The sequence below is a fragment of the Ambystoma mexicanum genome, chromosome 6q, assembly GCF_040938575.1.
Source record: "Ambystoma mexicanum isolate Mex_15411 chromosome 6q, UKY_AmexF1_1, whole genome shotgun sequence".
Taxonomy (NCBI): Eukaryota; Metazoa; Chordata; class Amphibia; order Caudata; family Ambystomatidae; genus Ambystoma; species Ambystoma mexicanum.
In genome coordinates, this window is record NC_090937.1 from 1,020,692,401 (window position 1) to 1,020,836,579 (window position 144,179).

The following is a 144,179-nucleotide window of genomic DNA, read 5'->3' on the forward strand; positions in this document are numbered from 1 at the left end:
GAAAGGTGGCTTCTTGGATTGCTGTCCAGTGAAAGGGCGTGTTTTTCTTTAGGAAATGGACAATAGGTTGTACAATAGCTGAGAATGTAGCGATGCATTTTCTGTCGAAATTGCCGAGTCCAATTACTGTACTTGTTTCACTGAAGTTGGAGCCGGCCAGGAGAGGATCGCTTCGACCTTGGTTGCGTCCATGGCCACCCCTTGAGGGCTCAATACAAATCATAAGCACTAAACCGTGGACACGTGGAAAATACACTTTTCAGGTTGGGCCAGCAGATCTTGATCTTGTAATCGCTGTAAGACCTGGGTGACGTGTTTCTGATGTAGGCTGGGTCTTGTGAAAAAATAAGTATGTTGTCTAAGTAGACAATAACGAAAAGGAACAACATTTCAGAAAAGACTCTGTCCATAAATCGTTGGAATATAGCAGGAGCATTGGCCAAGCCAAGTGGCATCACCAAATATCCATAGTGACCGAAGGGGGTCCGAAAGGCCGTCTTCCATTTGTCTCCTTCCTTGATTTGAATCAAGTGGTATGCTCCTTGCAAATCCAGTTTAGTGAAGATCACTCTTCCACGTAACGCCTCCAGAATGTCCGAAATGAGTGGCAATGGTTATCAGTCTTTTAAGGTACATTTGTTCAGGCCCCGGTAATCCAGGCATGGACGGAGTTCCTTTGTATCCTTTTTTGGTACAAAAATGAGAGAGGCTCCAGCTGGGGATTTGGACGGACAGATAGTCCCATTAGACAGATTGTTGTCTAGGTATTCACGAAGGGCAGATTTCTCAGGCTCTGACAGAATGAACATCCTTCCAAAGGCAATGACTGCATCCTCTTCTGTATCAATGGTACAGTCTTCAGGGCGATGAGGAGGAAGTGACTGTACAATGACGTAAGAAAATACATCAGAAAATTGATGGTATACTTCAGGTACCTGTGTTATAGTGGAAACGGTAATGTGTTGGGTGTCTGGGCCCCTTTTTCCTGTGGACTGTTGGGGTTTCCCGGAAAGACAAAGAGCAAGACAAAACTCAGAACCCAAGAACAAGGATCCTGCCGTCCAGTTGATGTAAGGGTTATGTTTTTGCAACCAAGGCATGCCAAGCACTATGGGGTAGTGGGCTGCCTTAATTATGTCAAATCACACATACTCCTGATGGTTGTTAATAGTGAGCAAGAGCTCAGAGGTTTGCTGCATTATGGGTCCGGAGGATGGGGGCCTTCCATCTATTCCTTCTACCGCCTGAAAGACATTCTTCTTTTCTCGTGGAATGTGATGCTTCTGAGCCCATTCATCATCGAGAAAGAGACCCATGGCCCCACAATCCACCAAGACCAGGATGAAACATCTTTCCTTGTTGGGAGTTAAAAGGGACACTTGGAGTAGCACCAAGGAAATCTTTAGGGAACAGTCCAGTGCTAGAGGAACTTCAGAGCATGAATCTTTCTCCTGAAACTGTGCTCCGTTCAGGACCGGGAGCTGGCGTTTCCCGAGCGTCGTGGGGGAGCTATTGGGCAATTTCGTACTAAATGTTTGTCTGATGCACAATACATACAGAGACCACTGTTGATCCGCCGGGTCCTTTCCTGGGAAGTAATGGCACCCCTCAAGGATCCCAGCTGCATGGGTTCTGGCTCAGTCGGGCTTTGCGTGGGTATGTCCTTTTCCCTGGGACTGGTGGGTTCAGGTAGAGTTCTAGGTAGGATACTCTGTGTCTTCTCAGCCCTTCTTTCTTGTATCCTGAAGTCGATCTGTAGAGACAGATCTAAAAGGGCCTGGAAGGATCCAGGACGGGCTACCCTGGCCAATTCATCCTTAACCTCTTCATTCAATCCACGTCTGAACAAGGTAAAACAGGCTTCAGGGGTCCAGTCAGCATCTTTTGCCAATTGTTTGAAGCGGGTCACACTAGTCAACATATCCTGGTTGCCTTGATGGAATTCTAGCAGTTTTTCCTGGGCGGAGTACACCTGTTCAGGACGATCGAACATGGCCTTGAGGGCGGCAACAAACCCATCATAGTTGTCGAGTAACGAATCCCCTGCAGAGACCAAAGGGGTCACCCAGGCCAACGCATTGTCGGATAAGTGAGAGATCATAAACCCCGCCTTGGCTCTGGGAGTGGAGAAGTAGTAAGGTTTAAAGGTAAATGAACCAGGCATGAATCGAGAAAGCAGCGTAACGTTTTTGGGTTACCATCATATTTGTCCACATTGCCTCCTACAGTTGCGCTTTCTTGATAAGCCGAATCCCTGGACAGAACGAGCTGTTTTAAGGCTGCATTTTCAGCCTTAAGGTTTTGTTCCTGTATTCCTCTCATTAGATTTTGTACGGCAGCTTCCATTGTGGGTATGGTATTAGTTGGTTATCGTCTCAAACTGTCAGAATCCGAGTCTTCGTATTTGTGACTCACCTGTTTACTCGTGGTCCTTTTCTTGGAGTTCACAGACCTCTTCTTCCTGGAGGAACGAGCCTTATAGAGGTATGGTCTTGATTCCTCTGGATCCAGTCTGCTTGGAGGCGACGAGCGCAAGAGTTCCAGGCTCCCACCTGCGGCACCACCGGAACTCAAAGAACGTTCAAAGTTCCTGGAAGGATCTGGGAAGGGTCAGGGGCAAGGAAGGTATAGCGGGAAGCAAAGCTCTGAAGTCGGAGATCGCAGAGGAGTTTGGGAAGGGGAACCAGGAAGGATAATAGATGTGGGTACTAGTTAAACACAGAGGTAAAACTGGGTCAGCAGAGATAGGTACAACACATGCCGGGACAAGGGGTACAGTCAAGCGGAGCGTTGAGACGCGCCGAAGCGCGGGGGCGTGTCTGTTTTCAAGGAAGCATGGGGGTGAATCTGAAAGATTAGACTGTGCAGTTTCTAGGTGTCGGCCATGTTGGGAAGGATCGGAGCGAAGAGGTCATTCACTAAGGGACCAGGCTGACCAGAAGGGTCGGTATCGCCGATTCATGGCAGCATATGCACAATGTAACTAGCTGCTAAACACTGCAAGGACATACAGACTACAGAAGCTTCTGGAGGCCAGATTCATTAAGATTCCAGCTAGAGGCAGAGCTTGAAGTACCTAGATGATTAACAATTCAGACTGCCAGGAAAGAAAAAGCAAGCATCTAATTCACTGCATGGATACATTATATCTGCTTATGAGTCTGACTCTTTTCCACATTCTAATTTACTTTTTTCAATATGTTAGGGGCTGAAATAAACCATGTTTACAAATACATTCATATGTATATTTTCGTTGTTACATAATTAACAGATACCATCATGTAGTTCACCTATGTCTGTGCTCGTGAACCACTCAGTTTACTGTGAAACTTGGACTGTTATGCTCCTCATATTTCTTTGGCAAGGATAAGTTGACCCACTAAAATGCAGTGGATGGAAAAGTGGAATACTTTGAAGCAGGTTTAAAATGATGTACTTTGCTATTTTTTTTAAATACATGGTTTTGGATTGGTTTAGGTTTTTCTTAGATAACTAATCTTGGAACTCATGGTGCCTTATTAAAGGTTTGGGTGTGCAGTAAAAAAGTAGCAGCAATTCTGTGACCATAACTTTTTTTTGGTTTGAATTTGAAAATTGACAGAATTACTTAGGTGGAGATACTACTTATGGTAATTCTGCCAAAATCCTAATGGAGTCCTCTGGATACCAGAAATAGGAACTTCTGCCTACTTCCACCATTTAAAATCCCTTGCAAAGCTCATGGAATCGAGTGGCGGTAACAGTAAATGCATTTAGCAGTAATGCAGCAAATGAGGCCGCCTGGTCTTTTGAAAAAGCTTTCATATAATGGGGATTACAACACAGGATATTTTTGATATAGCCTCAACTTTACGATGGCTTGCCAATCCAGAAAGCACCTCTTTTGTGCGTATTATTTGAAATGTTACTTTGCCACAATTGCTTTACAGATTGTAGGAGGCTTTAATGTCTTAGAAGTGAATAGATGGTGAATAGAATGCTAGGACTCTGTTCCAGGATTTTATTTCTGAGAATCAAAATTGCATATTGCTTGAATATACCATGTTTAATGTTCATATATTATGACTAAGAGAGAATACATAAACATGTATTCTAAACAAGAGAGTTACTTTTGTGTTCCTATTCATAAATACAAAAGACATTGGGCCTCATCGTGAGTTGGGCGGTAACCCTTAAATCCAGCGTAAACGTTATTAGCGCCACCAATACCGCTCCAACGGAACGACGACAGCAAATCCCGGCGGCGCTATCACAGCCGGTGCTAATACAGACGTCTGTTATACCACCGGCTGTAATAGCGCCAGCACCCAAACGCGCTATTACAGAGCCATCACAAGTACAGCGTTGGTGTCCTTAGCGCCAGAAAACCAACAGAAATACCGCCAAAAATACCCCCGGTAAAATGCAGGAGGTAAAAGAACAGATGAAACAGTAATAAGGGCCCAGGTGTAAGCAATGCACACAAGAGGCCTACAAAAGACCCACCCCCACGCATCCTCCCCAACACCATGTAGCCATTAGGAGCACGGAGGAGACAGCAATAAGGGCCCAGGTGTAAGCAATGCACACAAATGGCCTACAAAAGACTCACCCATGGCCGACCCGCGCCATCCCCCCTGTACACCATGTAGCCATTAGGAGCAGGGAGGAGAAAGCAATAAATGCCCAAGTGTAAGCATTGCACACAAAAGACCTTCAAAAGACCCACTAATGGCCCACCCACCCTCTCCAACACTATGTAGACATTAGGGGCAGGAAGGAGACAGCAATAAGGGCCCAGGCATAAGCAATGCACACAAGAGGCCTACAAAAGACCCCCCCATGGCCCATACACCCTCCTCAACAACATGTTGCCATTTGGAGCCTGGAGCCCTGATGTGGACATGTACATGCTGTGCCTGGAGCTACAGAGGGGTGCCAACCAGCTCAGGGCCCTGGGAGGACAGAGGGATGGGGATGAGGAGGAGGAGGAGGTGACCAGCACCAGCAAGGCAGCCAGCCATCCCCAGGGTCAGGCCAACACCCTGCCCCTGACTGACAGGCAGTTGGTGACATAGTACAGAATGGACAGGGAGATAGCTTTTCTGCCCAAATAATCAAAGACGCTGCAAGAGACCTGGCGCCCTTTATCTTCAAACTAATCAATGCCTCATTTACCTCAGCTATTGTTCCTAGTAACTTAAAGGAGTTGTGGGTTACTCCCCTCCTCAAAAAACAATCTCTAGACCCCACTATTCCCACAAACTACAGACTGATTACTACGGTCCCATTCTTGCTAAAGATCTTGGACAGGGTCGCCTACCTGCAGATCAAGGAATACCTAGAGACCAACCATCTACTAGGGACTCGGCAATATGGCTTTAGACCTCAACATGGTACTGAAACAGCGCTGACTGATTTAAAAACCCACATTGACAAATTCAAAGACAATGGGAAAATGGCACTATTACTTTTGTTGGACCTATCGGCCGTGTTTGACTTGGTCTGTCACAAAGTACTTTGTAATCACCTTGCAACAGCAGCTCACTTCTCCCAGAATGCCATTACCTGGATACAATCCTTTCTAAATAATAAGACTATGAGAGTGTTCTCCCCTCCAGCAGCAGCAGACCGTATTCCCATCACATGTGGAGTTCCCCAAGGCTCCTGTGTGTCACTGACTATGTACAATATATTCACGAACCCACTTTTCAACAAACTGGATCCTCTGGGTGTCACCTACACTAACTATGCAGATGACACCCAGATCCTCCTCCCCTTAATGGGAAACTATGATACTGACGCAATGCTCGTGAACAAAATGTACTTAATCATTCAGGTATGGATGGCCACACATGGTCTCTGCCTGAATGATGACAAAACGGAGCTCATGATCCTTGGCTCCTCAGCCAACCCGAATAAACTCCACCCATATTATGCCTCATCCAATATTGACGGGAACAACATCCTAGTGGCTAAAGAGGTAAAGACCTTAGGTTTTTACCTATATTCGACACTGAATTTACACAAACAAGTGAATGCTATGACTTCAGCCACAGCGTACACTGGTAAGTTGATTAGGGCCTGCAAACCTTTGCTCTCTAATGAGAATTGCCTGATCCTGGCTAGCATCCTTATCCAGTCAAAGTTGGATTACTGTAATTGACTTTACTTAGGTGTGTAAGGATATTTGGCGTGTTACAGCACAGAGTACAGCACTACTGCACAGGTAGCATTTTTTTATGCAGCACCACTACATGGGGGTGGTGCATTGCTATACGTGTTGCCAGAGTAACATGGACATATAAGTAAAGACAGGCTATTCAGTCAAAAACGATTTTTACATATAAAATGCAAATCCATTTTTACAGTTAAAAGCACACATCTGCACATTCAAAATGCACACTATTTTTCACCTGAAATGCCTAGAATCATGCACACATCTGCTTTAAAATGACAATTGCACTGTTTAAAAATCTACCCACGTTTAAACCTTTCCCCATGCAAAATGAAAGAGAAAAATAATACACACTAGCTATCTGTTTTCAAATATTTTTGTATTATAGAGATTTCATTTAAACACAGTTTAACTTTTTTTACAGAAATAAATAAAATGATACAACATTATTTGTGATAAAATGAACAGAGAGCTGCGAGAATATATTCAATTGGTAACATTAAATATGCTGATAAGAGACTGAGACTCCCTCTAATACACTGACTGAACAGCTTCGCACACTTTCGCACAGCTCCCACTCGCTTCTGTAATTACCTTATCTGTTCAGCATGAGTTTTCTCCGGCTATTCTCTTTCTGAATTTAGCTCCCTTGAAGATCAACCCCAGTGAGAACAAGCGTCTGCCGTTCTCAAACCGGGGTTATTGCCTGGCGCTCTCAGCTTTTGCAGCAGGAATGCCCCAGCCAGGAAAGAGATCCTTCTCCCAGCTCTACAAGATGTCGACTCTCTTCCCCCTCTTCTCAAGCTTCTCCAGCAAAGTTCCAATCACAGCCTCTAGCATGATACTTGCTATGAGGCTGCTCCAATCAGAATCAATCATGTCATCTCCTCCCTCACTACACAATGGCTCACTTCTACAGTGGCAATTGTAACAAACTGATTTCCTGCTCCTTCGAGCTCTTTGCTTCCTGTAGTTATGTGGACAGAACAGCCCAGAAAAAAATGAATGTGCGTTTAAAAGTTCACTTTCAGAGTAGGCCTAATTCTGCAGTGGAGACACATTTTTATTAGTGGGTTATGTTAAATGAAGTTTTATTAGTCAGGTTAGTTGTTAATAAGGTTAGTTATTAATTTTCAAATGTGTCTCTTCCAACATAGGCATTTCAGGTGAAAAATAGTGTGCATTTTGAATGTGCAGATGTGTGCTTTTAACTGTAAAAATGGATTTGCATCTTATATGTAAAAGAATAGCCTGTCTTTACTTATATGTCCATGTTACTCTGGCAACACATATAGCAATGCACCACCCCCATGTAGTGGTGCTGCATAGAAAAATGCTACCTGTGCAGTAGTGCTGTACTCTGTGCTGTAACACGCCAAATATCCTTACAGGTGCTAGTACATACGTTACAAATAAACTACAAACCTTGCAAAATAATGCACTTAGATCCGCCTTGAGTATCCCAAGAAGAGAACACATGTCGGAAATAAGAAGACAGCACAACTGGCTATCTATTAAGGATAAAATTCAGCTACAAACTATGTTGCTTACACACAAATCCCTGAATCATGCCACCCCTCTTTACCTAACAGAGAAATTCACCATTAGATCCTCAGCATGTGTCACTAGATCAACTAATACCTCCTGTCTGCTACTCCTGAGGGACAAACTTAAGAAGTCAGGAGGGAGCAGTTTACCAGTTATGGCAGCCCAGTTATGGGACTCTCTTCCTCTCTTCCTTAAAACTACCCAGTCATTCCCAGACTTCAAGAGAAAAGCTACTATATGGCTTACTGAGAGGGACTAACGTCCTAAGTGGGACTATACCTCTTAAGGGTACGCCACGCTTCACTATTTCTCTCCACATCTATGATGGCACTGTTATTACTTCTTTGCCTGTATTAGACTATTCCTTATCAATACTCTCTCCACTATACTACTTTACCTTGCCCTATCTGTAATTATTCTTGTATTTGTCTGTATTCTGTAACTAAATATAATACTCTGTAATTCAAAATGACTCCGTAATGCGTGAATATTACTGTAATGAGTGAATATTACTATCTCTAACTCTTGTAACCTTGCTATAATGCTCCAAGTTACCTCCGGGTTCGGTGCGCTATAGAAATAAAATAAACAAAAAAGAGCACTTGAACACAATCATGAATGTCCAAGCCTTCAATTCAGTATGAACAGGATTTATTTTCCATTGAACAAACCCCATCCCTCCACCAAAACCCCAACACACATCTCCCCTCCCCCCATCAACTCCCCAACACATGTCCTCCCTCCTCCGCAAATACCCCTACACACCCCCCTACCCCCCACCAATACCCCAACACACATCCCCCTCCCCCACAAAAAGACATCCCCCTACCCCCCTCCAACACCACAAAACAGTGCATGTGTGTTCATGTCCACAGGACTCACCCCAACTGTGCACTGTTCTTCTATGATGGATGATGCTGCTTTACACGTCAGGCTCCCTCTGGTGAGCGGCATTGGGGATGGTGCAAGGAACGTCACCTGGATGAACCCTGCAGAGAACCCTCTGTGGGTTTTGTGGAGGTTGATGGTAATGAACCCGCCAACTGCAGCTTCTGGCAAGGGAGATTGTTGTACTCCCACATCTGCTCTGCATGAGCAGATTGAATCTCACAGAGCTTACACATTCTCTGGGCAAATCCAGTGTGGGCCGCAGGACACCCCTCTGCCACTCTATGGGTGCGGGCATTGTCAAGCGTGATGGTCTTGGCTGCCCCCGAATAGCACAGCTAATTGCCTTTATGTGGTGGTTGTGCTCACCCACCATGGCCTAAATTACCTATGATGTTCCTCAATTACGTCCAGCCGTCCCATTACGGCTTACCATGGGTCTGTCAGGTGTGGTGTTCATTGGCATGCCAGGTCTATGTGGGGTGGTAAGGGTGCAGGAACATGGGGGTGTGTATGTCGATTCCAACTTTCTCTGGGGTACCTTGGGGTGTGGGCATGACCTGATTGCCACTCTGGCTTGGTAAGAACACTGGTGCACCATGTTCTTCATCAGTTGATGTGTGCCCCTCCTCAGTGTTTATACCACTAGTGGCAACCTCCACATCTTGCAATCCCCTGGTGGCTTTGGGCGTTAGTGGAGGTGAAACCCTGGTGGCTTGTGGAGCAGGTCTGACTGGGCTGCAGTGGGGTGAGCTGCGGTGAATTCTGCACCAGGGTTTCTCAGGCCACTCCTTTCTTGGGGTAGTGGTGCTGGTCAATGCACGTCTGGGCGTGCATGTGGATGGACCTGCTTCTTCTCCAAAAATGGTGATGATTGCTGCATACCTGTAGGGTGCAAAGGGTCTGGTATCAGGAGATGGCAACCTACATTTTTGTCATGCATTTCATTCCTTACAGGGGGGGGACATTTGGTATCAAGATTTGCCATTACTTGTTTGTCATTCAATATGATGGGATTGTTTGTACGTGCTACAGACAGGGGAGGGACACTGCTTGAACATGTTGGTGTCGCATCTTTGGATGTCTGATGTGAATGCACTGCTCCCATGGCCCTGTACATGAGGGGGGGTCTTCACATGCACACACTCATCATGTTGCTGTGGCCAGGCCATGGATATATGTCCCTCGCGGCTAACAATGATACATTGGTATTACTTCTGCCTACTCTGGATACCTGGGGGCGCTAGGGTACAGTGGTATGAGAGACCACTCATGGGTGGCTGCAGTGCATCACACACATTGCAACCACTGACAATCACGGAGAGGCATACCACACACAATGATGCTTTTCTCAAAGGGGGGATTCTTACCTGCATCCTCCTGGTTGCCAGTGCCTGCCTACCCTCCTCCAACTCCCTCAATTGTCCCCATGTCAATGAGGGTGGTCATCTGCTCCTCCCATGGTGTGAACTATGGTGGTGGTGGTGATGGCCCTCCTCCAGTCCCCATGCTCTCACTCCTGTGCTGGGCCAGGAGCCCACAGATATGGACACGCAAGTCGTTGACCTGCTTCCGGCAGTCCTCCCCGTCAATAGGCACATGTCCCACATCGGTCGCCTTCCGGGGTACTGCTCGACAGATCTGTGTGCACTGCTGTGCGCTGGTCTTACGCTGCTGTGGCCCGTGCAGCTCATCTTGATGGGCCATTACTTCCTCCACAGGTATTGTCAGTTCTTGGTCAGAGAACTTGGATTTTCTGATCCTGGCCAGACTGACTTGCCCGTGCAACATTTTGCACAGTTTGCCCTGGTGGATGGCTTGCAGGGGCTGCAATTTTCAGCGGATTGTGATTTCCAAAATGGCCACTGCTTCATTTCCCATTCCATCGGTGATGCATTTCCGCTGGCACTATTAGCATGCGCTATTAGTGCAGTAGCCCGACGGTAGTGGTATGCACGCTGGATTTTCGGGTTCATGCCACTGTTTCCACCGGGCGCTATTTGCATTAACACCACAGCTGTGTGCATCTGCACGCCAATACATGATCTAAAGCTGTTTATGCCACACAGAGTTAACGCAAATAGCGTGCAGCGAATATTACGCTGGAATACCGCTAAACTTGTGATGGGGCCCATTGAATCGAAATACTTGGCTTGGTGTTAAAACTGTGTAGTAGTAATATCGATTGCATCTATTGTTAATTATACACACTGGGGTAATACGATATGGCGACTAGATACTCTAGAGATAGCCCCATGACAAAATGTATGTCCAATCGCAAGCCTGACAGGTGCTAAGCGGGAGTGTTTTTATTTCACTAAGCACAGAGAACCAACACTCTCCAGAGCCATGCATGGGACCCAGCCCTATTCTCTGCTGAAAAAGCTGCCATAACTCCAGGCCGGCATTTAGACTGATTTGTGTCTGTTGGTTAGGCTCTGATATAGAGAATGATACAAATCTTGAAACTAGGGCTTGTATATTCTCACACCTCTGCTACAATATCTGTTCTGAGGATTCCATCCATTAGAATCTTCCATGCATTGAAACAATATCTATTCAAGTGGGTTTTTATGCTGATCTATGACAGGACACAATGTAATAAAGTACTATTAGACGGCTTGGTTTCTGGGGATTCATCCATGGAACGTTTCTTGTCGGTTCATTTAAGTGGGAGCGTGGACGGTTTCAGTGTGTTACAAGGAAAATAAGTTCATATAAAGCACTGTGGTCATGTGGCATGCTGTTACGCTCACCTGGACCCCACAGGGGTGTCGATCGGACCCGGACAGCTGCGGTCTCCTTCAACGTGATGCGTAGTGCAGAGATGACTGTCTGGACTGGCCCGCCTAGTCTTGTCTGCTGGACCCGCAGAAGTATTTTCCTGCAAGTGGAGACAGGGATTAACCACCTGTGGGTTTTAGTGATGGCCTCCCAACTGTTCTCGCTCTCCCCACTAATCACCTCCGACATCCCCTTAGTAACCTCACCTTATGTTCGTAAAAGATGAGCTCTCCATCCTGCGAGTCTTGCAGAGGCGCGTAGATACCAGTTACTTCACTGGTTTGAAGGCGTTGGGAGAGTTCCGGTAAGTATTGACTCTGAAGTCCCTGGCGGGATTGGTAAATATCAAGTTCAAAGAGTTTAATGTGCCCGATGTTCACTCTTGTTCCCTTCCTTTCTTAAGTTGCAACTGAGTTTGTGAAAAGAAGGTCTCATAGCTGCTGCTGGCTTTCAGGTAAGATTCTGTGTTACCCAACGCTGTCCGGTAACTATTGCATGCGTTAACGTGTTGTTTTTCTCCCTCTTTACAGATGCGACATATGAAAATGTGGAGAGTTATGGAATAATACCGCCGGTGGTAAGTCTATGGTGGTAAGAGGTTGTATTTGTTGATTCCCTTGGCTCACCTTGTTTTTTCTTATGTCCCCTAGGTGCCGGATTATGGCGAAGAAAAGATGGAGACAGTGCCGGATCGAAAGATGCTGTGAGAACTGGTGAGTATGGCGCTGTGCTGGAGCTGGCGAAGCGACGCGTGAAGGACTGATGTACTTTCCAGGTCCGGAGATGAAATGGTTCCGGAATTAGGTGAGGAATTTGAAATAAATTGGTTTTCTAACCTTGTCCTTTTCTTCTTCTTTATTGTAGTAGCTCCGGATTCGAGGCGGGCGTGGCAGAAGACTGGATGCTGGCTGCAGGCACAGTGAGCGTCACGCTGCTGGATGCAGAATAACGCAAAGCAGTGTGACGCTGTTCGGGTGTGGTTTAAATAGCCTCCAAAGTAGTTCCAGGTAAGGAGTTCCCTAGAGCCACGCCCAAGTAAAAAATAGTCCCTGTAACAAAATAGTCCCATCCAGGCCTCATGTAGGCTTGGACTCTTTTGCAGCATGGTCTGCATCAGGTAAGTAAAGTCTTTGACCCTGGCGCCTATGGCGCCAGGACTGATTTCTTTGATGAGCCTGGCGCCTAAGGCGCCAGGACTGAACCCAGACAGCCCCTAGCCGGGGCTGCTGAGGTTTAAACAAATGTCTGGATGCCTGCTCCCGGAGCTGAGGGCCTTGGTCCTGATGCCCGGGGGTAGGTATCATGGCAGCACTCCCCCCCAAGGCCCCTCCTAAAGTTGTTCTTCCCCCTGGCCCCGGTTTGTCTGGGAAGTTCCGATGTAATCTTTTCACCAACCGAGGTGCATGAACGTGGTCGCTAGGCTCCCATGATCTTTCTTGTGGTCCGTAGCCCTTCCAATCGATCAAATAAAAAAGTTTTGATTTAATCATCTTGGAGTCCAGGATATTTTTTACCTCGAATTCAGGTTCTCCATCTATCAAGATGGGGTCAGGTGGTTTGGTTAATCTTGTCCCTGGTTGAACTGGTTTTAGAAGTGAAACATGAAAGTCAGGATGAATTCGGATATTAGAGGGTAATTCCAATTTGACGGCCACCGGGTTGATAATGGTCTTAATGGTGAAAGGTCCCAAATATCTAGGATTAAAAGTCTGAGTTCCCTTCAGAGGTATATGTTTTGTAGCCAGCCAAACTTGATCCCCAATCTGGTATTGTGTAGTTTCACTTCTATGTTGATCAGCATTTTTCTTGTATTTCTCTTTTGCTTGTTTCAAATGTTCTGTGGCTTCCTTAAAGGCTTGTGTAATAGTAGAGTGCAAATGACTAACTGCGGGCATTTCTAAGTGTTGAGGCGAATCGAGTTCTGAGGTTCGAGGGTGATGTCCATATATGGTATGGGCTTTGTCCGGTTCCTGAATGTACAGAGTTATTGTATGCTTACTCGGAAATCCATAAAATATCTTTCCAATTGCTTTCGGTCTGGTGTAGCATGCAGCGTAGGTACTGTTCAAGGGTCTGGTTGGTCCTTTACGTCTGACCATCGGTCTGGGGATGGTGACTTGTTGATAGCCTCACATCGATTTGTGCCAGTTGACAACATGTCTTCCAAACATGCAAGATAAATTGACTACCTCGGTCAGAAACCAATACGGAAGGGAATCCGTGTAATCAAACAATGTTTTCGAGGAACTCCTTGTCCAGAATCGAAGCAGAAGGTAACCCCTTTAAAGGAATAAAGTGGGCCATCTTGGAAAAAAGATCCACAATAACTAGGATGGTGTTAAATCCATTACATGGAGGTAGATCTGTAATAAAGTCTAAAGACAAGGTGTGCCATGGTGTAGGTGGAATATCCAAAGGTTGTAAAAGGCCAGCAGGTTTTTTCTTCTGGCTTTTGTTTTGGGCGCAAATGCCACAAGACATCACAAATGACTTTACATCTTTTCGCCAAGTGGGCCACCAGAACTGTCTCTTAATTTTAGCTTCAGTTTTTGCGATACCTGGGTGCCCTTCCATCAGGGTGTCATGGTAATTGATATGATATGATAGTTTATTTATATAGCGCCTATACACAATGTGTTTCAAAGCGCTTCAAGGAGGGAGGGGACAAAGGAAAATACAGTTACATTCAGCAAAAGTCCTTGAAACAATTCAGAATGTGAAAATAACTATCATAATAGGCCTGTCGACATTCCTGATAGTGCAAGTGCATAGAAACAAGTAAGGCAAGAGGTAATGGATAGGAAGGAGAACAAAGCAAGCAGTAACATTACTATGTCTGACGACAATTTACGCAGTGCAGGTGGTAACAAGAGGCGGGGTGGGAGGGGGGCAAGGGGACGGAGGGGGGAGGGAGAACAAGGCACGCTACTGAGCAAAAATGTCGGTGACAAATTTGAAAAGCAGGGGAGGGTGGGGAGGGAGAGAACAAGGGGGGAGGAGGGGGGACAGACAAGCTGCTATCAAGAGTCACGGAACAGATGATAGGAGTAAGTGCTAAGAGAGGGACTGAGAGGAGGGAAAATATAGAAGGGGGGAGTAAGAAGGAAGTGGAAGAGGATGGAAGTGAGGAGGGGGGAAGGGAAGGGGGCAGGAAGGAGAGTGAAATGCAGAGCAAAAGAGGGGGGGATCAAGCAGGGTGAGGGCACACAGACACTCAAGGAGGGGTGGGGGGCACAGAGACACTACGGCGGGGTGGGGGGGCACACAGACCCTCAAGGAGGGGCAGGGAGGCACACAGACACTCACGGCGGGGCAGGGGGGCACACAGACACTCAAGGAAGGGCAGAGGGGCACACAGACACTCACGGAGGGGCGGGCGGGCACACAGACACTCACGGAGGGGCAGGGGGCACACAGACACTCAAGGAGGGGCGGGGGGGCACACAGACCCTCAAGGAGGGGCGGGGGCACACAGACACTCACAGCGGGGCAGGGGGGCACACAGACGCTCACAGATGGGCAGGGGGGCACACAGACACTCAAGGAGGGGCGGGGGGGCACACAGACACTCAAGGAGGGGTGGTGGGGCACACAGACACTCACGGCGGGGCAGGGGGGCACACAGACACTCACGGAGGGGCAGGGGGGCACACAGACACTCAAGGAGGGGCAGGGGGGCACACAGACACTCACGGCGGGGCGGGGGGGCACACAGACCCTCAAGGAGGTGCGGGGGGGCACACAGACACTACGGCGGGGCAGGGGGGCACACAGAAACTCACAGCGGGGCCTGGGGGCACACAGACCCTCAAGGAGGGGCGGGGGGGCACACAGACCCTCAAGGAGGGACGGGGGGCACACAATCACGGCGGGGCAGGGGGGCACACAGACACTCAAGGAGGGGTGGGGGGCACACAGAAACTCACGGAGGGGCATGGGGGCACACAGACACTCACGGCAGGGCAGGGGGGCACACAGACACTCAAGGAGGGGCGGGGGGCACACAGACACTCACGGAGGGGCAGGGGGGCACACAGACACTCACAGCGGGGCGGGGGGGCACACAGACACTCAAGGAGGGGCGGGGGGGCACACAGACACTCACGGCGGGGTGGGGGGGCACACAGACACTCACGGCGGGGCAGGGGGGCACACAGACACTCAAGGAGATGCGGGGGGCACACAGACACTCATGGAGGGGCAGGGGGGCACACAGACACTCAAGGAGGGGCGGGCGGGGGGCACACAGACACTACAGCGGGGCAGGGGGGCACACAGACACTCACGGCGGTGCAGGGGGGCACACAGACCCTCAAGGAGGGGCGGGGGGGCACACAGACACTCGCAGAGGGGCAGCGGGGCACACAGACACTCACGGCAGGGCGGGGGGGCACAAAGACACTCGCGGAGGGGTAGGGGGGCACACAGACACTCGCGGATGGGCAGGGGGGCACACAGACACTCAAGGCAGGGCCGGCAATCTGGCGTACCGCGGTGGACAGCTGTAGACAGGGCCTTAGGAGTGGGCCTTGTGAGGAGGGCCGGCCAAGCCTGCCGGCCTCCTCATTGGCCCAGATGTAGTGGGCCAGGGCCAATCCCAGGCCACCAGCAGCAGGATGGAAGGCACTCCAGTGCCCAACAAAGAAAGAAAAAGCCATCTTGGAATGGCCGTGCCTCGAGAACCCAGTGAGGCAAAAACACACAACAACACACAAAGCATGCCAGCAATCTGCAAATTAAAGCCAAGAAAGTACATGTGGCTGATGGCAAAGTCACGTAGTGATATTAGCAGAATGCTATAAGTATGCTGTGGTGCCATCATGCGCCGATACAATAAGCCCAGGGGGGCTTACCTGCAGTTCCGAAAATGCACCGTGTGCATTGCAGGGCCTCAGGATGGAAGAGGGGATGCATCCAAGTCGCAGCTCCGGTCATCGTAGATGGAAGAAGTGAGGGGAGAAGGCAGCAAGAGAGATTACAGGACCAGGAGTGGGCCTTGTGAGGAGGGCCGGCCAAGCCTGCTGGCCTCCTCATTGGCCCAGATGTAGTGGGCCAGGGCCAATCCCAGGCCACCAGCAGCAGGATGGAAGGCACTCCGGTGCCCAACAAAGAAAGAAAAAGCCATCTTGGAATGGCCGTGCCTCGAGAACCCAGTGAGGCAAAAACACACAACAACACACAAAGCATGCCAGCAATCTGCAAATTAAAGCCAAGAAAGTACATGTGGCTGATGGCAAAGTCACAAAGTGATATTAGCAGAATGCTATAAGTATGCTGTGGTGCCATCATGCGCCGATACAATAAGCCCAGGGGGGCTTACCTGCAGTTCCGAAAATGTACCGTGTGCATAGCAGGGCCTCAGGATGGAAGAGGGGAGGCATCCAAGTCGCAGCTCCGGTCGCCGTAGATGGAAGAAGATGGAGATGACTAGTTCTTGTATTTCCTTTTGTGGTAGAAAAAGTCGTCCTTGATAGTAAGGAAGGTCATTGACGACTGAGTAGTCCGGGTCTTTCTTTACCCAATCCTGCAGGGTTGCTGGATCGAAGAGTTGTTGGATTTTTGAATGAATATCTTCTAGTGTCTGTAGAGTAGTTATGCCAAGAATTCTTTGCTCAGGAATTATTGGCACCGGTTCCAGGTTTGCATATGCTTCTCCCATCCCTATTCGGGATAAGGCATCTGCTTTGCCATTTTTGCAGCCTGGTCGATAAGTGATCACGAAATCGAATTCGGCAAAGAACAATGCCCATCAAATTTGTCGCAATGATTGGGCTTTGGCTGTTTTTAAATACTGCAAGTTCCGGTGATCGGTGATTACGGTAATAGTATGCCTGGCACCAAGAAGATAGTGCCGCCAAGCCTTAAAGGCGGATTTGATGGCTAATAGCTCTTTATCGGTAACCGCATAGTTTAACTCAGGTGCTGATAACTTTCTGGACCAAAACGCTACTGGGTGAAGTTGACCGGTTTCAGGATCCTTCTGGGACAGGACAGCTCCCATGGCTAAACTGGATGCATCAGTTTCTACTATGTATGGAAGCTCAGTGCGTGGATGCTTTAAGACAGGTGCTGATGTGAATTTCGCTTTCAGCTCTTGGAAGGCCTTTTCAGCCTCTTCGGTCCACAAGAAGCGTTTGTTTTTTCGCAAAAGTGCTGTGATGGGGTGTACAACATGGGAGAAGTCCGGAATGAATCTGCAGTAGAAATTAGCAAATCCGAGCATGCTTTGTACCCCTTTGACTGAACTGGGTGATGGCCACTTGAGATTTGTGTCCACCTTTCGAGAGTCCATTCAGACTCCTTTTGGAGTTAGGATAAATCCAAGAAATTCAACTTCCGTAGCATGAAAAACACATTTTTCCAATTTTGCATATAACTTGTGCTGGCGTAGTTTCTCAAGGACTGCACGCACGTGCTTAACATGGTCTGATTCTGAGGAGAAGTACACTAGAATATCATCTATGTATACGACGACACAGATGTCAATGAGTTCACGAAGGAGATCGTTCATAAAATACTGGAAGGCTGCTGGTGCATTGCACAACCCGAAGGGCATCACCTGATATTTGAATAATCTGTACTTGGTGCGAAAGGCAGCCTTCCATTTGTCGCCTTTCTTGACACGTACCAGATGATATGCCCCTCGGAGATCTAACTTACTGTAGATACAAGCATCCTTTAATTGTTCTAGTAATTCGGGGATCAGAGGCAATGGGTATCGGTTTTTTACCGTAATCTGATTTAATGCGCAGTTATCTATGCACGTTCTAAGGTCACCTTCCTTTTTTGGCACGAAGAATAAAGCTGAGGATGCAGGAGACTTGGATGGACGAATAAAGCCATTAGCAAGGTATTGGTCCAAGTATTGCCGTAGGTGACGATTTTCAGGTTCCGTGAGGGTGTAGATTCTACTGCATGGGGGTTGTGCACCGGGTAGGAGGTCGATTTGACAATCGTATGATCTGTGAGGAGGTAATGTATTGGCCTGTTCTTTTTGAAAAACATCCTGAAATTCTTGGTATTCCTGAGGTAACTGCATGATTGGGTTAACGACTGTAGCCAGGCCTTTGTTCAAAGTTTTCTCCGGGTAACAGGTGTGTGCACAATCCGGGAAGGTTATTCTCTTCTCTCGCCAATCTATACAAGGATTATGTGTTTCCAACCATGGCATCCCCAGTATTATCTGGAATTGTGGGGCTTTGATTAGATGAAACACAATAGTCTCTAGATGTCCATCTTGACTCAACAGTGTCATCTCTGTAGTGGAATGAGTTACAAGCCCCTAGGCAATCTCAGTTCCATCAACTGTGGTGATGACATCCGAAGTGGTCTTTTTGCAAAGAGGTAGATTCATCCTTGACACCAATTTGTGTCCATATAGTTTCCTATGGCCCCGCTATCTATGTATGCCCTTACTGCGTGCGTACGTGATGGCTGCCTGGGATCAAGTAGGACCATTGGGATGATCAGATGCGAGGTCTGAGTGTCCTTCTTTAAGCTCGGCAAGCGACCTCTACGCTTGTCGGGCGTGGTCGTTTCCCGAATCAGGCTCTATGTGGCTTTTATCAGCAACTCCTACCACCTTCATGGGTGGTTTTGTAGGGCAATACCGTAGAAAATGTCCTGAGGTTCCACAGTACTGACAAAACTGCATCTATCATCTTCTTTCTCTTTCCTTTTGAGTTAAGGTTCATTTAACCCCCTCGATCTGCATAGGTTCAGATGCATCTGTTCCTTTGGGGGCAACGTTGGGTTTAACCAATACCCGGTTCTCGAACTTAGCTCGATCAGTCTTTCGGTTCTGAAGTCGGTGGTCTAGCTGGACCACTAAGTCTATAAATTCTGTGCAATCCTGAGGTGGGTTCACAACTTGAGCCAAGACATCTTTGAGTTCTCCCCGAAGTCAACGATGAAACAATGTAATTCGTTTTTCCTCCGGCCACCCGGTTTCCACCACCAACCTATTGAAGGTTGCAATATAGGTTAGCAGATCCTGGTTACCTTGTCGTAAGGATAAAAGTTTGTTGTCCAGGGCTTGACCCCGTGAGTGTCTGGCGAATAGTTTTTCTATGCTCCTTTGAAAACCCTGAAAATCCCGGAGTAGAGGATCATCCTGGTTGACTAATGGAATGGACCAATCCGCTGCGCTGCCACTAAGATATGACAATACAAAGGCTACTTTGGCTTGGTCATATGGAAAGGCTCCCGGTCTGCATAAAAAGTGCGAGCGGCATTGGTTCATAAACACGGCAAAACTTTTGGGGTCCCCAGCAAAGCGTTCGGGTGGAGCTAACAGAATATTTTCTGGTAAAACCACTTGCACTGGATTGCTTGATGAAACGGGGGTTGGGTTTCCCCCATATCCAAGTAGGGGCGTTTGCCCAGCTTGGTTTTGCAGTAGTTGCCTAGCCAGATCATCTGTGCGCTCCTTTGAGACAATCAGTTCTCTCCTGAGGGCATTAGTCTCTTGGCGAGCGGCATGTACTTCCGCCCTAAGTTCCCCCAATAATTGGGCCAGTTGGTCGGTTTCCGAGGTTTCCATAACACCCGGGTGGGTATTTGTAGAGAGGCTTTGCATTCTGTTACGCTCACCTGGACCTCACAGGGATGTCGATCGGACCCGGACAGCTGCGGTCTCCTTCAACGTGATGCGTAGTGCACAGATAACTGTCTGGACTGGCCCGCCTAGTCTTGTCTGCTGGACCCGAAGAAGTATTTTCCTGCAAGTGGAGACAGGGATTAACCACCTGTGGGTTTAAGTGATGGCCTCCCAACTGTTCTCGCTCTCCCCCACTAATCACCTCAGATATCCCCTTAGTAACCTCACCTTATGTTCGTAAAAGATGAGCTCTCCATCCTGCGTGTCTTCCAGGGGCGCGTAGATACCAGTTACTTCACCGGTTTGAAGGCGTTGGGAGAGTTCTGGTAAGTATTGACTATGAAGTCCCTGGCCGGATTGGTAAGTATCAAGTTCAAAGAGTTCAATGTGCCCGATGTTCACTCTTGTCCCCTTCCTTCCTTAAGTTGCAACTGAGTTTGTGAAAAGAAGGTCCCGTAGCTGCTGCTGGCGTTCAGGTAAGAGTCTGTGTTACCCAACGCTGTCCGGTAACTATTGCATGCGTTAACGTGTTTTCCTCCCTCTTTACAGATGCAGCATATGAAAATGTGGAGAGTTATGGAATAATACCGCCGGTGGTAAGTCTAAGGTGGTAAGAGGTTGTATTTGTTGATTCCCTTGGCTCACCTTGTTTTTTCTTGTGTCCCCTAGGTGCCGGATTACGGCGAAGAAATGATGGAGACAGTGCCGGATCGAAAGATGCTGTGAGAACTGGTGAGTATGGCGCCGTGCTGGAGCTGACGAAGCGACGCGTGCAGGACTGATGTACTTTCCAGGTGCAGAGATGAAATGGTTCCGGAATTAGGTGAGGAATTTGAAATAAGTTGATTTTCTAACCTTGTCCTTTTCTTCTTCTTTATTCTAGGAGCTCCGGATTCGAGGCGGGCGTGGCAGAAGACTGGATGCTGGCTGCAGGCACGCGGGCGTGGCAGAAGACTGGATGCTGGCTGCAGGCACGGTGAGCGTCACACTGCTGGATGCAGAATAACGTGGAGCATGTGCTGCTGTTCGGGTGTGGTTTAAATAGCCTCCAAAGTAGTTCCAGGTAAGAAGTTCCCTAGAGCCACGCCCGAGTAAAAAATAGTCCCTGTAACAAAATAGTCCCATCCAGGCCTCATGTAGGCTTGGACTCTTTTGCAGCATGGTCTGCATCAGGTAAGTAAAGTCTATGAGCCTGGCGCCTATGGCGCCAGGACTGATTTCTATGATGAGCCTGGTGCCTAAGGCGCCAGGACTGAACCCAGACAGCCCCTAGCCGGGGCTGCTGAGGTTTAAACAAATGTCTGGATGCCTGCTCCTGTAGCTGAGGGCCTTGGTCCTGATGCCCGGGGGTAGGCATCATGACACATGCATTCCATTGATGATTTTGAATATTATCTTGCTCTGTTGTTCATGTTAAACGTATGATCTCTTTATTCAAATTACTTTTAAAGCATTTCATGGTGTTGTAAGGTATAGGCATGAGTTTGTTGCAACTGTGGATTTCTCTAATATGCGTAACAATAACCTCACCTAGAATTCTTCTGTAGTGGTTGATTGTTTGATGCTTTTAGGAATGGGCAGTCATTGCATTGAGGAACACCAGTATTTGTATTTATTTATTGCATAGCGCTTTGTGCCAACGCGCTGAACAGAATAAAAGAAAAAAACTGTACATCAAAGAAATGAATAACATATTCCAGGAACAAATGTTGATGAAAAAGCAGTTCGTTTGTGAACCTGGGATAGGAGGTAGGTCTTCAGATTAGCTTGAAAGATATGGAGAGAGGTGGAGGAACCAATGGATAGAGGGAGAGAGTTCCAATGTTTAGGTGCAAGCAATGAGAAGGACTGAAAATGTGAAGAAGCGCTGGCAGGGTAGTAGAGAGTGATTCATAAAGATAGGTAGAGGGGGCTAGGCCAGGGATACACTTGATAACAATAGCAAGAACATTGAAGAGGAGATAAGATTCAAAAGGAACAAGAAGAGACAAGGAAAGTAGAGAAAGAGTTAGAAGAAAGAGGAATAAAGGAAAAAGAAGATGAACAGATGAGTTATACACAGATTGAAAAGAAGTAAGGTGAGAAGCAGGAAGGCCAAGAAGAAGAGCAGAACAGTAGTCATTGCAAGAAAAGACCAAACAGAAAAGATGAAGTTTAGTAGCATGAAAGGAAAGATAAGGATGGGCACATCAGTTCTTGAAGAGAGCATAGCGGCAAGAATGAGCAATAGAAGAAATGTGAAGGGAAAACGAGAGGGAGGGGTAAAAAATGACCCTAAAGTTAAAGGCAGATGGGGAAAAAACAGAGTGGGGGAATAGGGAGCTGACGAAAAGAAAGAAAGGGATGAGCGAAAGGGTGTAATAGAAGTAGCAGGGAGGAAAAGAATCTCGCTTTTTGAAGGATTATGGAAATGGGATGACATCCAAGATTGGACCATGGACAGACACAGTAGAGTGTAATGTAGTAGAGAAAGAGGAAAAGGAGAAGAAGATTTGTGTGTTGTCAGCATAAAGATGGGAGGGATTATAAGAAGACATGAGGGCAGAAAGCGGTTTGTGTATAGAGAGAAAAGTAGATGACCTAGCACAGACCATTGAGGGACCCTGAAGAAGGGACACGATGGAGAGGTTTGGCCAGCCCAGGTAACAGAGTAAGAATGGTTTGAGGGATAGGGGGAGAACTACTTGAAAACCGATCCAGAAACTCAGAGAGAAGAGACGGTGGAAAGAAGAAGTGAGTGATCAATGGTATCAAATGCTGCAGAAAGATCAAGGAGAATGAGAACAGAGGAAAGCTTAGTGTGCCGAGTGGTGGGAAGAAAGAGTGAAACATATATCAGGGCCGTCTTGGTGGAATGCGAGGGTTAGAAACCAGATTGAAGTGGAGGCAGAAGGGAGTGGAAGTTAAGCTATGTAGAGATCTGTGAGTATACAGCAGCGTCAAGAAGTTTAGACAGAAAAGGAAGAAGAGAAAAAGTGCAGAAATTGGCCGGTAAAGAAGACTTAAGAGAGGGATTTTTCAAGATGGGAAGAATGTAATATCCCTGTATTACCAGGATATCGGGCAGCGGAAATGGTAAGCCAAGGTTGACGATACCAGCAGCTTACCGGCTGTGGTGTCACGTGCCCGTTAGTTCCGGGTCACGTGACACAAGTAAAATAAAGGAATCACCGGAACTGGCGTCAGAGCGCCAGTCCGGGTTTATGCACCCAAAATGTTATGTTTTTATTGCCCGTGACCCGCACGCGATGCGCGCCATCGCAGGCCCATCCAGGCCTGCAGCTATATGTCGGGTCTGCATACAGCACGGCAGACCGACATCACACTGGCGATGAGGCAGAGAGAGAGCCACGCTACGACCGCACCTCCTCTCATCAGAAACCGTTAAGTCTGCAGAGCTACGCAGCTGGAAACCGGGACATCTTGCAGGGCCGCGTGTCGGCCAGACCAACATCACGACACGTGGGGAGCACGAACAGCGCCAACACTCCCTCAATCAAGGGAACAAAGCCGCGTATTGTACGTGCCATAGAGAAACCACGTGTCATACGCGCCCCTCCAACGGCCACCAAGAAACACAAACCACGCGTACCACGCGCATCAACAGGGCCCCATCCCAGGAAAGCCACGTGTCAGCCGACACATCAACGCAGGCCCAGCATAATATGCGCTCCATCACCAGCACGTCAATCAGCTGTAACGGAGTCGGAAAACGCTCTCCAACGTTCTGCAAGGCCGCGTATTGACACGTGGTTCAGCAGAGCCCCTGCAGCCTCCCCTAACGTTAGAAAACCATCACCGACTCTAACCAAGGGAAAAGACATTCGCATGCCTGAAACTTTGTGCATTTCTGAAAGGACTGCAGCAGTTTTGATAACATATCCTCACACCACGTGGAAGGTCCCAGGACAACCTGTGCTGTGACCAGGAACTGCTAGCACCGGTGAGTGTACCTCCATAGTCTCATACCCTCATGAAAGTAGGACCCAGTTAGAAAACCCCCAGCAACATGTCAAGCTCAGAAAACAGCCCCGTGAGAGCCAGCACGAGCTCTGCCATCAGAAAGAGCCTCACCACAGACCACCCTGACCCAGCACTAACCACGCTCATGCCGCCATTTGACCCACTCACCACGGGGGCAGCCATCAGATGGAAAATCTGGCTACAACAATTTGAAATGCACCTTGATGCCAGGGACATCACTATAGCAAAAAAGAAGCGCACTTTCCTTCTACTCAAAGTCTGATCTGCCACCCTGCGCCTATTCAACGCTACCCCAGACCGTGGAGATCACAACAACTACGACGCGGCCAAGGCGGTACTCACAAACATGTTCAAACCAGATCTTAACCCTGACTACGAACGCTTCCACTTCTGCATGGCCAGGCAACGCGAGAAGGAAACCGTGGACAAATTTCATGCTCGCCTCCGCGAAATGGCAGTAGGCTGTGAGTTCCCAGATGAAGAGTTTGCAATCCGCCTCCAAATAATCAACGACATATCCTCAGAAAAACTGAGAAGGGCGATACTCTCAGAAAGGAACATGCGCCTGTCTCGCATCCTAGAAATGGCGCGCCTTTGTGAGCAGACTGAAGACCAAGTAGCGGTGATCAAAGCAGCAATCCAAGACTCCCGCTTGACAACCCCAAGCCAACAGAAGACGTCACGGCCATATCCAAACACCAGAACGCTCGCATGAAATAAAGCCAGAAAACACACATGACACAAGAACGAAGCAAAGCCTGCAAATGGTGCGGCGGCCCATGGCACAAAGGGGAATCCTGCCCAGCATGGGGATCCACGTGCAGGAAATGCACCGCCTCAATCATTATGCGGCGGCCTGCCTGAACCTGCCAAATCGAAACGACAAAGAAACCACATCACGACCGACACAGGAGCGCAGGAAGAAGTTCGCACCGAGAGAGTCTTCATACCAACCTGACCGGAAAGGAAAAGCCAGAGCCTTCGACCATTCTCAAAGATCCCCAAACACGAGTGAGAGCGACGACAGCGATGACAGCGTGTCCCCCGAGAGAAAAGAGAGACGGAAGAAAGGAAACAAACGGATACACCGAATACACCTCATATCAGCCGTTGAACCACACCGGTCACGACAAAGGAAGAGACCATCGTGTACTGTTATCTCAAATGGTGAACCACTGAAGGTAGTCATTGACACGGGGGCAACAGTGAACGTAATGCCAGCGGCAGCATTCAGCAAGCTTCGCCCGAAGCCCACGCTCCACAAGAAGAAGGTCCGACTATACGCATATGGAGGTAAGAAACCCCTACCCGTACAAGGGTCCTTCAAGTCAGACTTCGCCCACAAGAACACTAATTGCAGGGCGCGAGTCTATGTGGTAGATGCAGGCTGTGAGACACTGCTCAGCAGCAGGACAGCGGAAAAACTCAAACTAATCCACTTTGCGTTTGACCTCCAACACAACAAACTCGATGATCTACTACAACAACACAAGAAACTGTTCCAAGGCATAGGGTGTCTCAAAGGCCGAACCATCAAGCTTCATATAGACCCGAAAGCCGTACGGCACCGACGGATACCATTTCACCTGAGAGAAGCAGTGGAGAAGGAACTGACCAAGCTCAAAGAAGCAGGAATAATTGAAAGAACATCAGGACCAACCCCGTGGGTGTCTACAATGGTAGTAGCCAAAAACCCAAGCAGCCCAATGCCATAAGAATTTGTATATATATGAGACTTCCCAATGCGGCGATTGGAAGAGAACGCCACATAACCCCAATGATAGATGAACTCATTGTAGATCTCACAGGAGCAACAATTTTTAGCAAACATGACCTAAGATCCGGTTACCACCAGCTCAGATTGGCCAGAGACTCAAGATATATCACCACATTCTCCTCTCACCTTTGTCTAATGAGGTACAAACGGCTACATTTTGGAATATCGTCCGCTGCCGAGGTATTCCAACACGAAATCCGCAGGTTCATCACTGGCCTAGATGGCACGACAAACATCAGCGACGATATTCTTGTGTATGCGTCAAACGAGAGAGACCACCACAAACGCCTGGCAGCAGTCCTGAGCAGACTAGAAGCGGCAGGCCTAACGCTAAACGCAGAGAAATGCGATTTTGCAAAGGAAGAACTATGCTTCTTTGGATATATTTTCAGTGCCAAAGGTGTGTCCCCTGACCCTTCCAAGGTAAATGATATAAAGAACACAATAGCACCTCAATCTGCCACAGAGGTGAGAAGTTTTATGGGGATGGCGACATACTGTGCGCGTTTTATTCCAGACCTCGCCAACATCGCAAGCCCACTCAGAGAACTGACCAAGAAGGACCAGAAGTGGGAATGGACATCGATCCACCAACAGGCATTTCAACAAATTAAGGACACACTGTCAGCATCCACAACCATGGCATTTTTCAATGTGGAAAGACATACTGAACTCCTTGGGGATGCCAGCCCGGTTGGCCTGGGAGCAGTACTGACCCAAACAGACAATGAAGGAAACGTATTCCCCATTGCTTTTGCCAGTCAGGCACTCACCAAACCGGAACAGAACTATGCACACATAAAGAAAGAAGCCCTTGCCATCCTGTGGGGATGCCACCATTTCAAAGTATACCTGCTAGGCAAGAAAGCAAAGGTCTTTTCGGATCACAAGCCCCTGAACCCAATATTCAGAGGCTCCGCTCCACACCCACCAGCACGCATCGAGAAATGGATGCTACAACTGCAGACCTATAACATAGAAGTCGACTATCGTCCAGGAACAGACAACCCAGCAGACTACTTGTCCCGCCACCCAAGACCTGCCACTGAGGGGGAGCAACGCCATTCAAAAGAAACTAATGAGCACGTGTGCCACGTGGTCGCCTGAGCCCTGACCCTACAGGAGGTAGCATGCGAGACAGAAGCAGATACCATCCTACAACACACCACTGCTGCCATCCAATCAGGTAACTGGAAGGCCTACCTCAGGTCCATAGCCCAACGCACCACAACAGCTCAAACCAAGGTCCGCGCGCTGTTCGGGATAAGGCACAAACTCTCTGTTGCTCCCGAAGGAGTGCTCCTGAAGGGCCACCACATCATGCTACCTGCGTCACTGGAGGAGAGAGCCCTCCGACTAGCACACAGCGGACACCAGGGCATCATCAAGACACCGGCATACCTAAAGTCCAGTATGTGGATGCCCAACATACAACAAAGGGTAGTGGAGCTGGTGGAATCCTGTGCTGCTTGCCAAGCCTCCAGGAGACCTGAGAACCCAGAGCCCATCAGCAGCGCTCCGAGAAGCAGCAAGCGGTGGGACGCAGTTAGCATGGATCACTGCACAATTACCGGCGAAGGATACCTACTCGTAGTGATCGACGAGTTCAGCAGATATCCTGAAGTAGAACACGTAGCATCCACGAACGCAGAGACCACGATCCTCACACTGGAGAAGATCTTCGCGACACATGGAATCCTGAGAAAAGTGAAGAGCGACAACAGTCCATCGTTCACCAGCCAAGAATTGCATGAGTTCTTCAAAGACATAAACGTTAAACACCAGCGAATCACCCCAAGATGGCCCCAAGCGAATGGCGATGCAGAAAGATTCATGGGGCGCTCAATAAAGTTATCTGCATCGCCAAAGAAAATGGACATCCCTGGCTGAAGGCCGAATATCGATTCCTAAGAACGCACAGGCAAACCCCACACTCATCCACAGGCATCAGCCCTGCTGCCCTCATGCTCGGGGTACCCATACAGGCAGAGCTCCCCATACACCCTCAGTGGGTAGCCCCCAAACCTGACATCCCAGCCATAGACGCCATGCGGCTGAGGCGGAACGAACAAGAAAGCATTGCCAGGCGAGCCCGCCACAGAGAACTAACACCAGGTGATACTGTGATCGTCAGAAACCGAGCAACACCCAAGAAAATGTCCCTCAACTTTGAGCTCCACCCATGGACGGTCAGCGCGACAAACCACAGCATGGTCACCGCCACCAGAGGGAGCGAGACCGTGACAAGAAACGTGTCACATTTCAGGAGAGTACCAGCCGAGCTATGGGAAGAACGCCCCGTGTCTCCGAGAAGCGAGGTGATGACCCCACACACACCCCAGGACCAAGCTTCGCCCAGGGCCTGTGCCACACCAACAACCGCCGAGGCACCACACCTACAGGATGACTCGACTGAACTAGTGACCCCAAGAGTGGCCACACCAGAGAGAAGCAGCACCCGGTACCTTTTGAGAGAAAGGCCCAGACCATCATCCCGTCTCCAAGGATACGTAGTGGACGGAATCTACCGACAGAAAACCTCGCCAAGATGAGCCCAGCAACATCTGAATATGCAATACCCTGTCATGAATGTTATGTTGAACAGTTGTGTAAACACCTCCAAGTTGGGGAGGAATGTGGTGTCACGTGCCCGTTAGTTCCGGATCACGTGACACAAGTAAAATAAAGGAATCACCGGAACTGGCGTCAGAGCGCCAGTCCGGGTTTATGCACCCAACAGAGTGGTCGTGTTTTTATTGCCTGCGACCCGCGCGCGCTGCGCACCATCGCAGGCCCATCCAGGCCTGCAGCTATATGTCAGGTCTGCATACAGCACAGCAGACCGACATCACACCGGCAACTTCATAATGGGGGCTACTATGAAATTAATCTAGAAACTAAAGTTAATGAGTAACTTGACAAATGTCACCATGTAGGAGCGCTGTTTTTTGCTGTCATGTTAAGGCGTTAAAGCTGCATTTCTTTTTTTTTTTTTTTTATCTTGCCCATCTAAGGCCTAGAAGTCATGCCAACCCTGGAAATTATTTTCAAAGTGGCCCCATATTACACATTTTCAGCAAGCCCACACCTTTTCCTATGAGAAAATGCGGAAATAAAATAGGTTACCACGTAAAAGAGGGACAGGGTCAGAGGCCTGCCAGGAACATCTCCAGAGCTACCTATAGGTCAGTCCACCCCTAGCCATGCCCTTACCCTGGCTGTGTTTTTTAGGAGAGCTCTTGCTAAGGATGCAGAGTGGCACACTCTCCTTTCTGCTATGCAATCCCAATGTTTCGGGAAACGTTCACATCGTTTTAATATTTAGATATGTGTTTTAGATTAAGCTACGTGTTACTGAATATCCGCGTTAGGTCGTTGGATATACCTACTCCTTTTGGTGATAAGTGAATACGGCTGGCAACACAAGTAACTTACTCCGTTTTCCTGTTGAATAATATGCATTGTGAATCAGGCACATTATTTCCGTTTTATGATTTTGGATAAATGTGTGTGCTACTTCGACTTCCCACCAAACTGTGTAATGTGACATCTTTTACACTGAGGCATTGCCCTGTACTACCTTTTTGAGCTAGGTAAATAACTGTAAATAAAGTAATGTAATATGATATTGTAGTTGATCACATTTCTGTCCCTCCATCTTTCAGGTTTGTGGACTTAACAAAACTTATGCTACTACTACCCCAAAATGTTATGGTCAAGATCCGTGCTCCGGTGCTGACCTCAATGTCTCCAACAACCCCTTCTCTTGTTCTGCGTTGGTGGAGTTAATGCCTGGAAATGACAGTCACTTTGCGGGACTAACTTCTAGGGAAAGGTCTTATAGAGAAGAGGAAAGGGTTTGTATAAGAGAGGCTAAACCACAGTGAATTGTGTAGTCACCAAACTGCTGTCCTTTCACTTATAGCTGAGAGAGAGAGAGAGAGAGAGAGAGAGAGAGAGAGAGAGAGAGAGAGAGAGAGAGAGAGAGAGAGGTGCAAAGCATACCCAATGTTTGGTAATTGATGTCTTTATTTAAATACAAAAAGAAGTACACCTGAGCAGTTGTATCATTGTCAAAGGAAAAAAATAGAAAGACAAATGGAAACAGACTTTCTCAATGGCCAATATCTATTTCCTGTGTTGCTATCCCCTTGACAGAGACCAGAGTTGTGCACAGGGAGTGGAGCTTTCTTTCCTCAACTTGTGCTGTTCTTGGCGGCGTTCAAACCTATCAACGTATTTTACAGCTGACATCAAGAAGTGCAAACTGAACTTAATCCAGTACAGATCGAACACTTTCTCGTGTATCTATGAATTTATATTTTTGCTGGAATTGCCCGATGGTTTTCGGCAACTGTGGGAGCAATTGACAAGTAGAAAGAGAAGGACCAAGAGTGTTGAGCGCAGGAAAACGTCTGCAATCAATCATTTTAGCATAGCATTGATTTTGTAGTCCCCTTGGTCAGGGTATGCCACATGCCTCACTTACAGCCGTTAAGGAAAGCATGTTAGGCTATCGCCAGCTGGTATATATTCCCTAGGTAGGATTGGATTTTTAGCCAGCGGCTTGTAATGAAGTTTGTTTGAGTAGTATTATCATTGATCTGTTACTTAAAATATTTATTTCTTAGCCACGCTGCTTAACTGTAGCTCAGGGGCTACCATCAGATCAATGTGCTGCCACTCTCTAATATGAACGAAGATTATGCAAACATTGATTTCTAAAGAAAAAAACGAAAACGCTTTCAGCCTCAGCAAACAGCTCCGGCTGCTATGAAGGTGAACACTGGCACTTTCTGAGTAATCTTGTCAGCTTGACAAAAAATAAAGCGTGGTTTGACGGAGTTACTTAACACTCTAACACCAACTGCAATATGGTTGCTATGTCCCACATGGAAGCTGAATACTGAAAGCTGTTAGTCGTGGTTTACGAAACACACACTTCATCAAGTTGCATAAGTGCAATCGTGGCCAGTCCTACAGTTGATGTACACCTACTGACATTTCCTATATGTGATATTACAAATAGAGATTTTCACATCTTGAACAGCTAAGCTAAACTTAATGACACAATAGAAATCTCGCAGGGCTGCTATAATTTGGGCAGGGGGTGTGCATGCCAAATTCAGATCATTATATAATCGGAATTAGGAATATACATTGGGCAAGGTGAGGTAGCACAGTAAATGCAGCTTTTGTAGTTGTGAACTACAAGACACAAATCCAAAAACCGGTATGGAGCCAACTAGCCTTGCATGCGTGTAGTTTGTTAGCATGTGTTGTCTAGTCGGAACTGTGTATAGTGCAGAGGACCTGAAACATGTGTGCTAAAAAATGATGTCAAACTAATAATGTATATTTATTTTTCAGTGGAATGCAAATGCTAGAACAGAAATAGAGCACATTAATGGCACAAGGGCGTGTGAGAGTATGGCTGTACAGATGTAAGACTGCGTTAATTGGTGATTGGAAGATTCATATGTTGTTAGATGCATGTATTGGTACTTGAGGGGATGGATGACAGTGAATAGGTGAGTAGATGGGTGTGAGAGTTCTTGTCATCTGCTACCATTGCTACGGCTGTTCTGTGTCTTAAGGGATCCTGAACTGGGTCTGTCTATACTTAACTCCAGATTCATTCCTTTATTTTCAAGTGGGCTTAACTTCTCCACCTAACGGTTCCAAGTGGCTAGATCGATTTAAAGGCTATACCCATTACTGATGGTTGTTCAAGAAGTAAACTATGTAATTTCAAAGGAGTATGCAAAAAAATAACCAAACGTTCATACATATTTTCGGTGATGATGTGGACAGTGACCGATGCTTGGAGTTTGTAACCTTTGAATCGTATGCTTGAGTGTGAGTAGGAGTGAAATAATGTAGTGGCGTTGTCAGGAGGGTCCGTGAGGAATTTTGCACCATTACCTGGGGCACAAGGTCTGGTTCTGGACACTAACGGGGTGATTCATGGAATCATTGTACGCCAAAATGTGTGGCACAAGCGTGAAAAACACAGTGCACATGTGCAAACCGCACGCAAGTGCCCGTTTCCCGATTCATGGAAGCCACTGCGCGTGGCTTACCTGGGACCTGCGCCAAATCCGTGCGTGGCGCACACATCACTGCGACATCCCGAACACTGTATGCGAGTTGCCCAGTGAAGGTGCACAATGTCCAGCGCACATACCTAAAAAGAGAACAGAACACGCGGAATGGGGAACAACATCAAAAATGTGAGCATAATTGGGGAAGTCCATCAGCAAAATCCTCGCAACGCCCACATGCGTGCTAACAACACGTATTCATGGAATTGAACACAGCAAAATCACGCATGCCAAAAGAGGCGCAAAGCCGGAAACGTCCGCCACGCAAAAGCAGGCGTAAGCGCCCCTGCACAGTATAAAAGTGCGCGCAACTAACAAGCAAATACAGCTACGATGAATGTCCGATTTCTCGCAGCAGTGATCGTGGGACACCGCAGGAGGAGGAGGATAGCCAGGCCCTGCATTTTCTTACCCAGGACCAGCCTTTTTGGGATGCCTGATGGCCAGGTCTATGGCAGATAAAGGTTTCCATCTCATATCATCCTAAACCATGTCGCTGAGTGGGATGATGACCTCACATCACCCACCTTGTGCTCCCAAGCACTGAGCCCCTTGGAAAAGGTACTCAATGTCCTGCATTTTTTTGCCATTGGGTCATTTCAGCAGACAACTGCCATAGTTGGGGCGTCTCACAGGCCACGCAGTCACACTGCCTACACCAGATGTTGGCAATTATGACTGCACGCCCCTCAGTCCGCAGGCACATATACATGCCCAGAACACCCACAGAAAGGCAGACCGTGGTCCTGGACTTTTATGGGGTGGCACACTTCCCAAGTGCTTGGTGCCATTGATTGCACCCATGTGGCCCTACATCCACCTAGGGCCAATGAAAACATCTATCACAACCACAAGCACTGGCATTCCATCAACCTGCAGGTTGTATGCAATGCCAAGGGAATCATCACCTCTATCTATGCAAACTATCCCGGGTCCACCCATGACAGTTTCAAATTCAGGATGTCAGCCCTACACCGAGACCTGGAAACTGGAAGGCATGGCAACACATGGCTCATTGATGAGTACAAATGCCTGTGCACATGCATGCATTTCACACACAGACACATACACAAGCCCAACTAATGACAACCATTATCACCTCCCCAGGGGATAGTGCCTACCCTCTGAGCACCTACATGATGACGCCAATACCGGACCCCACCACACCACCCCAGGTAAGATACAACACAACCCATATTGCAACCAGGGGCATAGTGGAGTGCACATTCAGAGTGCTCAAGTCACATTTCCACTCCCTTGACCGCTCTGGTGGGCAGCTGCTATATGCGCCCCCAGTAGTGTGTAGGATCATTGTGGCAGCATGTGTCCTGCACAACATTGCAACCCGGTGGGGCATACCAGTGGACATGGTGGTGCCCCCACATCCCCAACCCAATGCATGCCCGCTGCACATTGGAGGGGAAAGGGAACGTGCCAAGGAAGCCTGTACCCAGCTTGTGGCTACATTTGTCACCTAAACTCCCCCCCCTGCGGAGTGCACACAGGCCTGGCACATTCCAGGTGACAATCGATGATGACAAAGGGACAGTCAACTGTCACAACCTTAACACCCTGAGTATGCGTCCTTGGAATGGCAGCATTGTGTGCATCCCTAGCCACTTAAACACAATCCCATGTGACCAAAAGGCACACCTGCAGGCTGCAGATTCCACCCCCCATGCAAAACAGCACATCCAAATGATGGTATGTCACCTAAACCTCCCTCAATGCCAAGTCACCCACCTGCCACACCATGGCATGGCATGCAATGTGAAAACGTCAATAAAAAATCAACACACATGACACAACTGTCACAAAGTGAACCATCACAAATGGAAACAGGCCACAGACAATCCCCTCAGACACGGACTCTGAAGAAAAGAGTGAGCAAAAATATCCAACCTACACTAAAAGGATGTAAATGCATGCCACCAAAGGTGTGAACACCAAAAGCTCGAACCTTTGGTGGCAAGTATTGTATGCGTGGGGGGATGTTGGGGTGGTGTCGGGGGTGGGGGTGGGCTGTGTTGTGGAGGTTCTGGGGGGTGTTTGTAGGGCTATTGAATGCATGTTAGCATGGGAAATGCATGAACCTTCAGTGTTGCATACATTTTCCATGTGAACTACTTAGTTGTGGACAGATCTGTAACGGAAACATATTGCCAATCTCATGACACATCATAAGCCAAACCAACACAGGACTATCAATTTTGCAGCATAACATATCATGAACACAGGACCCAACAGTGACAATGTCAGACAGTGACGAATCACCATAGCACAAGTGCCTCAATGTGACCTTGCCTCCACACGTCCCCCTTCCATCATGAGTGTGGCTTTGACAGCTAAAGGGGGCATGGGACCACATACAGCATGAAGTGCATCAACAATGTATACAGTCAAGGCAATACATGAATAAGCAACATGAAATCATGCACAGTCAACAATATACTCACCAAAATGCAGTCCAACCATGCACTGGAGAAACCATCATGAATCCCCACTAGGGGTGTGTACACAAGTTGGACTTCAGACTGGCCACAGATATGACGGAAGCCCAATGCCTCTGTGTAAGTTACTGTCACACGGTGCCATCCTTGCTAGCTCATGGAAAGGGGAAGCAGGGGTGGCATATGTGTCCGGAACCCAAGCCACAAAATCAAACATGAGACAAGCCTGTAAGGGCCCAGCCAGAACACACAGTAGATGCCATCGGATGCCACAAAGCACCACACTGTTACATGAATGCACAATAGACAAAAAAAGAAAAAAAAAGAAAAATGTCCATAGCCGACCGGGGGGCAGGGGGGTCATCACGCATATCCCCAGTAAGCCCCTCCACGGCAGCAAGCATGCAGGCCTGGTAAGGCTGGTTCTGCAGGAATATGGCACGGAGGTCCCCATGCAGCACCTCACGTGAAACACAGAGTTCCTCCTACATGGTCTCACATGTAGCACAGAGTTCTGCCTGCAAGCCCTCACGTGACAGACGGACCTCCTCCCGGCTTGCATGGAGTTCAGCCAAGATGGTGCGTTCCAGCTCCTACATCCTCTGTTCTGCCCGTGTCCCCTGTCCCATCATGAGTGTAGCCAGAGTAGTTCTGAGGGAGGTGTTATCTTCCCTCAGGTCTTCCCTGTGGGCCTCTGCCTCAGCAGCAATAGCTGTGCACAGAGCCACCAGTTCAGCCCAGCGGGCACTGTTGGAGGACGCCATAACCAGCCTGAGTGAGCAGAACGTGGACTGCGTTGCCTGCTGCTGGAGCTCCACCTGCCTATCGGAGGGAGAATGGAATTGGCCACACGTTCCATGCCTTGAGCCAACATCTCAATCACTCCCCCCTGTTGCTGTACAATGGCATACGTGACATTCTCCTATGCAGTGTTCCCCTGTGGCACACGGCCACCGCATTGCCGGACACCACACCTGTTGGGCCCAAGGAGACGTGGTCCTTGCTGTGCCTGCACTGCCTGCGGCTGCAGGACTGCATTCCTCCGTTGATCTGCTGCCCCAGGAAGAGGGGTAACTGGTGTGGGGCATGACCCTGCACCCGTAACCATCACAGGCGGACATTCCAACAATGACTAGCTCCTTGAGGGGTCTACCCCCACTGCTGCTGGTGTGGCGGAGAGAACAGCATCCACTGCAGAATCACTCACTGTCGATGGCATAGATTGATGAGCATCTGATTCAACATCAGAGTCAAAGAGATCCTCAGAGTGGTACCCAGAGGCAGCCCTGTACAGGATTGCCTGGAGCACCCGAAGATGTTTGCGGCCTACCAGACAACGACCTCCACTGGTGCATGGTTGATGACCTGAACAGGGTGGACCCTGTCTGCCATCTCCTCCTTCTCCTCTGCTTCCAGTGCCTCATCACCTGTAACAAAATAAAAAAACACATGAGCACACATGTCAGCAGCACATACCACACACATGGACATCACAATATTGACAGCCACCACATGAAGCAGCCATGTCACACACGACACAAAATCCAGAATGCATGCAGTGGCAATGAAATGGAAGGGGACCCTGAAAGCAGACATGGATGTGTGTCAAATGTGAAGCCCACACATGTAATGCATGTTGCATATCACCTGCATCACACACAACCATCTGGCAGGCATAGATCTTAGCCAAAAATGACAGATGGCAACAAAGAGATGGCACATAGCATAGCCATGCCAGAATTTCCAAATGTCCACAGCAGTAAGTTAAATAGAACTACCCATGACACATGTAAAATGCATGTCAACATGCACTACAAGAAAATAAATATTAAAGAAGTACACATGTCACAAGATGCCACAACGCAAGTGCATTGAAATGCACTGAAGGGAGGCACATGGATACATATATGCCAGGTCACTTTGACATCACACAAGTGCATAGGCATGTTGAAGGGTGAAACATGGCTCAGAAGTGCATGGGTGTAGTGCAGTACAGGTGTACGGCCTCAACTATCAACATAAACGAAAACGTAGTGATGTCAAGCTCGTGACATGACGACAGTGTAAGGGCAAGTGCAGTCATCATGTGCAAAGTGTTGGCACTAGGTTGTAGGGATACAGTGAACCCCCCACCCCACTTCGGGGAATGGCAGGGAGGCAATACATGGCTCTGAATGGCTGACCAGAGTACTGTGAAGTTGTTGGCAGGTGTCAATTGCATCATCTCAGTCAACTGAGACTACAGCAGATGAGAGGGGGACAGAAAGCAGGACACATGAGGCACCATCAGAAGTACACCCATACATGCAGAAGCCACAACACCAGTTGCCTAGAGGCAGGGTGGCTGTAACAGAGGGAGGCCTGTGCTCGACACAGACAAGGACACCCTGAACATGTGCGTGATGAGGAAGTGACCCTGAGTGAGCATGAAATGGATGACCAAATACCATGAGACAGATAAAATGCCAGAGATGTAGTGCAATGAGTAGCCTGCCACGGACCCATAGAGGCTTGCAGGGAATGCACATGGTCCATGAATGAACACTCATGTCCACTGTGAGCCTGTGCCATCTGCACTGTCCAAGTGAGACAACCTGCATCAAGGACAAAGGATGTACCCCACAGTACAGGTTTGGCAGGGTTGCAGAGGGAAGTGTGCAAGTACACAGTAATGGGGAACAGTCCATCCCAGTAGTCCAACTCAGAAATCACCAGTAGCATGTAGAGTTGCAGGGTGGTGGAGAGGCAAGGAAGCATGCCCGTGAGGTGGAGCAGCTTGCAGGGTGACCTCACATAGCTGTCAGTCATGTGACGACATAGGCCGAGTGTTGAGTGGAACAACACCACAGGCTATATGCAAACATGTCAGTGAGCTTGAACAACGGCAGGAGAGGCTGCTGAGTGACTTGCATGTAAGTAGGGTACATGTGTGGTGATGAGGACTGCCCCCATGTGCAGCACATGGCCTGCAGGCAGACTGCATCACAACACTCACACATCCATCAAGCATTGCATGTGTCACACATAGCACTCATTAATACATAGCCTGAACTGGCAGTCAATCACAACACATCACACAAGCAAAACACACATGGGCTGGACACACACGCATCAACACTCACCGGACGTTGCATCATAATCCGGCAACTCTCCCACTCCCTGGATTAATCCCTCATCGATGAACTCTTCAGCGATTTCCTCATGCGTAGTGAGTTCATCCTCCTCTGGTGGTGGCCCACTGCCAGTCACTAGAGTCAAGGCGTAATTAGATGCCTGCTTTTGTTTTGCACAGCTTCAGAGGTCAGTCCAACGCATGTAGCAATCATGAGCTGTGCGCCTCTCAAATCCCATGGCACTGACACTTTCCGCAATGCACTGGCAGTGGACATGACGCTGGGCATAGTATGCATCTTGGGCCCACCAGAATATTGCGGTCATGTATCGACACATAGCCCAAAAGGAAGACCAGTTCCTCTTTATTGAAAGACTTCTTACTTGGCGTGCCGCATGCCGGAGACATATCTGGGTCCCAGCCTCTTGCACAGAAACACACTTCCTCCTCTTGGCAGGTTGCGCGGACCCTGAGTGGCTAATGCTGCCCTGGTCACTAGGGGCAGTGGCGCTGCTGGACTGGCCAATTACAGTAGTCATTGGCATGAGGATGGAAGGCCTGACGAGTCATTGGCTGCTGGGTGCTGTTGCTAGGACCCAGCGGCACAACTGCCTCAGTGCGAAGGGCTGTGACTGACACAGTCCTGCCTGGCAGACTCATAGCCAGGGTGGTGTTGGCTACATCTGCCCATACAGCTCCCACCACCTGTACCTTGGTCACAGTAACGTTAGACACACATGGCTTGGCCTTCCTGACCTAAAAATCTGCATGGGAGTACTCCTGTGCCAAGGCAGCCCGCGCTGGCTGACCATGAGCAATGGGTGGTGGTTGCCGCAGCTGCACCTGCAGCTTCCACTACATGGTGGCCCATGCCAGCAGATGACACTGGCTGTGGGGTCAAATGTGCACCTGGGATGTCTGCAGCAGCAGCATCTCCCTGACCCGCTGGGGGTGGTGGCATTGCTGTCCCAGCATGTTGCCTCCCTGGACTCCCTGGACTCCCTGGCCACCCCGGCCACATGCCCCACCATGCCCAGCCCTTGGAGGTCTCCCAGCTTTGCCGCCCTTACCTTTTGGTGGCCTCCCAACCATAGCCCAAATGGACTATTGCCAATGGGAGGTGCACACAACTATTGTCCTGGGCAATTGGGGTGAAGGGGGCATGGTACGTGATGGTAGACACACCCCTGTGCTCCTGCGAGACTGTCTGTGACCCCTGGTGAAAAAAGATGGGTCACGCAATGCTCAGGCAACCCAAAAAATAAAAACAAATGTGCACACTACCCTTGATAGCCCACATGCGTGGAATAAACCTCTGACAGTATGTCATGGGACACAGGAACACAAATATGCATACACGTGGAACACGCAGGCTACTCTGACCTCTAAAATGGGGTACGTGACACATAGGGGGAACCACAGTGGGAAAAATAAGCGTGCGCGACTCACCGTCTGCCTTGCATGGAAAAGAAAAACACACGTGCGTAGGCAACTCCCCCGCCAAAACAAGAAGTACTAACTCTAACCATAGTGAAGATATCGTGTGTGAACCCACAAGATGACAAACCACAGCATGGTCACCGCCACCAGAGGGATCGAGACCGTGACAAGAAACGTGTCACATTTCAGGAGAGTACCAGCCGAGCTATGGGAAGAACGCCCCGTGTCTCCGAGAAGCGAGGTGATGACCCCACACACACCCCAGGACCAAGCTTCGCCCAGGGCCTGTGCCACACCAACAACCGCCGAGGCACCACACCTACAGGATGACTCGACTGAACTAGTGACCCCAAGAGTGGCCACACCAGAGAGAAGCAGCACCCGGTACCTTTTGAGAGAAAGGCCCAGACCATCATCCCGTCTCCAAGGATACGTAGTGGACGGAATCTACCGACAGAAAACCTCGCCAAGATGAGCCCAGCAACATCTGAATATGCAATACCCTGTCATGAATGTTATGTTGAACAGTTGTGTAAACACCTCCAAGTTGGGGAGGAATGTGGTGTCACGTGCCCGTTAGTTCCGGATCACGTGACACAAGTAAAATAAAGGAATCACCGGAACTGGCGTCAGAGCGCCAGTCCGGGTTTATGCACCCAACAGAGTGGTCGTGTTTTTATTGCCTGCGACCCGCGCGCGCTGCGCACCATCGCAGGCCCATCCAGGCCTGCAGCTATATGTCAGGTCTGCATACAGCACAGCAGACCGACATCACACCGGCAACTTCATAATGGGGGCTACTATGAAATTAATCTAGAAACTAAAGTTAATGAGTAACTTGACAAATGTCACCATGTAGGAGCGCTGTTTTTTGCTGTCATGTTAAGGCGTTAAAGCTGCATTTCTTTTTTTTTTTTTTTATCTTGCCCATCTAAGGCCTAGAAGTCATGCCAACCCTGGAAATTATTTTCAAAGTGGCCCCATATTACACATTTTCAGCAAGCCCACACCTTTTCCTATGAGAAAATGCGGAAATAAAATAGGTTACCACGTAAAAGAGGGACAGGGTCAGAGGCCTGCCAGGAACATCTCCAGAGCTACCTATAGGTCAGTCCACCCCTAGCCATGCCCTTACCCTGGCTGTGTTTTTTAGGAGAGCTCTTGCTAAGGATGCAGAGTGGCACACTCTCCTTTCTGCTATGCAATCCCAATGTTTCGGGAAACGTTCACATCGTTTTAATATTTAGATATGTGTTTTAGATTAAGCTACGTGTTACTGAATATCCGCGTTAGGTCGTTGGATATACCTACTCCTTTTGGTGATAAGTGAATACGGCTGGCAACACAAGTAACTTACTCCGTTTTCCTGTTGAATAATATGCATTGTGAATCAGGCACATTATTTCCGTTTTATGATTTTGGATAAATGTGTGTGCTACTTCGACTTCCCACCAAACTGTGTAATGTGACATCTTTTACACTGAGGCATTGCCCTGTACTACCTTTTTGAGCTAGGTAAATAACTGTAAATAAAGTAATGTAATATGATATTGTAGTTGATCACATTTCTGTCCCTCCATCTTTCAGGTTTGTGGACTTAACAAAACTTATGCTACTACTACCCCAAAATGTTATGGTCAAGATCCGTGCTCCGGTGCTGACCTCAATGTCTCCAACAACCCCTTCTCTTGTTCTGCGTTGGTGGAGTTAATGCCTGGAAATGACAGTCACTTTGCGGGACTAACTTCTAGGGAAAGGTCTTATAGAGAAGAGGAAAGGGTTTGTATAAGAGAGGCTAAACCACAGTGAATTGTGTAGTCACCAAACTGCTGTCCTTTCACTTATAGCTGAGAGAGAGAGAGAGAGAGAGAGAGAGAGAGAGAGAGAGAGAGAGAGAGAGAGAGAGAGAGAGAGAGAGAGAGAGAGAGAGAGAGAGGTGCAAAGCATACCCAATGTTTGGTAATTGATGTCTTTATTTAAATACAAAAAGAAGTACACCTGAGCAGTTGTATCATTGTCAAAGGAAAAAAATAGAAAGACAAATGGAAACAGACTTTCTCAATGGCCAATATCTATTTCCTGTGTTGCTATCCCCTTGACAGAGACCAGAGTTGTGCACAGGGAGTGGAGCTTTCTTTCCTCAACTTGTGCTGTTCTTGGCGGCGTTCAAACCTATCAACGTATTTTACAGCTGACATCAAGAAGTGCAAACTGAACTTAATCCAGTACAGATCGAACACTTTCTCGTGTATCTATGAATTTATATTTTTGCTGGAATTGCCCGATGGTTTTCGGCAACTGTGGGAGCAATTGACAAGTAGAAAGAGAAGGACCAAGAGTGTTGAGCGCAGGAAAACGTCTGCAATCAATCATTTTAGCATAGCATTGATTTTGTAGTCCCCTTGGTCAGGGTATGCCACATGCCTCACTTACAGCCGTTAAGGAAAGCATGTTAGGCTATCGCCAGCTGGTATATATTCCCTAGGTAGGATTGGATTTTTAGCCAGCGGCTTGTAATGAAGTTTGTTTGAGTAGTATTATCATTGATCTGTTACTTAAAATATTTATTTCTTAGCCACGCTGCTTAACTGTAGCTCAGGGGCTACCATCAGATCAATGTGCTGCCACTCTCTAATATGAACGAAGATTATGCAAACATTGATTTCTAAAGAAAAAAACGAAAACGCTTTCAGCCTCAGCAAACAGCTCCGGCTGCTATGAAGGTGAACACTGGCACTTTCTGAGTAATCTTGTCAGCTTGACAAAAAATAAAGCGTGGTTTGACGGAGTTACTTAACACTCTAACACCAACTGCAATATGGTTGCTATGTCCCACATGGAAGCTGAATACTGAAAGCTGTTAGTCGTGGTTTACGAAACACACACTTCATCAAGTTGCATAAGTGCAATCGTGGCCAGTCCTACAGTTGATGTACACCTACTGACATTTCCTATATGTGATATTACAAATAGAGATTTTCACATCTTGAACAGCTAAGCTAAACTTAATGACACAATAGAATAATAATAATAATTAGGCTTTTATATAGCGCTACAAACCCTCAGGTATCTGAGCGCTGCTTATTATTACCCACGGTGTGTTGTGCTCATTTATCGACCTCGGAAGGATGAAAGGCTGAGTTTGGCCCCGCCGGGATTCGAACCTGCGTTAACAGGCTCTGCACGGGTGTCAAAGCGGGCGCTCTACTCGCTGTGCCACTTGACCGGCTTGCAGAAATCTCGCAGGGCTGCTATAATTTGGGCAGGGGGTGTGCATGCCAAATTCAGATCATTATATAATCGGAATTAGGAATATACATTGGGCAAGGTGAGGTAGCACAGTAAATGCAGCTTTTGTAGTTGTGAACTACAAGACACAAATCCAAAAACCGGTATGGAGCCAACTAGCCTTGCATGCGTGTAGTTTGTTAGCATGTGTTGTCTAGTCGGAACTGTGTATAGTGCAGAGGACCTGAAACATGTGTGCTAAAAAATGATGTCAAACTAATAATGTATATTTATTTTTCAGTGGAATGCAAATGCTAGAACAGAAATAGAGCACATTAATGGCACAAGGGCGTGTGAGAGTATGGCTGTACAGATGTAAGACTGCGTTAATTGGTGATTGGAAGATTCATATGTTGTTAGATGCATGTATTGGTACTTGAGGGGATGGATGACAGTGAATAGGTGAGTAGATGGGTGTGAGAGTTCTTGTCATCTGCTACCATTGCTACGGCTGTTCTGTGTCTTAAGGGATCCTGAACTGGGTCTGTCTATACTTAACTCCAGATTCATTCCTTTATTTTCAAGTGGGCTTAACTTCTCCACCTAACGGTTCCAAGTGGCTAGATCGATTTAAAGGCTATACCCATTACTGATGGTTGTTCAAGAAGTAAACTATGTAATTTCAAAGGAGTATGCAAAAAAATAACCAAACGTTCATACATATTTTCGGTGATGATGTGGACAGTGACCGATGCTTGGAGTTTGTAACCTTTGAATCGTATGCTTGAGTGTGAGTAGGAGTGAAATAATGTAGTGGCGTTGTCAGGAGGGTCCGTGAGGAATTTTGCACCATTACCTGGGGCACAAGGTCTGGTTCTGGACACTAACGGGGTGATTCATGGAATCATTGTACGCCAAAATGTGTGGCACAAGCGTGAAAAACACAGTGCACATGTGCAAACCGCACGCAAGTGCCCGTTTCCCGATTCATGGAAGCCACTGCGCGTGGCTTACCTGGGACCTGCGCCAAATCCGTGCGTGGCGCACACATCACTGCGACATCCCGAACACTGTATGCGAGTTGCCCAGTGAAGGTGCACAATGTCCAGCGCACATACCTAAAAAGAGAACAGAACACGCGGAATGGGGAACAACATCAAAAATGTGAGCATAATTGGGGAAGTCCATCAGCAAAATCCTCGCAACGCCCACATGCGTGCTAACAACACGTATTCATGGAATTGAACACAGCAAAATCACGCATGCCAAAAGAGGCGCAAAGCCGGAAACGTCCGCCACGCAAAAGCAGGCGTAAGCGCCCCTGCACAGTATAAAAGTGCGCGCAACTAACAAGCAAATACAGCTACGATGAATGTCCGATTTCTCGCAGCAGTGATCGTGGGACACCGCAGGAGGAGGAGGATAGCCAGGCCCTGCATTTTCTTACCCAGGACCAGCCTTTTTGGGATGCCTGATGGCCAGGTCTATGGCAGATAAAGGTTTCCATCTCATATCATCCTAAACCATGTCGCTGAGTGGGATGATGACCTCACATCACCCACCTTGTGCTCCCAAGCACTGAGCCCCTTGGAAAAGGTACTCAATGTCCTGCATTTTTTTGCCATTGGGTCATTTCAGCAGACAACTGCCATAGTTGGGGCGTCTCACAGGCCACGCAGTCACACTGCCTACACCAGATGTTGGCAATTATGACTGCACGCCCCTCAGTCCGCAGGCACATATACATGCCCAGAACACCCACAGAAAGGCAGACCGTGGTCCTGGACTTTTATGGGGTGGCACACTTCCCAAGTGCTTGGTGCCATTGATTGCACCCATGTGGCCCTACATCCACCTAGGGCCAATGAAAACATCTATCACAACCACAAGCACTGGCATTCCATCAACCTGCAGGTTGTATGCAATGCCAAGGGAATCATCACCTCTATCTATGCAAACTATCCCGGGTCCACCCATGACAGTTTCAAATTCAGGATGTCAGCCCTACACCGAGACCTGGAAACTGGAAGGCATGGCAACACATGGCTCATTGATGAGTACAAATGCCTGTGCACATGCATGCATTTCACACACAGACACATACACAAGCCCAACTAATGACAACCATTATCACCTCCCCAGGGGATAGTGCCTACCCTCTGAGCACCTACATGATGACGCCAATACCGGACCCCACCACACCACCCCAGGTAAGATACAACACAACCCATATTGCAACCAGGGGCATAGTGGAGTGCACATTCAGAGTGCTCAAGTCACATTTCCACTCCCTTGACCGCTCTGGTGGGCAGCTGCTATATGCGCCCCCAGTAGTGTGTAGGATCATTGTGGCAGCATGTGTCCTGCACAACATTGCAACCCGGTGGGGCATACCAGTGGACATGGTGGTGCCCCCACATCCCCAACCCAATGCATGCCCGCTGCACATTGGAGGGGAAAGGGAACGTGCCAAGGAAGCCTGTACCCAGCTTGTGGCTACATTTGTCACCTAAACTCCCCCCCCTGCGGAGTGCACACAGGCCTGGCACATTCCAGGTGACAATCGATGATGACAAAGGGACAGTCAACTGTCACAACCTTAACACCCTGAGTATGCGTCCTTGGAATGGCAGCATTGTGTGCATCCCTAGCCACTTAAACACAATCCCATGTGACCAAAAGGCACACCTGCAGGCTGCAGATTCCACCCCCCATGCAAAACAGCACATCCAAATGATGGTATGTCACCTAAACCTCCCTCAATGCCAAGTCACCCACCTGCCACACCATGGCATGGCATGCAATGTGAAAACGTCAATAAAAAATCAACACACATGACACAACTGTCACAAAGTGAACCATCACAAATGGAAACAGGCCACAGACAATCCCCTCAGACACGGACTCTGAAGAAAAGAGTGAGCAAAAATATCCAACCTACACTAAAAGGATGTAAATGCATGCCACCAAAGGTGTGAACACCAAAAGCTCGAACCTTTGGTGGCAAGTATTGTATGCGTGGGGGGATGTTGGGGTGGTGTCGGGGGTGGGGGTGGGCTGTGTTGTGGAGGTTCTGGGGGGTGTTTGTAGGGCTATTGAATGCATGTTAGCATGGGAAATGCATGAACCTTCAGTGTTGCATACATTTTCCATGTGAACTACTTAGTTGTGGACAGATCTGTAACGGAAACATATTGCCAATCTCATGACACATCATAAGCCAAACCAACACAGGACTATCAATTTTGCAGCATAACATATCATGAACACAGGACCCAACAGTGACAATGTCAGACAGTGACGAATCACCATAGCACAAGTGCCTCAATGTGACCTTGCCTCCACACGTCCCCCTTCCATCATGAGTGTGGCTTTGACAGCTAAAGGGGGCATGGGACCACATACAGCATGAAGTGCATCAACAATGTATACAGTCAAGGCAATACATGAATAAGCAACATGAAATCATGCACAGTCAACAATATACTCACCAAAATGCAGTCCAACCATGCACTGGAGAAACCATCATGAATCCCCACTAGGGGTGTGTACACAAGTTGGACTTCAGACTGGCCACAGATATGACGGAAGCCCAATGCCTCTGTGTAAGTTACTGTCACACGGTGCCATCCTTGCTAGCTCATGGAAAGGGGAAGCAGGGGTGGCATATGTGTCCGGAACCCAAGCCACAAAATCAAACATGAGACAAGCCTGTAAGGGCCCAGCCAGAACACACAGTAGATGCCATCGGATGCCACAAAGCACCACACTGTTACATGAATGCACAATAGACAAAAAAAGAAAAAAAAAGAAAAATGTCCATAGCCGACCGGGGGGCAGGGGGGTCATCACGCATATCCCCAGTAAGCCCCTCCACGGCAGCAAGCATGCAGGCCTGGTAAGGCTGGTTCTGCAGGAATATGGCACGGAGGTCCCCATGCAGCACCTCACGTGAAACACAGAGTTCCTCCTACATGGTCTCACATGTAGCACAGAGTTCTGCCTGCAAGCCCTCACGTGACAGACGGACCTCCTCCCGGCTTGCATGGAGTTCAGCCAAGATGGTGCGTTCCAGCTCCTACATCCTCTGTTCTGCCCGTGTCCCCTGTCCCATCATGAGTGTAGCCAGAGTAGTTCTGAGGGAGGTGTTATCTTCCCTCAGGTCTTCCCTGTGGGCCTCTGCCTCAGCAGCAATAGCTGTGCACAGAGCCACCAGTTCAGCCCAGCGGGCACTGTTGGAGGACGCCATAACCAGCCTGAGTGAGCAGAACGTGGACTGCGTTGCCTGCTGCTGGAGCTCCACCTGCCTATCGGAGGGAGAATGGAATTGGCCACACGTTCCATGCCTTGAGCCAACATCTCAATCACTCCCCCCTGTTGCTGTACAATGGCATACGTGACATTCTCCTATGCAGTGTTCCCCTGTGGCACACGGCCACCGCATTGCCGGACACCACACCTGTTGGGCCCAAGGAGACGTGGTCCTTGCTGTGCCTGCACTGCCTGCGGCTGCAGGACTGCATTCCTCCGTTGATCTGCTGCCCCAGGAAGAGGGGTAACTGGTGTGGGGCATGACCCTGCACCCGTAACCATCACAGGCGGACATTCCAACAATGACTAGCTCCTTGAGGGGTCTACCCCCACTGCTGCTGGTGTGGCGGAGAGAACAGCATCCACTGCAGAATCACTCACTGTCGATGGCATAGATTGATGAGCATCTGATTCAACATCAGAGTCAAAGAGATCCTCAGAGTGGTACCCAGAGGCAGCCCTGTACAGGATTGCCTGGAGCACCCGAAGATGTTTGCGGCCTACCAGACAACGACCTCCACTGGTGCATGGTTGATGACCTGAACAGGGTGGACCCTGTCTGCCATCTCCTCCTTCTCCTCTGCTTCCAGTGCCTCATCACCTGTAACAAAATAAAAAAACACATGAGCACACATGTCAGCAGCACATACCACACACATGGACATCACAATATTGACAGCCACCACATGAAGCAGCCATGTCACACACGACACAAAATCCAGAATGCATGCAGTGGCAATGAAATGGAAGGGGACCCTGAAAGCAGACATGGATGTGTGTCAAATGTGAAGCCCACACATGTAATGCATGTTGCATATCACCTGCATCACACACAACCATCTGGCAGGCATAGATCTTAGCCAAAAATGACAGATGGCAACAAAGAGATGGCACATAGCATAGCCATGCCAGAATTTCCAAATGTCCACAGCAGTAAGTTAAATAGAACTACCCATGACACATGTAAAATGCATGTCAACATGCACTACAAGAAAATAAATATTAAAGAAGTACACATGTCACAAGATGCCACAACGCAAGTGCATTGAAATGCACTGAAGGGAGGCACATGGATACATATATGCCAGGTCACTTTGACATCACACAAGTGCATAGGCATGTTGAAGGGTGAAACATGGCTCAGAAGTGCATGGGTGTAGTGCAGTACAGGTGTACGGCCTCAACTATCAACATAAACGAAAACGTAGTGATGTCAAGCTCGTGACATGACGACAGTGTAAGGGCAAGTGCAGTCATCATGTGCAAAGTGTTGGCACTAGGTTGTAGGGATACAGTGAACCCCCCACCCCACTTCGGGGAATGGCAGGGAGGCAATACATGGCTCTGAATGGCTGACCAGAGTACTGTGAAGTTGTTGGCAGGTGTCAATTGCATCATCTCAGTCAACTGAGACTACAGCAGATGAGAGGGGGACAGAAAGCAGGACACATGAGGCACCATCAGAAGTACACCCATACATGCAGAAGCCACAACACCAGTTGCCTAGAGGCAGGGTGGCTGTAACAGAGGGAGGCCTGTGCTCGACACAGACAAGGACACCCTGAACATGTGCGTGATGAGGAAGTGACCCTGAGTGAGCATGAAATGGATGACCAAATACCATGAGACAGATAAAATGCCAGAGATGTAGTGCAATGAGTAGCCTGCCACGGACCCATAGAGGCTTGCAGGGAATGCACATGGTCCATGAATGAACACTCATGTCCACTGTGAGCCTGTGCCATCTGCACTGTCCAAGTGAGACAACCTGCATCAAGGACAAAGGATGTACCCCACAGTACAGGTTTGGCAGGGTTGCAGAGGGAAGTGTGCAAGTACACAGTAATGGGGAACAGTCCATCCCAGTAGTCCAACTCAGAAATCACCAGTAGCATGTAGAGTTGCAGGGTGGTGGAGAGGCAAGGAAGCATGCCCGTGAGGTGGAGCAGCTTGCAGGGTGACCTCACATAGCTGTCAGTCATGTGACGACATAGGCCGAGTGTTGAGTGGAACAACACCACAGGCTATATGCAAACATGTCAGTGAGCTTGAACAACGGCAGGAGAGGCTGCTGAGTGACTTGCATGTAAGTAGGGTACATGTGTGGTGATGAGGACTGCCCCCGTGTGCAGCACATGGCCTGCAGGCAGACTGCATCACAACACTCACACATCCATCAAGCATTGCATGTGTCACACATAGCACTCATTAATACATAGCCTGAACTGGCAGTCAATCACAACACATCACACAAGCAAAACACACATGGGCTGGACACACACGCATCAACACTCACCGGACGTTGCATCATAATCCGGCAACTCTCCCACTCCCTGGATTAATCCCTCATCGATGAACTCTTCAGCGATTTCCTCATGCGTAGTGAGTTCATCCTCCTCTGGTGGTGGCCCACTGCCAGTCACTAGAGTCAAGGCGTAATTAGATGCCTGCTTTTGTTTTGCACAGCTTCAGAGGTCAGTCCAACGCATGTAGCAATCATGAGCTGTGCGCCTCTCAAATCCCATGGCACTGACACTTTCCGCAATGCACTGGCAGTGGACATGACGCTGGGCATAGTATGCATCTTGGGCCCACCAGAATATTGCGGTCATGTATCGACACATAGCCCAAAAGGAAGACCAGTTCCTCTTTATTGAAAGACTTCTTACTTGGCGTGCCGCATGCCGGAGACATATCTGGGTCCCAGCCTCTTGCACAGAAACACACTTCCTCCTCTTGGCAGGTTGCGCGGACCCTGAGTGGCTAATGCTGCCCTGGTCACTAGGGGCAGTGGCGCTGCTGGACTGGCCAATTACAGTAGTCATTGGCATGAGGATGGAAGGCCTGACGAGTCATTGGCTGCTGGGTGCTGTTGCTAGGACCCAGCGGCACAACTGCCTCAGTGCGAAGGGCTGTGACTGACACAGTCCTGCCTGGCAGACTCATAGCCAGGGTGGTGTTGGCTACATCTGCCCATACAGCTCCCACCACCTGTACCTTGGTCACAGTAACGTTAGACACACATGGCTTGGCCTTCCTGACCTAAAAATCTGCATGGGAGTACTCCTGTGCCAAGGCAGCCCGCGCTGGCTGACCATGAGCAATGGGTGGTGGTTGCCGCAGCTGCACCTGCAGCTTCCACTACATGGTGGCCCATGCCAGCAGATGACACTGGCTGTGGGGTCAAATGTGCACCTGGGATGTCTGCAGCAGCAGCATCTCCCTGACCCGCTGGGGGTGGTGGCATTGCTGTCCCAGCATGTTGCCTCCCTGGACTCCCTGGACTCCCTGGCCACCCCGGCCACATGCCCCACCATGCCCAGCCCTTGGAGGTCTCCCAGCTTTGCCGCCCTTACCTTTTGGTGGCCTCCCAACCATAGCCCAAATGGACTATTGCCAATGGGAGGTGCACACAACTATTGTCCTGGGCAATTGGGGTGAAGGGGGCATGGTACGTGATGGTAGACACACCCCTGTGCTCCTGCGAGACTGTCTGTGACCCCTGGTGAAAAAAGATGGGTCACGCAATGCTCAGGCAACCCAAAAAATAAAAACAAACGTGCACACTACCCTTGATAGCCCACATGCGTGGAATAAACCTCTGACAGTATGTCATGGGACACAGGAACACAAATATGCATACACGTGGAACACGCAGGCTACTCTGACCTCTAAAATGGGGTACGTGACACATAGGGGGAACCACAGTGGGAAAAATAAGCGTGCGCGACTCACCGTCTGCCTTGCATGGAAAAGAAAAACACACGTGCGTAGGCAACTCCCCCGCCAAAACAAGAAGTACTAACTCTAACCATAGTGAAGATATCGTGTGTGAACCCACAAGATGAAGAAACACATGCGTCGGTCTCCATGAAAAGCACATACAGCGAACTGCTGTCCCGCGCTGACCTTTAACCCATGCCGAAGGCAATGCCCACGCACGTCACGTCACTTACGCGCTTACGCGCTAAGGATCTTTCCTCGAATTTCACGCTAACAAGCTGTTTTTTCATGTGCAGAGTCACTCTGTATCAAGCTGGCCACACTACTACACACGGAAGACCACGCTCCTGCCCAGAAGGCCATTTTCCTCAAAGCCGCAAGCAGCCTCCTACAAGCCATCTGCTGCTGCCAGCCAGCCTGCTGGGAACTTGCCCTGCAATTTGGTGCCTGCGCAGAAGACATTGCCAGAGGTCCTGTTGTTGCGACCACCTCTGCTGGAACAGAAGACTCCTGACTGCTGTACCATCGCTCCATATCCCAGCCCCAGGACCCAGTTGCCCAGCCACACCTGCCTTGGGGGTTGCCATTTCAGACCAAGCAATATCCGGGCTAGTGGCAACCCCCAGTCACGGATGCAGAGGCTGCCAGCTTCACTGCCAATGAAGTTGGCAGACTGGTGGAGCAAGTTCTGGGGCATTATGATGCCCTCTTCTCGACATCGCACCTCGACAAGGAAGGACGGAGGGGGATCTGGTCGGACATCGTTGATGCCATCAACGTGGAGGGGGTGGCATATCGTGACTACCAATGTGTCCGGAAGCGCTGGGTGGACTTCAGGTCCAGGAACCTCAGCAAGTCCTGACACCTCGTTGCGGCTGGTGGAGAAGTGGGGGGCCGGGACCAGTTGAGGGTCCTGGAGCACATATGCCCAGCGCTTCAACACCAGGTCCTCAAGTTGCATACCCGTCTGGAGTCGAGTGGTAAGTGTCCATGTTCTTGTCCAGTGTAGTGCATTTTGAGGTGTGGCAGGTGTGGGAACCTCGGCCGTATGTCTGGCATGCCCCATGTATGGATGTCTGTGTGCAGGGACATGACGGTGCTGCATGTGAGTCCAGTCAAGCGTGTTCCATATCAATGGTGTCTGTGTTGCAATGCATGATGTGTACCGGCATGTGACGACACACACATGTTTGCATGTCTGTGTCGGCATTCGGCCATGTTTTGGGTGTGAGACATGGATGCCAATGTCACCTTCATAGACGTGCACCGTGTACATGTACGTGTGGCTGAGTGATGAGTGCTTGACTGGGAAACGCCTTGGATGCCTGACACATACCATCTCAATGCCTGATTGACTGATGCGGCTTAGTTGCCAATGTGTGCTCTGTGACAGGAGGTAGACATGGCCAGATGCATGACTGCCCGGTCGTGTGTGTGCATGTGATCGGCATGTCCCATGATGAATGTGACGTTCAGCCCCCCTTCTGATGTTCCAACAGTGCCTTGGACATGGATGCAAATGTCTGTTGCACGTGCCATGCTTGTTTGTGCATGTGTGTTGATTGCACTCACCTATGATTTGTGGGGGGTGATGATGGTAGTGACGTTTGACAGTGCCACTGATGTGCAATTGCTTTGTTTCTAGCAGACTATTGTTCAGTACCCTGATGCTTGTGTTCAATCTCTAGCTATCTACAGCGGCAATTGAGGAAGAGGGAGGAGACGGCGCTGTGGAGCAAAGCGGCGGGGATGCATCCACCAGGCGGAGATGCAAGGCCCAGTCACCCTCCCAGGTTACATCTTCTTCCGGGAGCGAGAGGACTGGTGCCGCATCTGCAGCCGCAGCTGCCGAGGGGATGCCCAAGAGGGCGAGGTTGGAAGTGGGCTTCTTGGTAGCGGAAGGGGTACGTGAGCCCCCACAGGGGCATTCCAGTGCGGAAGACGGTGCAGAGGCATCCAGGTTGGTGGTGGTTGAGGTGGAGGAGGAGGCCACATCAGACCCGCACATGGGGCCTGGAGGGGGTGATGGCACTGGTGCTATTGGTGCAGTCCAGGAACAGAGGCGGGAGGCAGCGCAGGTCTCCACGCAGGGGCCTGTGCCTAATCCTGTCCCTGATACTGTGACTGCATCACTGTGAACCAGCACCAATGACTCAGTCCAGGCCTGTCCAGACTCCTCCTGTCCGCCTGTAGTCCACGTCAATTGACCTTCCTCTACCTGCGGACGAGGCAATCCATGACAGGGTTGAGCCCATCCTAGCCAGTCATGCGATGCGCATATGCGTCATTTATGATGATGTATGTGCTTCCGGGTAGGAGCTGGCACGTCATCACGAACGGGTGTGTGCCATCATGAACTGGCTAGGACGGCTCATTGTCAGGGGTTTTCTCCATGTGTTGGGCGCTCTTGCAACCCCTCCTCCTCTTCACCCACTATTCTCCATTCATCCTCCATGCCGTCTTCCGGCCCAGATGCTACCAGGGCCCCCTGTGGATCTGTCTCCTCCATTGCAGGCAGTCTGGTGGAGATCCCATCCCTGCCACCATCGAGAGTTGGAGGTTCAGCAGAGGTGGTCACCCCATCAACAGGACACCTGGCATTGGAGGTTGTGCAGGCACCTTCAAGCAGGACACGTGCACGATGGCCCCGGGGGTTGGTATCATCCCAGAGGCCTTTGTGGTGGCACAGGCAGATGGCCTCACGGCAGCAGCAGGCTCGATGTAGGAGGCGTCGGGACTCGGGGCCAACTACATCACAGGGGCAGGCATCGGCCAAAGGGCAGGAGGACCCTGGACATAGTGTGTCTTCCGTGTGGCAGCGGATGGGCCTGCAAATAAGTGCAGAGCGGCGGCAGGCAGCGAGGGCACAGCTCACTATGGTCAGGGCAGATAACTCCATGCGGCGGGCAGAGTGGCGGGCGGAGTTCCTCGAGGAGACTCGCAGGGAGTTGGTGGAGAGCATGGCGGCGTCCCTGCAAGCCCTTGAGGAAAGAGCACAGTCCCACCGCCGGGCTATAGACACGAGTTCGATGATGCCCTGGCCAAAATTCTTGGTAACAACTGTGAGCCGTAGGACTACCCCCCTGCCATTGTAAATAGTTCTTTAATGTTAGGTTTTCTTTCTTTTTTCTTTCTAGTCCATGGACATTGCTCCACTTTTTGTATATAGTTTGTTTTTTGTGGTGTTTTTTCATGGATTATTCAGACTTTTGGGATCATGGACCCTTCATCCTTCCATTGTATATAGTTGGGCTTCGTTTGATTTTTGGATTTTTTTGTTCACATGGAGTAATGTTTTTTATGGTTTATGTTTGGAATGGAAAACATTACTTTGGACAAGGACCACTTTATGGATTTTCACCTTTTTGGATTTTCATTTTGTATTTGTATTTGTATTTCATTTCTCTTTGCATTCATTTCATTTTCATTCTCATGTTTGCTTTTCATTTGGTGTATTTTGCTTTTGTTAGTACAGTTTCATGCAGTTCAATCTATATGTTGCCTGCTCTCATGTGTTTGTGGCATGTGGCAATCATCATTGGCCCAGTCATGTGTCACTGCTGTGGGGCCATGTTGGGCATGTCTTTGGGTGCATGCATGTGTGCTTTTGTGAACAACATGCCATGGGACCAGTACTGGGAAGTGGGGCCAATGGATGGGTGTGGAGTTGCACTGTGGAGGGGCAGCGTGGTGTGGCATTTGGGTAGACATCTGTTGCATGATTGTATGTTGTGACAATATGTTTGTTGGGGGCACATGAGCCGGGGCCTGTTTGCAGGTTCCCGTCACTGGTGGGGGACATGAGTCAGGGCCTGTCTGCAGGGTCCCGTCACTGGTGGGGGGACATGAGTCGGGGCCTGCCTGCAGGTTGCCGTCACTGGTGGGGTGGGGGGACATGAGTCTGGGCCTGCTTGCAGGTTCCCCTCTCTGCTGGGGGGACATGAGTCGGGGCCTGCCTGAAGGGTCCTGTCACTGTTGGGGGGACATGAGTCAGAGCCTGCTTTGCAGGTTTCTGTCACTGGTAGGGTGGGGGGACATGAGTCAGGGCCTGCGTGCAGGTTCCCGTCATTGGTGGAGAGACATGAGTTAGGGCCTGCTTGCAGGTTCCCGTCACTGGTGGGGGGACATGAGTCGGGCCTGCCTGCAGGTTGCCATCACTGGAGGGGTGGGGGGACATGAGTCGGGCCTGCATGTGGTATATGGTGCCTTGTGCGCTGCCTACTGGCATGGTCACGGGTGATGGGCGGGGTCCCTTGTGGAGTGGGCTGCCTGCAGGCATGGTCACAGGTAATGGGGGTGTCCCTTGTGTGTGGGCTTCCTGCAAGCATGGTCACTGGAGATGGGGGGGTCCCTTGTGGTGTTGGTCTGCCTGTGGGCATGGTCACGGCTGATGGGGTGTCCCTTGTGGTGTGGGCTGCCTGCGGGCATGGTCACGGGTGATGGGGGTGCCCTTGTGGTGTGGGCTGCCTGCGGGCATGCTCACGGGTAATGGGGGGTCCCATGTAGTGTGGGCTGCCTGTGGACATGGTCACGGGTGATGGGGGGGTCCCTTGTGGTGTGAGCTGCCTGGAGGCATGGTCATGGGTGATGGGGGGATCCCTTGTGGTGTGGGCTGCCTGCGGGCATGGTCACGGGTGATGGGGGTGGCTTGTGGTGTGGGCTGCCTGCAGGGTTTGTTTGCAGGTGCTGCCAGCACGCAAGACATTTTTCACGTGATTCGGCAAGCACGAGCAGGCTACACAAGTTCACAGGGGTACATGAGGTGCTTTTCATGCGATTTTGTTCGCGCGAGTGGGGTATGTGAATTCAAGGGGGTGCACAGGTAGATTTTCACGTGTTTTGGCTGGCGCGAGCGGGGTACACATATTCAAGGGGGTGCTCGGGTAGATTTTCATGCATTTTGGCTGGCAAGGGCGGGGTACGCATATTTGCGGGGTTACTGTAGGCCCTCTTCACGTGATTTGGCTTGCGCGAGTGGGGTACACGTATTCAAGGGGTGCGCGGGTATATTTTCATGCATTTTGGCTGGTGCGCGTGGGGTACACGCATTCAAGGGGGTGCGCAAGGAGTTTTCACGCCATTTGGCTGGCATGAGTGGAGTACGCATATTCAAGGGGGTGCTCAAGGAGATTTCACGCATTTTGGCTGGCGCAAGCGGGGTATGCATATCGAAGGGATTATGGGAGGCCTTTTTCACGCAATTTGGATGGCGTGAGCAGGGTACACGTATTCAAGGGGATGCGCAGGTAGATTTTCACATGTTTTGGCTGGCGAGAGTGGGTACGTGTATTCAAGGGGGTGCGCAAGCAGATTTTCACACGATTTTGCTGGCTCGACCGTGGAACGAAATTTTGCGGAGTTTCGCATTGCCCTTTTCATGCGATTTGGATGCCGCGAGCCGGGAATGCACTGTTTTTCAGGGGAATACGGTGTAGGGGGGCTGTATGCTGGTTCAGGGTTAGCGCAGCCCTTTGTGCCGTTTTGGGGATTTCTATGACTTTTTCTGGCACAAGGGGCGTTATTGGGGGCGTTACTGGCTCTGCTGGATTATCGCTGCACCATGGCTGCAAATGGCTCAGAAATCCATGAATACACGGTGTGCCAAAATGTTGTTTTGCTGTGCGCCTGGCACACACGTGGCGCACGCTCCCTCTCTGCACCAGGCGCGTGCGCTACTTCAATGCTGAATTCTATGAATTGGCCCCTAAATTGTCAATTATGATAAATGCTTCACAGAGGAAATGAGTAGAAGCAGGTGAGTGGAAAAAGAGTTCAGGGTCTGGCAGTTTTTGTAGATGTGAAAGAATCCTTTGTTAGAGCGCCTGGCATCCCTGAATTTGGTCTGAATGTACACATGTAATATAATTGTATATTAAGTGAAGCCAGGAAGTCTTTGTGCTAGGGACTAACAACATCAAAGCATGTCTATTGCATTTTAAAACTCTACAGTCATTTGTAAACCTGTTATGTTTTGCAATTTGGCTTGATTGGGACTGAAGGTATCCAACTTGTCAAGATTGGTAATGGCGTTCACTTCAAAGTGAGCAAAGACATCAGATGAGGTCTCGGCAATGGGAACAGCTATTTCCAGGAGTAATTGGGTAAAGTTGGGTAAAGACATGCGAGTGGTTCTCGTTCGAGGTACTTCTACTGATGGAAGCAGTAGGTAGGCCAGGAAGATTTGGTTTGGTTTCAGCTCCAAATAATCTTGTATTGTGATGTTGTAGAGAAGCAGCTGAATGCCTCTGCAGGAATACCGGTCCCCATTTTGCCTATATGTTGGAAACTGGAAATTGTGACATGTTCAACGCCAGTTATTATGCCTATATCACGAAGAGCTTTTGAGACAAGGTATACATTGAGAAAACCCTATCTGATGTATCCCCGTAGAGATAACAATCTCTTGGATGAAATCCCTGAATGAATATGAAGATGAATGAAAGAGAAGATTGGTGATCACAAGAAGCATACATAACGCACTGAGGAGAGAGATCAAAGAAGAGAATGTATAGTCCGTATAGAATCCGATGACGAAGTAAATAATCGAGTAGACTTTCATCTGCAGAATGAAGATTGCAAGTGTGAAGAGCACTGCAGAAAATGCAACTGTACAGATGCTCCAATGCAAATAGACTAAGTAATCATGAAGGCTAGCTATACATAGTGAATAGACTACAGGTGGTGCTGTCCTTATATAAATTCAAATATAAGGGTTCCTGGTGAGCCTTGAACGTCCAGGAATCATAAAGATAAACAAACAGAAAATCATCAAGGCCGTATTTTGTCACACTCCCTTCTTTTAGTTTGTTTCTGGTCAGTACTATGCAGACTCTTCAGTTTTTCATGAAAACATTCAGTGTATTATTTCAGTACTAACCAATCTTGTAAGCATTTCTCTTTACAGGGAACACATTTTCAAAACAGTTTGTTCATACACATTAATTTTGCCAGAACAACAGAAGCAGAGTGTGCTATGCCATTGGGTCACATTTGCCTCTTGCTTGAGACACACTGACTCATAGTAACTGTTATAATTGACACATGTAGATCAATGAATGCATTACTGAATGCATGACATTGACAGGGAATTGATGGGCCCTGACCCGCTGAGTGATGCACTCTGCCTAGTAGTGCACATGATATAGTTGTGCCTCAGTAGTATTCATGGTGCTTCAACTAAATAGAAACCTATAAGGGCATGGTGAGTTATGATAACGTGGCGTGTGTGTGGCATTTTGTCTTCCTTTTTTTAAAGAAATCTGTTGCCTGCCTCATCCTACTCTTTGTCTCCCACTGTAGGCACACTATGCACACTTTGGTGTACTTGAGAATCATGTTATCTGCCTGATGAAGGCTGTGTAACTAATTCACCTCAGTGGGTGACGAGATGGCTGAAACACACTGTGTCGACCTTTCTATACTGCAACCACCAGCACTGCTTTAACTAAGGATAGGCCCTAGTCAACTAAGGCAAAGAATTACATTTATGACATTGTAACCCAACAGTGTCTGGATTTTGTGTCTAAGAAAAATGATATTTTGTTTTTATTGTAGAACATATTACGTTGAAGACTTTTGTTGTTCTGGCCAAATTAATGTGTTTGAATTAACTGTTTTGATAATGTGTTCCCTGTAAAGAGAGATGCTTACAAGATTGGTTAGTACTGAAATAGTAAAACCAATTTTTTTAATAGTATTGACCAGGAACAAACTAAAAGAGGGGAGTGTGATAAAATACAGCTTTGACGATTGTCTGTTTGTTTAGCCATTATATAGATGCCATTATATAGATGCCGTTATATAGAATCTGGATATTCGATGTCACCATTTTAGTAAGCTCAACCCATGGAGAAAGAAAGATTGATTGCTATGCATGTGTTGCAGCAAAGAAATAAGCTGAAGCTCAAAGGTAGACTAAGAAAGGTTGTCTTGCCTGGTGTCAAAGGATGAAGCTGCCAAAAGTGGTAATCAGTCCTTGAAGAACAGTGAATGTGAGATGCTGAGGCATCTCTTGTTAAAGTTGCAAAGTGAGAATACCATGAATGCCTGTTTTCTTTATTCAAGACAGTTAAATGCGATAATATGGGCCGATTCACAGTCTCCTGTCACGTGAGTCCAGGATGGAAATAGAAGTGGGCGTGCAGAACAGAACTTTGATAAGCACACACTCACACTCCTTTATATTCCCAGAGAAGGGAAGCTACTACAAGGCCAAGTTCAAAGACAATCTGAATGGCAGACGGCATGAGTGGTGATGGATGTCGAGCTAATTGGGTGGGGCAGCACAGTCAAGTCCACCCACCGGAACCTGGGTTACCAGCTTATGTGCTGCTAGTGAGTAGAATATTCCAGAAGGGCATAAGCGCACCAACCAATTGTAGAGGGCCATATAACAGAGGGCCTTATAGTTTGAGAGCCAATGATATGCTGTGTACTTAATAATTGTTGAAGATGACTTGCACTAGGGGTGGGGATAAGTTGTTCACCTGACTATAGAGGCCCAATCACAATCCAATCCCTTATAGACATTATACTTAGATGTTCCCTTTGAACCAACCACAATCTGACGTAGGTTTTCTTAGTTTGCCACATAGTATGACATCACAAAGGACGAGTTTGTGTTATAAAAGAATGTTTTTTTATGAAATTGCTGAGCAAACTTGTGCGACATCCATTGATGTCCATTGTAACTCCCAGTTTTAGATAACTAAAAATAAAACAGTCTACTGAGACATTCTTTGCCAACTTCCTGAGTCAGTCTTATCATTTGGTGTAAGAGTTATTCTGCATCCCCCTCCATCATACAATGTATTACCTCAATTAAAGGGGTTCACTTGGTAGCATGTCAGATGGTTGGGAAATAAGACCCATCGACTGTAGACTCCAGAGTTTCAGACGATCGAGCACCCTCCATCATCTCACCAAAAGATTGCGTGTTTCCTGTGGAGAGTGGCTGAATAGAAATCTTGCAAGAACATTGAGATGGCGGGCAGGGTCCATCTTTGACGAAATCCGTACCTGGTTTCCACAGGAACTTTGCATACGGAAGGAAAAAGTGGTGTATTGGAGGAGGAAGTTGATACCGAAGGCCTCGAGCTAAAGGGGCGAATGTTTAGTAGACTAAGGGGAATGGCAAACTGAGGCGATGTGATTGTGGTAAATTATAATGTAACAGGAAAGTAACGGGAGATGTTTTTTTGTGTAACGAGAGAGAGAGGAGAGAGCCCGAGATTCCTAACCCAAGGGGTTATAGACGAAATTGTTATACATTTCAGTTGAAGTAAACTAGGCGACATACAGTACAGGTCTGTATAAGATAACAATTTCAACTCAGTAATCAGAGTTTTATTAGGGGCAAAGATTAAGAGTGATCACTAAGGAATAATGTGAAAAGTCGACTAGTCTGTCTGTTTGTGTATTTATGTCAAACTAAGTTGTCGAAGAGAAAGGCAAGGAGTCATTTGGTCTACCTAGGGAAACTGGTGGTACGGACTCTGAGGTAGACTGAGAAAAATAGAGGTTTTGAGCGGCAAGTATTGGAGCGCGCTCATTTTTGTTGTTTTCATAAAAGTATTTTCTATAAACACTGCTAAGTATTGACCATCAATTGAGAGTCATCACAATGGGAGACATTACCCCTCTGATGCATTTAAGTAAGACATTGTCAAAACACATGCTCAATCTCAAACAGTACAGTGCAGAATGGGTAAAGGGCATGGCAGACATCATGTTCATGCCATGGCCAGAAGGGGGATCGCTGTCAAAAGCACTATTGCAGCACATGACCACATTCTTGCATGCTGCGTACACAGGGAAAATTTGGAGAAAAGGTTAGCTATTTTAGAGCTTTGGAAGATGTATCAGGAAGAGAGAGAGGATCCACCACCTGAGGAGTAGATGCTTAACCAGTGCAGGGAGGAAAGTGTTGAGCCTTCTGATCCCCTTGCCTCGCCTGAAGTCAACAACGATAGTACGGAAGACATAGGATTGTATCTGTTAAGAGAACTAAAAGCAGCGCCAGAGTTTAGTAATCCGATATCCGTACCACCTGCCTATAGCAGTGATGATTGTCCAGAGGAGACCAAGAGAAAGGAGGAGATCTTTAAGATCATGCAAAACAAGGAGAAAAGTGAATGATTGAATACATCGACAGACATAGAACGAGAGATCAAGAGATGGAAAGGAGAGATGGATAAATCTGACCAGGTAACACTCGTACAAAACAAATGGATGGGAGGATAGATATTGCTCAAGCTAGATGAGAAAAGCATTTAGAATGTCAGGCAATGGGAAGATCAAGATGAACAGGATAGAAAAGACAGGGAATGAGAAAAGAGAATTAAAGAGGATGAGCACAAAAGAAAGAGCAGGCAGCGGCGAGAAAAGATGTATCAGGAGGAGCAACACAAGAAGGAAGATAGGGCAGAGGAGCAAAGAAAGAATGATAACAGATTGAGATCAATAAAAGAACGGGATAGGCAAGAAAGGAAAAGAGAAGAGGAGAAAGTGCAGAAATTAAAGGATAATAGAATACAGAAATGAAAAGAAGAAGAAAGAAGAGCAGTGGAAAGGAGAGAGGAGATAAGATAAGAAGAGGAAAAGGTTAGGTGGGAAGTAAGAAAGCAAAGTGAGTTAGACAAAGAGATAGAACAAAAAGGAGACCACGAGAGTATGAAATTGACCACATTCAAAAGGAGTTCATGGAACCAAGTCCAGCAATACAATGGGGCACTATAGAAGAGTTCCTCCCATTACAGGGAGAAATGTGTGGGTCATCTAGAGTAACCTGATAAGAAAACTTCTTTATAGGAAGCATCAGAGATAGGATTGATAAAGCCTACCAAGACTTAAGAGATGGTAGTAAATTGGGAAACTGAGGGAAGGAAGATCAAACACGGTCTTCCAATCACAAAGTGAAGAAAGCAATCCATTCAGCCTTGAGCATAGAGCCTTATCTTTAAGTAGATTGACCCTATATAAGGGTGAAGGGGACGGGAGTCACACTAGTTGAGGACTAGATATGTCAGACGAAGAGAGATAATCTTTACGTGGGAAAAGGGAGGAGGTGCTTGCTCTCCGAGGGAGGCATGCAGGCAGCCAAGTAAGTAAGATGGTCTGATCTAGAGCAACCTAAGGATAAGACACTAGATCCTATAGCATATCCAGAGCATCCCAAAGGATGATCACATAGCGAGAAGGTAGAATCATTTCCATATGTGAGCAGGTTAAGATCATTGCCAGGAAGAAGGCGATCAGGATCCATTGTCCCCACTATGGATAGGCAGACAATGGGAGCTCATTGAGGGTTAGGATTCATGCAATTTCCCTCATTGGAAGAAAAGAGGAGCAAGAACACAGTATATTCCATGGCCTCAGATGGATAAGGATAATTTAAGGTGCAAACTCCCCAGTTTTATGACGGGTACAGGACAATGGATTTATAAATTAGAAAAAATGACAGGAGGAAATACCTTGGCTGTAGGGGACATTAAGGGTCTCCTAGCAGCCATTCTTGGGGAAAGAGCTGATGACATTTGGAAGAGAGTGGGTTATTCATGTGTCAAGGCACAGAACACGGAGCATGATGGAGTGCCGTTTAATAATTGTAGAGCAGATGTCTGGAGAACTCTTAGGGTGTAGCATCCTGACACATCATACATGGGTGCAATAATGACCAGTAACATGAACGAGGATGAGGATCCACTTGCTTCCATTCAGGATATTCAGGAATGATGGACCCTCTAAACTTGCAAGCAGTGAGGAAAAACAGTGGGAGTATTTTACCATGTTTTATTTCAGGGATTGCCTGAGCAGGAACAAAGGCGCCTCAAGAAGCAAGTGGGAATGGAACGGAACCCATGGGTCGAAATACAGCTTACTGCAGTATATCACTGTCAGCTGTTACAGGAGAAAAATAAGAAGAAAGATGATGCTAGAAAACTTGAAGAAGCCAAGTTAGTTCTGAAAAAATGCTCAAAATATACTATAGAACGGGCATTATTGACGAGCAGAGAAGGATTGGGAGTACAGCAAGCAGTGTGTACATCACAGGTGAATAATCAGTGCCAATAGACCAAGGAGGAAATGGGTTTGTACCACGAGATAGAGGCATGGGCTACAGAGGAAGCGGTGGATTCCAAAATAACCAAGGTGAGTTTCAAAAAGCACAAAATTGGATTCAGGATATGCAAGGAGGGTTCGACCAAGGGGGACGAGTCAGACAAGCTCCTCCTATATGTTGGACATTTGGGATGACATGGCACATATTGCATGCATGCGGAAGCCAAGGGTATGTACAGAATGGCCAATTCTCAGGAGGGGAGACAGCACAAGTGTTGAGGAAAGCAGAAGAACTGCCATTTTCAGAAACTGAAAATAAGCCATTTGGTCGACCCTCATTTTACCATCAACCTGACTTCCCTAAGATTATTTTGTGGAGACCAATGCGGAAAATATACCACTGGGTGCATTCCCATCATACATGCAGTCGAATGGCAAGATACATCTAGTATTCTATTTCTACATATGTCAAACCCTGCTGAGTGCAGCATATTCAATAGACATGTTGGAAATTTAAATCTTGAGTGAGGATTTAGAGGATTCTCTGTCTATGATATTATATGATATTTTATTTGTATCGTGCTCATACTCAAGTGTTTCAGAGCGTGATGAGGCAAAGGAGGGGAACAGGGGAAGACAAAACAGCAATCATACTAGGCCCTGTGACACTGAGAATGTGCAAGTGCAGGGGGATGGAACGGGGGAAAGTACAAGGGAAAGGGGGAAAGTGGAAAGTGCTGAGCAAGGGGTACAACAATACAAAAGGTAGTGCAGCCAGAATGGTGGCAAGTGCAGGTTTTGAGCGCAGACAAGGGGTATATGGTAAGTGCAGGTAAGGGGACTGTAGTGTAACAGATACAGACCCAAGAGCAGGTATTGCGAGGGGCAGTGCGGGTGAGTGGCTGGGTGATATGATATGATATGATATGATATGGCATTTGTAACGCGCCTATACACAGGTGTTTCAAGGCGCGACGAGGCAGGGAGGGGAGGAAACAAGGGGAGACAGACAACGATCCTACTAGGCCAGGTGTCATTCAGATCGCGCAAGTGCAGGGGTGGAGGAGGGGGAAAAGTGCAAGGGGAAGGGGAGGGGGGGAAGTGCAGTACAAGGTAAGTGGCGTAAAGTAATAAATAAATAGGGCCAGCTGGTGGCAAGTGCAAGGTAAGTGCAGAACAAGTGCTGGAAAAGGGGGGGGCTGTAGGGATACAGAGACAGTCCCGCAGTGCAGAGGGGTTCCAGGGCATCAGTGCAAGTGGAGAGTGGCTGGGCCCAGGACCGAGGCCATTAAGAGTGGTCCAGTTGCAGAATCAGTGCAGTTTCAGTGAAGAATATTAGCTGTTCAGCAGGGGAGAGGGAGAGAGAAAGCAGAGGCAAAGAGGAAGGTTTTGAGGTGCTTCCGGAACCGGAGATGGTTCTGCATCTGGGTGTGCATGGACCTGGGTCCAAAAGCAGGTGCATTGTGCCAAAGCATAATAGATTTCGTGAAATTCAGTTATTTGTTTGTTTTGGTGTGCCACCCCAAGATTTCCTGTTGCCTCATCAGGCAACCCCTATAAAAAAACGTCTAGGGGCTCCACTGCCCATTATCAGATCTCAGCACCTCGCACACTCCCCATCTTGGAAAGACTTTCTCATGCTAAAAACATTGTGCACAGGTGGCATCAGGGTGTGTACAGGGACCTGCTTCAATCCACCTGGAGAAGGGACACACCACCACTATCAGATATCTATATCCTTTACATACTTGCAGCATATCAACATAATTGATATGTAAATGCTGAAAAGGACCATTCGGACGAGGAATTGCTCCTCTAACTGTTTGCAGTGTATGCTCAGCGTTAAACTTCTGACATACGATGCAGTTTACTACATAAAATGCAATGTGTTCTAACCAATCTTCTGCAATTGTTACAGCAAGCCTTTCCCTAGTTACATGCGCTGGGTAGTGCTGTTGTTCAAATGCTACCTTTAACAATGCTACTGGCATCACTGTCTTTCTAGTGCTGTCCTGTCGCCATAATGCTTCTGTGGGGGATAAAGAACACCCCCTTCACTTCCATAATTACTGCTATTCCTGTAGGCACTGCCTTGAATCTCCATTAATTGCGTTCTCGGTAAATGATTAAATCATTCATTCACTACCATTATCGTGATTACTTTCTCATTAACATCTTGAGTGTCAAAACAAAAAATATCTGATGAATACTCAACCCTTTTGGCTTCTGTGCCTTCATTCCCGCAAAAGACAAAGTCAGTTTGCTTAGTATGTGCTGCACATTTAACTATCACTATTGCTACTGGGAGTTGTAGTGCCTTAATAAGCCTGTCCAATAAAGATGCATGTTGTACTGGAGTGCCGTCTGCTCTGAGGTAGCCCTCCTTTTCCAACATGCTAGTCCTAAGTGTACAGTTGACATCACGTAGGCAGAGTCACTGTACACTGTTACTTCCTGTCCTGCATGATATTCAAGCGTGACAATAAGCGCTGCCAAATGTGGCAGCGTTCACTATTTTACATCTGACAATTTCAATTGCTGGATTTGATATTATCACTTCATATACAGAAGCTCTCTGAGATGTCAATGTACCCTTGGGTTTCTCTAAAATGGCAAACAAAGCATGCTCCAAAAAAAGTGTCATAGAACAACCCATTACAATACTTGTAGATTTTCTTAATTGTGAACATAGCGGCTGCCAATGACTGTTCGCAAGGCAAGTGTCATTTCATAACTGGGTCTAAAATCCCACTGTAAAATGACAGAGGTTTATACCCTAATGTAGTCCTCTGTGTAAGCACTGCTGTTATGACCATCCCATTTGTGTGTGAAAATAAGAAGAACTCCTCAGCATAATTGGGAATTCCGAAAACAGGAGCTGTACAAATTGCTTTCTTCAACTCTTCAAATCCTCCCTCCATTTCCTCAGTCAATTATATTTTCTCTTTGTTCACCTGTGCTTTCTTTAGAGCCTGCAAAAGGGGTCTTGTGAAAGAACTATAGTCAAACATCCATGCTGTAAAATAATAACAAAGTTCCAAAAACTATTGCATCTGCCTTACCGTGTGCGGTTTTGCAGTTTTCATGATCACCTCAGCTACTTCAGGCGTTACCCTCTTTCCTCATGTGACATCAACTGGCCTATGTACAACACCTCTTCTTGACAATACTGCAACTGCTCTTTGTCTACGTTGTATCCCTTGTCTGCTAGCATAGTCATTAACTGAATTGAGTCTTGCCTGCACTCATCTTCTGTCGTGCTACAAATCAAAATATCATCTGCATACTGTATCACGTCTCTCTTCAAATCAATATTGCCTAGGTCCATTTGTATGACTCTTTTGAAGATCGATGGGGACTCACAGTACCCTTGAGGCAGCTTAGTATGTTTCAATCGGATTTAGCAAAACGTAAATGAAGTCAAGTCTTGTGAGTCCTTGTGCAACGGGATTGAGAAAAACGCATTTTCAAATCGATAACCATGAAATATTGTGCTTCTATTGGGATACTGCATAGTATTGTTGAAGGATTAGGAACTAAAGGAAACTCGGCCTCTACAATCTGGTTAATCGATATCTTGTATAAATCTCCATGACTCTCTGTTTGAATTGTTCACAGGGTACACCACGGTGTTGCACAATGATTCCGATGTTACCAGGATACCTTGTTCAATCAGTGCTAAAATAGTCTTAAAAATACCCTCATCAGCCTCTTGAGACATTGGATACTGCCTTGCTCGAGGTACAATCACTCCTGGCTTCAGTTTTATCTTAACCTCCCCTATCCCCTTCAATAGGCCTACGTCAAAAGTACATGTAGTCCATAAAGCACTTGGCACTTTTTTCTAGTCTTCCTCAAAATATGCTGTACGCTGCCGCATTATCGCCATTCACTGTGGGATCTCTCTTTTCTCTATTCTAATCCAATATGTAATGCTCATAAAGAATACTACTTCCTCATCTGATGGTTCATCGCTACCCATGTCATCATCAGTGACGTCAGTCAATCTGCACCCTTCCCCAAAAGCAATCACTGTTCTCCACGGTCTACCCTTGTCAAATGTTCCTTCTAGCATTGCCATTTCCTCTCGTACTATGGCTGCATCTAGTTCTAGTGGAATCGTCTGTCCCCCCTCTTTGTCCATAGGTATCTGTGGTCTAAATAAAAATTCATCAAACATTCTCATAGTCCTTCCCATTAAGCCAGGTAGCCATGTTAACAGAATGCTTACCCCATAAAGGAAAATTTCTGGTTCCATTTGCACATCTCGCAGAGCCATTTGCCCTGCAAATGCCAATAAAACTTTGCCCATACTCACATAATGTATCCCAGGAGTGGAACATACTATACCTTTGTCAGTAAAAGAAATTGTCATGATAACTTGATCATTAAATCTCTTCCCAAAATATTAATTGGTGTCTGCTGCAAATACAACAATGGAACAGACATGTGACACTCTCCTATAGAGACTGGAAATTCATGAGTAAAAGAAACTCGACTTGTAGCTCCAGAGAATCCTTGAGCATTCATGGCAATTCCCGACATTGTATATTTTCCTCTCGTATACATGAACGAGTTGCACCAGTGTCTACTAAAAGATTTTCCTCCTATTGTCACATCAACCCTTGGTTCATCTTGGGGGTATTGTGTCAATGATAGCACTGAACGTATAAAGTTGCCCTGTGAGCTGTCCTATTGTGAATACATGCATACCCCTGTACCTGTGAAAGGATTCCCTCCCACCATAGTGACACTCCCTATTCTAGGTGTCAATAATTGTCCTGTGTTTGCATTCTTCTGTATCTATATGGGTGCATGATGTGACTGTCCTTGCGGTGGATTCAACAGTGTTTGCTGTGGCTGGTGTGCCTGTTGAATTTGCAGCTTTTCTGCTATCCTCAATTTAGTTTTTAGAATGTTACTTATATAAGTTTGAGCAACACATCTTTCCGATACTATTTTCTGTTACACAACCCAGGTAAAGTCACCACCTGCCAATGTGCATAAAAAAACCCAGGCAGTTCAAAAGTTAGACTTTCTTAGGAATACTCTTACTCTTCAGGTAGTGGGTCGGAATAGCCATGGGAATTATAATGGCCATGGGCAGTCAGTGGGCTGGTAACTAAAACACCCTCATGTGTCCCTCCTCACAAGTCCTGCCCTTCCTAATTAAACTCCAGTTCAATAGTTTCAGCTTACAGCAACATTTTAAAATAGAATGAAGTAAAACTAAAGTAAAAGTGAACATCTCTGGTCAGTTGCCCCTCTGGTCCTTGGCTGCTCTGGTGAACTCTTCTCTGGTCCTTGGCTCCCTTAAAGGTGAACCTTTGGTCTATCCCTCCTTTGGTCTTTGGCTCTCTGGTGAGTTGGTGGCAAAAACAAGAAGCAAAACACTTAAATTTTCTGTCAATCATACAAACAAGTACCTTAGCTACCTGAAACGCACGTAACCAGTGTTCCACACAGCTGACAAAATATCTAAAACATTCGCCGTACAGAGCCATATCTGTTAAGATCTTCAAACATCAATGTTGTAACAAAGCAACCTTGGCCTGATCCCTCTGCTACTGCATTAGCCACCTACTCTACTACTTTCAGATTATGAAGCTCCTAAAAACTGTGAAAATGACAGATGGTCTGCAATGAAAGACTCAATATCATAGCATAAGAGGACATTGAAGAGTGTGGGGCAGTACTCTGGATGGCACAAGCAACTTCTGTGGCTGGGAGCCACCGGGGAGAACATGGAATGTTGGTTCAACCACAGTTAGTCTGCTATGCTAGAATCTCTGGTGCACTGACTGGTTGGTGAGACTGTCTGCCTGTCAAATCAAGTGATTGGAGACTGGGGGAGGGCCAGTGCAGCAATCATGCAATGATATGTGACAGTATTGGAGCCACTAGCAGAAGAGCACCAGGGTATGCCAGTTTGTCCCTACACTTATTAAAACTGTCCTATTGTAAGGGGGAAACATAATCACTGATAAGCACTCAAATTTGTATTATTTGCCCAGCATCACACACTTATGCTAAACAGCGAAGCAGGGATTTTAACCCACTCTCCAATTTAGGCATGACCACCTTCTTCCAAGCTTTACTTGAAAGAAATAATACAGTTTTGGGAGTGGAGTACAATAATACTGTCTTATAGAGTTTACTTGCAAAATACACAAATTGCATAATAAAGCATCATGACAGCAGGTAAATCCTTAAAGCAGCATGGTGAGATAAAATAATATAATAGTACCTTTATTTTCCACATCCTGAATGGAAAACTATAAGATGAAAAAGGCAAACTATCTATTTATCCACTTTATTTTCAGTGCTTTAAGAAGCACAATAAAAGAAGTTGTGTAGTGCAAGGTGACTGGCGATTAGCTCAATGACGTTGCGCGCATGGTCTGCAAAAGGTTGTTGCTGGGAGATGTCTTTACATATTTTGGGATGTTTAAGGCTATTAGCAGGTGTAGGAAGAAAGGAAGGGAGAGGTAGTGAGGGACTGGTACCCAGTCAGAGAATGCAATATCAAGTTGTTTTTTTTTCTTCTTTTGGAGCACTGTGCCACGTGGGTGAACACATGTGCCATCACCAGAGATTCAGGGAGGCGGGTGACACACCGGTACGTGCCTGTCCATAAAAGCAGCTTGTAGGAGGGAGATAAACTTACCTCATTTTGCTGGGAGGGAGAAGCAGAGATCTCGGAATTTGGGTGAGACACCAATCAGTGTCCATATCTAGAAGTGAGTTAGTGAGGCACATGTCATCACGTGACACCTGGCATGAGGGGCAGAAATGGTTGGGAATCTATGAGGGAAACATGTGACTGGTGGAAAAGTCACATTCACCTCATTTTGTTGGGAAGGAGCAGCAGCGATTCAGAAAGGAGGGTGAACACACTCTACAATGTATCTAGAAGAGACAACTAATGCAATACAATAAAACAGTATATGAAAAACACACATGAGGATACACATAGGTGTGAGAAACCTTTGTTTAGGTTTAGAATGATACATGCACGGGGAAAAGTGGAAAAGCACAAGTGGAAAAGGCAGAAAATAAGGGGAAACAAACACATGACTATCACACCCCACCCTCCTTCTTAAAGAGGCACGCAAGCACCTGTAGCCCTTACTAATGGTAACATGTGTGGTATAAGACAATTTAACATAACATTACACTAGACAAACATGAAAAGGGGTACAGAAAAGTTGCTTCAAAGTCATAATGAGCTACAATAAACTACACAAAGGATTAACAACAAACAGAAACCACTCCTCTAAACTCTCAAATGATTTCTCAGAGATCCCCAGAATGCTCCTTCTACCCTCCCTAGTGTGATTCTGCTATGTGCAACATCTTGTCTTGCCTCCAAGCAAAACCCACAAAGAACATGAAGTGAGCTATCCTTATGTAGGATGATAAACATTGGTTAGGTGATTTATGGATAGGCTGCAGTAATTCAGACAACATCAATGAATCACCTGTGAGAGCCATGATTGGCTAGATAACTCTAATGAATAAACACACTATTCATTGCAAGAATCACAGCTCCCAAATGGGCAATGATTCATGGCACAAAATCCAGAAGTCTTATACAAGTTCATCAGGGATTCATCAGCTCCCAATAGCTCAAATCTTTCTCACGGGAGGGATGCAACTTCTTCCAAAAGATGTGTCTACTACCGCAGGTCTGTTTTAAGAAAGTTTGTCCAGGCTTACCCACCAAAATCAACTTTAATCAGGAATATCTCTTGTCATGATTTGCCATCTTTGATTTAAAGACTGGTATCCTTAAGCCTTCTCTGCCAGTAGCCAAAATGAAAGAATGTCTTCAGTTTGTTTTAGACTGGTTTTCTCTACAAACATACAGTGTATGTAACTTGCTTCAGTTCCTTTAGCCTTAGAGTTACATCTATGAATATGAAACTTGTGTGAGTGCTTTAATTCACATCCACCAGTGTGCAACATGAATTTCTTGTATCACTTCCCCTACACTTTAGTTATTGTCATGAACAACATGCAACATGAATAACTTGATTCATTGTTCTTATTCTTAAATGTAAGCTGGCACCTTGTAACACATCAACCACCATGCAAAATGAGTGTTTTGTTTCATTTCTCTTTAGAATTGAGAATGATTCACTTGTTTCACTTTTCTTAGATTTGAACATAAGTGACTAGTTTACTTATTTGAGAACTGAGCTGATTACTTAAATCAGATCTTTCAACATGATCATGCAACACTAATGACTTGTTTAATTTCTCTTCAACTTGACCTGTGAACTTAGATGAAATCTACCAGCATGTGACGTGAATGCCGATTTGCATTTCGTTTATACCTGATCTGGCAACACAAATCACATTTAGTAGAACACAAAATGACAATAATGACTTTGTCCAGTTGAGCTGCCAACCTGAACTACAACTACCAGCATGCAACGTGAATGGAAGTGCGTTAGTTCTTTTAGATTTGAGCTTGCAACTAAGGACCTTGTCTACCAGCATGCAATATGGATAGTGTACTTCCAATTTCAGTTCTCTTAATTTTTAAGCCAGAAATAAAGACCATAGCTCCCACGTGGTGCCTTATATAGTATCACTTCAGACTGTATCTTCAGACACACTCTGCGTAACTCTCAGCTACTCTGAAGTGCTTGCTTGCCGGCATGGTGGAATCTCTCAGCGCCGCAGCCCAGGTCTCCTTTGCATGCAGTGCCACTGCTAAATGCCAATCCAAAAATGTTGGCAGCATGTATGCTCCGCACGGGCCGGCACAACCTACATGCAGCCTGAGGAAACCCGGAAATAAATACAGCCTTGAAGCATGAGCCAAAGCAGAAATGTGCGCGTCCAGGCTCAGGTTGTGTTTAGTTCCGGGTCTTCCGGCCCTGACTCCAGACCATCGTGGGCGGCGGGCCGTGGTAAAAAGAAAAATACTTTTTTTCACACTGAACTGGGCATGTTATTGTCCATGCACAGTTCAGTGTGGGGAAAAAAGATTTTTTTTTGTTTCTTCGTGGGGTGGTCGATGGGGGGCCAGCATTTAAATAAGGGTGGCCATGGGTTCCCCTGGACACCCCTTTGGGGTGCCCCTGATAATGGGCCACATTTTGTTAATGACGTCTGTTAACAGTTAAGTCAGTTACTAAGCATTAAGCACACGTTTTCTTCTGCTTATCACCTGTAAATGAACGGCATGTGTGAGGGACGCAGCGGCCTTATTAAAGAGAGGATCACCAAGCTTACGTAAATGCTGAGGAAGGGATGGCTATATTGCCTGCCCTTAACTTCACATGCCCTAAGGAATCAGCCTGGTTCGGATCACTGTGATGCTGGAAATGCATCAGAGGGACAGGGCCTCTGAATCCTTGTCCTTTACTGTTTTTTATCGTGTGTTCTGTCGTGTTTTCTGCACAGGAGTCCATGTGGGACTCCTGGCAGTGCAGCTCTCTCTTTTGGTTTGGTGAACAGACCCATGGGATACCCCTATGGCACCCATGGGTAGGGGTACAACCCTGTGCCCCTAGTGTATGTTTTTGGGCACCTGTGGGTGGCTCACAGAGCATGGTATGGGCTGGTGGCAGCTCCATGCTGGATTTGAAGGTGCTTTGGGTGTCCTCCATTTTGGGATACCCAGGCCCTGCCATTGGGATCAGTTGATCCCTGATAGGAAACAAGATGGCCCCTGTGGCCTCTTGCTTTCTATTGCCTGTTACCTTGTTTTCCCAAAGTCCTGGGAAGCCCTGACTCTGTCCCTTCCCCCTGACTGGCTGTTGGGTGGAAGTTCCATATATGGTGTTGTTGTGAAGGCCCAGCTAGACTGACTGGAGCCTTCCTAGTGACTGTATGTTGTGGGTACCTCCTGTGGGTGGGACCTGGGTGAATGGAGTGTGTGACCAATATACACTCCTTGTTGTGGTTGTCTGGTTTCTGGCATGAGAGACAAAGACTGAGACAGCCCTGCCCGAAACTGGCCTGAATGCAGTGTGTAGTGTTGAATGGCTGGGTACTTGTCCCAATCCACATTCCTTGTTGTGAGTGTCTGAAAGGGAGGAGTGTGGCCTGAATGCACTGTGTGCCTGATTGGCTGACTGACTGCATGAATGCCCTTCTGTATGATTGGCTGCTGAGTGTGTGCCAGCAGTGTGGATGAGAGACAGAATAGTATATCTGGGGACCTCTCACCACTGGTAATTGTTCAGGAATGTTCAGAAGCATTCAGAAGCGTTCTGGAGTTGAGTCTCCACTCTAAGAGTAACTAGAACTGCTGATCCTCGACGTCCAGCTGGAAGAAGAAGACTTGCTGTTGCATTTGCTTCGACCAATCCGAAGGCTGCCGAAATCGTCGAAGACTGACCCGAGAGAGGATCTGGTAAGGCACCCTCTTCCCGTGCTCCGAGGGACCATCGAGCACCGCTCCATCTTCGCCGAAGCACCCTGGAAGACAGACCCTCGAAAGGCTGACGACCCGAGACGGCACCGCCGAGGAGATCGAAGTGAAGCACCCGGACATCAACGCCGTCGAAGTCCATTGTCGTCGACCAGGGTTCGCAGGTTTGTGTAACCGCTGGAGGCCCGTCGAAGTTGTGTGGCCCAGCCGTGGGAACCACTTGACGCCGTGCCGCCGACGACCGGAGCCACCCGCTCCTTTGCCTAAGAACATTCGAATCGAAGCACTCCCTCGTCCGCACCGTCGACCGCTTTATCCTGCCGGAGAAAGTCGAGGACGACCAACGCGCCGAGGAGAAACCTGCCGGTGGGTTTCCCGCCACCCGAAGACCACAAGGACTCGAACGACTCGACGCCCTTGCTGGGCCTCTGTCTCCACAATCTTTGCGGTCCAGAACTATTGTCACCGAGGTGCCCCGCACGCCTCTGCCTTGCAGGACGCCGACGCTCCGACGCCGACGAGCACCGCTCGGACGAAGCTGCCGCCTCATCGACGCCGTTTTACCCTGTTTGTCGACGGACGTTAGACGCCCCGTGTCTCCCGCTTGAAAGAGAAGGCATTCAAGAAGGGCCGTCGATTCCCCGTCGCCGAACACCGAGTTCCTCGATGTTTCTCGACGCCTCTCGACGATCTGTGACTCCCGCTTGAAAGAAGGTCGCTCAAGAAGGATCTGTCGACGCCTCTTCGAAGAACTCGACTCCACCAGGTACATTGGGGGGGTAAAAACATTATAGGAAGGAATAAGACTTGCAGAACAATATATGGACTGGGCTTGTGCTATATCTTTATTTTACAGGTTGCCCAGGTGGGGGGATCTCCACACAGAACTGTGTCTAGTGGTAGGGGCCAGTATTCTGTCTATTGCTCAACCATCTTATTTTCTCTCCTCTCTCTATTGCTGGTTTCACTCTATTGATCTGTGTGACATTGCTACAGTATTGTTAATGCACTTTAATGAGATCTAATACAAAGGGTGGTACCACTTTAGAATTGTATATATTTGCCATTGTTGATTTTCCTAAGTACAAAGTGAGTTATTATGATAAGTGTACATAACCTTGAATATTGATTATATAAAGACTGTGTTCTAACCAATACAGTGTGTGGGCATTCCTTTGTGGGGGCTTGGGGACTACACTGTACTTAAGAACCAGCCCGCATCACCTCCTGAGAAGCTAGGCCTTGATTGCTCGTCCATTGCTACCGTACTAGAGAATCTTGGCTGGGGTCCTCTGTGCCTCTCTTCTACCATATAGAGAGCAGAAGTACAGACACCCCCCACCGGTCCTTTACAGCTGGTGGCAGCGGTGGGATGCTTATGGTTTTAAGAATCAGTGTATAACCGTGCCACTTACAAAATATCTGCACTTTATTAAATTAAGGTTTAGTTGTGTGCAAGATAACTGCATTACAAACAATGGAGTCTATTGCAAATGGCAAATTGACTCGGATGAGCTTGGAGGCTCTCCAGAGTGCTTGTGAAGCCAGGGAGTTAGACTTTGTGGATAAGTCTAGGGCTGAGCTGATAGCTGCCCTGGTGGACTACCAGACTGATGGTGAAACTCTTGATGAGGGGGGGAATGCAACCAATGAGGACTCTGCCCCTGGGGTTTCTGCTGAATCTTTTTCTGGGAATGCCGCCATTCCTGCTGCCTCTGTTCCAAACCCCAGCAATTCCTTGGAGCTTGAGTTATTAAGGATGAAATTGACCTTTGAATACCGCAAGTTGGAAATAGATGCTGAACTTAAGAAAGAGGAGTTGGCTCAACAAGTGGAGCTCAAGAATAGGGATCTTGAACTCAAGAGCCAGGACACTGAATGTCAGAGAATCCAGCTAGAGAAAGCTAGGGTGGAGACTTCAGCTAAAACCAGTGAAAGTGTCAGGTCCCCAGCCACCAAGTTTATGAAAGATTTGGTTGGTGTATTTGTGGAGGGTTCAGATATCCTCCAATGGATTGAAGCGTTTGAAATGGCTTGTGCGATTCATGATGTTGATAAAAGAGATTGGGCTAAGTGTTTGTTAAGCAGAGTGCCTCAAACTGGATATGATTGTATTCTGAAGCTGAGTGTGGAAGAAAGGGGTCAGTATGAGTGTATGAAGTCTGCTTTGATTGCCAAGTTTGGCAAGACACCTACCCAATACCTTAGAAGGTTCAGGGATTTTAAGAAAAGAGAGAATGTGTCTTGGGTTGACTGGGTGAGTGCTGCGCACATGAACATGATGGGGTGGATCGATGGATACAAGGTTAAGACTTTTGTTGAATTGTCCCACCTCTTGTTTTTTGAGCATTATTCTGAAGCCTGTTCACCAGAGCTGCGTCAGTATGTGGCTGACCAGAACATTTTGGACCCCTTTAAGCTGGCTAGGTTGGCTGACAAGTGGGTCTCCCACCGGGTGTCCCCTAAGGACTCCAGTGGGAAGGACAAGGACAAAGAAAAGGGGGCCTCTCAGAAAGCTGAGGAGTCCCACAAGCAGTCACAGTTGGGTAAACCTAAACCTTCCTCTCCCAAGACCCAAAAGTCTAGTGGGGATAAGTCATCTGTGGGTGGGAATAAGAGTAGTGGTCCACCTGCTGCAAAGCAGGCTCCCAGTGGTTCCAGTACCGTACCCCGCACTCCTGGCGCTTGTTGGGACTGTGGGGCTCTGGATCACAAAAGGGGTGACTCCAAGTGTAAAGGTAAGGCACTTGGAGTACAGGCTGTCAGCCTGACCTACCCTTACCCCGTGTCTGAGGTGGAGGCCACTGTCCTCCCCTCCTCTACCGGGATCACTTTTGGTGCTCCGGTAGAGATTTCCTTAGTGTCCCTTGGGGCCTGGGACCAGTATGCAGAAGTACTGGCGACTATCCCACAGAACACCCGTAGGTTTTTGAGAAGTGTCCTCTTGAATGGCCAGCCTTCTACTGGTTTGAGAGACACTGGGGCAAGCATGACAGTGGTGGACAGGACCCTGCTCAAGCCAGAGGACTATGTAGGTGCTCCTCTGAGAACCACCAGGTTAGCTGGTGGGCCTCCCAAATTATCGCCTGTAGCCTTAGTCACACTCGTGATTGGAGACAAGACAGCAAAGCTTCCTCTCCTGGTTCAGGACAATGTCCCTGCTAACATTCTGTTAGGAAATGATCTAGTAGAGTTGGGGTTGATCTCGGATGGTCTTCCCATGACTGCTGCTGCAGTCACTAGGTCACAGGTGACACCGGGTCTGGCTGTGAGTCAGGTACCCGAGCCAAAGGCGAGGCCTAAGGCAAGAAGAAGGAAGACCAAGAAGGCCACCTCTGTGGAGGGAACACCTTCTCTTCCTGCTGTTGCGACAGCACCCATTGGGATCCATGCTCCGGACGGGCTGGGTCCAGTGGAAAACCCAAACTCAACTCCTGTGGGAGAAGAGACAGAAGACTCTCCTGTGGGAGAGGTTCTCAACCCGGAGGATCATCCCGACCTTCAATGCTTGTTAGCTGAAGGGGGACCCTCCCGGGCAGACTTCTGTAAGGGACAGAGAGAGTGCCACTCTCTCGAGGGACTGAGGAAACAGGCCCTGTCCCAGGCACAAGGAGAAGTGCCTAGGACATTCTGGATTTATTGGGAGGGTGAGCTCCTTGTTAGTGAGCCCACTAAGCCTGAACCTGGTGCCCTCAAGAGGTTGGTGGTACCACAGGTTTACAGGCCCTTCCTACTGCAGTTGGCGCATGAGGTGCCCTTGGCTGGTCATCTTGGGACCAAGAAGACTAAGCAGAGGCTCTCTGCCCATTTCTACTGGCCACGGATGGGAGTAGAGGTGGAGTCCCCAACTTTTCAGTTGTCTGGCAAGACTGGAGGCAGGGTCATTGCCCCACTTCAGCCATTGCCAGTGGTTGGCACACCATTTGAGAGGGTGGGCATCGACATCGTCGGTCCCCTTGACCCTCCCACTTCAGGTGGACATCGGTTCATCCTGGTCTTGGTAGATCATGCCACCAGGTACCCTGAGGCAATACCCCTTCGGACTGTAACTGCCAAGGTGGTTGCCAGGGCTCTCCTGGGCATTTTCACCCATGTTGGATTCCCCAAGGAGGTTGTCTCTGAGAGAGGATCCAACTTCATGTCTAGTTACATGAAAACCATGCGGAAAGAGTGTGGGGTAACCTACAAGTTCTCAACCTCTTACCACCCCCAGACCAATGGTCTGGTTGAGAGATTTAATAAAACTCTCAAGGGCATGCTAGGGGCTTTGGAAGAACCCCTAAGGAGGAAATGGGATCTCCTCCTGCCATGCCTGCTGTTTGCTTACAGAGAGGTACCTCAAGAGGGTGTTGGTTTCAGCCCCTTTGAGTTACTCTTTGGACATCCCGTGAGGGGGCCCCTCGCCTTGATCAGAGAAGGCTTGGAAGCCACACCTCCAGGTCCCGCCAAGCAAGTGGGGGGACTATGTGTTAGGCCTCAGATGGAGGATGACACAGATGATGGGTCAGGCAACAGCAAATCTCAAGGCCAGCCAGGAATTGAATAAGTACTGCCATGACCTTAAAGCCTCGCAAGTGGATTGGACTCCGGGACAGGAAATCCTTGTGATGGAGCCTACCAAGCCTAGAGCTTTGGCATACAAGTGGACTGGACCCTTCAGGATCATCTCCAAGATGGGCGAAGTCAATTATCTGGTTGACATGGGAGCCTCTGGGGTAGCCCCTCAGGTATTCCATGTCAACAGGCTCAAACCTTTCCACCGGCGCGCAGAAGTCTCATGTCTCTTGCTAGCTTCAGGGCAAGAAGAGGATGAGAGTGAGCCCCTTCCTGATTTGCTGCATAGCAACCCTCAGGATGGCTCAGCGGAGGGAGTACATCTCTCTCCGGATTTGACAACAGAGCAACAGAGGGCCTGCAGGGCTTTGCTCCAACAGTATGCCTCTCTGTTTTCACTGACGCCAGGCCTTACACCGTGGTGTAGGCATGAAATTGACACTGGTGACAGTGTGCCTGTCAAAAGCAGGTGCTACCGTATGTCAGATACCGTCAAGAACCACATCCAGGCTGAGGTCGCCAAGATGTTGGCTCTGGGTGTTATTGAACCCTCAACCAGTCCCTGGTCCAGTCCAGTGGTCCTTGTCCCCAAGGCAAGTTCCCAGGCGGGTACCAAGGATTGGAGGTTCTGTGTGGACTACCGAGGAGTCAATGCCGTCACCAAAACTGACGTGCACCCATTGCCCAGGGCTGATGAGCTCGTGGACACCAGAGGTGCTGCCAAATTTGTGAGCACCTTTGACCTTACCTCAGGCTATTGGCAAATAGCTCTGACGGACCATGCCAAGGAAAAGACGGCCTTCTCAACACCTGAGGGACTCTACCAGTTTAGGGTCATGCCTTTTGGGTTGGAGAATGCCCCTGCCACCTTCCAGAGATTGGTCAACCATGCGCTCAGTGGGCTACAGTTCCATCTGGGAAGAGCATTTGACACATCTGGATAAGGTGTTGCAGGCCTTGAAAAGGGCTAACCTCACTATCAAGGCCACCAAGTGCCAGATAGCTCAGGGGAAAGTTACCTATCTTGGTCATGAGGTAGGAGGGGGTCAAATCCAACCTCTCTCCAGTAAAGTACAGGATGTACAGAACTGGGAGACTCCCACTACTCAAACCCAGGTGAGAGCCTTTTTGGGCCTCACTGGGTACTATCGCAATTTCATGGCAGACTATGGAACCATAGCTGCACCCCTGACAGCTCTAACTTCACCCAAACAGCCTAGGAAGGTTAATTGGACCGAAGACTGTCAGAGGGCCTTTGATGGCTTGAAAGAAAGTCTGTGTAGGGCACCGGTGTTGTGTGCGCCTGACTACAGCCGACCCTTTATCGTCCAGACGGATGCCTGCGACACCGGAATTGGAGCTGTCTTGTCCCAGTTAGATGACAAAGGGAGAGAACATCCTATCATATTCATCAGTAGACAACTCAAGGGTAGAGAACTTAGGTGGGCTACTGTTGAAAAGGAGTGTTTTAGCCTAGTTTGGAGCCTTAGGTGTTTTAGGCCCTACCTTACGGGGTCTACCTTCAAGGTCCAAACAGATCATAAGCCCCTGAAGTGGCTTATGCAGATGAAGGGTGAGAATCCGAAATTGCTCAGGTGGTCCATTAGCCTGCAAGGGCTAGACTTCACCATAGAGCACAGACCAGGGAAGAGTCACGATAATGCAGATGGCCTTTCCAGAAGGTATGTTGACCGTCTGGATGAGGGTGTCTATCCCGTGGGAGATTAGACACCCTCCACCTCAGTCTGGGGGGGGCGACTGTGATGCTGGAAATGCATCAGAGGGACAGGGCCTCTGAATCCTTGTCCTTTACTGCTTTTTATCGTGTGTTCTGTCGTGTTTTCTGCCCAGGAGTCCATGTGGGACTCCTGGCAGTGCAGCTCTCTCTTTTGGTTTGGTGAACAGACCCATGGGATACCCTTATGGCACCCATGGGTAGGGGTACAACCCTGTGCCCCTAGTGTATGTTTTTGGGCACCTGTGGGTGGCTCACAGAGCAGGGTATGGGCTGGTGGCAGCTCCATGCTGGATTTGAAGGTGCTTTGGGTGTCCTCCATTTTGGGATACCCAGGCCCTGCCATTGGGATCAGTTGATCCCTGATAGGAAACAAGATGGCCCCTGTGGCCTCTTGCTTTCTATTGCCTGTTACCTTGTTTTCCCAAAGTCCTGGGAAGCCCTGACTCTGTCCCTTCCCCCTGACTGGCTGTTGGGTGGAAGTTCCATATATGGTGTTGTTGTGAAGGCCCAGCTAGACTGACTGGAGCCTTCCCAGTGACTGTATGTTGTGGGTACCTCCTGTGGGTGGGACCTGGGTGAATGGAGTGTGTGACCAATATACACTCCTTGTTGTGGTTGTCTGGTTTCTGGCATGAGAGACAAAGACTGAGACAGCCCTGCCCGAAACTGGCCTGAATGCAGTGTGTAGTGTTGAATGGCTGGGTACTTGTCCCAATCCACATTCCTTGTTGTGAGTGTCTGAAAGGGAGGAGTGTGGCCTGAATGCACTGTGTGCCTGATTGGCTGACTGACTGCATGAATGCCCTTCTGTATGATTGGCTGCTGAGTGTGTGCCAGCAGTGTGGATGAGAGACAGAATAGTATATCTGGGGACCTCTCACCACTGGTAATTGTTCAGGAACGTTCAGAAGCATTCAGAAGCGTTCTGGAGTTGAGTCTCCACTCTAAGAGTAACTAGAACTGCTGATCCTCGACGTCCAGCTGGAAGAAGAAGACTTGCTGTTGCATTTGCTTCGACCGATCCGAAGGCTGCCGAAATCGTCGAAGACTGACCCGAGAGAGGACCTGGTAAGGAGCCCTCTTCCCGTGCTCCGAGGGACCATCGAGCACCGCTCCATCTTCGCCGAAGCGCCCTGGAAGACAGACCCTCGAAAGGCTGACGACCTGAGACGGGACCGCCGAGGAGATCGAAGTGAAGCACCCGGACATCGACGCCGTCGAAGTCCATTGTTGTCGACCAGGGTTCGCAGGTTTATGTAACCGCTGGAGGCCCATCGAAGTTGTGTGGCCCAGCCGTGGGAACCACTTGACGCCGTGCCGCCGACGACCGGAGCCGCCTGCTCCTTTGCCTAAGAACATTTGAATCGAATGACTCCCTCGTCCGCACCGTCGACCGCTTTATCCTGCCGGAGAAAGTCGAGGATGACCAACGCGCCGAGGAGAAACCTGCCGGTGGGTTTCCCGCCACCCGAACACCACAAGGACTCGAACGACTCGACGCCCTTGCTGGGCCTCTGTCTCCACAATCTTTGCGGTCCAGAACTATTGCCACCGAGGTGCCCTGCACGCCTCTGCCTTGCAGGATGCCGACGCTACGACGCCAAGGAGCACCGCTCGGACGAAGCTGCCGCCTCATCGACGCCGTTCTACCCTGTTTGTCGACAGACGTTCGACGCCCCGTGTCTCCCGCTTGAAAGGGAAGGCATTCAAGAAGGGCCGTCGATTCCCCGTCGCCCAACACCGAGTTCCTCGACGTTTCTCGACGCCTCTCGACGATCCGTGACTCCCGCTTGAAAGGGGGTCGCTCAAGAAGGATCTGTCGACGCCTCTTCGAAGAACTCGACTCCACCAGGTACATTGGGGGGGTAAAAACATTATAGGAAGGAATAAGACTTGCAGAACAATATATGGACTGGGCTTGTGCTATATCTTTATTTTACAGGTTGCCCAGGTGGGGGGATCTCCACACAGAACTGTGTCTAGTGGTAGGGGCCAGTATTCTGTCTATTGCTCAACCATCTTATTTTCTCTCCTCTCTCTATTGCTGGTTTCACTCTATTGATCTGTGTGACATTGCTATAGTATTGTTAATGCACTTTAATGAGATCTAATACAAAGGGTGGTACCACTTTAGAATTGTATATATTTGCCATTGTTGATTTTCCTAAGTACAAAGTGAGTTATTATGATAAGTGTACATAACCTTGAATATTGATTATATTAAGACTGTGTTCTAACCAATACAGTGTGTGGACATTCCTTTGTGGGGGCTTGGGGACTACACTGTACTTAAGAACCAGCCCGCATCACCTCCTGAGAAGCTAGGCCTTGATTGCTCGTCCATTGCTACCGTACTAGAGAATCTTGGCTGGGGTCCTCTGTGCCTCTCTTCTACCATATAGAGAGCAGAAGTACAGACACCCCCCACCGGTCCTTTACAATCACCACCTCTCACCACATGAGGTAGTGACAGGGAGTGAATGAGAATGCCTTTAACTCCTCTATCGAGGAGAAGAAGTGAAAAAACAGCAGAAATGTTAGTAAATTAGTTACATGCATATTTAATAAGTATGACCGGTAGTATCTCTGTCATTTCAGATCAACTCAAGCACCAGGGGGCGTGGGGGGGTCAGTCTCAGAACACAAATGAAAACCATTCAGCAACCGGATCTTCAGAATTACTATCAGCACCAAAACTGTTTGCTGGTGACACTGTGCTGATTAGAAACTTCACTAAGAAGTGGCATAAGCGAAGATTCATTGGACCATATATAGTGGAGGGTATTACTCCCTCAGCAGTGAAAGTCCAAGGTAGACAAGTTTGGATCCACCTCAAAGACATTAATCTACACACCGGTGAGACCATCAAACCCCCAATGATCAATCTAGAAGCAAGACAAGATGAAGAATGTCAGCGTGTGCAGACTCGATGAAATGGAAGAAGGAGGATAAGTCAAAGACGTGATAAATGCACATTTGCATTTTGACTGTGGATCTCCCTGGACACTCCTTATAGATATTATAGCAGTGCAAACTTGTTACTTGAGCCACAGGAATCTGAACTTTAAAAAGTTGTTAGACGGAGATGCCCATAGGTTTCTACTTGCTGTCTTTTTGTTTATTCTTCAAGATTATCCTGCCCTTGTTAGAAGGGATGTGGACATTCGCACCTTTTTACAGGATCCTAAAAAGAGCCTGTGATTAGAAGGCTGCTTACAGTGATAGTATAAGAAATCCTGCAGCTACACAACTTACTGTAAAGTATCTAATTAACAGTGTTTTTCCTTCCTTAAATTGAAGCGTTGTAAACATGAGGAATATTGAAAATGGTACGATTTCAGAAAATGAGCGAGCCCAACAAATTCCAGAAAGTCGTAAATGGTGTCTGTTAATATTCTGGTGTATAATCTATACATGCTCAGCTTCTATCTTTTTCATCCTGTTTCTTCTGGTTCATACTCTTTATTTTATTGATCTGAGTAAAGCAGCAGTCCCCTTGATTCTCCCCACTCCAGTAACTCATGTAGATTTGCCTATTACTGAGAAGCCAAGATCTTTTGTGTTATCCCCACAGAGCAGAGCTGCTTAAAAGTTATTTCCATGGGTTGCTGACAAATTGAGAGGAAGATACATGAGAAGTGCAGAGGAAGACGGTAATGGGATGAACGCATATTTAGACAGTACAGCACACTTTGGTAATAACATGTGGTATCAGCACATGAAAAAGGTCTGAGAGAGGGCTTCCAAGGACAGTTGCTATGTTTGCACTCTCAAACCTTATGCCATGGGAACGTCTAAGATATTTATAGCTAAAGAAGTGCCAGTGCAAAAACCTCTTTGCCTGACACATCTTGCACTCTGCCAGATAAGTGAACGGTTCCAGGGTCGAACAGTATCCTTGGTAAGGGAGACTGAAAAGATATCTCAAAGAGAAGATAATTATGTCCAAGATTTAAAGACGAGAGAGAAATCAGAGACAAGGAATCTAGTGATAAGATATTAACAGCCTAAAATGAACAGAGCAGGAATCAGAAGGGAAGAAAGCAAGATGTTAAAATGTGAAGGCAAGAATCAAGAAGAGATACAGCGCTGTACGTAAAGAGGCTATCCTCAAATGAAAGGAACAGTGCTGACTCCAGAAGGATGGGCTGAAGGCCTGATTGTTTGTAAGGCATCAGCACTAACCGGACAACCTGAAGCAATTGTTTGGCATGCAGAGAATGAACGCAAGCACCATTTGCCCAAAATTGTAAAGTTGCTGCCATGGGTCGATGATTAAGGAGGACTGTTGCAGATAGTACCTCTAGCAAATACATCCCTGTGTTTCAGAAACAATGTCCAGAGGAAAGTTGGAGTGAATCATCAGTGTGGCCGAATTTTCAATATATCAGGCATGAAGGATGGAACAGTAGTTCTAATGGACCACTACTGTGCCTGTGGATACAGAGCCTACATGAAACTGCCCAAAGATTGGGGAGGGATGTGCTCTATAGTACTCATTCATGTTCCAGCATTAGTGATTCCGAAAAGTGACCTGAACATTGGAGAGTTTCCAAAAGTATATGCTCATTTGAGAAGGAGAAGGTCATTCGGATTTCTCAACTGAACAAAGAGGGAGAATTTATTTTCAGCTAAGTCAATAGAAGCCTTTGATTCTATTCCATATGAGCAGAGGCTGTTCAGTCAGACTTCAACAATATCCATGACTATCTTTATGCCAGGAATTCAGACAATGGCGAATGCGAAGTGGATGCAAATCACTCGCTGGGAGTTCCTGCTGAAAATCGACACTACTATAAAGGGATTCAATGCCATCAAGGAGGATTTAAGGGCCATAAGGTTGATGACCCTCCAGAATAGATATGTCTTGGACATGATCAAAGCAATAGATGGAGGTGTTTGTGCCAAAATCGGAGAATCATGTTGCACATTCATGCCTTCTCACGATGACGAGAATGGGACCTTGAGGGAGGCCATAACATTGCTGACAAATTTACAAAACAAGATGGAAGATGAGACGGAGGATATTGCAGATTATTGCTGGTTTAAGTTCCTGGGAGCAGTACTGATGATGGTGATGTTTGGGTGTTGTGTAATCAGTATAATAACCACACATTGTAAGGAGACAGCAAAAAAGGTAGTAGGAATGAAGATCATGATCAATGTTGAATCAGGATTTGGACCCAAGAAGCTGACGGATGAAGAAATCAGAACATATGAAGTGGCCAGCATCTTAGAACCTGAGAGAATGAAGTTCTTGCATCCAAGAAATCACAGGAAGTATGTGGGATGATGGATCTACTGCAGTCAAAATGGACAATGCATCCACCTGAACTGGAGCATCGATGAACATGTAAAATCAGCAGGATCCCTGTAAGGAGTAGTCAAGATTTGGACCCTGAAGACACTTCTTCAAAAGAAGAACTCAAGATGCGGAGACTAGTGAAGGAGTGGTCAATGAATCAACCAGAGTGGGGGAGTGTAGAGTAACAGCTGAATGCTTCTGCCAGAAATCCTGCCCCCATTTTGCTTACATGTTGGAAACCAGAAATTGCAACATGCTAAACCTCAGTTATGATGCCTATACCATGAAGAGCCTTTGAGACAACGTATCCATTGAGAAAACCCTATCTGATGTATCCCAGTAGAGATGACAATCTCTTGGAGGAAATCCCTGAAGGAATATGAAGATGAATGAAAGAGAAGATTGGTGATGTCACAAGAAGCAAGCATGACGCACTGAATAGAGAGATCGAAGATGAGAATGTATAGTCTGTATATAATCCAATGATGAAGTAAATAATCATGTAGACTTTCATATGCGGAAGATTGCACGTGTGAAGAGCACTGCAGTAAATTCAAGCCATTTTATAACTTGTCAGATGCTGCAATGCAAGTCAACTAAGTAATCATGAAGGCTGGCTATATGTAGTGAATAGACTGCAGGCTGTGCCACCATTATATAGATGCCATTATATAGATGCCGTTATATAGAATCTGGATATTCAATGTTACAGTTTTAGTAACCTCAAACCCATGGAGAAAGGAGGATTGATAGCTATGCATGTGTCGCAGCAAAAAGAATAAGCTCAAGCTCGAGGGTAGACCAAGAAAGGCTGTCTGGACTGGTGCTTAAGGATGAAGCAGCCAAAACTGGTTATCAGTCCTTGAAAAACAATGAATGTGAGGCGCTGAGGTATCCCTTGTTAAAGTTGCAAAGACAGAACAAAATGCGTACCAAGTTTCTTTATTCAAGACAATTAAATGCTGTAATATGGGCTGATAGATGGTGTCCTGTCACGTGAGTCCAGGATGGAAATAGAAGTGGGTGTGCAGACCAGAACTTTGATAAGCATATGCTCACACTCCCTTATATTCCCAGAGAAGAGAAGCAACTACAAGGCCAAGTTCAAAGACAATCTGAATGGCAGTTGGCATGAGTGGTGATGGATTTCGAGCTAATTGTGTGGGGAGGCATGGCCAAGTCCACCCATCAGCATCTGGGCTACCAGCTTATGTGCTGCCAGTGAGTCGAATATTCCTGAAGGGTACAAGCGTGCCAACAAATTGTAAGGCCCATATAACAGAGGGTCTTATAGTTTGAGAGCCAATGATATGTTGTGTACTTAATAATTGTTGAAGATGACTTGCACTAGGAGTGGGCATATGTTGTCCACCTGACTATAGAGACCCAATCACAATCCAATCCCTTATAGAAAGTATACTTAGATGTTCACCTTGAACCAACCACAATCTCACGTAGGTTTTCTTAGTTTGCCGCGTAGTATGACGTCTCAAATGACAAGTTGTGTTATAACAAAATGCTTTTATGAAATTTGCTGAGCAAGCTTGTGTGACGTCCATTGATGTCTGTTGTAACTCCCTGTTGTAGACAATTGAAAATAAAACTGTCTATTCAGACATTCTTTGCCAACTTCCTGAGTCGGTTTTATCATTTGGTGTAAGAGTTAATTTACATCCCCTTCTTTATTTATTTGAGAGTACAAGGACTCACCGGGTAAGGACAACAAGGATGTAGGTGCCAGCATAGGTAGGTTTGTCCACTAGTTAGGTACAGCCCAGCCTGGTCATGTGCCCTATGTTCCTAGTTCTATATGTGTTGGAATTAACCAAATGTGTAGGTCAACTGATATGCCATTTCTACTACCCAGAAATAGTGAGAATGAGCAAAGCCATGTCCAGGATATAAAGGTGTTATGAATAATATGTTTCTGGTGTAGTGGTAGACTAATGCACACACAGGAGTTAGTCAGTCAGACTAGTGATGGTGTTAATAAAGTAGTATTAGAAGAAAGTGAATACAGGACTTAGGTGGGAAAGCATGTGAGTGCTGCCCCTCCTCCTTTACCCTTTATCCGATTATTATAGATTATGTTGAAGTGTTTTGTGAGGAGGTTCAAAATATTTCAAGCTGAAAAACAATTAAACCGCATAACATTCATTGTTCATCCTTCATCAGAAAGGGCCAATGTCCCATAATCCATTATTGGGTGCAGGGAGTGTTTTTGATGCAGTAATGTAGAGTTATGTTTTATTACATACTCACTGGGTTGCATATTATGGAGGAAAGAACCTAATGCTAAAGGAGCAATGTTTGTCAATTTGAGAATTGATTGTATTATGAGGGTATGTGATTCTAACTGGAAAAGTTGGCGCTGCCTGAGCCATCAAATTATGTGTGTGTTACAGTATTGAGTGGAGAGGATACACGAGTAATGCATGGTTTAGGAACTGGGTAAAAGAAAACCAAAGAGAGGAGATGAAGCAGTAGGGTCGCTTAAAGTTCAATGTGAGGACCGAGTGTTGGTGGGAGTGGTGGTAGAAGTAGAGATAGTTTGGATTGTGATGATTGGGGGGTTGGAGATGAAGCACCAGTGAAAGAACTGATATGATTTAGGGAGGGCGGGAGGGAGTCTCAGGAGGATAGCTCAGGGGCAACGCACTTGCCTTGGAAGGACGATGACACAGAGCAATACAGGTTCGATCAACGGGTCAGCGCTTAGAAACCTCTGGGTATTAAACACGTTATGAATATCCAATTATAATTATATACTAAAGCAATTGCCTCGGAATCCCTTCCCAGGACCAGCCCTAACGTGGAACACCCTATCCACCACACTCACCCTCCCTTACCACCTCTCTTTCCCATGGCACTTGCATTCCTGACCCCACAGCACTTGCCCACCGCCCCTCCATTTGGGCACCTCACTCCCACACCTGCACTTCTCCCTATTCCCCGCTGCATTTATCAGGTTGTCTTGTACTTGCACAGTATGATTGTCACAAGGCCAATATAACCGTTTTTGTTGTTTTACTATGACCCCCCATGCCCCGCCTTGTCATGTGGTGCCTGGAAACTCTTGTGTATAGGCGCCATACAAATGTCCAATACATGAATGAAATAAAATACATGTCACACTTGAATAATAGCCTAGGGAGACAGCTTTTTGATGAATTGAACTGGGTGTTTAGGGAAAGGGGGACATACAACGGCCCTCATTACAAGTCAGGCATTAAGGGTTTAACGGCGCCGTCGGCGCCGTTAACTCTTAACGCCTGATTCACACTTTAACGCCTGCTTTTTGCAGGCGTTAAAGTCCAAGGCGCTAAGCGACCTTGGTGCTAATTACTAATAGCACCATGGTCCACCGCCTGACTTGTAATGAGGGCCAACATGTTGCACAGACTACATAACCAATAGATAGCCCTGCATTACTTACTACATACATACCCAATCCAGAAATGTGCCATGCAATTCAACCTCAAAATTAAGTGGAATTATGAAAATGGGAGTGATTTAATTTACCATTAGCATCACAAGCATAATGAGACCCTCAGAGAAGTGGGAGGACAAGTGGTCCTTTGTAGTGCATTCGTGGTGCATTCTGAGTATTTTCGCAGTTACCATTATTTGGAGGCGGAGCTTTGCACCCGTGAGCAGCAGTAGACTCTTCAAAACACCATTTCCAGCGCAGAGCGCGCGCAGAGAAGTGGGAGGCCAAGTGGTCCTTTGTGGTGCATTCGTGGTGCATTCTGAGTATTTTCGCAGTTACCATTATTTGGAGGCGGAGCTTTGCACCCGTGAGCAGCAGTAGACTCTTCAAAACACCATTTCCAGCGCGGAGCGCACGCGGAGAAGTGGGAGGACAAGTGGTCCTTTGTGGTGCATTCGTGGTGCATTCTGAGTATTTTCGCAGTTACCATTATTTGGAGGCTGAGCTTTGCACCCGTGAGCAGCAGTAGACTCTTCAAAACACCATTTCCAGCGCGGAGCGTGCGTGGAGAAGTGGGAGGACAAGTGGTCCTTTGTGGTCACTTGTGGACTGCGGTGGACAATATCCTAGGACCTGGGCGTGGACTTGTTAAAGGGATATTTGAAGAGCGGTAAGGTAAACACTGTTTGTTGACACCGAGGCAGCGCCCCGGCCGGGAGAAGGTGGAGGGTATTCCCCCTCTCTGATTCCGCCTGAGGCTTCACTACACACAGTGGGCTGTTACTCTCTCTGGCTGTCCAGCGACACCTTACAAAGTATCTGTCTACGAGGTATCACTTACGGTATCCCTACTGTATATCAAGGTGCGCCCGGTAACAATGGCTAAATCCAAAACAGGGAACGCAAGATACAATCTGCATAAAGGCAATGGGGAAAAAGGGGAGAAACAACTTTCAAAGTCAGCAAAAAAGGCTTCCGCTAACGGAGATTGTGGCCCACCAGGAAAAGGAACCATCCCGGCCATGTTTGGGAATGGAGTACCCAAACCCATTATGGGGGGGGATATGGCGGAACCTGAAAAAGAGACTCTCTCCCCCCCACACAATGGCAGTGGGGTGCTAGATTCCACCAACTACCAAGACATCGACAACAATTCATTGTTGGATCTCTGTCTATCGATTCAAAAATCAATGGCAACTTTAAACGAACAGCCTGCTCATGTTGGGAAAAGCCCAATTATGGTGGAAGCGCAGGTTCTGAGGCCTGCCCAAGAGGAGCATCAAAAAGACAGTGTGACTTCTAACCCTAAGCACACGGACAATTCGATCTCCGACTTATCTGGCATCCTTCCTATTCAGCCCATCCCTACATCCCCGGTAGAGCCAACATTGGGCCGACTATCGGCATCCCCTAGCCTCTTCATCGACCCAGAAGAGCTGGAGCATACGGATGAGGAGCGTAAGGGGTTGACGGAAGACTCCAATGGCATGGCAATAAGTGAGCTGCAGACTTCTATGGCGTCAGTACAATTTGCGCTGAAAATTTTACTAAAGCTGTGTGGGAGGATCCACACAAACACCATTATTCAGCTTAGCCTATCAAACCCCTTGGGGAGTTTAGATCTAGCTCCATCAACTCCGTCTGTAATAGAGGAAGTCTCAATCCCTACGGACCCAAGGGACAAAGTAAATCCTGTAGAGCCTGAGGAAGTCGTTACGGTCGTCCCTTTGACCAAAAAGCAACGCAGACATCAGAAGCGGGATGCGGCTAAAAACGCCGTAGTAGAAATTGCCTCTCCCTTACCAGCTACCATCCCGCCGGCGGCTCGTACAAGAAAAAGCAAAAAAAGGGGTCGGAAAGCGAAGAAACGTGCCAGAAAAGGGGTGAGATCCCTATCTGGCTGGATTATCCCAGACCCAGTACAAGAAGCTGAGAGTGCGGCCCAGGAGGATACAGATTCCGTAATGTCGATTAGCATTATTGGAGAATCCACTAAATGCTCGTCGCCTGGGCGAAATGAGGAAAGCAAGGGGGAAGAGTTCTTTACATCCCCTCCCATAGACGAATCTGAAGAACAAGAGGATATTCAAGCAAGTAAAATCTGCATAATTAAAAACCTGAACCAGAAAAAAAGAGATTTATGGTTGACAAGAACTGAAGTTCTGGCCAAACTGCACTTAATTCCTCAGTTGCGTGTAATACGCTCGGAAGATTTCCTCTTTGTCGAACCATTGGAGGTGTGTAACCCTAATGTCTCAGCCCTCCATTGCTGTGTTCTAGCCTCGGCGCAGCTGATTCGGACGCACAAGAAATCCCTAAAACAGATTGGCGTGGAGGTTGACGCGAACAAAGAGAAGGAAGATCCATCCCTCCCCAGCAAGGACTATGTGGTACCTAAAAACAAGGCTGGTATACCCCCTCAACCACCCACCGAGAAGGTCCAATTAGCTGATATCCAGAAGACTCTGAAATGGCTAGCGGACTCATTGCCCATGGTGCTGCAGCAGCCATGAGATTACTCTATGCTGAGCTGGAACATTCATGGCCACCAACACCTCCTTTCTGAGAAGGGCTCGCTGGCTCTTATAAACGAACATCCAATCATTCTACTGCAAGAAACTTGGCTGACATCTGCCATAGATATGGATGGATACAGGACATATCACACTTTGGCGAAGAAGGGAGAAAGGGGGCGTCCGTTTGGGGGCCTATCCATCGCAGTGAGGAACAAGATTTCGAGCAGACAGATTCCAGTTCTTATTTGTGACTATATTTGTGCTGCGGAAGTGATGCTTAATATAAGATCCCCAAGCGAAAGAATGCTATTTGTTAACATTTACAACCCACCAGGAGCAAGGACAAGAGAACTTATTCAAGATACTCTCCATGATCTCCTCGCTGAATGGAAAACGACCAATGAAAAGTTTCTTGTCATTATTGCCGGGGACCTAAATTGCCATATAAGTTGTGGTGGAGGTACCGGCAGTAATCCCTATTTGTCCAGGAATAGTCTCTGGGACCTCCCGTCCACTGACAAGGAGGGGGAGGGCTGGTTGGGATTATTTGGCTGCTGGGACCTGGAGATAATTAATGGTCGGACTCAGAGTGATAGGCGTGGCAAGAATACTTGGAGTAACGGAAGATCGGGGAGTACTCTTGATTACATCTTCACTAGTGGGGAGGTTGCCTCAATTGTGCATGATATGTTTTTAAAAGAAAGTGAATGGAGTGACCACGACCCTCTGATCCTGACTATGAGAGTGTCTGTCCCTAGGGGGGCAGAGGTAAACCTTGGACAACTGTCTTGTAATCACTCCCTAAATCGCATCTCCTGGTCGGATAAGAACATTGCAAATGCCTCTAGGGCTACTGCAAAATGGGGCCCAGAAATGATTGACCAACTCAATTGTATGTCACCAATGCAAATTGAAAAATGGATTAGTGATTTTTCGGGTGAGCATGGCGCCCGTAAGGCGCGCACGGTGGTGGGGAAGATCCCGAAAGAGGTTAATTATGACAGGGCCATTAGAGATAGAAAGCGAAAATTGAGAAGAGATATACGTTGGACCAGAGACGGCCCGCTATCTAGAATGGCCGCTGCCATAATGACAAGGAAGCTGAAAAAGGAATATTGGTGGTGGCTGAAAATACATAAGAGAGCGAGAAAGTTGGCTAATTGGCAACACACGGTTAGCACACTATGTAGCAGAAATACCCGGAACATCTGGTCAGGTTTGGGTAAGGCCAAGGGGCAGAAATCATCAAATATGGTTAATCCCATAGCCCATAATGATTGGATTTCTTTCCTGGAAAAACGCAGTGGTGAGGCTAATAATAACACTAGTAACACCATGAGGAGGAAACCTAGGGCTCCCCCTTTTGTGACCTCCACTAAAGAAATCCAAAGCAGAATTGAAGAACTTAATCCCTCCCGTGCGCCGGGTCCGAATGGTCTCTCAAATGTGGTGCTGAAGGAAAATCCCCCCTTCTGGGCATGCCTGCTTAATATACTGTTTAGGAAAATTCTCCAGGAGGGTCAAATACCACCATCTTGGCAGGCAGCAATCCTTATTCGGGTGTTCAAAAAAGGTAATAGAACGGAACCGGAAAATTACCGGCTTTTATCCATGCTGGACTGCACTGGAAAGAATTTTGCTGCCTTCATACTCAGTGAACTCGTAAAATGGGTGGCAAGTGTTGGCATTCTGGACAAGTTCCAAAGTGGCTTTAGGGCAGGCTACTCTACCACCCACAATTTGTTCATAATGAATGCACTTAGAACTAAAGCCTTGAGACACTATAATCCACCAATATATGCACTCTTTATAGATTTCAGGGCCGCTTTTGACTCAGTGAACCGATCTCTCTTGTGGGAGAAGCTCAGGAGATTTGGCTGCCCTGAAACTCTATTGTATTACCTAGAACTTCTTCATACGGATAACACGGTGCAGGTGCGTCTGGATAACTGCGGGACAATGACCAATCCCATACCCCAGACCAGAGGGGTGAAGCAGGGGTGTGTCACAGCCCCCACTATGTATAACTTATTTGTGTCTGATGCACCAGATTGCCTACAGGGAGCCAACAACTGTCCCCCCAAAATCGGTTTTAAGCCATTGCCCCATGCTTGCATATGCCGATGATCTGGTGATTTTAGACCACACCTTTAGTGGACTCGTAAGATCTGCAAAGCAATTATGGACCTACGCCGAGACTAACGAACTTGTGATTAACATCAATAAAACAAATCTGATTTTGTTCTCGGCAGGGGGAGTCGCTAGACCTCGCATGACGATTGGGGTGACCGAAATTGACTACACCCTTAGCTACAAATATTTAGGTGTAGAGTTTGATTATAAGGGCAACTACTCAACCTGTATTCAACTGCGGAAAACCAAAGCGGCACAATTGACAGCACTTATTTATAAATTTACGCGAGAAAGTAGTGGGTTCTCGATATGGGCGGCTCGCCAATTATATATCCAATGTTTGGCCCCGATGGTTACCTATGGTTTAGATCCTCTCTACAATATGAATCTGGGATGGTTACAGCTTGTAGAGGGTATCTTTTGGAAGAAAATTTTGGGTCTCCCCCAATGCATACCCATGGCCGTGATCAGACTTGAACTGGGAATTAGTTCTCTCAGGGCCATGGTGCTAAAAAAGCAGATGGAATTCTATATTCTCCTTAAGAATGTACAGACAAATGACCTTCTGAGGTGCATTAGTAAGGATATGGAAATAGGCAAGTTGGAAAGCTATGAATTCCAGCTGACTAAATTATGTGAGGAAGTGGGATGGCAACCGGAGTGGGGTTGTGAGAATGAATGTCTGTTCAATAAGTTTGGGTATCGACTCAGGCTATGGGACTGGCAGTGCAACTATGTCCATCTTGAAGGCCTGAAAACCTATAACTTTATCACATATGTTCTCTACACCTTTATGAAGCCACAGCCATATTTAAATATATGCCCGTCGGATGAACTGAGACGTTTTCTCCTACTCCTTCGCATTAATCATCTACCATTATTGGCTGCCAGGGGTCAGGAGAAGGGTCTAGTTAAAACAGATAGGTTCTGTAGAGCATGTGATCTCCCTGAGGAACCTGAAACTGCACGACATGTTTTCACATTGTGCACTGGGACGAGAGTCAGCCGCACTAGACACCTGGGCGGATTTGTTCATAATAAAGAATACATTGAACAAACAGAATTCTGGACACAGTGTGTCAACACCCGCAACCCTAAATTACACATGGCACTATTTCAGGTCTGGCGGGATGTTAAGGTCTGTATAAAACGTAGTCCCAGAGGGTCCCTTGGATTAATGTAGTAGAGACCGTGTTTGTGCTTGTGCTGTCTATGCTAATGGTTACAGTTACGATAAGAGTTGTTGTTTGAACACGACGTCAATTATGCGTAGGGGGCTGTATGGTTTCAATTTATTTATTTATTTTATCCTATGTTATTTTATCTATTCATTTATTTTAGATTTGCACATAGAACATGGTATGTTTAGTGGATTTTAAGATGATTTTTCTTCTTCCTTGTATATCTATTTCTCCTTCCTTTTGTATGGTTATTATGTGTAAAGTTTGTACTCCTGTACTAAACTATATCATTTTAAAGAAAATAAATAAATAATGAGACCCTTGCATGGAGCATTTTCATGGCATGAGTTCAGTGGGAAATTGCCGATGTTCCTTAATGGACGCCGTAGTTCTGAAAACGTGCATATTGCTATATTTTGACTAAAGTTCTAACATAAATTGCAGATTATTAAAAGGGCTCGATTTTTGGAAGTTACTGCTGAGTAACAACATTCGTGTATTGTAAAAACATTCCTTTGTTTTGTTTGTCTGTCTGTGCGCGTGCGTGTGTCAGTGTGTGTGTAATTGTGCATGTTTGTGTGCTAAGGCAAAATGAAGTAGCAACACAATGAGTGTAAGTAAAGTAGTTAAATCGATTTATATTGTCTGGTTTAAAAAAAAAACACGTCTATTCATTGATGTGTAACTTTCAAAAGACTTTTCGCAAACTTGTTTTACCTTAATCTTCAAAATATACATTTCTGTTTCTGCTGCAGCGATGTTTACAAAAGAAAAGAGATGAAACCGAAGCTCTTTTCATCCGCAGAGAAAGGAATGCCTGTGTTCTATTTCACTGGCTATTGACTGTGTCCCTGTAACTTATGCAGGCGGAGCAATGCGGAGAAGAATGAAAAGAGAACACAATAAGGCATCTTATAAACAGTGAAAACTGCAGACAAACGTGAGTAGCGAAAATGATACACTGCTATGAACCGTTAAATGTAATAATATTGTTTTAGTAATTATTTACCATTTTGGAATCATTGTAATACCAAACCTAAATGCATGCCTGCAATAACGAGGTAGGTACTCAAAGTATGTTGTGGTTATATGGTTCCGTAATACATGAGATCTGTGCCACACTTTATTTTAATGTCTCTTCGTCAACCGTTCTTCACGCATCACTCTCCATGTTCCATTCCATCTCTACATTTATTTATTTTGTATTTATTTTTACATTTATAGCAGCGATCTAAAAACCCTTGGTCATCAAGGCGCTACTTATAGTAGAATTAAAAACAGGTCATTTTATGTGCAGTCATAGGTCATGTAGGTAAAAGCAGATTGTGTTCATGGGTTAAGGTTCACATGAGTCCCTTTGTGCAAAGCCAGGAATTCAGCTGTTTCTGGAAAGTCCAATATGATTGCGCAGCAATGCTGGCAGTAGTTCATTCGCGATGACAGAGAAGCTACAACCCCCATCTACGGCTCGTCTAAATCTTGGGGTCACGAGTCAGTGAGCATAGAGGGCTCTTGTTGGTCTCAGGGCTTGGGCTTTAGTGACTTTCTGTACAAGATAAGGGAGGGCAGAGTTGGTGAGGCACGTGTGGGTGACAGACAGTGTTTTCAAAGTTCTGTGATCTTGTGTTGGGAGCCAGTGAGCAGCTTTTCTGGAAGCTGCAACGTGCTCACACATATGAATACAGAGAGCATTATTCTGTATCACTTGGATTTTGTGGATATTACTCACTGAGGTGACTGCAAAGAGAGCATTACAATAGTCTAGCCTGTAGACAATGAGAGCTCGGGGGCGATGGTAAGGCAGTTGTTGGGGGTTACAGGCATTGGGCCTCATTACAACCCTGGCGTTGGACCATGGTGCTATTAGCACCATGGTCCATGCCGGATTCCGCCATGGTGGATGGCGGATTTACAGCCCCATTCCAAGGTTGGCGGGGCGGTAAATCCCCATTCACCATGGCCCCTTCCCCATTCCCATTTTTGGCCCATAGGGCTCAATGGGAATGTGGAAGGCGCTAATTACGGCACCGTAAATTACGGTGCCGTAATTAGCACCAAGGTCCCTTAGCGGGTTGGACTTTAACACCTGCAAAAAGCAGGCGTTAAAGTGTGAATCGGGCGTTAAGGGTTTAACGGCGCCGCAGCCTTTTACGGTGCCGTTAACCCCTTAACGCCAGGGTTGTAATGAGGCCCATTGAGTTAAGGATAGGGTGGCATCAAGGTAAACTCCCAGTGTTTTTACAGTCTGGGATACTGGGATAGAGAATCCATTAATAGTGAAGGAGCAGTAACGTGTGTTGCAGTTGTTCAGCACAGCCGGGGAACCCACAAGGAGAATCTTGTGTAGCACATAGTGTGGTGCACTTAGAAATCTGTAACTTGAAGCAGAGAGTCTCAAGAATTCTTACTTTCCTCGCCACTGTGTCAATCGTTCAGGACGCTCAAGTAACAACATCTGTTGTCAACAGGCTCAATTCTCAAGGGGATGTAAATTAGTCTATGGGCCTCATTACCCGGTAGGCGGTGAGCCATGGCGCTATTAGCGCCATGGCTCATGCCGGTAAAATACCGGCACTACCTTGGCGGAAAGGGGATTTACCGCCCCATTCCAAGGTTGGAGGGGCGGTAAATCCCCTTTCCGCCATTGCCCTTCCCCATTCCAATTTCTGCCCCATAGGGCTCTATGGGAATGGGGAAGGCGCTAATTACGGCACTGCAATTTTGCGGTGCCGTAATTAGCTCCGAGGTCCCTTAGCGGGTTGGATTTTAACGCCTGCAAAAAGCAGGCGTTAAATCCCCCAACCCGCAAAGGGACCTCGTAGTAAGGCGGTAGGGATTTACCGGTACCAGTATTTTACCGGTACCGGTAAATCCCTACCGCCATCCGTGTAATGAGGCCCTATGTATTTACATATGCATGCTTATCAACTGTTCCAGCTTGGATAAGTTACAACATGCAAGCCCTGGTGGCCATTTTAGAATGGTGTAACTCGCATATCAATCCAAACAAACTACCTTTTACTGGTCAAAGCTTTAACATGCATAGCTCAAACTGAACTATACCCTTTTTTTGTCGCTCAACGTCACATGGGTAATGGCTCACATATAATGACGAGTATGGGACTAACATAATCCCTTCATCTCATCTCATTTCTAACTGTTGACATTGTTGCTTCCCAATTGATGCATAGAGTACAGCATCTTTCCTGTCTTAAATGGACTTCGTGCATGAACATCTTACTTGCTCAAGCTATGCCACTCAATATTTTCATTCATTACTATTTCATGACTCTTAAAAATATGAAGTGCATTTCTTCTCTTGTGAGCTTCAGTTTATCAAATGTATTATCATTACTCAAATGAATTTTTCTGAAAACCCTTTCAATTCGTCATAGTTATTTCCCAATAACATGAACCTCCCTACCACTGGGGCAGTCAGTGTTCTGTTCCTAATACAGCTCTTATGTTCGCCAATGCGAACTTTGATTTTATGTTCAGTTTTCCCAATATAGAATTTATTACAGGGACACCAGACTACATAGATAACCCACGAGGTATTGCAATGCGTGAAACTACGTTGTTGCCAGGGTATGCTTAGACCAATATACCCTTCTGTTTATCTTACCATTTGTAAACAGCATATTCAGTTACCACAAGCACAGTGGCCCACTGGGCTGCCCAAACCCAATTTATCTGTTAATTTTATTTGTCTTGTTGTCCATTCATATATTTCAGTTCTAGTCAGCAGCTCTTTAAGATGTTTGCTCCGTTTGCACGCACATATAGGTGGCTGGACAGGATGTGTTCCCTTGGAAATATATGGCAATTCTTGTTCATTCATTTCTTGACTTGATTATGCCGGGCATTATAGGTGCTTACAAACACAATATATTTGCACTTATTTTTTTGTTGTTGCAGTATTCTAGTAGTGCCTCTTGATTATTATTTGATGTCTGTTTGAAAGCATTCCTTATGATACTTTTGGGGTATCCTCTTTCTTGTAAGTTAATGCTCAGGATTTGTCCTTCTTTTTCAAACTCAGTCTTTTTCATACTGTTTTGTTTGAGCCATAAAATCCTCCCAAAAGTAGGTTCTCACAGGTGTGTTTAGGATGGACAGTGTTAAAGGCCAACAGGGAGTTTGTGTCTGTTTTCTTATGGAAGGGTTTGACTTTTAGTACCTGTTCAGCATTGTCCACATAGATAGTAATGTCTAGGATGTATCTTCTCCATAGTACTACTGTGAACTTAAGGTGCAGATTCTCTATGTTAATCCATTCAAAACAAGTTTTAAGACGTGCTACATCTCTGTGCCATATAACTAGCACATCATCGATGTAGCATTTCCAAAACGTAACCTGATCCTTGAATGGATTTTCATTGGACAATATTCTGCTTCGTTCTAAACGTAGAGATTTGCTAATGTGGGTGCTACTTCCAAACCCATTGCAGTAACATGGATCTGTTTAAACAATCTGTTATTCAACAGAAAATCATTTTCTGTTAAGGCCATATCAGTGCACCATAGTATGAATGAGTTTGGAACCTGAGCAAGGAACTGCATAGAATCATTTGAGAATTCAACTACCCCGATTGTTCTAACCCCCTGTAAGTGACTTCAATTCAACACTACAGCTAAGTCAATGCCTAGTCTGGGATGCTGATGGAAGCCCTTATTGATGTATTTTTATGTCCAGTTCATTTACTCTGGACGACAACCCTTATATAACACCCCTCTCTCAGAATCCCCCCGACCCCGCTGAGCCAAGAAGTAGGTTTTTTTTGCTAATTTAAAAGGTTTATTTGAAAATTAAACAATATATATCTATCACACTTTTATAGTAAATTAATATTTGATAGCACACTTGTGAGGATGATAGTGATCAACAATGGATAATGTTACAGTGGTACACTCTTTTTGATGGCTTAGAAGTGATATAGAGAGGATGAAGTAGCTGAGAATGCTTTTATGTTTTCAAGGGCAATGCAATGATGAATGAAAATGCAGTACAGAAAATAAACTTCATATGACTTCAACTTGATTTTTAGACTTTCGTCCTCGAGACAGTTTCCTCTGGCACAATCATGCAAGTCAGCCAGACCTTGCGCGAGGAGACTCTTCTTGTTTTGGCCATATCTGACCTCCACAGGAAAGCCTTGCATTGACAGAATCCAGGAAGTAATTCGGGAATTACTCACATTTCCGGCCCGGATTCTGTCACTTTGGAGATATTGTAGAGGCTGATGTGGAGTCTCCACTATGATGTGTTCCCCCTGGATACACGGGCAGTAATTCTTCAATGCCCACACAAGCGTTGAATGTTTCCTCCACAGAGGATAAAGTTTTGCTCGCATAGGAGATTACTTTATTGACCTTATCATGCTTTTGGTATAATACTGCCATCAAGCACGTATTAGAGAACCCAGTCTCCAGGAAGAACTCCTTGTTTCTGACAGGGTAAGCTAGGCAAGGTGCTTGTGAGAGGCTTCTCTTGAGTTGTCTTACTGCCTCGGATTGTTCTGGACCCCATTCCCACTTGACCACCCTCCTTCAAGAGATGAATCAGGGGTCTAGTGATCTCTGCGTAGCCTTCAATGAACTTTCTGCTGTAATTAGTCTGTCCAAGGAGGCTCCTTAGTTCCCGCAGAGTTGTGGGATCCTTCAATTTCTGGAGTGCTTCCACTTCCTTTTCTTGGGGACAGAGACCATGAGGAGTAATGTCATGTCCCAAGAAATTAACATGGGTTCTACACCACTGTGCTTTCTGAAAGGAAAGTTTTGCTCCGGCGGCCCTCAACTGTGTCAGAACATAACGGATCTCCGCTATGTGTTCTTTCACAGATGAACTTTTGATGAGGACATCATCTACATAAGCCAGGTTACCCCTCGCACCCAGGTCGGGCATGGCCTTATGTAGGAAAATGTTGAATTAATTGCCGGAGTTGAGGTATCCGAAGGGAGTCCGGGTCCATGTGTACTGCTGGCCCCCAAAGGTAAAAGCCAGTTTGTATTGGTCCTCCCTACTGACAGGCACGGTCCAGTATCTATTGCAGTGAATACCTGTGACCCCTGGATCTGGGCCCGCCCTTGGTCAATGAAGGGCAGAGGCCATCGGGAAGTATGGACCCGTTTGTTGAGCTCCCTAAGGTCGGCGCAGAGTCTCCACTGGCCGTTTGGCTTCAATATTCCCAGCACCAGATTATTGAAAGTGCTGTGGACTGGACAGATTATTCCCCGGGACTCAAGGTTCTTAATTATTTCAGTAAGGGACTCATTGGATGCGAGAGGCAAGCGATATTGCTTCACAAACACTGGAGTCATGCCAGGGTCCGTGGGAATTGTTGTTGTGTGGATGTTGGTGCGACCACAGTCATATGAGTCTACTGCAAAGAGATCTTGGAAATCCAAGAAAACTTGTTTCAACTTTTGCTTCTTTTCCAGAGTCACGCAGGCATCAGCTAGGTTGACTCTCTCTTCCACCATCTGCCTGAAGCCTGGAAAGACTTCTGGTTTAGCTATCTCAGCGGCCTCCTCCAGCTGGGTGGAGAAGTCCCTGGTCAGAGTGCTGATTTGGAATGGAGGCTTTGGGTGGGAAAGGCAGCCCTCATGGACCTGGAAAATCACCTCATCTCTTCTAAAGTCACAAGTCACGTCTTCCTTACCATAAGTGCAAGTAGTGTACACCAGGAAGTTCCCCCCATGCCGGGTGAAAATCCTGTCTGGTGTTGTATTGTCATCACTGTCACTGTCAAAACAGTCCTTGGGGATTTGTCCTAACAGTTCATTTCCTAAATCAATGGAGAAATGTCGGTCATCAACCGCCATTCGAATGATGGTGCCTGCGGCTAGAGTAATACTCTGTAAGTCGCTGTTATCCACCTCTATTGGAATGGTGTCATGATCTATGTTGACTAATGGTGTTGGGTTTACCTCTAACCCTTGTTGTTGGAGAGAAGCATTTAGATGAATATAAGCATCAGGGTTTTTCAATTTTTGTCCTCTTTTAACTTTCACTTCCAGGGAGAATTGTCGGGTCCTTTCTGGGATGGTGACTTCCTCTTTAATCTGAATTTCAACTGCATAAGGTAGCAATTGAGCTGACCTAAATGCTTTTTCCGAATCATCAAAGCCCATGGGATTATCCGCTAACCGGGAACAAGCTTTGAAGTTTATTAGGTCCAAATTAATGGCAAAGCGATTGAGAATGTCGCTGCCTACGTAAAAGGCGGCAGTGACGTCTCGCACGACCCAACAATTATGGACTATGCTCTTGTTGCCAATGGAGATTTTGAGCATACACCTGCTTGGCAGGAGATGTTTGGAATTGGGTGCTTCCAGGTCCATTTCCCATTTATCTATCAGTTTGAATGTGGGAATGGCTGGATCTTTTGGGAGTTGGCGGAACATGGCTTCGCTGATGAAGCTCTTACTGTTGTTCACACACACTCGGGCGAGAACAGAGTCCTTCCCATCATTTAACTGAACAGGGATGAACAACTGCTCTCCAATTTGCTGAATATCAGCCAGGCTCTGAGCGGATTTCACATCTTTCTGGACTATAGGAGTGGGAGTGTCTGATTGTGGATTGGTAAAGAATTTCAGAGTGTTTCCTTCCAGTGTGGAATACCACCTTAAACTGGAAGGAATGTTGATTTTCAGAAATAGAGAGGCCCCCCCATCACCAGTCTGTTGTCCTACTGCTATTACTGTCACGTCTGGAATTTGGTTGTTCTGGAAGTGAAATTCTACTTGGTCAGATTTTTGTTCAACCATGTGGCAGGTGCCATTTAAACTAACATGGTTGACGCTCTGTTTTAATTTTATTGGTCGGCTAGTCTGGGTCCAGAGGACCTTATTTACACAATCTATTAGGGGTGACAACCTTCTCAGGAGGTCGTTCCCTAGTAAACAAGGGGTGCCCTCTGGAGTCACTACTATGACCGGGTGTTTCACCTTGTGTCGCCCAATTTTAATGTCCAACTCTGCAGTCCCCTCGACGGGAATTTCCTTCCCGTCAAAGTTCTGCAGTTGTCCAGGAAGAGAGGTGAGAGGAATACGGTAATTCTCCCCCCTTCCTGCATTTAGTTCATCAAAGGCCCTTTTGGACAGAAGGGTAGCTTGGGATCCAGTGTCCACCAGTGCCAAAATTGTACCCTGCCCCTGTACTTGTACCGGGGCATAGTATCTTCCCTCCTTCTCCTCAAGGGGCACAGATAATGCACATTTCTGGACAACTGGTGGGCTAATTTTCTGGTTTTGGACATTGCTAGCAAAGAGATTTGGGAAGAATTCTGTGGAGAGCCTGGGGAATCTGAAAGAAAAAGTTGGCAACTGGAAATGGTTTCGGGTTCTGGGCCGCCCCCCCCTTTTTGGAGGCAGTCATCAGGATGGGTTTGACCCATGGGATTTTGGTATTGTTGGTTCTGGGACAGAATGATGGGCGGCGACAGCTCAATCCCCACATCTACCCAGTCTATTGATTCGGTTTTAGGTTCCCCTGGTTCCGGTTCTGGGCCACCACCCGCTCTTTGGAGGCAGTCACCCGGATGGGTTTGAACCAGGGAAGTTTGGTTTTGTTGGTTCTGGGATAGGATGATGGGCGGCGACAGCTCAATCCCCACATCTACTCAGTCTGGATTGAAATCTCTTGGGACCCATTTTTCCTTGGGAGGAGTTCCCCCATCTCTGAAGGAGAAGATCCTTTTCCCAGGATCTTCTGAGGATCCCTCTCCCTCAAATTGGAAGACCTGTACCTCCTCCACAAAGTGGGTCTGTTTGGGTCCTTTGTTTCTCCTACCTCCTCTCTGCTCCATTGGTGGCAGACTTTCAGGGGTAGGAGATTTGTTTCTGGTTCCTGGTTTTCCAGGGGCTGTTTACAAGTTGGGAAGGAAGCTTCCTCCAAGGCTTTACACCCCCCTTCCCCTTGTGCCTCCTCCCTGGGAACCGGTGGGTTATCGGGGTGCTGCCCCCATCATTGTTCTGGAGCACCAGGTCCAGAGTTTGGGGCATTCTGCGGTGGCATGCTGATCTGAGGGTTCTGTTGAGCCCTCAGTATGTGACCCAGATCCCGTGCCATATTTTGGACCTGGCGCTCAAGTTGGGAAACCCGCTCAGGTTGATACAGGGTTCTGTTTTCTCCCCTTGGCTGATCCCGGGAAGGGTAGCTATCCCTTCTCTGGTAATACCCCAGGTTGGGAAGATTTGGGTACCCCTCCACCCTTGGCCTACCCTCTCCCGGATTAGGTTGTCTGGGCTCAGGGAATTGGGGAAAGAAGGATGGATGGTTTTGGGGCTGGAAACCTTGTGGATACCTGGGAAAAAAGTTCTGCCCAGTGTTTGGGGAATTTCTGCCCTCCTGTTGGAAGTTAGGAGGGAAGTTCCCTGGGTCAGGTGCTTGGCGGGATCCCCCCCTTGGGCTGGAGGAGTCCACACATAACCCAGGATTGGTCGGTTTCCCTTGTAGCGGGGACTTACATAGTCAGGGGAGCGGGGGACCCCATTTGTGGGACTACCTCCTCGACTCCCTGTCTGTGACTGGCCCGAGGGCCTTCTGGGCTGTGAATTATTTGGTGCAGGCACGTTTTTAGGCCCCCCCATCTCCAAATCTAAAACGGGGGCAACCTTTCCCTCTACCACCTTGCAGCAGCAGGGGTGCTGTTGGTTTTGGGGTTTTTCTGCGCATTACTTTTATTTTCTATGGGCTTCTGCACCTCATAGATCCGGGTGGCTTGCTCAATGACCCAGTCTAAAGATCTTTTCTTGTGAAAATCTCTCACGAGCTGGGTCATTATGTACTTGGGAAGAGCATGGAAAAATGTGTTGATGAATTCTCTGCTGTACGTGCGCACCCTTCTGGTGGTCTGCGCAAAGGCACGCTTCAATTCTTGTGGGGCCTGATCCTCCCCACATTGCAAACTGTAGGCTGCCTTGGAAGCCTCTTGGGGATTTCTATGTACAGAAAAATAATTTCAAGATGGCCGCCCTATATGTGGACCATCTTGAATGGTTTTGGTCCTCCTGCCCTGCAAAGAAACTGGAGTATTCAGGGGAGAATGTCCATTTGACGTACTGGATGCAGCTACTGCTGTCCTTCAAATGGAAAGTCTCCATCATTTGCTCATAGAGCTCCAAGTGTTCCCAAACAGAATACTTGGCGTTCTTATGATAAGGTGTGATAACACTCCTGATTGCCTTATTCTGTTTTAAGGGGTCCTTAAGCAAGGCCCTTTTCACCTTATTGGCCTTTTTGGTTCGAGTAACCCTGGTCCATTCATCCTCTGATTCAGACGCACTGCTCCCAGAGGTGCCCGTCTGATCTTCCAGGTTTTCCCGGATTCTGCCGGCCTGGGAATAGCTGGCAGAATGTGGGGACCTGGTCTCCTGTGTCCTGTGACGCTCAGAGGAGTCTTCAGATCCCTCCTTGCTACCAGGATTTGATGGGTACCCCCCCAGTGACCTAACTGGGCAGAGGTTTTTAGGATGGATTTAGGGGGCTTAATTTCCTGGGGTTCCCCACTAAATTGCACTGTACTTAGGTGCCCATACCCGGGTGCCCGCCCATCCATTTCTGGGTGATACTGGCCTATGAGCCCCATACTTTTGACTGGATAGTAATCTGGCATCCCTGTGGCCCTGTGCTCATGTGCGCCAGGGACATGGGGGTGGCAGAGTCCAGGGACTGGGAGAGATGAAGGCCTCTGGTACTAGGACTCCTGAGGTTATGCTCAGGCATTTCCCTTTCCCAGCGAAACTCATCTCTATCAGCCCCTGCTCCCTGTTGCCATGCACGAGCCTGCGCTTTCAGTTCCTCAGTTAAGGCCTTACTAGACTCTATCAGTCTCTCCTGCATGGCTACCTGTTGCTGGAGCCTATCATTGTGCTGGCAGAGAGCCTCATTCTCTCTCTGTGCCTCCTGATTGGTCCTGGAGTACTGGGCCAGTCTTTGCTGCAGGAGGGTTACCTCCTGAGTCCCATCCCTACTGGCCTGCTCCTTTCTTGCCAGAGCCTCTTCCACCCTCCTGGTGTGCTCTAACAGGTTCTGAGGCTATTTTTGGAGGTCACCCAGCCCCTGGAGCGCCAAGTGATTTTCTTCAGTTTTTCTTATTAAATGGCAGACTTCCTGGCCTAAGGTGTCCCTTTCCTGGCTAAGAGTCTGCATCTGTGCCGCCAGGTCATCCCTTTGCCTTTGAAGGGCACCAGCTTTCTGGCGCTCCTGATCATACTCTGCCTGGGTATCCAGGCCTTTCAGGATCAGTTTATTGCTCTCTGCCTTTTCCCTATCTAGGTGGTTTTGCAGGGTGACTACCTGCTCACCACATGCCCTATTGAAATCTAATTGTTGCTCCAGCTTTTTCTGCCTCTGCAGTAGGGAGTCCAAACCTTCTTGGTACTTCTTCTGCAAGGCCAGAAATCTGGTATCCTGGTCAGACTTTTCCTGTTGCAGGATACACATGTCCTCTTTGATTTTAATGAGATACTGTCAGCTCTCATTTTCTGACTCCTGGCTTCTGTAAATCCTCTGCTCAGAAGAGACCAGGTCAGATTGGGCCTTCTCTAATGCGATCTGTTGCCTATTTGCCAGATCTTGGCCTTCAACACATTTGTCCTGCATGGCTCCCATATATAGATACAAATATGCCGCTATCCTAACCATCTTGTCGTGTTCATCTTTAGCTTTAGGAGCCATGTATAGTTCACTCAGGGCCACATGTAAGGGACCCTGATCTCTCCAGTTATCTAACCCAGTTGCAGTGACCTGTCGTGTGATTGCCTGCAACCACGCATCCTGGCCCTGCTCAGTCCATTCACCTCTCACAAATAGCTTATGTAAGAAGTGCTCTCTGGCTATTTTGATGTCTACCAGTGTCGTCATTCTGGAATTTGAGTTCCTTCCTGATTTACAGAAGTTTGTATTTCATTTTGTAAAACAGACCGTTTCCTTAGAGCTTTCCTTTGAGCGGTGCTTTCACAGTGTAAAACAGCGTGGTGATCTAACCGGATATGTGTATCCGGTCAGTTGACACACTGTATTAAGCTGCACAAGTGGTAAATCTAATCCAGAATATCCCGGGTACGAGCCCCCACTTTGTAAGCGACTTCAATTCAACACTACAGCTAAGTCAATGCCTAGTCTGGGATGCTGATGGAAGCCCTTATTGATGTATTTTTATGTCCAGTTCATTTACTCTGGATGACAACCCTTATATAACACCCGTCTCTCAGAATCCCCCCGACCCGGCTGAGCCAAGAAGTAGGTTTGTTTTTCAAATTTAAAAGGTTTATTTGAAAATTAAACAATATATATCTATCACACTTTTATAGTAAATTAATATTTGATAGCACACTTGTGAGGATGATAGTGATCAACAATGGATAATGTTACAGTGGTACACTCTTTTTGATGGCTTAGAAGTGATATAGAGAGGATGAAGTAGCTGAGAATGCTTTTATGGCTTCAAGGACAATGCAATGATGAATGAAAATGCAGTACAGAAAATAAACTTGATATGACTTCAACAAAAGACAATGTAATTACTTTTCTTTGACAATTCACCCCTCCCTTTATGCAAGGTAAAGAGATGGAAGGAAAGCACACAGTTCTCAGGAATGCAATCAAATGTAATTCAGTTCCCCCCTAGCAAGCTTAGATGAAAACAGGTAGGAGTTTGAAACACAGGCAATATACTTTGATGTGGTATGCAAAGAAGTGAAAAATATGCGAAAAATGCTTTTAATTCCTTATAGGAGGTTCAGGGTAGGTGATAGCTACTTTGTATTAGTTCAGGATCACTTTAGCAATGCTCTATGAATGATTGTCAGGTTGCACACGAATTTCAGCAAGGAAAGCAAGGACAAATATTTTTATACGTGGCTGAAATTAAGCAAAATGTCAAATCGCGGCAAATTTAGTCACGTGCATCGAGCGCAATTACGGAGGCACTATAAGGAGTAGGAAGTCGGTTCTAGGCTCTGTGGAAAGCTTAGAATCTTTCCACGGTTCCACGGTTCCGGAGATACGGCCGATTTAGTAAAGGTAGTTTTTCGGATTTGAAATTTTAAAGCTCAGAATGACAGATGACAGTTTTCAGTTTTAAAGTTGACAGAATGACACGATTCTAGGAGGCAGTTCTAATAGGCTAAAATAGTTTGGATTAGATTATTTTAAACTAAGAGATTGGTTTTGGCACAGTGCTAGCTGGGTACTCACACTAGATTTTGGACAGGAATGCGACTTCATCACCGATCGGGTCAGGATTGGCTGGACTTCTGCTAGCAGTTCTTCACAGCGATCTGGTCTCTGGTTCTCTCTGGTTCCGGATACAGCACTGCTTTCTGGATACTGCTACAGGTTCTTGCAAAAGTTCTTGGCAAAGAATTCAAACAGCTCGCCCGGCTGTTGAATAATTTGGTTGGTTTTGAGGCCTGCTGAAGAGGATTCAGCTTGTGGATTCAGGCCTCTCTGCTACAAATTCTGGAGTTAATTTCTGGTCTCTGGAGATTGATGGATTTGAAGTCTGGATCTCTGGATGTGAAGTCTGAAGTCTCCCGGCAAAGCGTCCCGCAAGAAAGTGGAAAGTCAATGGGGGTCATTACAACCCAGGCGCTAATTGCGCCAACTTTACCACCATGGTGTAAACTACCTTTACACCATGGTGGATGGCGGATTTACCGCCCCATTCCAAGGTGAGTGGGGCGGTAAATCCCCATTTCCCATTTTCCCTTCCCCATTCCCATTTTTGCCCCATAGAGCATAATGGGAGTGGGGAAGGCGCTAATTACGCCACCGTAAATTACGGTGGCGTAATTAGCATCATGGCAGGTTAGCGCCGTGGATTTAACGGCTGCTAAAAGCAGCCGTTAAAATCAGAATAGGCGTTAAGGGTTAACGACGGCGTTAACCCTTAACGCCTGGGTCGTAATGAGGCCCAATGTCTCTACCTGGGTTTCAATGTTCCTTTTATGTGTTTTGAAAATGGGTGTGTGCCTGGGCCTAGCTAAGCCTGCCCCTCTCACTTATCATTGGCCAAGCTTTCCTCTCTCCCTTGATTGGGGGAAAGAAATGGAGTGTCAGAGTGATGCTGTAGGTTTTATGGTCAGAGGAACCTCCCCTTGTCAAATTGCACACAAATCTATTTCTGACCCAAATACATATTTATCTATGTACCATTTTTCTAATATTATAGGTCCAGTTAACATATTTTCTGTAGCACCAAACCATCCGATCCCTGTCTTTGTACGATGTTGTGTCCACTTATGACAGAATTCTCCCCTTTTCATCCAGATAACGACCTCTAAACCTTTCCAGATTTTACACACATGTGCACCAGGGATATGGGTTTCAGATGATAAGGTGTCAGATTTTTAACATGCACACATTTGGATTAACAACCTTTTTTTCCGCTACTATCCCCAAGAACATACCACAGGGTCCTAACACCTCTTAAAATGTGCACAGAAAAATCACAAGAATGATTTATTTATATAATTTTGACAAGTCCGCACTATGAATTATCCATCTTTGTAAAATCATGCTCTGGCCCCAAAGGGGTATGGTTTTCCAAAGCACATGGTGGAATTTCTGGTTTATCCACTTCCCCCAAGCTCAGCTGGCTCTCACAGGCACTGCCCCACCCAGTTTCTCCCAAAAGGAAGCCACTTTACAGCCCCCCCAATATAACATTTGCCTGAGCCAGTGACAGTGCTTTGTTTAGTTTCCTGTAGTCCCCAGGTGCCTGTCCACTAATTCAATCAGAGAGGTGTCATCTCCTTTTGGCAGGGGCAGCAGAATGCAGCCAGGCCTGGGAAGAGTGGCTGAGCAGGTTTCACTCCTGTCGGGGGTAGTTGCCGGGCAGAATTCACTCTCTTCAGCCAGGCTTCAGCTAAGTGTCCCTTTAGTTCCAAGTTTTCTACATTCAAATCCAACTTACAATTTTTGCACATGCAGCTACAATGCTGATTCTAAGTTCAACTATGACATTTAAACAATTGCAACCTATGTGACACTCACAAGTAGGTCACTCATTTATTCTAAACATTTCGATTTTAGTGGTTTTAAACCCAAATTCACTTAAGCTGCTGACATCCCCAGCTATTTTTTTATATATACATTAAATAATTACTTCCTTCAAGTCATTTCAGAATATAGTTTTACATTGTATCCACCACTTAGCAAGTATTTCCTTGGCCTGGTTTGGGTTCATTTGTTCAGTTTTACACAAAAGTCTGGTGGTTTTAAAACGCCGGCTTTCTGATAGTGGTGAGCACCAGTATTGCATCCATTTTGACATTAAGAAAATGAATTCCCCACAGTTCTTGGTTGCTTTTGGCAATCAGCATTGCCATTCCCAATGGTTTCAGGCTACTGTGTGTGTAGCCCAATGGTGGTTTTAGGCAGTGCCCTCCTGTGCTCACAACATAGGCAAAAATGGGTGGCAGCCTATTCTTTGTTTTCCCTGTGCACTCTCTGGGGAGTTCTGGCCATCATGATGTTTTCAATGCCAGTAATGCACAGTTTTATGGTAGGGCTTGGATGCATGGGTAAAAACATCCCCCACCCGCCAACCCATCTCCCAATCCATATGTGACACTTTATCAGAACACTTCCAGCATGTCGCTATCGACAGACACTGCACCATCATCTCTAAATTGAAACACATGCCCCACCCCCTACCTACCCACAGCCTGACCCCGTCAAAACCCCCCATCGATACAAACCTTCACCTCTTTCTCTCCAATCACACACCAGGAGTTCCTCTCGCTCCTAGCACAAAGCTGCCTATCAGGCTCCCCTGAGGACCTCTGCCAACCCACCCTTCTCAAAATCATCCTAGCCTCATCCTGTGCAGGCAGTATCACACACTCAATCGTCAACAACTCCCTAACATCTGGAACCTTCCTGGAAGCCCTAAAACCTCGTACATCAACCCCTCCTCAAATACCTACTCGACCCACTCCTCCCCCAGAACTACCGGCCTCTCTCCAACACACGCTTCATGACCAAACTCATGGACCACACAGCATACAAGCAGAATTAACTTTTCTCTGAAACCAACAACCTCCTGCACCCTGCACGATCTGGTTTCAGGCCGCGCCGAGGAACAGAATCATCCCTACTGTTCATTTGGAATGACCTAAAAAGAACTGCTGATACAGAACGCTGTTCTGTACTCATCTGTGTCGACCTCTCTGCCTCCTTTGATACCGTTGATCACGCTATCCTACTAGAAAGGCTACACTCATTAAGAATCAAAGACACAGCCCTCTCTTGGATTTCCTCTTTCATCTCTAATTGCTCACAAATCCTGCTCCTCTTTCTGTTCACCTCCAACTCACAATAATTAGCTAAAGGAGACTAACAAGGAGCATCCCTATTTCCCCTGCTCTTCAACACCTATCTAAACCCTCTGCCCGCACTCATCCGCTACCACAATTTTACCTGCTAAAACTACACAGACGACACCCAGATCATACATAAAATCCCAGAATTGTCAGGCCCAAACCCTCCAGATCTGTCATCATGCCTTTCGGATATTGACTACTGGATGATAACCAAGAACCTCATCCTCAATTCTGGGAAAATTAAAATCTAAGATTGTGGGAAAACATCGCTCCTCCACCAACCTATTCCCTGGCGGCAATCCCTAGGTCCCCCACCAGCAACCTCCACCTTGGTGAAAAAACTCGGATGCACACTGGACACAGATGTATCCCTCTCCCAACAAGTCACAGCTGTTTCCAGAACCTGTTTCTTTCACATACGCATCCTCAGGCATATTGTCCCTTACCTCACACATCTACACTGTTTTTCCGCCAGCATCTCTATCATCCCCACCCACTTAGACTATGCAAATTGCCTTTACCAGGGCACACCAGCATTTCAGCTAAGGAAACTGCAAAGATTCCAAACCAATGCATCACACCTGCTGATTAACCTACCTCCCAGAAAACACATCAGCCCTACACTAAGAATCCTCCATTGGCTCCCTATTGGTCGATGCACTACCTTTAAAGGAATGTACATCACCCTCCAGGCCATCCACAACAACGGGCGGGAATTCCTTCAAGAAAAAATCACCCACTACAACCCCTCAAGGACTCTCAGATCTCGCACAGCATCTCTCCTAGTATTCCCACATTACAACTCCTCCAGACAGGCAGATTGTCTTTCTCCGTCCAAGCCCTGATCATCTGGATCTCCCTACCCCTGTACATGCATGACATTAACAATCACCTGGCATTTAGAAAGGCCCTCAAAACCTGACACTCCCCTCTGTCCTCTATATACCCTCCCAACTCTACACTTTGAAAGGTGCACAGAAGCTCTGACCAAAACACAACCACACTCCTATCCAATAATACCCCACAGATTCCAGCAGCGTTCTCAGTGGTACACTGTGACAAACCCATTGTCCCCAAACACATCAGCACTCCTACCCACCAATACGCCAAGGATGACTGCAGTGTTCACAAAGGCACACCATAACAAACTTTTGTCCCACCTCACCCTATGACCCCGTTTCCCTCTGGGCCCCTCTCCCACTGCTCAGACTTTCATTCCAGGGAGACCACGAATAACAAGACCAGCCAATCGCACTTGTCCAAGAAAATTAACACTGCAGTTGAACACTATTCAAGCCTACGGTTTGTATACCTTACACCACGTCTGTGGACACAGGCCAGAGGCATGGCCACCCATCCATGAACCCTAGAATGCAGCTGTGGCTATGCTATTCCAGTCAAACAGCACACATAACCGTTCACACTGAAACCCCTGACGTACCTCAACACCTCTGCCATTAGTATACAGAAACAATCAACAAAAAAACATTTGGTCTATCTGGACACATATTGAATCGTCATCACTAGAAATATATCCTTAATCACAACCAGCACCCACCCACGTGGCTGACCTCCGGACTGCTTACTGGAGCATAGCCATCCCCCAAAAGTCCTAACCTGGCAAAAGAAATGCACACTTGCATATTTTAATTTAAAGATATAGAGCCTCCTGCCCATGGGTTGCGGTCACCAACAGCATTCCAACCACAAAGCGCATTGAGGCCATACAAATTGGGAAAGGGCGCTACATAAATGACAAATACAATACAACAAAATACAATTATATTCCTACTAAAATCAAAACTTAATTCAAAACTCTACACTACGTGGTTCACTCGTCACACACTCCACTTTCATTCCAATACTCACTCTAATGTCTGTTGTTCTTGGGTCAGGTGCATTTCCCTCTCTATGTTCTTCTGAGGTCTCCCAATAGTGTCTCTCCCCCCAAGAAGGGCCGCACACCTTGTGGCAGAACCACAGCCTTCAGTTATCAGGCAAGTTACTGGATAATTCAGGCGCTTGCTGGCCTCCTCATGGTCTCCACAGTTTCTGCTCCCTGCAGGCAGGTGCCACCTATCTAGGGGATGCGCCAGAGGAGCTTCTGTTCCCCCAGTAAATCCTGGAATCACAGTGGTTGGGTCACCAAATGTAGGGTAAGGCCCAAGAAATCCATCTAATAAAAGTAATCCAATGAGTCAATAAAGTGCAAAAAAACCCCAAAATGTATTACATGCAACCGCAGTCGGGAACAAAAAATAAATCATTCAAAGAACATGACAAAATGGCTATGTCATACAGTAGAAAGTAGAGTGACATTTCATGCATTATTTCAGAATACTTTAGAAATAATGTGCACTGATTGGACAGCCAAGATTGCTCTATAGGTGATTCTATACATTAGGCCTATTGGCCTATCCTAACCCTTGTGAGTGTCTAGTAACTGCCTCATAATAATGACTTCATGGTGGGACCATTTAGTTTCTCAGAACTTTGATTGGATAATAGAGATATGGAATGTTTCATGTACAACTTGTCTTACGATTGGTGTAGCCCTGCTGGAAATGTGAGGTGGAACCAGTGTGGCAACAAAAAATAATTCTTTGCCTCCTTTCCCATGAGGACTAAAATGTTGGCATCATTTTACCATTCTCACCCTTGTGACTACTGAACCGGCAATTAATGTAGCAACCCCTGGTTCGAAACATGAATTCCTTCTATTTCTTTTTGCATTATGTGATTATATGGCTTCATCGGGTGTGCATTTCTGACCTCTTGCTCTGTGACTATGTGCACAACTAAAATGTGTACTGATGAATGGCAGGTGTGCGTGGTCTGGACATATACATGCAGGCGTACTTTAATAACTGCCAGGACATCTAAGTGTTATATTCCTTAATTACTCAACATCTTTCTTAGTTCCAATAATCTTAATTAGATGCCTTTGTATGTTTGTCTGTGAGAGATGCTTGTGTCGCTTGATGGTTTTGCTCGGTTCTTAAGTGAATATTTATCTGCAGGGGGCAGTGTGTGTCTGCTGTCCTGGTGGCTCTGTTCAGTGCATATCTCTGCACATTGCCTCGTTCCAACCTAGCTCTGGCCTTGTAGTTGTTAGTTTCTAAGAACAAGGGCAGAAACCTTGTTAGTTGTATGTCTCATTTGTTAGATGTGTGGGACCCTGCTGCGTCCTTCTGTTCTTAAACAATTGCTGCACAGCATTTCACATCTATCCCTCACCCCCTGTCTGTTCCTTTTTGCAACATCTAGTTAAGTCATGTTTCCTTGTTCTGAGCAGTGTAAGGACTTTCTCTCCTAATTCTAACCAACCACAGCACAACTTGTACACTGTGTTCAGGGCTTCTGACCTTGACTGTGTGATTTTATCCATGGATTTGTGAGGCCTAGTGAAACCTAAATAGCCTAAGAACTACCTTTTTCCGAGCACTACTCTATATGTTAGAAGAATGTGTGTGCCTTCTTGAATCTCTCTCTTCAAGTCTTTGGTCTTGCTTGCTTGAGTGTTCATGTGTGGTTAAACCTAATGTTTGCCTATATGCTACTTGCCGTTACCCTAATCTACATGACCTAAAAATATAAGTGTGTGTATGAGTTTCTTGTTGGCTGCTATCTATCCTACAAGGAAGGGAACTGGCGAAAATGCTACTGAATTGTGTACCTTGTTTGCACCTGTTACAGCTTGCTCTAATTAATTCTCACCCTATCGCCAATATGGATGTGTGTCTCTTGGGATCTACTCTTCTTTACATGTATGTGTGTGAGGTTTTTGTGCTACATTGATTCTAATTGTGCATATACTGGCTAAATGTGTTTGCCATATTTCTACACATCTAAACTCAAAATGAATGTATATGTGTCTTGCTGTTTATTGTTTATTTCTCAGTGAAGGGATATGGTGGGAATAGCAGTGTTATCTGCTTGCGATATGGACCTTTGTTGTAGGTTCAGACTTATGTTTTATGGGGTTTCCTTACTTATACTTACTTATACTTCCAACAAAGGCACCACTATCCCCACAACCAAGTCCAAACCTATCATTCATACAAACATCTCGGTAAAAACGGATGTACACTCCTACAAAGGAGCTCTCCTCAATACCAGATCATTGGTCGCACATGCCCTTGATATAGCAGACCTAATTATCAAAGAAAAATTAGACTTTATTGCTCTAACTGAAACGTGGCTCCACAATGCAGCAGGCCCATCTCTAATGCTGGCCATCCCAGACGGCTACACTATATCTTGGCAGGACCGGGTAGGTAACCGGGGTGGTGGCATCGCCATCATATCTAAAGTAAGCTTAGCTCTCAGACTAGCCCCGACCCAAACTCTGCAATCGTGTGAATCCCTCATTGCCAAACTCCCCATAAATAATACCCAATCCCTCACTATCCACCTGATCTACAGACCACCAGGTCCACTCGGAACCTTCGAGGCAGATCTACACAACCTAATCTCTAACAATGCGAAAACCACTTCACAACTACTACTACTAGGGGACCTTAACTTAGGGTTCAACGACCCAGCAGACATACATGCCTCCACCATAGCCAATACGATCTCATCACTCGGACTCTCACAAAAAGTCAACCTACCCACCCACCTGAAGGGTAGAACCCTAGACTGGGTTGCAGATGCTAATTGCTCAGCGGTCATCTCCGCCATCACACCACTACCCTGGACCGACCATTCGCTGGTCTCATTTAACCTACTGACCTCCAGATCACCTACCACAACCGTGTCACTGGCACCACCCTGCCTCACAAGAAACAAGAAAAATATCTCAATAGAAAAAATCATCCCAGCTATCCTTCCAACCCTAAACGCATTGCCAGACAATCTAGATCCCAACACACTAGTTCACGAATATAATAAAATCATGTTAACTACCTTGGACAAAATTGCCCCACTCAAACTTCGCACCAGCAAGCCAACAACCCATTTAAACAAATGGTACACACCCGAACTCAAAGCCCTCCGCCTAAAAAAGCGAAAATGTGAAGCTGATTGGAAATCATGCCCCTCCAGTGAAAAGAAAGCCATCCTTGACACAATCTCTCGGCATTACAAAGCTGAAATCTGTTTAGCTAAACGGAATTCCTATAACATCCGAATTGCCAACTCCAACTCAAGTATGAAGGAGCTCTTTTCCATACTGAAGGAACTTGAGTCACCCATTGCCACACCCGACACCTGCACTAAGAACCAGACCTGGTGCACAGACATCCAACAAGCACTAGCAAATAAAATAAACACCCTACAAAATAAAATTCAACTAAAAAAAGACTCCCTAAACCTCACTAACCCTCCCACATCTCCGCCCAAAGCCTCACCAAGTACACACACTAACTCATTCACCTTCTCTAAAACCACCACCCTTGAGGTCGAGAAAATCATCCTCTCTCTTAAACCATCAAACTGTAAAGGCGATATCTGCCCTGCACACATAATAAAGGACGGAGCCAGAGACCTGTCGCCCTTTATCTCTAAACTTATTAACGCTTCTTTTTCCTCAGGCAGTATCCCTTCCAACCTAAAACAATCTTGGGTGTTCCCCCTCCTCAAAAAACAGACGCTTGATCCCCTCATCCCCACCAACTACCGACCCATCACCACGGTACCCTTCCTACTGAAAATCTTGGACAAAGTTGCCTATGTCCAGATTCAAAAATACCTAGAACTACACAAGCTACTAGGCGCCAGACAATCAGGTTTCCGCCCATTACACGGCACGGAAACAGCCCTCATCGATCTGAAAACCCAAATTGATGATCTGAGGGACAAGGGCAAAACAGCACTCCTCCTCTTACTCGACCTCTCCGCGGCTTTCAACCTCGTCGACCACAAGGTCCTCTGCAGACACCTTGACTCAGCTGCTCATTTCTCCCCAGAAGCTATCAAATGGATTGAATCCTTTCTGAGTGAGAGAACTATGAGAGTCTTCTCCCCTTCAGCAGCAGCAGACCCCTCTCCTATCACTTGCGGAGTCCCGCAGGGCTCATGCGTCTCCCCCACACTATATAACATCTTCACCAAACCCCTGTTCGACGATTTGGACCATCTGGGTGTCACCTACACTAACTATGCTGATGACACTCAGATTCTCCTCCCACTTTCAGGGGATCACAGTAAGGACAGAGAGTTGGTGAATAGGGTATATCTCATCATTCAGGCATGGATGGCATCTCATGGTCTATGGGCCTCATTACGACCCAGGTGGTAAGTTACCGCCTGGGCCGTGACTTTACCACCATGGCGTAAACTACGTTTACGCCATGGTGGTTGGCGGACTTACCGCCCCATTCCGACCTTGGCGGGGGCGGTAAGTCCCCAATCCCCATTTACCCTTCCCCATTCCCATTTTTGCCCCATAGGGCATAATGGGAGTGGGGAAGGCGTTAATTACGCCACCGTAAATTACGGTGGCGTAATTAACTCCATGGTCCCTTAGCGCCATGGATTTTAACACCTGCTAAAAGCAGGTGTTAAAAGCGCCATGGCGCTAAGGGACCTCGTACTCAGGCGGTAAGGGTCGGCGCTGTTAACGCTGCCGTTAACCCCTTACCGCCTGGGTCGTAATGAGGCCCTATGCCTGAATGATGACAAGACAGAGCTCATCATCTTAGGTACCCCTGCTAATATCAAGAAACTAGGCCTTGAATATGCCGAATTCAACATAGATGGCAATCTCATCAGAGTATCCAGGGAAGTAAAAACCCTTGGCTTTTATCTGGATGCCACTATGTCATTCACTAAACAGGTCAACTCACTAGCATCTACCACTGCGTACACGTGCAAATTAATAAGGGCAGGCAGACCATTCCTATCCAATGACAGCTGCCTGATCCTGGCAAGAGCACTCATACTATCTAGGCTTGATTATTGTAATGCCCTCTATAGCGGTGCCAACAAAGCCATTATCCACAGGCTTCAAATCTTACAAAACAATGCCTTGAGAGCTGCCCTCGGCATTAATAAGAGAGATCATATCTCTACCACCCGACGCCAACAGAAATGGCTCTCCACAGACAACAAAATCAAACTAAAGTTGGCCTCCCTAACCCATAAAGCCCTCAACAATGCCGCCCCCAGTTATCTGATGGACAAGGTAAAGAGAAAGTCCTCCACCCGACAAACAAGAACTACCAATTCCAACTGTCTGATAATTCCCAGATTCAAACTCTCCACCATTGGCGGGAACAGCTTCCCGGTGAAAGCTGCCACGCTCTGGAATTCTCTGCCACACAACCTAAGAGCTGACCAACCATACTTGCACTTTAGAAGACACCTCATCAGTCACCTTAACTCCAACAACCCTTGTATTGAGCTGCACTTTCTACACCTATGTATAGATAGTGACACTTTTGTTCGTGATTCTGCCCTCGCCTCTAACAGCCCTGCACACATCTGTACACTTACCTCCTGTATAGATATTGTCTTTTTATGTTTAAAGATTTGTATACCTCTTATTCCTGTAATCCTGAATATTTTTTTTTCAGGATTACCCGCCTCTAACAGCCCTGTACATATCTGTATATCTACCCCTGCATAGATATTGACTTTGTATGCATGAAGATTTGTATATTTCTTACCCTTGTAACTCTGATTATTTTTATTACTACTTCAAAGTGTATATTTCTGCAACATTGTAAGCTTCGAATTATCTTTTGCCTGCGCCCTGTTGCCCCTGGGTAAGGTGCGCCATACAAATAAATAAACAAACAAACAAACAAACAAACGTGTGGGATGGTTGGCGTTCATCCCAAAATTGGCTAAAGGGTGTGCAGGTTCCTGGGAACCACAATGTACTTATTATAGTTTACCCTACCAAGTGGGGCATAGTGGAGATCATTTTGCAGTAAGTATGTCGGTAGAATACATTTCGTAAATTTGGAGTCAGTGGGTGACAATTTTATATCTAGATTTATCAGATGAGCTTTCTCTCAGGGAATGCTATGATGGGAAAACTGCATGTTGAGGCTTCGGGTTTGGGGAGGTCTCACAATACTCTCATGAATTGAGGGAACAACATTTCTTTTCCATTGATGTCTGAATAATTATAAATAAAATATCATATCAATTATTGTTTGCAGCTCTACAATGGATGGAATCTGGGAAAGGGGCAACCCTGTCTTGTGCTACAAGTCAGGATATTCATGTTGAAAGACATGCAATTGACTCATATAATCAGTCTTGGAGATTAGAGCAGTAAACAAATGAGGCAAATGAAACAGAAGCTGAATCTCAGCCATAACAACAGTTTCAGCATGATGTGGCATTCCACCAGATCAAAAGCCCTTTCAATGTTGATAAATATGGTCATAGCGAGAGGACTGCAAATTCAATAATGTTACACAGAATTCTTGCATTATCAGATGCAAGGTGGTCCTTAACCAACTCTACCTTGTCATAGCCAATGTGCCTGGGTGAGATTCTGTTTATTCTGATGGCAAACATGTTTGCATAGATTTTACACTCATAGTTTAGCAAAAAAAATTGTACTGTAATTTTTCACACTCATAGTATCCTAACCGTTTTATGGAAGAGAACCATGGATGCTTTTAGGAAAGTGCTCCAAGAGGAGCCAGCAATAATCAGTGGGTATGAAAATTGAGCTAGTATGCGGAAGGCTGTGTGGCTGAAGAGGTATTACACTATTCTGCTAGGCCATCTGGACCCATGGTCTAACACTCCAGTGGCACTTTTGAAAGTGTCCAGAGATATAGGTGATTCTAACTCCAAAAATCTTTTTGAAGAATCTTAGGTGGACAAATAGCTGTTTAAAATGCTGCAGTGTTATCATTGTCTGAAGACACTTCTAACTTGAATAAAGTGTTGTAAAATGTTCCATATTCTTCTACTACCACCTGGCCATTGTTGGTTAATATATTGACACATTTCCATATGGCCACAATTCTAGACTGATCCTGTCTCACCTTTAAATCACCTGTCATTAATTGACCTCAAATTTTTATTTTGGTGACATTTGGCATGGGTTTTGATAGCAGCATATGTGCATGAGTTCACACCATGAAATTAAGGATATAACGGTGTGTCTGATTGTGATCAGTTACCATAATCTGCATATTCTCTTTCTGTAGTTTTAACCCTACTTTAGCTTGTACAATCTTTGCACAATCTTCTTTCCTGTTATGTGACGTCAGAGTGATTAAGATATCTCTCAGAGAAGACTTGTGGGTATTCCATGTTAGCTGAGGTTACATGTCTTCAGTGATGATGAGTATTTAAACATACACCAAGTGTTTCCTAAGAGCATCCCTGTAAAATGCCTCTTTGTTGAGGGCTGAGTCTATTCACCATTTGTTGGGCAAGAGGGTCATGCAATTCCACTGAAAGCCAGCCGATATGGGGAAAACTGGAAACTATGATTAAGCCTAATGTCACTTGAAGAAGATAAGTCAGGAGCATGTTCGTGAGGAAGGTGTCAATCATAGAGTATATTTGCATAGAGTTACAAATGTAAACCAGATCTATGGGATGCAATAATCCCCATGTGTCTGTCAGACCTAAGGAAGAAATATGAGATATGTATTTTTTTAACTTTATTTTATTGTTTAATGTGCAGACCTAGCCTGAGAGCAGGGAAGTGCTATACAGTGAGTGGGTAGCCAGAGTCTGGGCTGGAATTCTTTAACAGCAGCACAGTACTGTGAGTTGTGATATTTGTGTTTGTCTGTTTATCCATTGGGATCAGTCATTGGTGATGTGTTGTTGAGAAAGCCTCATTTTTTGAGATTTGCGAAATTGTGGAATACTGGGGGCATCCGAGCTGATACCGGGTTTGAGGGTGATACGTGAAAAGAGAAGGATTGTTTGTGGGTCCTGTCTTGGAGGACAAGTTGTGATTTGAGCCAGTATGTTGATTTGTTGTTTGGGGCGTGTTTGCCTGTGAAAACAAAATCAAAATATCGAGGCTGAGTACACCAAAAGGAAATACACCGAACACGGGTTACGAAGGAACATACAAAGTACTTTATTTTATACTGAATCCAGTTACAAAAACAGAGCAAAATCAGATAGCTATCGGCCCTCAGTACAACACAACAAACTCCAGTGTGGTTCAGTGTGTTCAGTGGGAGAGATTGTACATTAGAATGCATTCGCTTTTTATACACTTGGTGGGCACGATATCCAGCCCCACTTCGGGTTAATATTCCACTTAATACATCACCAATCTAGGGTTTGTGCCAAGTCTCGAACAACCGCATATAACTGGTTTACCTTTAATACATGTATCAACAAGCCTATGCAATAACTGTGTATTCTAAGATTTTCCATGCAGGCCTTCTCAAACATTAATACAATGTAGTTAAACAGATGTTCTACGTTCAGTATTTGAATACATTGTTTCAACATATGCTCGTGGATTAGTTTCATTGCACGAGTAATCCTTCTACACACAGGTCAAAGCAGGACAAGGTCTCAGTTCACGACCTCAACAAGTGGCCTGCAGGCAAGTTACATATTAGCTATGTACAGAGGTCAAGACGGCCATGTTGTATTCTGGAATGACATCGTCCACCATTTTAAATCACAGGGTGACTTTTACAAAGCGAATCCTAAAATGGCGGATTGACCTAAAATGGCGGCTTACCTTGATTTAAGGTCAGGACCTTGCAAAACAGATTCTTTTGCAAGCGACTTTCGAGCAGCTTGGCGTAGGCCAATATTCATATTTTTATTGCAATAGGAGGCACAATATGATTTCTCTTTTGACATGCCAACAAATATTAAGGCTTAGCCACCAGGTACACTGGTGTGATACTTGTGCCTGCTTTATAGATGATACATGCAGTCTTGAACAGTATCCTGGCATGGGGAGGAAGCCAATGTACTTTGAGTGGGACAGGTGTGAGCTGGTCACATTTCTGTGCACCCATAACAAGACATGCTGCAGCATGGTGGACTGCTTTTAGGGAACCCAAGTGAGCAGCTGGAAGCCTCATCTAAAGGACAGTTCCCCCATTAATGTGCAAACCACAAGGAACTACACTATAGCACAGATGTCCTGCAGAGGCATGAAGGGTGTGATTTTGGGAAGGGTGGAGAGGAGGGTTGATTATTTCATGGGCTTGGACTTAGACAATCTCTTGGTGTAAATGTGATGCTAGTTTAAAATTGCTGCCTTTTTCAAGGGATCTATGAGGTGCTAATCCAAACTGTGAGGAGTCAGGAATGAAACTCGGACACAAGTTAGCCATGTTGTTCTTTAAAGACTTTAATTAAAATAAAAGGGTTGTGGTTTTGCTACTATTTCGCTACCTAAACCAAAATTAAGGACCTGTCTGTGTGAGGATTTCAAAATCAAAACTGTCCTCATGTCCAAATGTTCTGTTCTGACTCTCACACTATAAACTAAATAAAAGAGGTGTAAAAGGGAAATGTCTTTCACATTTGATGCCTTTCGAAAAAGGTATTTGTATTGTATTGTATTGTATTTTGCATTTATATAGCGCCTTATATACCATTGGTATGGTCTGAAGGCGCTGGTAGGTTGAACGCCCTTGGGAACCGAGGTTCGAGTCAGTAGAGAGGGTGAAGAGAGACAAAAGGTGCGTGTGCGCACAGAGTATGTGTGCAGCTGGTGCGGGGTTATTGTGGTAGCTGCTTCTTAGCGGTAGGTGTGGTGGTTGAGAGGTCAGGAGAATGTGTACGCTCTGGCAGAATTAATCCAGCTCGAGAGTGGCTGAGTTAGGCCTGAGGAGAAACGCCTGGCTGGGGGTGTTAAACCAGCGGTGGTTACTTAGAGTGATGGGGAGTGAGCGGGAGATGTTGATATGAGAACAGTTATACCGAATGGTGTCATAGTATCCCTGTGTTCTATTTGAGTGATGGTGTAAAGAGGAGAGTAGACGTGAGGTGTGGTATGATATATGTTCATTCGAATGTTCCCGCATATCAATGCATATTATGTACGTTCCTCACACTCAGCTATTCCCTACACTCAGCCAATTCCTACATTCCGCCATTCCCCACACTCAGCCAATTCCCACATACTCAGCTATTCCCCACACTCAGCTATTCCCCACACTCAGCTATTCCCCACACTCAGCTATTCCTCACACTCAGCCATTCCCACATACTCAGCCATTCCCACATACTCAGCCATTCCCACATACTCAGCCATTCCCCCCACTCAGCCATTCCCCCCACTCAGCCATTCCCCCCACTCAGCCATTCATCCCACTCAGCCATTCCCCCCATTCAGCCATTCCCCACATTCAGCCATTCCCCACACTCAGCCATTACCCACACTCAGCCATTCCCCACACTCAGCCATTCCCCACACTCAGCCATTCCCCACACTCAGCCATTCCCCACACTCAGTCATTCCCCACACTCAGCCATTCCTCACACTCAGCCATTCCCCACACTCAGTCATTCCCCACACTCAGCCATTCCCCACACTCAGCCATTCCCCACACTCAGCCAGTGCCCCACACTCAGCCATTCCCCCACACTCAGCCATTCCCCCACACTTAGCCATTCCCCACACTCAGCCATTCCCCACACTCAGCCATTCCCCACACTCAGTCATTCCCCACACTCAGCCATTCCTCTCACTCAGTCATTCCCTCACACTCAGCCATTTCCCCCACACTCAGCCATTTCCCCACACTCAGCCATTCCCCCACACTCAGCCATTCCCCCACACTCAGCCATTCTCCACACTCAGCCATTCCCACACTCAGCCATTCCTCATATTCAGTCATTCCCCACACTCAGCCATTCCCCACACTCAGCCATTCCCCACACTCAGCCATTCCCCACACTCAGCCATTCCCCACACCCGGCCATTCCTCACACTCAGTCATTCCCCACGCTCAGCCGTTTTCTATACTCTGCCATTCCCCACACTCAGCCATTCCCCACACTCAGCCATTCCCCACACTCAGCCATTCCCCACACTCAGCCATACCCCACACTCAGCCATTTCCCCACACTCAGCCATTTCCCCACACTCAGCCATTCCCCCACACTCAGCCATTCCCCCACACTCAGCCATTCTCCACACTCAGCCATTCCCTCACACTCAGCCATTCTCCACACTCAGCCATTTCCCCACACTCAGCCATTCCCCCACACTCAGCCATTCCCCCACACTCAGCCATTCCCCACACTCAGCCATTCCCCACACTCAGCCATTCCCCACACTCAGCCATTCCCCCACACTCAGCCATTTCCCCCACACTCAGCCATTTCCCCACACTCAGCCATTCCCCCACACTCAGCCATTCCCCCACACTCAGCCATTCTCCACACTCAGCCATTCCCCACACTCAGCCATTCCCTACACTCAGCCATTCCCCACACTCAGCCATTCCCCACACTCAGCCATTCCCCACACTCAGTCATACCCCACACTCAGCCATTTCCCCACACTCAGCCATTCCCCCACACTCAGCCATTCTCCACACTCAGCCATTCCCCCACACTCAGCCATCCCCCCACACTCAGCCATTCTCCACACTCAGCCATTTCCCCACATTCAGCCATTCCCCCACACTCAGCCATTCCCCCACACTCAGCCATTCCCCACACTCAGCCATTCCCTACACTCAGCCATTCCCCACACTCAGCCATTCCCCACACTCAGCCATTCCCCCACACTCAGCCATTTCCCCCACACTCAGCCATTTCCCCACACTCAGCCATTCCCCCACACTCAGCCATTCCCCCACACTCAGCCATTCTCCACACTCAGCCATTCCCACACTCAGCCATTCCTCATATTCAGTCATTTCTCACACTCAGCCATTCCCCACACTTAGCCATTCCCCACACTCAGCCATTCCCCACACTCAGCCATTCCCCACACTTAGCCATTCCCCACACTCAGCCATTCCCCACACTCAGTCATTCCCCACGCTCAGCCGTTTTCCATACTCTGCCATTCCCTACACTCAGTCATTCCCCACATTCAGCCATTCCCCACACTCAGCCATTCCCCACACTCAGCCATTACCCACACTCAGCCATTACCCACACTCAGCCATTCCCCACACTCAGCCATTCCCCACACTCAGCCATTCCCTACATTCAGCCATTCCCCACACTCAGCCATTCCCCACACTCAGCCATTCCCCACACTCAGCCATTCCCCACACTCAGCCATTCCCCACACTCAGCCATTCCCCACACTCAGCCATACCCCACACTCAGCCATTCCCCACACTCAGCCATTCCCCACACTCAGCCATTCCCCACACTCGGCCATTCCCCACACTCGGCCATTCCTCACACTCGGCTATTCCCTACACTCAGCCATTCCTCACACTCAGCCATTCCCCACACTCAGCCATTCCCCACACTCAGCCATTCCCCACACTCAGCCATTCCTCACATTCAGCCATTCCCCACATTCAGCCATTCCCCACACTCATCCATTCCCCACACTCAGCCATTCCCCACACTCAGCCATTCCTCACACTCAACCATTCCCACACTCAGCCATTCCCCATACTCAACCATTCCCCACACTCAACCATTCCCCACACTCAACCATTCCCCACACTCAACCATTCCCCACACTCAGCCATTCCCCACACTCAGCCATTCCCCACACTCAGCCATTCCCCACACCCTGCCATTCCTCACACTCAGTCATTCCCCACACTCAGCCATTTTCCATACTCAGCCATTCCCTACACTCAGCCATTTCTCACACTCAGCCATTCCTCACACTCAGCCATTCCCCACACTCGGCCATTCCCCACACTCGGCCATTCCCATACTCAGCCATTCCCCACACTCAGCCATTCCCCACACTCAGCCATTCCCCACACTCAGCCATTCCCCACACTCAGCCATTCTCCACACTCAGCCATTTCCCCACACTCAGCCATTCCCCCACACTCAGCCATTCCCCCACACTCAGCCATTCCCCACACTCAGCCAGTGCCCCACACTCAGGCATTCCCCCACACTCAGCCATTCCCCCACACTTAGCCATTCCCCACACTCAGCCATTCCCCCACACTCAGCCATTTCCCCCACACTCAGCCATTTCCCACACTCAGCCATTCCCCACACTCAGCCATTCCCCACACTCAGTCATTCCCCACACTCAGCCATTCCTCACACTCAGTCATTCCCTCACACTCAGCCATTTCCCCCACACTCAGCCATTTCCCCACACTCAGCCATTCCCCCACACTCAGCCATTCCCCCACACTCAGCCATTCTCCACACTCAGCCATTCCCACACTCAGCCATTCCTCATATTCAGTCATCCCCCACACCCAGCCATTCCCCACACTCAGCCATTCCCCACACTCAGCCATTCCCCACACTCAGCCATTCCCCACACTCAGCCATTCCCCACACTCAGCCATTCCCCACACCCGGCCATTCCTCACACTCAGTCATTCCCCACGCTCAGCCGTTTTCCATACTCTGCCATTCCCTACACTCAGCCATTCCCCACACTCAGCCATTCCCCACACTCAGCCATTCCCCAGACTCAGCCATTCCCCAGACTCAGCCATTCCCCAGACTCAGCCATTCCCCACACTCAGCCATTCCCCACACTCAGCCATTCCCCACACTCAGCCATAACCCACACTCAGCCATTTCCCCACACTCAGCCATTCCCTACACTCAGCCATTCCCCACACTCAGCCATTCCCCACACTCAGCCATTCCCCCACACTCAGCCATTTCCCCCACACTCAGCCATTTCCCCACACTCAGCCATTCCCCCACACTCAGCCATTCCCCCACACTCAGCCATTCTCCACACTCAGCCATTCCCCACACTCAGCCATTCCCCACACTCAGCCATTCCCCACACTCAGCCATTCCCCACACTCAGCCATACCCCACACTCAGCCATTTCCCCACACTCAGCCATTCCCCACACTCAGCCATTCTCCACACTCAGCCATTCCCCCACACTCAGCCATTCCCCCACACTCAGCCATTCTCCACACTCAGCCATTTCCCCACACTCAGCCATTCCCCCACACTCAGCCATTCCCCCACACTCAGCCATTCCCCACACTCAGCCATTCCCTACACTCAGCCATTCCCCACACTCAGCCATTCCCCACACTCAGCCATTCCCCACACTCAGCCATTTCCCCCACACTCAGCCATTCCCCCACACTCAGCCATTCCCCCACACTCAGCCATTCCCCCACACTCAGCCATTCCCCCACACTCAGCCATTCTCCACACTCAGCCATTCCCACACTCAGCCATTCCTCATATTCAGTCATTTCTCACACTCAGCCATTCCCCACACTTAGCCATTCCCCACACTCAGCCATTCCCCACACTCAGCCATTCCCCACACTCAGCCATTCCCCACACTCAGCCATTCCCCACACTTAGCCATTCCCCACACTCAGCCATTCCCCACACTCAGTCATTCCCCACGCTCAGCCGTTTTCCATACTCTGCCATTCCCTACACTCAGTCATTCCCCACATTCAGCCATTCCCCACACTCAGCCATTCCCCACACTCAGCCATTCCCCACACTCAGCCATTCCCCACACTCAGCCATTCCCTACATTCAGCCATTCCCCACACTCAGCCATTCCCCACACTCAGCCATTCCCCACACTCAGCCATTCCCCACACTCAGCCATACCCCACACTCAGCCATTCCCCACACTCAGCCATTCCCCACACTCGGCCATTCCCCACACTCGGCCATTCCCCACACTCGGCCATTCCTCAGACTCGGCTATTCCCTACACTCAGCCATTCCTCACACTCAGCCATTCCCCACACTCAGCCATTCCCCACACTCAGCCATTCCCCACACTCAGCCATTCCTCACATTCAGCCATTCCCCACACTCATCCATTCCCCACACTCAGCCATTCCCCACACTCAGCCATTCCCCACACTCAGCCATTCCTCACACTCAACCATTCCCACACTCAGCCATTCCCCATACTCAACCATTCCCCACACTCAACCATTCCCCACACTCAACCATTCCCCACACTCAACCATTCCCCACACTCAACCATTCCCCACATTCCCCACACTCAGCCATTCCCCACACCCTGCCATTCCTCACACTCAGTCATTCCCCACACTCAGCCATTTTCCATACTCAGCCATTCCCTACACTCAGCCATTTCTCACACTCAGCCATTCCTCACACTCAGCCATTCCCCACACTCGGCCATTTCCCACACTCGGCCATTCCCATACTCAGCCATTCCCCACACTCAGCCATTCCCCACACTCAGCCATTCCCCACACTCAGCCATTCCCCACACTCAGCCATTCCCCACACTCAGCCATCCGCTCTCCAGACCCATACGCTCTCCAGACCCATCCGCTTTCCAGACTCATCCGCTACTCACACTCATACACTCCCCACACTCATATGTTCCATACATTCATACGCTCCCCACACTCAGTCTCTCCCCCCATTCGGTTGTTCCCCACATTTCTCCGCTCTATATGTGCCTCTGTTCTCAGCGCTCTTTCGTTCTGTATGATCTTGCGCTCTGCACATTCTCCAGGCTCATTTGCCAACAGCATTTATCCTCACATTCATCCATACTCATCTATACTCATCCATACTCATTCGTTCTTTCTACTCATCCGGTCGTGCCCTCTATGCTCATCCGCTCTCCTTGTTCATCCGCTCTCCACGCTCTCTTCTTTCCATTATTCAGTGATTCTTTTTCTATTTAATCATTTCCCTGTTTAGATCTAGTTTATTCGTTTTAGTTCTGTTTGTCAATGTAGGTTACAATCTGGTTTGGTTACTTTATGTATTTATTTAATATATTTGTTTTTTTTTTTTTTTTTTTTTATTTTTTTTTTATTTTTTTATTTTTTCTTTTTTTTTTGGGATGATGGTGGTTTAGGGCTGGTTGGTTTTAGGGAAAGAGCCAGGTTTTCAGTAGTTTGCGGAAGGCCGTTAAGTCCTGAGTTCAGAGGATGTGGGGTAGGAGCGAGTTCCACAGGGTTGGGGCCAGGGCTGAGAATGATGCTCCGCCTAACCTGACTGAGTTTGTTTTAGGAATTACTAGGAGGCCGGCTGAGTTTGATCTAAGGGTGCGGGTAGGGTGATAGGGTATTAGCTTTTTTTGAAGATAATAGGGTCCAGTTTTATGTAGAGCTCGGTGGGTGAGGCATAGGGTTTTGAAAGCTACCCTACGGGCTACTGGAAGCCAGTGCAGTGTCTTAAGGGCTGGGGATACGTGGTCCCTTGGACCGAGCGCGAGAAGCACTTTGGCTGCTGCGTTTTGTGTTCTTTGTAGTTTATTCAGTTGGTAGGCATGAATTCCGAGGTACAGGGGGTTACCATAGTCCAGTCGGGATATGACGATTGATTGGACCGCGGAGACTCTGTTAGGGAATGAGAGATATGGAAAGATGCGCCTAAGGTTTTTGAGGTGGTAGTGGCAGGACTTAGAGACATTGTTGACTTGGCGCGAGAGTGTTAGGTCGGAGTCCAGGGTGCACCCAAGATTTTTTACTGTGTTAGAGGGGGTCGGTGAGATGCCCATGGCGGGTGGCCAGGGTAGTGGGTGCGGAAGAAGATCTGAGTTGCCGCAGACCATGATTTCTGTTTTGGAGGGGTTTAACAGGAGGTGGCTTTGGGTCATCCAGCGCTCGATGTTGAGGAGGCAAGAGGTCAGGTCAGGTTGGGAGTTGGGTTTCGCGTTCAGGAACTTTAGAATTAGTTGAGTGTCATCTGCGTAATTGTAACACAGGATGTTGTGAGCACGAATTATTGGTGGGAGGGTGATCAGGTAGAGATTGAACAGGAGGGCGGATAGACATGCTCCTTGTGGGACTCCTGTGTTAACTGGTCGGGCTTGTGATGTAAAGTTGGAGAGTGTCGTTATTTGGTGCCTGTCTTTGAGGAATGAGGCTATCCATTTAAGGGCGGTTCCACAGATTCCTAGGGAGTGGAGGCGGTCAAGGAGTATTGAGTGATTGATCGTGTCAAAGGCGGCTGATAGGTCGAGAAGGATTAGTGCGGCTCATCCTGCAGAGTCAGCAGTCATTTTTAGGTCATCCCAGATCGAGGTTAGGGTGGTTTCAGTTCCATGGCAAGATCTGAATCCTGATTGGGCGGGGTCTAGGAGATTGTTGGCTTCAACAAAGGCGTTTAGTTGGGAGTAGGCTGTTCGGTCAATGAGTTTGGCAAGGAACCTGGTGTTAGAGATCGGGCGGTAGTTTTTTGGTTCGAGAGGGTCGAGTGAGGGTTTTTTAATCAGAGGTTTGACGTACACTAATTTGAATGCATCTGGAAAGATACCGGAGGAAAGGGAGGCGTTTATGATAGATCTTGCGTGTTCTCCTGCGCAGGTGGAGGCAAAGATTTCTTTAAGGGTTGTGGCTGGGCAAAGGTCTAGTGGTGATCCAGATGGCTTGCGGTCGGAAAGGAGTTTGAGAAATTGTTCTGGTGATATTGGACTGAAGGATTCGAAAGTTGGTTGCGTAGTGGTCGTAGTAGGGGGGCTGGCTGGTACGGGCTGAGGATTGCCTGGTGGTTGTAAGAGAGCCTGTTTGGTGGTCAGAGATTTTGTCCTTTCAATGGCCGTGGAGTAGAAATGGAGGGAGAGTGAGTCACATAGTGATTGTGACGCGGTCGGGATGGTTGTGTTACATGCCGGTTTGGTGAATTCAGAGATAATTTTGTGAAGTTCTTTGCCGTGGGTTTTTGCAGCTTAGGATTCGTGAGTTGTAGTGGGCTTTTTTTGCTTTCCGGATTTCGGCTTTGTACTGGTACAGGTGTTGTGCCAAGGTGGTCCTGCTGTCTTGGGTTTTCTCTTTATGCCATTTGCGTTCTAGGTATTTGTAATGTCGTTTAGTGTTTTTTAGTTCAGGAGTAAACCATCTGGGGAAAAGGCCAAGTCGGGTTGATGGTTTGCACGAGGGGGTCAGGCGCATCAGGGATGAGTTGAGCCATGAATCAAAGGCCTCAGGGGTTAGTTGATTGTTGAGATGGCAGGTAGGTTGTGGGGACTGGAGGAGTGCCTCGGCTAGGTCCGGGGTGACTATTAGTTTCTTCCAGCTTTTGCGATTGTTCGGAGGTTCAGATACGAGTATGGGAAGGGGTTCAGGTGAGTGGATGGCGAACGAGAGAATGAAGTGGTCGGACCAGATGCTAGGTGTGGGCGGCCTAAGTTGAATCAGGGTGTTGGAGCTGAAGATGGCATCAAGAGTGTGTCCTTTATAATGAGTCGGGCCGTTTATGTGGGGTTGGAGATTAATTGCATCTAAACCGTCAATCAGGGAGTATGTCATGGGGTTGGTGGGGATGTCGAGCCATATGTTGAAGTCTCCAAGAAGGGTGAGGTTGGGATGGTTTAGTTGGAGGGTGGAGATGGAGTCGCAAAGGTTGTTTGCGAAGTGTCTATCATAGCCAGGGGGCCTGTAGATTATTAGGAAGCTGTACGAGAGTGAAAGGGAGAGGGATAGTTTAACAAGGAGCGATTCGCAGGATGGAATGGAGGGTTGGTTGTCGATGATTGAGGCACGGAAGAGGGATTTGAAGACGAATGCTATCCCTCCTCCCCTGGACGTGCGGTTCAGTGGGATGAGGGAGTAGTCCGGAGGAAAAGCTTCATTAGCGATTGGGCCGAAGTCATCAGAGAACCAGGTTTCGGTGATGAAAACTAGGTCTGGTGTGGCAGAGGAGAGGAGGTCAAAGATGGAATGTCTGTTTTTTGCTACCGATCGGGCGTTAAATAGGATGCAGTTCACATCGGCAGCTAAGGATGGTCTCGGTGCTGGAGCGGGACGGGGCGGTGGTGGGGGGTGTGGACGGAAAGGGGTATGGTGGGTGGTGATAGATGGGAATAGTGGGCGAGCAGTGAGATTGGCAGGGTTCGGGAGGGGTTGGGAGGCAGTGTGTGATAGGATGGTCGGGTTTTGATTGGGGGGTTTGAAAGAGGGATGTTGGCGGTTAGGAGTTTCAGTTGGAGTTGATGAGAAATCGAGGGAGAGGGGTTTCAGGTAGGGAGAAGCGACGGGGGAAGGAGGGTATTGCGGGATAGAGGTGATGGGTTGAGCAAGGGGAGGCGAGGAGTGCTGGGAGGTTGTGGGGGACCAAGAACGTTTCCTCTTTAGTTTCTTTGTTGCGACTGGTGTGTGGGAGAGAGTAGGGGGGTCGGAGGGTGAGCAGGAGGCAGCTTCGGTTCTTGCTAGGGCTAGCCGTGCAGTTTTTAGGGAGGGGAAACGGTGTGGTCGGGGGGGGAGGGTGGCAGGGGTATGAGGGGAGGGCGGGAGGTTGGTGATGGCAGGGGTATGAGGGGAGGGTGGGAGGTGGGTGATTGCAGGGTGGGGTGTGCTAGGTATTTGTGAAGAAAGAATAAAAAGTACCAAATCAAAAGTTCTTCAGAGATAAAGAGTCCTTGCTCCAGAGGCTGACTCCCTTGCCCTGGATTCCTCTTTACCACAAACAGCTCTTTATACAACAGTTTCTTGTGTCTTGTTGGGCCCACAGTGGCACTGACACACACAAAGTTCTATGGTTCTATTCACTTCATAGTTCTGTGGCCAGGATGCTACTCCTGCTTCTCTGGCCAACACAGTCCTAATATCCTTGATTAGGACATCTTGTGTTCATACATTTGCAAATGACCCAGTATATTCTCCTGTTGGGGCTTCTAGAATTCATACTCTTGAGGTTGCCTGGTATACTCTCCTGCCAGGAATTCTTATGTTCACTTACCTGAGATTGCCTGGTAAACGTTCCTGCCAGGGCTTCTTGTACTCCACATTGTAGTAATTGGCTGGTATACTCTCCTGCACAATTCTACGTTTACTAGGTTGAATAATATCGCCTCTTGATAAATTATTTGCTACCGTTTCCATGTATTTGCAATCAATGTATTCAAAAACAGGTAAGGGCTTTGGTTTCAATTCACTTTCCCTTTTTACAATTAGTCTCTTCACTTTCTCTTGGTCTTTAGTATGCTTTACTATTATTCGCATTCAGCACACCTGATGATACCCCCCATGTCCCCACTATCCTTGGGTTGACTCACTGGCTCTTCCTGGCGCTCTTGGGCTTGTTCTAGGTCAATCAGTGAAGGTACTCTTCCTGTTTTCTCTTTATGGCTGCTTTCTCAGCATCCTTTTGTCTCCCGCGGGTTCGCTTCCGCATGTCGGTTTTGGTTTGGGCTCTCACAAGTAAGGGTCTGCTTTTTGCAGTCGGTAAACATCCAGGAGGTTCTTCCTCTCTCCCGGCGTCTCTGCAGCATGTCGCCTTCTTACAGTATTTCCCTTCTTCCTCTACTCTGAGCCGTGTGGCTCCGCCACACCTGTTCAGGACCTCGAATTTTCCGGAACGTCGGACTGTTCTCTCTCCAACAGCGGACCTTGCCCACAGTGAGCGACACTTCTCGTGAAGGGCCCGGCGTCCCACCTTTCCCAATAGAGCTTAGTGGGTCTGTACAGGTGCTCTGGCATTCGCTGAGAGCTGCCGTTGTTACTGCCACTTTTTGATCTACACTTTTCATTAGGATTCTGTTGGCTGGTGGCAGTGGTCTGCTTACACTGCGCAGCCAATGCAAGGACTCCAGGTCTTCCTCTCCTCCTTCTTAGCGGATCCGGTTAACCTTCCATGTTGCACAGATTTTGTCTCAATCCTCTTTGCTCTGCGAGCTTGGCAAAACGATGGGTGCTCACTGATCCAAAATTCCTTCTGAGCTGGAGTCACCCGCTTCCATTAACTCTCTTTTGCTTGTCAGTTCCCACAGTTGTAAATCTCCCTGGACCACGTAGCTCTGTCTCACAACTGGAGCAATACATTGACCTCTGGGCTCCAGTAATCTCTATTGCTCCGGCCCTCTACCTTGTGTCAGTCTTTATTACTGAAAAGGGGAAAGGAAATTAATTTTGTTATTGGGCATCGTAAATGTTCCAAGACAGCGTTACCGGATGTCATACCGAAGTGGGAGGATAAGCGGGGTTGTGAGATTTCAATGGCATAATTGGACATCTTATTTAACCTAGAGTGCCTGTTCTATTCACTTGAGGGCTGTTCGCCCTCATGTGATATTGTGGAAGCGGATGTTGAACCTTATTGGGAGTAATCATTATTGTTTCCTACCCATTCCTTATGCCACTAGGGAGAACTTTGGAGGACACGTTTGCAATGGTTTGAGGGAGAGCGTTATAATACGTTCTCAGGGACTGGGGAAGAGAATGAATATCCCTATCAGGGTGTGATGCTGAAAATGCATTGGAGGGATAGGGCTTCCATGTTCTTGTCCTGTACTCCTTTTATCATGTGGGCTATATGTTATGTTCTGCGCAGGAGTCTATGTGGGACTCCTGGCAGTGCAGCTCTTCCTTTTGGTCTGGGTGAACAGACAATTGGGATACCCTTATGGCACCCATGGGTGGGGGTACAACCCTGTACCCCTAGTGTATGTTTTTGGACACCTGCCTGTGGCCCACAGACCAGGGTATGGGCTGGGCTGGTGTCAGCTTCATGCTGAATTTGACAGATGCTCTGAGTATCCTCCATTTCGGGAAACTCAGGCTCTGCCATTGGAATCAGTTGATTCCTAACAAGAGAAAAGATGGCCCCTGTGGCCTCTTGCTTTATATTGCCTGTTACCTTGTTTTCCCAAATCCTGGGAAGCCCTGACTCTGTCCTTTCCCTGGACTGGCTGTTGGGTGGAAGTTTCATGTATGGTATTGTGGAGAAGTCCAGGTGGCCAGACTGGTTAGAACCTTCCTAATGACTGTATGTTGTGGGTACACCCTTGGGGTGGGACCTGGGTAAATGGAGTGTGGGACCAATACACATTTCATGTTATGGGTGTCTGGTGTCTGGTGTGTGACACAATCACTGAGACAGCCCTGCCCAAAACTGGTATGAATGCTATGTGGAGTACTGAAAGGCTAGGTGCTTGCCCCAATCCACATTCCTTGTTGTGAGTGTCTGGATGGAGAGGAATGGCCTGAATGCACTGTGAGCCTGATGTGATGCCTGCCTGCTGAATGGCCTTCTCAATGATTGGCTGCCTGAGTACTGGCTCACCAGTGTGAATGAGAGACAGAACAGTATATATTGGGACTTCTCCCTTACTGGAATTGTTCAGAAGCTGAAGTCGAAACTTGATGCTTAACATTGAAGCCCAGCTGGAAGAAGAAGGCTTTGCTGCTGCTTTCCTTTGCCGCAATCTGAAAGCTGCTGTGTCTCCAACAACTGACCCAAGAGAGGACTTGGCTAGGAGACCTCTCACCGAGCTACGAGGGAACATCATGCACCAGATAACCTTCACTAAGGTTCTGTGGAATCAGTCCTCGAAAGGCTGTAAACCAGAGATGGGGACCGCTGAGGAATCTGAAGTGAAGCGTCAGGAAGTCGAGGACGTCGACGACCATCACCGTGGACCGAGGTTCGGAGGACCAATGTAACCTCATCGACTGGAGCCACAATGCTCCATTGCCTAAGACACCTTGAAATCAAGGACTCTCTTGCTCATCACTGTCGACCGCTTTGTCCCGCTGGAGAAAGTCAAGGTCGCCAACTAACCGAGGAGAATCCGCCGGTGGGTTTCCCACCACTCAAAGTCCACAAATACACTGACGAAGATCTGAAAGCCAGACACGGTCGAGTCCCGATTACCAGCGCCAAGCACCGACGACCCGACACCCTTGGTGAGCCTACGTTCTTCATCGATCTGCTTTGTGGCAACAAAATCTGGTCATCGAGGTGCACCGCATGCCTCATCTTCGCAGGGCGTCCACGACCGATCGTCGAAGAGCACTGCAAGGAGCGAAGCTGCTGCCTCATTGACATTGTTTACCTTTTCCTCAAGGAATCTTGATGATCCGTGGCTCTTGCCTTAAAAGGAGTTCACTCAAGAAGGATCCGTCGATGACCCATCAAAGAACTCTGGTATACCCAGGTACATTGCAGTAGTAGAACATTTTTAGAAGGGAACAAGACTCTGCTAAACAATATATGGACTGGGCTTGTCAAATATACTTTATTTACAGGTTGCCCAGGTGGGGGGATCCTCACACAGAACTGTGCCTAGTGGTAGGAGCCCAGTATTCTGCCAATTGTTTAACCAACTTGTTTTCCTCCCATGTCTAGTGTTGGTTCACATTGTTATTAGACTTGTATGTCATTTAAAGCTGTCAGCAGTTGGTGCATTTTGTCAAGAGTTAACTGTGGTACCACATAGATATCATTATAGTATTTCCTGAGCACAAAGGGTGTTATTGTTTGTGTATATATTCTGAACCTTATTTCTATAAAGAACTGTGTTATCACTAGCATAATGTGTGGACATTCCTTTGTGGGGGCTTGGGTACTACACTGTACTTAAAAACCTGCCTGCATCACCTCCGGAGAGCTTAAGTCTTGATTGCTCACCCAACTTTACCATATAGAGATTCTTGACTGGGGTGGTCTGTGCTTCTACTCTGCCATATAGAGAGCAGGAGTAGAGATAAAGCCTCTCCAGTCTTTACACAGGGAATTTTTAGTATGCACCTTCCCCCAAAGATGTCATCTCTGTCCCTTGAAAATCACCCTCCCATGCAATCCTCCCCCATATAGTTGCCCCAAGGGTAAGGACCATGCCACGACTGCCGTCCCTTGGACATACGGGGAGAGGCCACTGCTAGGGAAGAAGTGATTACCTCTTTGGATTCATCACAAAACCTTGCAAATTTCTTCTCAAAAGGTGGAGCCATAAATACATATATTGAGCATAGTCTAATTGCCAACCTTACATTTAACAACGGTCCACCCGCCATCATGGCCCGACAGTATAGCCATTTGAGCAAGAACGCCCATCCCATTTTTCCTTCCTATCATGTGAGCTGTGTTTATATCAAACCATTTCTGATATTCTTTTGGCTTCTTCCTTCTTTGTCCTTTATGCTGATCCCATGATTCTCTGAAGGTTCAGGGCTACTTTTTAGCAATGCCATGTAAAAGGGAGTATACTGGTGGTAGTATTTACTCTGGTACATAGAATGACTTTTGTATTTGTCTCGAGTCTGCTCTCATCTCCAGTTATAGGAGGAAGTGGAAACGCAAGAACAGAATAACATCTAACGTGAGAATAATTGCACTAAATCTGGAAGGTTTTGTGATGAGAGGGGGACCTGACCCCCAAAAGTAATAAGAGGAAGATCACTGGGAGAACTTTCAAATGTAACATCACACTTATGGCCAGTGTGGTTCCTCCTTGTTTTCACTTATTTATAAATCTATCCTATTTATGGGTATGCTATTAGTGAGAAGAATCTAAAAAAAATACAAAACACGTATTATTTGCTAAAAGATTTATTTACAATAGCCAGCAGGGCTGCTGTTACATAAGACGCTTAACCTGAAATAGTAAAATGAACATCACGTGTCAGCTATTGCTGCAAGAGCAAGGACTAAGAATGCCCCATCGAGCAATCAACTTTTATTTGTAATTTAAGAGGTTATACACAGAGAAATGTACAAAACGAATGCAAACTTTTTAGCGTTTACTTGGATTAATGAATGTTCTATTGGCTCAGTCTCACGCTGGGTCGATGTCCATATCATCTTTTGTGATAGAGTTTATAAGGCCTGAAGTTCCTGAGGGTTGTTTTATATAAATGTTCTGTCATTGTACCATTTATTCATTTTAATTGGACTGAATAGATTATACTTTATTTCGAACGTGCCCAACATGAGTGGCACTCACATGAATCACATTCTCTTCTCGGATGTCATGGCGGAAAAATCTTGGTTGATGTAGATGTTATTTCAACAATGTGAACCAACACTAGACATGGGAGGAAAACAAGTTGGTTAAACAATTGGCAGAATACTGGGCTCTTACCACTAGGCACAGTTCTGTGTGAGGATCCCCCCACCTGGGCAACCTGTAAATAAAGTATATTTGACAAGCCCAGTCCATATATTGTTTAGCAGAGTCTTGTTCCCTTCTAAAAATGTTCTACTACTGCAATGTACCTGGGTATACCAGAGTTCTTTGATGGGTCATCGACGGATCCTTCTTGAGTGAACTCCTTTTAAGGCAAGAGCCACGGATCATCAAGATTCCTTGAGGAAAAGGTAAACAATGTCAATGAGGCAGCAGCTTCGCTCCTTGCAGTGCTCTTCGACGATCGGTCGTGGACGCCCTGCGAAGATGAGGCATGCGGTGCACCTCGATGACCAGATTTTGTTGCCACAAAGCAGATCGATGAAGAACGTAGGCTCACCAAGGGTGTCGGGTCGTCGGTGCTTGGCGCTGGCAATCGGGACTCGACCGTGTCTGGCTTTCAGATCTTCATCAGTGTAACCAGCCCGATCTTTTGGTTTGAACAATGTCAATTACTTCCGTGTAACTCAGTAAGGAAACGATGATTCCTCTTAAAATAGGTGGTTGGCATTAATGCGCAACAGGCAAGCAGATTAGTGCCCAAAAAAAGGCTTGCCATAGGAAGCACAACCATTGCTCTAGGGGATCGATAGGGTCTGGTCTAGAGGTCGACCTTATTTGCATGATTATTTGACTTTAGATACGAGCTTTGGAGGGAGCGCCACGAGTACGCTCCTGGGTGGATCTTCAGAGCATGGAACTACCTCAGCAAGTACACTGTCAAAGATACTTTGATTATGTTGGCTGGAGGATCATGTTGTATATTAGTTTAGGTGGGGGCTGAAATGTATACACTTTACAGGAGTGGTTGATCGAATGAGCAGAGATTGCAGGGACTGATCAATTTAGTGCACATCGTCGACATTGCACTCAAAATGACCACCATTCACAAAATGTCTACTCATCCACACTTTTTACCATTTGACCTTAGTGTTGCAGACTTGGTTAAAGAAGTGTGCTTCAAGTGTGCTTGAAATGTGCTTCAAGTCAATTCTGGTACAGTTCTCATTTATGTCACAGCCACTCAGTAGTGCATAATGGTGGCCCGTGCTGCCCGAATTTGTTTCAGTGACAGACCATGCTGGGCCATAGTTCATCTCTATCTGCAAGCCTTTCACGAGATCACGTCACGGATATCCGATTGTTCACAGCTACATCTCAGCTCAAACAAGACAAAATAGAAAGCTGTAATGGGGGAAGCACAGGGCTCCTTCTCAGACTACCGTTATGGGCTATGCTCTATTATGAATTCCCTGTTTTGCTATAATTGTCGTATGTGTAGTTGGATCATAATTATCAATCGTCACTCTCAAACAGCAAAGAATATTTATGGATTTTGTTTTGTCTAAAAACATTTTCCATCAGACCTTTTTACTTTTCCAATATCAAATGGCAGTAGACATGAAAGGTTCACTGGGACATTGGGCCTCAATACAAGTTTGCTGGTATTTTGGTGGAAAAGCCAAGAAAATACTACCAAACAGAATTACTGTTACTGCCATTTGGTCCCGCAGATTTACTGTGTGGAAAGGCAGTGGAAGCCCCCATTTTTGGAGTCCATAGGACTCCACGCGAATTTTGGTGGAATTACCTCAAATTTATTTTCCACCTCACTGTCAAGCCTGTAGTACGGCGATGCAGTAATACGGCGGTAATGCAGCAATCAGGGAATTGTCACTGTATTACTGCTGCTTTTACCTGCACCGTCATACTTTTCATGAGGCCCATTGCATCCTAGACATATAAATCAAGGCTGGTGCCCTGGGCCTGAAATCCGAGACTTGCTTAGTGAAGTGAAAGTATGGCCTCAATTTGGAAACCAAGCAGAAGTAGTGCTTCACGTGAGTCTGCACATTCTAGCCGCCATACTGGGAGTTGGAGATACCATCCATTCTATCATAGCTCTACCAAGTGCAGCCAAAAACTAGTCAGCCAGGGTGATTTAAAGTGTCACTGTCACTCATGAAGTTATTTAAAGTAGTCTACTTTGTCTTCATTCCTTACAGTAACCTCTGAAATTCATACCCAAAGAAGCACAGGCATTCCTCAATCAACAAAGACAAGAAACATTGACTAAAGACCCTCAAAATGAGGAGGATGATCTGCATGATGGATAGTGTTTGACATTATCAATGTTTACATGTTAACAAGGGCAAGGTATGAACGGGCTTCTTGAATCAATATTGGTTCAATGAGCTATCTATGGAATTTCAGAGCAGTTGTTCAAGCCCTGGCCATCTCCCCCTGGATGGTTGCAACACCCAACATACACATGTGCAGAGGCCCCCTTGGCCCCTCTGAAAGCAGCGCAGCACATTGCATTCACGTCTCGTCCAACGACTAAGCAAAATTGACTAAATCAACAAGATCTTCAAGGGGCTGCACTGGCTACACCTTCAAGCAACCATCATGTTCAAGACTGCCTGTGCCATCTACACAGCAGTCACAACCAACACACCACTTAGCTAGGCCAAGAATCTAACCATCTGCAGCACACCACCAGAAGCCACAGCCTCACCAGGTAGGAAACAAAGAAAAGAAGAAAAACATCAGGAAACAGGTATTTTCCTGTTATGCACCCTGTCTCTGGAACAAGTTGCAAACATAGATAAGACCCCCTTCAGTGTACAATTTAGGAAAGTCCAGAAGACCTAACTCTTCAAAAAGACTGTCACCAAATGCTGATTGCCAAATCAACCCTTTTTCTCCACCTGTGGAGATCACAGGTTCTCTTGCTCTTCTACCCATCCCAGCTCCTCTGCTACACCTGCACCCTACTTATTATCCCCTCAGCATGTTCTATCTGTACATTTATGTTTTACTTTACAGGTAGGTTTTGAGATTTATAAATCCTAAATATATATAACGATAGTTTCAAAGTCAAAGAAATTGGTACTTCATGGCTTACAGAAGTTGATCTGTACATTGTCTGTGTGGTAATGCAAAATAAAAGACTGGGTTTAAATGATGTGGAAGGGTATGGTGACACCTGGCATGCTGGTTACTATCTTGGATTAGGAGAAGCAGCTCCCCAGTAGTATGCCTTCTTTCCTTCCAAAAGGAAAGCACTCTGACACTTGAAAGAACACCTTGGAAATGCGGGCAGGTCAGAACACATTGGTAACAGTGCTATAGGTCATGGAGTAGTTCAGGTATATGAAAAATGATCCTTGTCGCTAGGTACAATATCTTATATAGCCTTTAGCACAAAGTCTGGCACTGTCTCTCTCCGATGAGCAGAACCTTTGCACTGCTTTTCTCAAATACTGGAGGATAGGGTGGATTAGAATAGATTGGGACATGGCCTCATTACAACCCTGGCGTTGGACAATGTTGCTATTAGCACCATGGTCCATGCCGGATTCCGTCATGGTGGATGGCGGATTTACCGCCCCATTCCAAGGTTGGCGGGGCGGTAAATCCCCATTCACCATGGCCCCTTCCCCATTCCCATTTTTGGCCCATAGGGCTCAATGGGAATGGGGAAGGCTCTAATTACAGCACCGTAAATTACGGTGCCGTAATTAGCACCAAGGTCCCTTAGCGGGATGGACTTTAACGCCTGCAAAAAGCAGGCGTTAAAGTGGGAATCTGGCGTTAAGGGTTTAACGGCGCTGCAGCCTTTTACGGCGCCGTTAACCCCTTAACGCCAGGGTTGTAATGAGGCCCATTGTATTTGTTGGTGTTCATTAATGTGCACGTATGCAGTATTACTTCTTCAAACTGTCAGTGATAGAGAAATTATATAGTAAAGCATCATCATCATCAATTGTATAGCGTATAGCGTCTTTCACTACTGGTATTGTGCCAGCGGGCTGTAGGTTGAAAACCCTCAGGGAGTTCCTGTACGTGGAACAATTCATCAGAGGAGTTTTAGTTTGTGTGTGTGCATTTTAGCCAAAGCGAAGTTGGGTATGGGTGGCCAGGTCTCTACCAGCTACCCATGTCATCCAGGCATGTGGATGGGTGCTTTTGTGTCCAATTCGACAACATTTTCGTTGTGAGGAAGGCTGCATTCTAATGCAAAGGTGTTGTGCAATATGTTGTTGCGAGATGTGTATGGTTGCAGATGTGTGAATGTGAGTGGCCTTGCCTTTGGCTGGCTTCCATAAGTATGGAGTGAGATACGTTTCTGTCTGTTGTTTCTGTCTTCTTGGATTGTAGCTGGAGTGTGGACTCGATCCTGTGCTTTACCAGAAATTGTTAATCAGATTAATTCTTACATTTCTACTGTCCTTCTGTGAATGTATGGGAGTTCATTGATGCCCTGCTCATCCTAGCGTGAAATTGCTAATTTGGGAGGACAGGGTTAGTCTAGATGCTGCAGGGAATAGCCATGTCTTGTGGGCCCTCCAGAGGTCCAGGTGATCCTCTGTGTCAGATGCTAAGCGTCATTGAATTCCAGATAGTGGAGGCTTGGATGGATTCTGGTTGATTTGAAAGAGGGAATTACCAGAAAGAGAGCAATGCCTGATATTAGGTTTGGATTGGGATGGTAGTGGTTCGACTTTCTGATTATGGTTTATATGGCCTGTCTTGTGTAGGGCTTGATTAGTGATGCAAATGGCTTTCAAAGTGACACGTCCTCTGACCAGGCGCCAGTGGAAGACACATAGGGTGACAGTGATGTGCTCACTGGGACCTAGGGTGAGGAGGAGCCTAGCTGCAAAGTCCTGGACACTTTGGAGCTTTCAGAGCTGATAAGCAGGGGCACCTAGCTAGAGAGGGTTGGCATAGTCTAGTTGGGACAGGACAATGTACATGATTGCAGTCACTCTGTGGGGGTAGGATAGGTAAGGGAAGATGCATCTGAGTATGCAGGGGGTTTAGGTAGCAGGATTTAGACACAGTGCTGATGTGGTGTGATAGAGTCAGGCAAGTGTCCATCGTACAAACCAGGGGGCAGAGGGCTAGGGAAGGAGGCCAGGGGGTGGATTGCGGTAAGAGAACTTTCTTTCCACAAAGCACAATTTCATTTGTTTTGCCAGATTGAGCAGTAGGTGATTTACTGCCAATGTCAGTGAGGCAGGATGTGAGGTCAGGGTGGGGGGTGGAGATGGACTTGGGGATTTTAAATATGATTTGTGTGTTGTCAGTGTATTTGTAGCATGTGAAGTTGTGTGAGTGGATAAGTGTGGGGAGAGGTCTCATGTAGAGATTTAAGAGAAGGGGGAATGGCAGGTGCCATGAAGGACTCCATTATTGACGGGGCAGGTGGTCGAAGTGAAGGGAGGGAGGCTGGTGATTTACTGTCTGTTGACGAGGAATGAGGAGATCCACCTTAGTGCTGTGCCCCTAATGCCAAGGGAGTTGAGTCTGTCAATGAGGATGCTATGGTTGATAGTGTTGAAGGCCACTGAGAGATCGATGAGTATGAGTGGGGTACAGCCATCTGTGTCTGTGATATTTTCGAGGTCATAACATATGGAGAGCAGGGATGATTCAGTTCCATGAAGGAGGCTAAAGCTGGCCTGGGTGGGGTTGAGAAGGTAGTTGACTTTTGTGAAGGTGCAGAGAAGAGATTAGGCCATAAGGTTGATGAGTTTGGCTAAGAAACGGGTGTTAAAAATTGGTCTGTAGTTTGCAGAAAGGAGGGGGTCAAGCATGTGTTTTATTGGGAAGGTTTGTACATGAGATGTTTTGAAAGCTGCTGGGAAAGTGCCCATGGTGGGGGAAGAGTTAAGGATGATCCTGTGATGGTGCCTGCATAGGTTTATTTATGTATTACAGTTGTGTAGTGCCCAAACCCATCTGTGCCAGGCCAATTGAACCAGGATAAATACAGAAAGACGAATCATATTATCTACAAAATCATTCTCTTAAATAAAGAATTATATTAAAGAAGACAAATCATGTAACATGCGCATGAGTCGTAGCGTACAGAGGCAAGATTAGTCATATTTGTTAAACAGCCATGTTTTCTGAATGTTTTTTAGGAAGGCTCATCATTTTTAGCTAATGGGAGGGAGGTCCAAAGGGAGGGGGCGATAAACTTGAAGATGGACCCACCAGCTTATTTTCGTTTAAACCTGGGCGTGAGTAGCAAGAGGATAGAAGCAGAACGTAGTGTGGGTATGGTGGGCTTTATTCGAGACATTGGTTGAGATAGGACAGGGAAGTAGCATGGATGCACCAATGAACGATAGTTCGAGTTTTGAACTTAATGCAGGTTTTGATTGGGATCCAATGTGCTTTGCATCTAGCTTGAGTAATGTTATCTGTGCATTGCATGCCCCAAGCTGCTCAGATGGCATTATATTGAAGCAGTTGTAGTTTAGACAAGTTCCGAGCTGAGGTATATGTGAATTGGCCATTACAGTAGTTGAATTTGCTGCCTATGATGGTTCTAGCAAGAGTTAGGGAATTGTCTGGCATGAGGAAAATGATGAGTTTAGTAGTGTAGGGGGCTGATGAGGCGAGTTCAATCCCCTTGTGATGGTGCAGATAAAACGAGAGGTGCACAAGGCCACAACCCCATTGGTACCCAAATGAGAGAGAACATATAGAAAAAGAAAACTAGAATTAGGTGTTATTTTGTGTATGCCACAGCCATGTAGAATGTAACAAAAGTTGGATAGAGTTAGTTTTGTCACATTGTAGGAAGTGGTTCCATGTGTTATATCCCCGCGAAACTATCACCATACAAAAATATTGCCATATTTTTGCAGTGAGATTAAGGCATGGAACCTGCAGGGGACACCCCCGCAACCCCTGCTCCCAAAAAACACAAACATTATCCCCAATAAAAATATTGCATATGGCCGTTCCTGACGACCATATATACGGTGATATTTTTGTTGGGGATATTATGTGATACCTAGGAAGCTTTCCCACATTATAGGGAGGGTTAGGTTTCTGAATACATAGAGAGGGAATGTAGCAAATGGTGGTATGCACAGTTAGGCAGTATATATACATGCACATGGTTTAAATAGCCTGATAGGGATTTTTTGTTGGTTAATGGTGGTGTCCAGATAACTGAAAATACCAAAGCTGAGAGAAAGGAAAGATAGCTGAAACTGCACGAATATGCCTTTCTCATGGTTCCAGTTTAGATAAACAACAATTAAGTTCGTTTTGTTGCTAGCAGACAGAAATACACACATTTTATGCATGCAATAACGTTCCCAATAAAACACTAGCAAGATATACCCACAGTGCCTCAAATGGTGAAAACAGTTCAACGCATGCACCAAGAATATATTAACAGGTTGAATAAATTGAAGGCAAAAGGTCTCATACACTAGCATCACACTACAATAAATAAGCTGTGCACGTCATGACCCAATTAGACCAAACAGCTGCAAGCACCAGTATATACCAGAAGGAAGTACAGTGTGAGCTGTCCAGAATTGAGAAAACTGTTTGGGAGATTGGGTCCTGGCGTGGAAAGATGAGATGGGAGTGAGTTTGATAATTCTTTGGCCAGGGCAACTTTTCAATCTCTCCTTTCCCACCAAAAGTTAGTTGGACTGTTGTGGATATGTAAAACATCCAAGACCACATCAGTAACAGGCACCAGTATTGTAACAATGTCAGCATGTTAATGTTCCAACCAAT